At 43.7% G+C, this 136,357-nt stretch overlaps 3 protein-coding genes across 5 annotated transcripts in view; 2 read left to right on the top strand and 1 right to left on the bottom strand.

The window, feature by feature from the left end:
* Positions 1–6,975, top strand: part of TEX55 (testis expressed 55) — a 7,312-nt gene extending 337 nt beyond the window's left edge. The window contains exons 2-4 of the mRNA XM_085326046.1: positions 1,231–1,899; positions 2,519–2,581; positions 3,313–6,975. Of these exons, the coding sequence (XP_085182172.1) occupies positions 1,231–1,899; positions 2,519–2,581; positions 3,313–3,393 (813 nt within the window). The 3' untranslated portion in view covers positions 3,394–6,975. The remainder of the gene's footprint in view (positions 1–1,230; positions 1,900–2,518; positions 2,582–3,312) is intronic.
* A 9,863-nt stretch (positions 6,976–16,838) lies between these two features.
* UPK1B (uroplakin 1B) lies at positions 16,839–30,868 on the top strand. Of its 2 annotated transcripts, none has more exons than XM_085326035.1 (8): positions 16,839–16,911; positions 22,605–22,692; positions 23,245–23,445; positions 25,294–25,368; positions 26,064–26,186; positions 26,484–26,663; positions 27,649–27,732; positions 28,336–30,868. In XM_085326035.1, exons 2-8 carry the CDS (start codon positions 22,624–22,626, stop codon positions 28,384–28,386), a joined length of 783 nt encoding a protein of 260 aa, XP_085182161.1. In that variant the 5' UTR covers positions 16,839–16,911; positions 22,605–22,623; the 3' UTR covers positions 28,387–30,868. The 2 variants fall into 2 exon arrangements, with proteins under 2 accessions (XP_085182161.1, XP_085182162.1); XM_085326036.1 differs by having other exon boundaries at positions 16,844–16,868.
* A 3,592-nt stretch (positions 30,869–34,460) lies between these two features.
* On the bottom strand, positions 34,461–99,139 carry ARHGAP31 (Rho GTPase activating protein 31). Of its 2 annotated transcripts, XM_085326033.1 has the most exons (12): positions 99,003–99,139; positions 61,591–61,693; positions 60,940–61,084; positions 54,813–54,895; positions 53,991–54,098; positions 52,069–52,214; positions 50,082–50,280; positions 48,198–48,322; positions 45,714–45,773; positions 44,414–45,040; positions 43,740–44,044; positions 34,461–42,835 (listed from the first exon to the last, which is right to left on the bottom strand). In XM_085326033.1, exons 1-12 carry the CDS (start codon positions 99,100–99,102, stop codon positions 40,367–40,369), a joined length of 4,470 nt encoding a protein of 1,489 aa, XP_085182159.1. In that variant the 5' UTR covers positions 99,103–99,139; the 3' UTR covers positions 34,461–40,366. The 2 variants fall into 2 exon arrangements, with proteins under 2 accessions (XP_085182159.1, XP_085182160.1); XM_085326034.1 differs by lacking the exons at positions 52,069–52,214; positions 53,991–54,098; positions 54,813–54,895; ... (1 more) ...; positions 61,591–61,693; positions 99,003–99,139 and adding an exon at positions 50,478–50,508.
* Between the last annotated feature and the right edge of the window lie 37,218 nt (positions 99,140–136,357).

Genomic DNA, 136,357 nt, shown 5'->3' with positions numbered 1-136,357 from the left:
GGCAGGCACTAATCCACCCTGTACAGGCCGCCCTGCACCCTGCCACCCTCCAGCAGTCTCCCCCAGGCACCCCGCATCACACCAGATTCACACAAGGTTGGTCACATCTCGCAGCAGTCGCCCAGAGCCTCAAAGAAACAGCGGGCGGCTGAAGTACCTCTTTCCTCCCSTCTGCCTCTGCTCCAGGCCGCCTGCCTCAGTAGCCTCCCAGGAGCAAGCGTGATCCCCAAGTTTCCACTCTGTGGCCAAGGAGTCCTGCCCTCACGAAAAGGCGTCTCCCGGTGAAAAGCAGTTTGGGCTTTTTGTTTTGGACATTATTGTTTTACATGTGGTTTCATCCCGGGGATAGGAGGCACAACAGGAACGTGAAGAGTTAAAGGCAGAACAAGTTTGTTTTCAAGGGAGAAGACCAGGCAAGGAGGCTCAGGCTCATGAACTCGGAGGGAGTTTTGTTGCTGGTTTTGGGATGCATGGGAGAAGCAGGGCAGGGCTCTCCACCTGAAGTCAGCAACTGGACTATGATCAGTGTGACCTGGCACATGGATATGTTGGGAGCACAGTCCCTAGCCAGCTGCTCACAAGGGAGATAGGTGAAGCCCTCCTGAATTTCAGCTGCTTGCCATCAGGCAACAGAAAGAACAGGGCTAACCGAACAAGAAGACTCAAGAGCTGAGGGCGACAGAGCAGGGCAGAGCAGTGTCCTCAACCAAGATGGCACAGGCCTACAGCACCTGGGAAGGGTGCTGATAACAGGTCCACTAACAGTCCTAGACAAGGCAAGGTGAGGAGTCAGGATCCATCCAGAGAGTCCCGTCAGGAACAGCAGAGCCAGATACAAGACTGGACACAAGGCTTGAATACAGATCCAAAGTCCATTCAGTAGATGGGGCTAGAGACAAAGCTATCTAAAACAGAGGTTTAGAGTACCCCTACAAAAGCCAATCAGTAAGCAAGAAACAGGCACATATACACCTACAGCATAGCTCAGACCAGGTCTAAAAGCTTTTGTCTGAACTTAATGGAGTTTCTGGGCCTATGGACAGACAGTGTGGGTGGAGGGCCCAGGTGAAAACAGTGAATGTGATTAAAGACTATTGATGTCCTCAGACTTGACACTTACTCCAAAAGGGGCTCCATCGTATTTGCAGAAGATGCAGTAATGTGATGTATCTGATGTGCAGGGCTATATGTTTAAATCATTCTTTGTCCTCTATTTGTTAAATGTTTCAGCAAGCGCCCAATGATAACTCAGAAACTGAAGTGGAGGAGCCCAGCATACCACCAGCTGTTGAACCTTCTGAGGAACAGTCACCTATAGTTGAACTGCCAGCCTCACTGGATGACTTATCTGTGGTTGAAACACCATCATCAGCAGAACAGCCACCTGTTGTAGAATTGCCAGTGTTTATAGAACAGCTAGTTGTTGAAAAATCACTARCATCTGAGAACCAGTTATCTATGGTTGAATCTCCTTCATCCACAGAGAATTCACATGGGGGTAAATCATCAGCATTCCAGAAACACTTGCCAGTGGTTGAATTACCTCTGTCTGAAGTTGAATTGACAAAATCTGGGTCCAGATCTTGTCTGGCTGAATCTGTAGCCTATGAGGACAGGTCATCTGTAGCTGACACTTCATCATACGGCATCAAGTCCTCCGTGGCTGAGGCACCAGCACAAGAGTCATCTGCAGGTGACTTGCCAAGTTTCAAAGTCAAGATAAACACATCTGAATCCGCAAGAGCTGGGGCCAAAACACCTGAAGCTGGGTCATCAACATCTGTAGTCATGCCAACAGATAATATGAGTGAAATACTGGAGCATTCAATGGTGTATGAAGATCCCTTGGAAGTCTCCCTTAGGTACATGGAGAAACATAATATTCTGCAGATATTTCAGGTGAAATTTCCCTTTCCCTTTTCCGTCCAGAGGCTGGCTTGTGAAGCTGGGCTAAAGTTAATTTGTGAGCATTGTACTAAGTTTTCCCTTCCTCTGGATCCCTCCTTGTCTTGTGCTTTCTTGAGTGTAAACTGTAGAAATGGACACTTCATCATCTTCAGAGGTTGAAAGAGATGTTAGGAAAAGAAGGACTTGTGAGCACTAATAAATGTTATCCCGAATTTTGGTGCTTTTTGATGAGTTACCATTGTTTTGTGGTAGTAGCATGGGATGAATAAAAGCAAAGAGGAATAGAAAAAGGAATCTTTTGATTGCCTTTGAAAGGAATTATTCCAAGTCCCAAGCATTATCCCAAGTTCCAAACACTTAGGCGTTTAAGAAAAGGGGACTTAAGTTATGATCTTGAAAATCCTCCGAAGCTTTTAACTTGTTAAAAGTTTGAACTTTTGAACTTGTTATCTTTGTGCTTTGCTGCCAGAAATGCCCAAGCCTGCTCTCAAAAGGGGAGAAAGGACACTGCAATGTCTGCAGCTTTTGGGGCTAGCATTGGAGCAGAAAGAGCAGCCACCTGCTTTCCGAAGGACTAACGGTTCTTTCCCTCTGTTTCTGTCTGTCTCAGGAGATCACAGAAAAACTGGTGTACAAGAAGCCTGATGACCCCTTGCAGTTCATGTTGCTGCAGGTATGGCGTCTTGTTGGGGCTTCACAGAGACTGTCTGTTAGGGCCGCCGCAGAAAGCCAGCTTATCCGAGCATGCCGGAAACATGGTGAATCCATGATTATTTCTTTCACTATGTGTTTGTTCACTTAGGAGGAGGAGGAGGGAGACAGGGTAGGAGCAGAGCGCCTGAGGTGCAAAGACCCACACATGCTCTAAAGGGAGAGGGAGGAGAGGCATGGGAGGATGGGTATGCGGAAAAACTCAGGGTGGGTTGTGGTGGGTGTGCCCAGGAGACACTGAGAGGTGAAGGGAAGTTTGAGGACAGAGGTAGGGCCTATCTGTGTCCCTATGCTGCTTCTGTAGTTCCCTCCTTCTAACACTGGGATGGAATGTCTCTCCTGCCTGCCCACCCCTACTCAGGAGAGCTGTCTCTGCTGATCCTGGGAGAGCTTTAAAGCACAGGAAATTCAAAGTCTGTGGAGCAATAGTTTGGGAGTGAATTAGAGAGAAGGAATATGAGGAGCTCCTTGGGGAAAGGAGGATTCTAAAGGAAAGAGTGAAGCCAGAGAAAGAGAGGGGGTCCTTTCCTTCACTGCCCTGCAGTCTATCAGCACAGCCTCTGTGATTTGTTGCTGGGTTTGCCTTGTCATGAAGTGTACAGAGCCTGCAGAGGGATAGCAAGGTCAGTTCTGGGCACTGGTGGTAGGATATTAGACCCCCAAAATGACCCCTTTCCTTTTATTCCTGCCCAGGTACAATCTATGATAAATGCCAGGCAGGCAGAAATGGAAGGGATGTTGGAAGAGGATGAAGATGCGGAGTTGTTTTTCTGACAGATCATGTCCACTCCTTTTGGCCCCTGCTGACCTTGCTAATGTGATGTTGCACAGGCCTTGCCAGCACCATGCTTTTGCAGTCTGTGGAAGTAACTTTGAACAAGCTTGCTGATACCTCTGCTTCCTGGTTTCTCTATTCTGTGTGCTGTACTTCCAATCTTTGGGTTTAAATCCTGCAACCATGTATTGATTTCGATACACAAACTCCCTTAAAGAGCGCATGGATATGTCTGCATGTATGGCACATTTTGAGAAGGCAGGTCTGCTGAGTTCTTTTGTGGTTTATACATAGAAATGCACAAATCCCACATTTAGGCCACCCCTAGGCTCTACTTTTCTGTGCAGAGAAACCTAGCTCAGATGATACAAGCACAAAAGCAACTAGAATTAAAAAGAACCCCTGGACAACCAAGCCAGAGCCCTATCTTTTTCATGCTGCTTTGAAGGGCTACTATCTCCAGCTATGCAGTAGCTAATGCCCATCTAACACTTTGAAGTCTCTCTTGAGAGAGGTTAGATCTGTGGTTTTCCCCCCTGTCCCCAGAGCTCCTCTGATGCAAGCAGCTGTTTTGGTACCTCTTTTACACACTGCAGCTAGCTGCCTCATCCTTACCTATCCCTGATTTTTTGTGTTGCCCTGCCTGTATCATTGGAAGAGTAAGTGTGTATTTTGATAAACAGAGCTATAAAGCAACAGTTGTAGGCACTCTGTGGCTTCAGAAGACATCGCCTCTCCAGAGTGTGGGAGAGGAATAAAAGTAAACAAAGCAAAAATGAGCACCAGTAGGCCAGGAAATTGAGAGTTATGGTATACTTTGCAAACATGTCATTTGAACTGCCATTAATTCTCAGAACAGTTATGATCCTCAGTTTCATAGTATCAAAGTATCTGTGTCCACCCTCTAAAGGAAGTTTGTTTTTCCTTTACTTGTTGCTCGCCTGAAGACTATTGAAAATGTGCAGTAGAGCATAGTGGTATTTTGGTTTCATTTCTTACGTATGTGTAGTAGATGCCAGAAAGCTGTTCCGTCACGACAGACTTTTCTCTTTTTTTTAGGCAAGTGCCCTAATTCCATGATGGATGGTAGCACGTTCCCAAATGATTGTCTCAAGGGCTATGAAAAAAGCACCACAGAAACTTATCTCCTATCTATCTATTTTCAGTTAAAAATCTGACAATTAGGTTGTGTGATGCTCCACAGCAGAGTTTGATCCAAAACAGTTTGGGAATCACGGAGGCAAGTATTTGGCATACAAATTCTGTGTCTGAGAAGAGCTGCCTCTCTATCCAAAGCTCTCCACAAAGATTAGCTAACTCATGTGTTTCCAGGTTAAAGGCAGGCAGCCCTGCCAAGCACTCCTGTCATTCATAGGACAGGCAGGTTTTCAAGGTACTGCAAGCCTAAAAATTCCTAAAGATTCTAATAAGATCTTCATGGGTTTTATAGGAGGTTTGCTGTAGACTTAGGCAGTTAGGTCCCATTGAAACAGTGAGATGTTTTTGAAAGCCCTAAGTATCTTCAGCAAATGGAAGAATTGGACCCTTATTGAAAAAAAGAGAGTGATTGTTATACAGCCTGGTATATGATCAAGAATTTATAAGCAGCCTTGTACACATACTTCCTGTGAATGCCGGGAAGGTGCCAATGCACCTCTGTAAAAGAAGGAGAAATGAATAGAAGATTATCAATGTCACATGAAGATATTGACTGAGGCCTTTTCATGTCTATGATAATTAGCCAACATATTTTCCAAGAGATGGAGAAATTGGCATATCTTTGAATTTTGTTGTAAAATGGGATTAAGGTGCTTTGGGGTACAGCTTTAGCTCTAAATTTCCTAGTTTTCTATCATTTTGTGTGTTATTCTCTTTTATGTATTAAAATTTGTGATCTACAATATGTCCTTAGACTACAGGGACATGGCAACATCTTTATGTTGGCCTCAATGGAATTATGCAAGGAAGACTCCTTAAATTCTCTTTCAGGTAACTGAAGTCAACTGGAAAGTAGCCTTCTTYTAACAGGTGCTGGAAGTTTGCATGAGAAGCCCTACCCAGCATTTCTCAACAATTTCAGAGGCAAAAATATTCCTTTGGTGGCCTGGCCACTTTATCTCATGCTACCAAWGTTGCTGTGTGGTGGCAGGAAGTCTTCTCTGGTGCACATAAAAGATGCTATCCTTTTAATTTCTCAGGAGGTCCCTCTCCTATGGGAAGCAACAGCTGTGTGGACACATGGCTCCATTCTAGATAGCTGTGCAAGCCTTTAATTGTGTTTGTGTAGATAACAAGAGATTGGAGAAGATAGTAGGCCAAGGATGACTCTTCTGCTCTCACAGACTTAGTGGGGAGTTGACACAGCTTTGAGCAGGACTTTGACAGGAAAACTTGGGCAAACCACTGGCAGCCTTCTGAAAATTTTTCTTGCTTCTGCTCAAGCCTCTCAGATGACTGGATTATGTTTTAAGCTGATTTTTTCAAGAAAAAATAGACTGTGAACTTACATTTATGAAAACAAAAACGCATCCCCCAGAAATTCTGCAGATTGTTGTGTTTAGGCTAATACAACGGAGCCGTCCTTTTTGTTTGGCTTCAAACTTTTGCTGAAAAATGCATCTTAACTCTAGAAAAATTCTACCTCACATTATGCCACTAATATACCACTGGGGTGTGTGTGTGTATGTGTCTGTGTGTGTGTAGGTTTTTCTGCTGTGAAGAAAGGCAGAAAAGTTACATTTTAAATGGAAATGTTTACTGTAGTCCTAATTCCACAATGACTGTCTCTCTTCCTTAATTTCTTTCCCAAATCAATGGATCCATGTTTCTTGTTCATAAGTGGAGATTTATCAATATGACATTAAACTGTCATTAAATTTCTTGCCTTGGGTGCTCTGAAGGAATTAATGGTTCATTGTGTGTAACCAAAACTATTCCATATAAGTCCTTATGGCATGCTAGTCACTGTATGTTTGAATACCCTCCAGTAGTGTGCTAAGCAACGTGACTAACATCTGTTGTTTGTTCTTTCCTCGTCCTCACAAGGGAGATGTCTGTGCACTGAAGTGCATTCTTTTTAATGGAGTATTTTGTTTTTTTTACCCACACCTGTGTATTGCTATGTGTTTCTTATGGATAGAAAAAGGTCATGGAGTAAAAGGTGGGGAGGCTGGAGATAGTCTGTAGTTCCCAAGAGTGTTTGTTCTGTAGTTTGAGCTGGGCACCAAGGAAGCACAGTCTTTGCACAGGCAAGATTTGTTGACCCATGAACAGACACAGAAACATGATATTCAGTTCAGCTAGCAAATAGCATGGTCTCATGCTATACAGACTGTTTCTGTTGTGAGCCTTACTGTTCTGTTGTGAGCCTTGTATTCCCCTAGAAGCAGGATTCAGAGGGGCTAACCACAGAGAAATTGTGCTCACCTTGAAAATGGTGTTTTGGATCAGAATGCCAGATTTTCCTTTTCTGCCACCTCTGTACAGAACTTAAAACAACTCAAGTGTCCAAGCAGTGCTAAAGTCACCTGCGTCACCACCTCTAACCAAATCGCAAAAGAATGTTGTAACTGCTGATTAAATATCCTTTGAAAAGAACATGCAGTCTCTGCTCTGCTTCTTCGTTAGGTGGAGGGCGCAAGCAGGATAGCTCTTCAGTGGCCAGCCACTTAGAGCATGARACATTTCATTGTGACTCACTGAATATGAATCATTGCTACATAACACCAATTTTAAGCTAGTTTAATGCCACTGATTTCAAAGTTTTGCAATCATGAGAAACTTAAAGTAGGCAGCAGTGACTATTCATGGTTTTCATGTCTGAAATGGAAGAAATTAACCTCTGGGCAAAGTCTGACAAAATGTTGAGCTTGAGAGAGCTCAGGCTAAAGCCTGGGGGATGTGGAAGTGCACAAAAAGGAAATATACCAGGGCAAAGTGATCAAATCCTATTTGATGTGCCTTCCTTCTAATCAGGGTTTCTTCAAGGGAGAGCTTCTCTTGCCCATTCTTACAATATGAAATACAGGGTGGGTGGTGGGGAGAAGAAAAAGAAATACTCCTTTATGGTTAGCTCTTGATACCTGTGGCAGCATTCCTTTTTTGGGACTGCCTTCATGGGCTGCATGGATTTAGCAGCATCACCAAGAGTTCTTGGCTGTGCCTTGACACACACAAATGAAAAGGGAAACTTTGAGATGTTGAGGCAACAGTGGTTGGCCAAACAGCTCCTTGCCATCTTCTCCTGGGAATGTTGCTGCACAGCAGCGTTAGAGAGTTAGTTGGAGTTAGTTAGTTAGACAGGCAAAGCAATCCCAAGAGATTTCTATACGGATAATTCCAGAGCGAAAACTGTTAGCAGACACTGCTGTGCTTGGTCTGTATTAGAAAGACCTGGTATGAATGAGTGGAGAGGCTTTTCCTTTCACCCTCAAATCTGTCACATCAATTCCCATACAACTGTCCTCCAAGGCAGGAAGAGCTCACATTTCTGTACCACCGAACTTGCTGTCTTTGAGCACTAAGAAGGCCATCTCCATGACATATCCAGCTAGCAGTCTGAAGAAAACTTTCTATACTCCCAATGCAGAAGACTGGAGAAACTGCTGGTGTCATTTCATTGATTTCATTAATGTCATTCATGTCATTTCATTAATGTCATTCATTCATTTCATTCATGTAATTTAATTAATTTCAGTGCAATAATACCATAGAAGAAACAAATGGGATGAGATGAGACAAATGAGATGGACTCATATGCTTTTTTGCATGATGCTATCTACTTTGAGACCAAATTAACCTCTTGTCCATCATCACTCATTACTTAAACTGGTGAGATTTGGAAGAACGGAGACTACACAAAACCAGAGTTAAAAAAAAGGTGCACAGGTACCTAGTACAATTCACCATAGTAAAAAAGTAGGCAATGTATCTAAGGTAGTGAGGTACCCAGCTTACTCTAGAGCTTTGAAAATTTCACTACAAACTGATAAGCCTTTAAGTACCTCTCTTCCTTGGAATCATCTGGTCCAGCATTTAAAAATTCTGCTTGTGAAAGAGGAGCCAGGATCCATATTAGAGTTAGGGAGTTTGTGAGAACAGAGAAGTGACCTCTGTCCTTCCTCATTCCTACCCCTCAGTTTATTTTCTAGTATAAAACAGGAGATAGAGGTGAATAAAGATAAATGGAATAGCACAATAGTTTGTTAATGAGAGCATTCATGTCATCATAGAAGGCCCTTGAAGAAAAATAGTCCCCCAACATGAGGAGCTGTTGATGTTTAGATATACAAGTAGTGATTAGGGAGATGGATATATTACAATGCATACAAATGAGCCATTAAATAGCCAAAGATTTTCAAAAGTGACTCAAAGTTGCATAAACATCATAAATGCAAAAAGAGTCCCTTTGCAGGGCAGAGAGTGATATCTAGCCCTTTTTTGTTTAAACATCACCTTGGGTTCAGCATAATATCCTGCCTCTTTGCAAGGAGATCCAGGAAGGATAGCATGGTGTAGTCCTGCACACTACATGAATGTTTTTTTTTTTCTTTCCTCCCAGTGTTGTCAGCTGTCTGAGTCTCCACAGTACTGAAAGCAATGGGAGCTCTGCCCTAAAACCAGCTTTCAGCCCTGTGGCACTGAGTATTGATTTTGCTTATTATTTGAATCCTTGGTAGCATAACAGAGCTATCTCAGGAGAGACTCCTTGGATATGGTATGATGCCACGATGCTGATACATGTTTGACATAGTGGATGAGAGTACAACACACGGAGGGAGCTCAGCCAGTTTTCTAGAGCAATCTAAAGCTCCCTACCTTTTCCCCTAGCTGAAGTCTAAATATTTACAAATGAAGAGCAAAGCTCTTTAGAAAGCTGAGCTGGGAGGTGCCCAGCACAATTATAGATCGATTTACTTCACATAGTTACCTTTCACGGGTCTCTCAGAAGTTGTGCAGAAAGCTTCCTGGCTGCTCAGAAACCCCATGTTGAAAAACGGTGCTCGAGTAGTAGGATAAAAATCAGCTTGCGAATAATGAAGGACGAAATTTAACCTTTCTATGTACATCCATGAGAGGGCAGCACAGACTTGCCTTTAGCTTAATAGCTATAGGCTGTTAAGAGGCAGGACGACTAGTTCAGCGGTGCCGAGCGGTGGAGCAGCCACAAGCAGAGGAGAAAAAATACACGTATAGGTGCTTCATGGCCCAAAGCACAGGTCCATCCATCACCCATCTGTGACTGGGACGAGCACTGACTAAGTCAAACCCCCAGTGCATCCCAGTTCTGAGTCTCCAGGAAGTTTGTGGTTAGTTGTTGAAACATTAGAAGGAAGTTTCAGAGGAAGGATTTTGAATGGTACCTACAGTTCTGTCAAAGCAATGAGCTGGCATGAGATGACCAGCACACCCTTGCCAAGGTAAAGGTTTTCACTCTGGGAGCACTGTAGACTTGCCCAGGGCGTGCTCGCTATTTATTTTTATTCCAGTGCACTTACCATCATACCAGCCAACACCCTCAGCTTACCCCCGTCTGTCTACTGTCAAGGCTCTTGCTATGCAGTTTTAACCTGACTGGCCTCTCTCCCTACTTTGAGTGCTCCAGGCCTCCAGCAAAGTGCATGGTGTAAATGCAGAAATAAAACAGACAGATCCTCACTACACTTGGCTTACAGCAAGGGTGTTGGAAACTGAATATGACAGGCAACCATATGTAGATGGCAGTGCTCCACTGCCAGGCTGTTGCAGCATCCCAGATCAGAAACAGCTACTGCTAAAGAGGCAAGTAGGATGGATTTGGGGAGACTSAAGTATTGCCAAGCACCCTTCAATAATTAGCTGGAACAATTTGTGTGCACAAATGATCTCTTTGATCCCTTGCCAGCAAGCAGTAAAGGCCACCAGTCAAGAACTATTTTTTCTGCTATGCTGTGGCTCGTGACTGACACTGGGGATTTTGGAGGAAAGATTTTTAATTATCTGCAAAAGCAAGGCAGTCATCAGGTCCAGACAGAACATCTCATTCCCAGTTTGTTTGATGAATCTCCACTGGAACCCCAAAGCTGAAAGACTACCACAGCCACAGAGCCATTCAAGGTCTGGGATCATATCCTGAACAATACATCCACACTGCCATCTGCATTCTTTCAGCAACAGTAGGCCAGAAAGTCATCAGATCCGCAACCAAGAGCATACGGAGAGGCTTTCTAACTGACTTCCCCTCCACATTGTCAGCTTTTGAAATGATGCATCTAAAACACAAGCAGAAGACTCTCATCTTCTTATAACTCCTTTCTCTTGTTAGATACTTTGCCAGATCCCAGGCAATGCTTTGCCAGGTACATTGAGGTGTCTAGGGTCCTGTTAACCTTCTGTGTGGTCAGGCTTCTGTTCAGCATTAGCTAGCCCACTCCAGAGCACTTGCTCCTGTGGCCAGCTGCCCTATGAGCATGTTCTGTTTGTCACGGAGAGGTCTGCTCATTAAAACTCCCTTAAACTCTTCCTGGCCCTCATGTAAGACAACATTTGTAGGCAGAAGTAATAGCTTTTGTCAGATACACTAGCAGAACTGGAAAAAAGTAACTAAGCTTTTGGGTGCACAAATCCTTCAGGTCTGAAATAGAAACAACAATCTTTAAAGTGAAATGCAAGTTGAGAAGAATTGCTTTGAGCTTAGTTTGATATCTATCAGCTAGACCTCCTGAGAGAAAAGATAGGTGGCATCTGGGGAAGAGAGAAAATATTATTAATGAAGGAGATGATAAAGGGCCGATCTCCTATGGGAAAGAGATAGATATAATGGGATTAGTGAGGAAAGGGGAGATCATGCATTATATAACTGCCCTTTCTGTAGAGTGAATGCATGACCTTTTGGTCTACTAAATTTATGAATGTTAGTTCCCAGGTTCCACTTTTGAATGTGTTTTTGTGTTGCCCTTGAGAATCATGACTGGGAGGTCAGAGACAGCATGGTTATACGATGCGAAATGCTACCTGCTAGTAAATGGATGTTTGTGCAGCCCTAGGATTGAGATGATGTGCTGTAGACTTTCCACTTTGGCCAGGTTAACCCAGGAGTCATTCCTTTCTTATTTTATAATTTTTAAAGCCATCAGTAGGATCTGTAACTTCATAAGAGCACTTGATCTCTGCCAAATTTATTTGAGATTCACAGCCACTGTGCTTCCAAGGACCCAAGTCCAACCCAGCTTGTCTCTCATGCCAGGAGGAGAACAGAGGTAATCACCACTACTGTTTTCCCATGGCTCTTGACTGTCTTGCTATATTCATCCCATACTTCAGCCACCTGCCCTATGAAATTCATCCTTTCAATGGGAGAGAGCTGAGTCCTTGGGCTGCATCCTCAGTACTCTGTGTCATGGCTCTTTCCACCACCTCTGAGCTTCCCAGCTGCTCTCTGTTTTGTTGCCAGAGGTGCCACAACTCAGCCTGGAAGTGTAAATACCTGGCCTAGGCAGACCTGCAAGAGGAGACCGAAGGTGAGATTCAAGAGGAAGTCACATCCTGTTTAGGTCTCCYTTTACACAGGCAGGGCTGTTGGCTGAGGAGAGCCTTTCTCACAGGGCTTTGCTCCTCCTCCCTGCAGGGCTCCTCCCTGCTTTTGTTACCTGCTTGTGTCTGCATTTACAAAAAAGGGACCTCTAGTCTGAGGTGGGATTAGCAGATCTAACATGCAGATGTTCTGCTCTGAGTTTTCCTTTGCAGAAAGTGGCCTRAGGACTGTGATGACACTCTCTTTTGGGTTTTGTTCATAGTCAGTGGAGTAAGAGAGGCTTCCTTAGATTTAGAGCACAAATCTCTCTCAAGGTGTTCTGGAAGGCACCCTGAGGATCTTCTTTATTAATAGTGATAGCAGCCTGAAGAGATTAGCCTGTATAAACATCCACTATTTCTCTCCACTTTTTGGCCAAGACCACTGAGGAATGGGACTGCAGCAGCTGACATAATTGTTAACAGTGGGATACTGAGATATATTTTGTTACTTTCTATACCCAGATGTGCAAATTTCACTATGAGCTTTAGTCTAAAACTTCCTGGGGAAGCAGGTCCTAGCCCGAACCCATTTCTTTTCCACACAGAGCAGCTTTCTCCAAGTTATTTGTCCTTTTTGCTTACTCAGTTGTCATAAGGAGAAGAAATGATCTCTTTTGAAATACTGAAAGTATAGATTCTCCAGCAATCATGTGATTCCTGTAGCTTGGGTTTTATACAAATACCGAAAATTGCAAGCCTTAACAACACCAAAACGCATCCGTACTTTTAAGCTCATGAATGAAACCCCTGTCACACATAATTAGAAAAATTAGGTTTATCCCCTTCCTTCCCCAAAATATAAAAAAACCTCAAACCTTGAGAGTATGCTTTATACCATTCTTAGGCATGAAGGTGCGATGCCGTATTCATGGGTGGATTCTGTATTACCAAGTTCAAAATGCCAGGATTACTGGCAACACAAAGACATATGTATTTGGGTTTTCTATGACACTCTTCACTAAGGTATCTGAGGTTTTAGGAAGAAGTTACTTACCACATTCCACGTTATACTAAATATACACGTACAGTTYTGCTTTTCAGTCTATATGTTTGCAGACTTAAATGGAGTGGTTAGCCCAGAGACCCAGTGGTTTATTCTATCCCACTATAATTAGGCAGTAGTTGTTGCTAATGGTATGCCATTTGTCTCCTCACACTCAGCACTGTTTGGTAAACATTTTCCGGGACAGAATCGCTCTCCCCTGATCTCCCTAGGTGGTGTTCACGTATTTATTCTCTGCACCCTGGAGTTAGTCCTCTCTCTTGAGGAGAGCGATATAGAAGTGGCAAAAGAAGCGCAAAATGTTTTGGGAAGGGGCAGCCAGCTTTGGCAAAAGCCATGCTCCTGACGGCTGTGGGGAGCAGGCCAGAGGCAAGGCTGGGTCAGAGAGTCAAAGAGTGGGAGAAGACCAGAGGCCACCCTGGCACAAAGCCAGGCAAGCTGCAAGCCCAAGAAGGGTGATGGACATCTGTCCTGCGACATCTCATGTCTTCACCCTCTGCACAGATGCACTGAGAAAGGGAGAGGCAGCTGTGTGAAATTCCCTTCTCCTTTAGGGAAGCACTGGCATCCAGCCATGACACTTGGAAAGCCTAATCAGGCAGGCAGGAGTCTCAAAGTCAAATCTGGCTGAGGGAAGGAAGTTTGAACTATGGACTGGGTAGCAGCTGTTTGCAACCCTCCTAGGAATGCAAGAGCAAAGCAAGAGCCACTGCAGGGACTGGAGCTGAGCCTGCTCCCAGGGACACCTTTGGAGCAATATCACTGACATAGCTGATGAGGAAGAGACTCTGCTAGTAAAGCCTGCAGCCCTCCACTCATAGTGAGATGTCTTTAAAGCATGCTGAGGTAGGGATGCTGAGCCTTGTTTCCAGGCAGACATGCCATGCGCTCYTGGAGGGACGTTCATCAAGGTGGCAAAGGAAGATCTTGAGAGAAAATATAGCCCTGCTTTCTGCCTGCTTGTTCCCAGTTCAGYTGTTCAGTGATCCTGGCACCAATTCTGGCTCAGAAGAAAGACACTCCCCCCCTCCCCCCGAAAAGTCCCTCTCCCTTGGACTACCAGACATGAGTGTCAAGCTGAATCTGTGCACAGGTACACTGCATCCACACTGCTAGAGATGTAGGATTTCCTGATCTTTGTCCAGCCTTTTCGCTTAACTCTCACATCTAATCTTCCCAAGTGAAATTGCAAATGCAGTTAAGAGCCTTCTGCTCACAGATGGGAATGGTTCCTTCATGATGCTGGCATGAAACAGTCATGACTCCTAGACCCTGYTGGTTCAGCCATAACCTCCTTTCTTCTTCTCTGTATGCTCTATCTCTCCCTCTCTATTTCCTCCTTCTTTCTCTCTGTCTTAAATCATTATTTCAATGCTATGAAGAGAAGACATTCAAAGGGTAGAGGAAGATGAAAGAGTATTCTTAGAGACCAGAAGTAAGGCAAGCCCCTTGGAATTATCCGTGAGGTATAATTAGCTCTGTTTATCACCTCTGCTTTCTCTTTGGGCATCCTCCAGTATCCCTCCTATGTCAACCTTGAAAACCTAAGAGACATTCAGAGACAGGCATCTTCTCATATTAGCCTATCTATCACATTAGCCAGTGCATCTTCACACCTGATCCAACACTCTGCCTTTAACATGTTGGTGACAAAGGTCTGCACATGTGGGGTTACATGTGTGGAAAGCATGTGCATGTGTGCATTTGTACACAAGCATATATATATGCATAGATAAAGCTCTGTGAGGGGATCCATGTACACATGCGTCTGTAAAGTTTGCATGTGCAATGGTTTCACAGACGTATGGATCTGGCTATACAGGTACGTTTGCACATTCTCATCTGAAATATGCTAATGTAGATGCAGATCTAGCTGCAGTGGAGGCTAAAGGGGCTGCAGGTTCCCCACTGGAAGTACCCATTGTGGCTCCTCAGCTCCCACCATATGATTTGTCAGCCTCACCACACTTCCTTGCTCATGCAAGATCTCCATCTGACCCTGCACATACCTCTCTGTGTGCATTCACATTCATGAAGACTCTGTGCTTGCCCTTAATAACACACATCCAATAAATAAACAAAAACATCTCCTCTCTATCGTACCAAATTTCTCTCTGGATCTCCCCAAAATATCTTCTTAGCCAACTAATTCCRCTTAGCAACAGTGACATCAGCTCTGGAGCAAACACCTCCCTTCCCAGCCTTGCCTACTCTTCGAGCCTCAAAAAAAGGATTTGTGCTAAGATCTGTTTGCCACTTCCTAAATAGGGCTGTGAAGCAGGAAGAGCTCAGYTGCACCAGGACATTCTCCCAATGGCCTTTGTGCTGGTCATTGGCAACACCATGGACTTGACTACCAACTTCCCCTCCCCTCTCTTCCCTTCTCTTTCCTCACCTTCATTTCACAGAATAATAATTCTGTGTATGCTGCCTCTTCTCTCTGTCCTGAGCTGTGGTGAGGTGTACTGTTGCTACAGTGCTTGTGTCTAACTGCTGTCCCTTGGATTGCTAGACTGTGATATTCAGGAGAGGTCTCTCCAAGACTGCAGAAAAATGGGGTGGTGACTGCTCCAACCACACTGCACATGTCTTTTTCTAAGGAGCATAAACACATCGCATCTGTCTCTGGGTTATTTAGGACAGAAATCCCTACTCTTGAGTATCCAAAGCAAGTGACAAATGTATTGTTATCCCTACTACCAGCACAGGCTGATTGGAACAGCCAGATCTTTTGCTTACCATTGTATACCTCCTGGAGCTGGAAATGCTGAAAGCACTGTTCCTTCCTCAGGGTGAAATCTCATGTGAATTACCCAGAAGTGGATCTTTCTTTTTCAGTCTCCAAGTACCAAGGGGACCTGTAAAACATTACAGGTTTGTGCAGTTCCCACTGATTTCCCACAATATATTTGAAAGGATAGCTACCACGGATATATGCATACATACATACATACATATATATATATATATATATATGTATGTATGTGTATATATATATTCTCTCTCTCTCTTTCATGCCTGTTTTTGTTTAGAGCTCTTTGTAAAGAACTCTCAAAAATGTGAAGCTCCCCTCACCCATTCCAAGCTTTCTATTCATTTGTTTAGTTTTTGCATTAGCAGATGAAAAATGCCAAGCACAAGCAGCCGTACCTTCGCCAGATATTTGTTCATGGCCCCAGGAATGAGAATYGTAATTTTTTTTGCAGACTTTTACTGGAAAGGGTGAGGGAGAGGAAGGTGAGAGACATTCCTTCTCTGCTGTGTTTCTCAGCCTCAGCCACTTTAGCTGATCATAGGCCAATAAATATATGTGTATGTGCTTGACTTCATTCCCTCTAAATTAGATTAAATATGTCAAAAATCCRTAGGGCCCAAGGCAATGCAATAGTTTCCCAGCTTTTTTTCGTTATCCAGAGTGTCTTACACGAYAGGCAACACTTACACTTCTGTCTCTAAAAAAGTCCCAAGTTAAAAAAAAATTGAAACAGCTCCAGCCTAAAGAACTGTCTTTCAAGTTTTTCCCATGCAACATAATTAAATGAAAACATTGAAATACATTTACTYTCTTTTCTAGTCAGTGTATTCTTGCTATTCCTACATCCAAAAAAATAGTCCTTCCAATTTGCCCATCCTCTTTAAATTTCAAAGATCTCATATGAATGAGTCATTTGCCCACCCTTTTGAGAATATAATAATAGAAATTCTTTAACCTTAATGTTTTCAGTACAACGACATTCCGATACGATCTAAGACTCTCAGACACCCTCTAGTCCCATGTGCACTGAAGAACAGGTTTGGCTAGAAAAAAGTGTTCCTCATGTGATGGGCACCCTACCAATCACACAACACTTTTCTCAAGCAACCTGGGCCCTTTAAAGACGGGCTAAGGCAGGAGAAAGAGGCTTTTTGGCTTTACAGGTGGGTCTGGATTTCTACTGGGAAGCATCAAGAGGAGGGAGGGGTAAGTACGTAGCATTTGAGCTATAAGTGTCTGTTACAAGAAAAAGAGGCTTTTATGCTTAATGGTTTTTATTTTAGTCCCTGGGTTCTGTTTAGTATGTGGGAGTCTGGTACCTGGATAAAGTTAACTGCAGGAGATTATTAAKTATTTCTTTTTTCTTCTACCTCAGGCTGTGTCTTCTATATGGCTGTTTTAATTTGTTTCATATTTTTTCTCCTAAAGACTGGGGAGGAGGGAATGGGAAAATTAAATCTGTTGCCAACATATCTTAAGTGTTTAAAAAAAAATTGTCGTGGAGAAAGATGAATCCTGTAATTCCCCCTCACTTGTGAAAATAGGAAAGGCAAAAAAATAACTCTTGTTTTGGCTCTGCTGAACTAATGAGGGAGAGACAAAAAAACTGCCTCCCAGCTCTATTTCCTAGGTAATTATGCCTGATGATGATTTACCAGCCACTCCAGCATTCACACAGGCTTCATTTCATAGCAATCTCTCTCAAAAGGAAACTTAATTAGTCTCTGACCCCTGCTTAATGCTGAGCTTTGTTTTTGCTTTATTTTTCTCCCCTGGTAGCATAAAATAACTGGGCTCGCTCTTCCTCTTCTCGGTGGTTGAATCCCGGTGAACAAGCTGTTCTGTGTCAGAAGTGGCTACATTTTAGTGTCAAGTGAAGCCATGGGAAATGTTCTATGGGGCACGACACATGCGTGTGTGTGTGTTGGAGGTGTTTGCTTTAAAGTAAATAAATGAATGATGAACTGACACTTGCAAAACACTTAGCTTTTACAGCAGGGCCCAAGCTATTCATCAGTAACATATTTAATTATATCCCCTTAAAACTATATAACTCTGAAGATTTCCTCAGCACTTGGAAACTGCCTTCTTTTTAAGTCTCTTGGGGACTAGATTCCCTGCTGAAGCCAATTCTTGCCTAATAAAAAAAAAAAAAAGAGTAGGTTTACTGTTGTCTGGCTCCTGCAAGTCTTGATGATTAAGAGCCAGTAGCAGCTCTGGGCACACACAGGTCTGTGCTGTGCCGAGGGCTTCCCAAGGCACCAGCCCYGTGTGCAGGCTCGTCGCCCAGCACCACTCCCCCAGGCTGGGCTCCATGAGACTGGCCCTTGTCCCTCCACATCCCAGCCTGAGCCTGAGCATTCAGCTCATGTCTGTGGAGACGTGCTTCTTCTTTGGGGCTGGGCAAGTGAGGGGAAGGTGCAGTGCATGGATGGGGTTAAGAGCAGGGCAGAGCCCCACTGGCAAGCCCAGCTTTTCTGCCGTTGAGAGGCAGGGTTTGTTTAGTCGCGCTCAAGTGGCTCAAAGCCCAACAGCCGAGGCATCTGCAGGCTGCAAAGTCAATAAGAAATAAAACAAGTAAGTCCCTTGTCTCTGTCTCCTTACACAATTTGATAAGAATGTCATGCATGTGCAAAAGCACTAAAAATGAGGGGAGGTAGCAGGGAACAAGATACAAAGCCTCTGCAAGCTTAGCCGTCATGCTGAGAGACTGTTCCCCCTGCCCCCTTCTCTTCCTCCAGAAGTGCCATTTCATCCAAAGCCTTACTCTCAGGGCTGGGAGGGGAGCAGGGCATCATACCCTAGTTGGTGTGCCATGGCCAGTGACTTGTGGTGCCCTTGAGCCCCCCAGCTGCTACCTATGGAGTGAGGGGCTGGTRCACAGGTGCTGTGCGCAAGCTATCCTCTCTGCAGCCTCCCTGTAAGAACAGGGGGCAGGATGGTGACCTGCTGGTGACCTGCATGCCGAGAGACTGGGCTTGCTGTCTTTATGAAAAGATGTGTGCAGTAAAGCTCTTACTGTCACAGGGAGGATAATGCTTAGTCCTGTGCAAGGGGTGGGACGAGCACTGGATTTCTTTAGAAACAAATGATGGTCAAAGGGTGTTTCCGGACATCCCTTGGACGTGACTCTGACTCTGCTATGACAAGGCAATCAAAAAGGGACCTGCTTCTTCATTAGGGCAATGTCAAACTAATTCTTGTTGATAGGTTTTTTGGTTGCAGATGGAGTAGGATTAGATTAAGGTACGGGACATTCATCTTTAATGATATTTAAATCCTGGCTCAATCTAAAAAATAAAGGTGTGGAGGCTTTAGACTAATGTGTGTGATGGACACACTAGAAACAATGAATCCAGCCTAAAGTGGCCCTTTCCTGCCTAGTTTGATAAAGTCCCAAGGCACTGCTGCAAGCAGGAATTCCTTTGAAAACCTGTGTGATATTGGTCCCTAAAACACAAGAGCAGAGGTCTTTCTTTGCAGAAAAGAGCTTACTTTCTGGTTCCTTCAATTGTGTTGCGGGTCTCATACAAGCCACTGTGAGTAGAGGAAGAGAGGAGAGTTCGAGAGAGCTCTAAGGGCACAGAAATAACAGATCTGCCTGTGACTTGTGGATGAACAAGTGGAGGCAGGGATACTACCACTCCTGGGCTATGAGAGGCTCAGCTGGGCCCATGTATGTAGAAGAGTTGTTTTCGAGGTGTGAGGTAAGGAGAGGGGAAAAGCTGCAGTCTAGGTCATGGCCAGGTGTCAAAAGTGTAGGAAGAAGAGGCTTCAGGAAGTATGTTGATTTTTGTGGCATGATGGGAGCAACAGAAACCCTTGCAGAGCCACTTCAAGCATGGAGCTAATTCTGCAGTAGCAATATTTGAACACCTGCTGTCTAGAAGGGTTGTGGCCAAATCGCAAGATTCTGGGATGAGCTGAGGAACATCAGTTCCATGTAAGCTCAGGGCTGAAATCCCAGGACCTGACCTTCTTCTCCAGTCACAAATAAAGGTTTTGGGTAACAGTTGTAGCTGAAGCTCTTGTTTCTTCAGAGGTTTCCCTGAAGCCCCAGCAAATTGTATTTGGGTTGTAAAACCAATCTTAACCAGCCTGTGCAGAAGGCTTCTCTACCTCCAAAATGATTTATGTCCGCAAGTATGAGCTGCTGGCTTCTGTCTCTGTGGGGGCTGGGAAGACGACTACCTAGCAATGTCTTTCCAGGTGACTCATGCCTGTGTGCAACCTGCCTCAGGCAAGCAGGCAGAGGTTTGCCTCGTGCCACCATAGTCATGCACCTGCCTCAAGAGCTATATGAGCTGCTCTTACTTAACATTTACCTTTGAGGCACAAGGAGCAAAGTGTCCTGGGTGGGGACAGTGGGGTGGGAAGCTCCAGATCTCCTGTGGCTTTTCTTAGGGTGTATGGAAGGGGATGGCTTTCCAGCTGCCCATCAAGTCCAGCTGTTGTCATGGCCTTGGAGTTCYTCCTCAGTCTCTCAATTGTGATGTTAATACTAGACCCTTTCCAAAGAAGAGGGCATCAGAAAACTGATTCCCACATGTAACATAGGGAAACAAGGTAGATGCTGAGAAATGGACTCCYTTCATGCTAACCACCTGGAATGAGAGGCAGAATTCATAGTAATATGGCAATATGGTGACATTGTTCATCTGTAGTTCTTCCCATAAAGGCTCTTGCTTTTACACTTCTCAATCTCCCTGCGTTCACCTCTGCAATCCCATCTCTCCTAACTGGAGAGCCCTAAGTTGCCTGGAAATTTGCCACTCTCCAGCTGGTGTCTCTGTGGTGATGACTGTGTCTGACTTTCCTTCCAACTACAGTATCCTAGGAGATGGACTTGTCCCAGGAAAAAAGTCCTGCTTTCTCAGACCAATATGCCAAGGATAGGCAAGAGCAARCCAGATCTTGCTTACTAGACAGGAGAAGAAATCCAGACAGTGGGAAGGCTGGGTGTGGATGGAAGGATGTGAGCTGGGTAGAGAGTCCATGTGCAAGAGTCTTCAAACAGGTGACCAGTAAGCAAACATGAACTACCCTGGGAGCAGTGACCAAGTCAAGTCTAGCATCCTTTGGTCTGAGGGCTGCTGTTTCTCTAAAGAGGCGTTTGCAGGAGAAAAGGCGAGGATAAAGCAGTTACTATGATGTTAAGGTAAGGGTTATGACTTTCTTAGTGATGCTTGGTGTGCTGTGCCACGCTAGCCGCATGACACACATTCAACTGCTATCTGCGTAGCAGCTGGAACAGGCTTGCTTTTTCACATTGTCAGAGTTTATGTGCCTAAAGTCTAGCAGGGAAGATTTCCTCTTTGGACTGTCCTCTAATCTGTGCTATCTCTTAGCCAGCAATAACTAAAGACTTTTTTAAAAACTCTGGAGCTTGCAATATGAAAAGCAATGAATCAGGCAATGGGCTCTCCAGCTTCTAGATGATCAGAAGATCGGCTTGCATTTCATGTTTGGCTATACAGCTTCAGTCAGATGGTTGGAAGCAGCTTCAGTGGACCAGCCTCCAACCACCTGSCTGGAAATAAAAAAGGCTTCTGATCCTACAAATAGTGGCCAACCTTGCCCATGCCTTCATGGGAAAATGCTAACATGCTCTGCTGCTGGAACAGTGATGAAAGCACTGGAGATCTCTCCATGATAGCACTCAAACCACTGCAGAAATCATGGTAGAAAATTCTGGTTCTATCTCTGCCATTGTTGGARGTCTTGCCTAMCTTCAAGAGGCAGCTGCTGAGGAAKAGGACAGTGTTAGAGAGATCCCACAATGCTCTGTTCCTCAAGAAACTTCCTATGGTTTATYGATAATCTTGTCTGTTCTTATTTTTTAAAAACTTTGGAGAAATGTGGAGTTAGTAACCCCAGCAAGAGAAGTCACTAGTGCAGATATCATAGCAGAAGAGTAGTGATCAAGCTGCTTTTCCTTCTATCTGCTCAGGTTGGACTCATTTCGACCTTCCACTCACAGCTTATGTTTTCTTACACCCCTGACAAATGCAGCTGTCTAAGGGTTGGGTTTTGTTTTCCACTGCTCCTCCCCCCAACCCACACACTCTCTGTCCCTTTTAAAGAAGGGCTTTACTATCGCTGGACTCTGAATTTATTTCTCTGAGAGGTCTCACACTTCTGACTAGTGCCTTTATGCTGCTCTCTCTGGAGGGGAATGAATTCCACGTAGAGAGCCTGGGCCCAGACTGCAGGAATTTAGCGGGAATGTTATTTGGCCTGACTCCATGAGCCAGCTGCAGCCTGACTAGCTCCTTCCCTCACACCTGATTTGGAACTGGTGCCTTGGTTTTGCTTCTTGGCATGGCAAGAGGAAGGGAATTACTCTTAGCAAGATGCTACTGARCCATGTGCTGTAGGTGTGTGTGTGTGTGACATGACTAAAGCAGAGCAGTTACCAGTTTGGTTTCCTGATAGAGAGCTGGCTGAGAGGATATGGTATTGGGGTAAATAACATAATCTGGCATAAACCTGGCTCCTTCAGAGGAGGTGCGAGTTGAATGCACTCAAGTCATTCTGTGTCCGTCTGGGCATACGTAGTATTTCTAGCCAGATGGAAATGTGACACCGTGAATTTTGCTTGTGCTGGGGGTTTGCATGGGTGCTGTTTGTTGGTGAAAATCCTACCCAAAAGGGAGCTGAAGCCACTGGCTGCAGACAGAGTGGTGCCAGTCTTGCATAGTTTAAGTATTAGGAAGAGTTTGAAGTACCAACTTCAAGTCTGGGGGTGTTTCTCCTCTTAAACCACTGTGAAGCAGGGGATGGGAGGTGTAGAGACAGGCTGGCAGATTCTGTTTATCSGTATCCTCAAGGGATAATTTCCATTTCTGGATGAAGCCTATTGTACTGGTCTCCTTGAAGACTGTCYTTTGTTTTTCTAGGCTGTATGAAGAATTAAAGATGGCAAAAGATGATAACAGCGTACGCATTTTTCAGGGCCTATTGATCTTGGGCAATGTGGTCATTGGGGTAAGTGGAGTGGTGCGATGATGGGTGGGGACTTTCTTTCAGGATAGCACTTCTCAAAATAGCAGTTTCCAGCCGTGAAATCCCTCCTCACATGTGAAGTCCACATATACATTGAACAGTGTAGGAGGAGGGGGAAAGGAGATCTATGCTAGCTGATCAGTTGGGTGGGGAGAGGGTGCTGCAATGACAGCAGAGGATGATCCATAAGACAAACACAAGCTGTGGAGGAACAGCCCTTGCTACTGACCAATATGCTTCCAGCCAAGCCCTCCAGAGAGTGATGTGAAAGATTGTGTGAATTCTTTCTGAAACATCTTCAAGTTCCAGTTCAGGCATAGGCTTGCTGAGTTTTGCCTGCAATTCTTACTTTGAGGCATAAAAAAACCCCAGACTGTAGAGTTGGGSAGTGGAAGGGGAATGGCAGGGTAGTTCTGAGCAGCTCTTGGGAGTAGGCTGGCTGAATGAAAGGAATGAGGTCTCTTCATTCCTTTTTCTTTGCTGTTTCTTTGGGAAAGCTTCATCTAACTCATTTCCCTGACTTGGGCTTCTCAGATGTGCGGTATTGCCCTGACAGCAGAGTGCATCTTCTTTGTGTCCGATCCCCATGGTCTCTACCCTCTGCTGGAAGCTGCAGAAAATGATGACATCTATGCTGCTGCCTGGATTGGCATCTTTGTTGGCTTTGCACTCTTTTCTCTGTCTGTCCTTGGCATCATTGGAGTCATTAAGTCCAACAAGACCTTGCTGCTGGTGGTAAGTGTAGCAGTTTGACCACCCATTGCTGCCAAACTGAAAGATGCTTTCTTAGTTTCCCTGCTCATCTTGGTAATCACCCACTGAGCAAAGACAGGCTTTATTAATGATGAGAGGCCAAAGGGTATTCCTTCTTCTTGACCATGACTGTGTTCTCCCACAACCTGACTCCCATAAGAAYGCAGCATGGGAAGCTCCTCAAGCAGGATGAGCAAATTAATGTTGATAGCCTCAGTGGTGGTTTAAACTGACTTGTTTGACCCTGACATTGCCCTGAAGCAATGCAGAAGCACTTGTGCAGTCAGATGTAGCTGAAATGTGGTTTATGATACTCATTTCACCCCACCCTTTGCTGCCTTTCAGCTGTTATATACCATTCTGTATAGGAGCTGGAAAGTAATGACTTCTGTATAAGGCATTAGTGTGTGTTAGTGTACCAAATAAGGATGCAATTGAGAACATCAGACATTAGCAGGCAGGCAGAGATTTCAAGGGTGGGGACAGAGAGATTTGGATAAGCTATGAACAATGCTAAGATATGAACAGATCTCTGCACAATTTCTTACTCAGTCCTTTAGGTTGACAGTGGTTAAACATAACAGATTTAAGGAAGGGTAGAACTTAATGCTTTAAGGAAGGGTAGAACTGAAAATTCTGGTATCATCTCTCTCTTGAATTAATGTGGAATGGCAGAGTATCTATTTAAACAGAAAAGACTTAGAGATCTGAAATCTTGTGCTAGGGAATTAACCAGCTAACCGCTAATGGAAAAAAAWTCCCCTAACTTGAATTCTGATGTGTTGGCTGAAACCCAAGACTGTGGTAAAGGGGAAAAGCTGGGGTAAAAAGAGCAGAAATTGGGTAAGAGGAAAACAGATGCCTCAAATCTGAGAACATGATGAGACATGAGAGGAGAAATAGAGGCACAAGAACAGCAAACTGGATATGGTGGATATGGAAAAGGCTGAGAGGGTTGTGCTGAGAAGGGAAGAGAAGCAGTGAAAAAGACTATAAGGGGAGCTCTTGAGGAAGTCTGATGACACAAAGTCAGGAGGATCTGAAAAACATACTGAATTATACCCTTCTATTTCTGCAAAGTACAAGCTCTCTTGCTAGGACTGCAAAGTACAAGCTCTCTAGCTAGGACTGAACAGCTCATTGCTGAAAAGGTCTTAGCTGGCAGGTAGAAGTGGAAAGAGTGGAGCAGCGCATATAAATGCCAGGGAGATGCAGCAATGAAAATGGCAAACGTTGTCCTCAGACATATCAAGCAAACRATTTCTCCTAGAGACAGAATGGTATTAATGCCATGAAGTGAGGTTATGATGAAACTGTGTCTGTGAGACGGAGAACAATTYAAGACGTGTACCTTCAGGAAAGAAGACTGCAAACTGAAACATGCTGCAGGAATGTTCAAAGCAATGGAGAAGGATGAGGGGACTAGAATAGCCTGGCTTCCTTTGTCTGGAAAAACGAGCATGTTACCTTTGCATTATGGATGTCTGGCTGTTCTCTGGAAGTAGATGAAGTAGACTACAAAGAACTATAAAGCTTCAAACCACTGGGCCTTCCTTAGAGTGGGGATTTGGATGAGATGACCTGCAGAGTTCCCTCCCAACTTAAATTATGCTGTTTTTATGACTCTGTGAGGCTTTGGAAGTGCCCTGCAGTGAGTAATGAAAGTAAAAAAATAAATTCATTTAAAATAGAGCTAGGTGAATTCAGCAAAGGGCTTATAAGCTTCAATTGGCTTGAACAGGGTGTTGGAAYTGACCTTGGAAAATATAGGACCAGAAGAAACTGCTTAACTTTTTTCCAAGAGCTAACTCTGCTCTCTTTCTCCTGCAGTATATCATTCTGATGCTGATCACTTATGCATTTGAAATGGCTTCTTGCATCACAGCGGCAACTCACCRAGACTTTGTGAGTATTGCTTTTCTCATGTATTCTTGCAATTAATTTAAGAAATATTGCAGTGTTTTGACACTCTGTATTCCCATTAAGTGCAGAAATGACAGATGTGGCACAGTGTAAACTCAAAGGACTACTGCTGCAAAGTCTCTAACTTCATTATTCTGATCAAGGAAATAATTCTGTTATTTTGAACATAACTTCATTATTTATAACACTTAAAAATAGTTCTAACCTTGCTATTTAGTGTGGGTTAGTTGAATCACCAACATAATGTCTAGTTTTTCAGCTACAGAGTGATTAATCTACCATAGATGTGGAAAGCAAATCTTCAGAATTGCTACAGGTATGAAAAAGATTACATGAGTTATTGCAGCTATAGGCAGGGGGCAAATGACCTGTGGTGCTTTAGTTCCAAGCAATATATCAAATGCAAGCCATAGCTTCTGCACGTCTCCTCTGGTCTGACATCTGGTAGGACCTGCTTCATGTTCAAGATCTACATCTTTGCTCCTCAAATCATCCTCTTTATCTTCCTATGTATAAAACTGTAAAACTAGGTGGGTGGAGTCCAAAGCAGCATTCCTATTCTCTACCAGGACGCTGAAACAAACCAACCAAATCACCCCGCCCCAAATAACTTTATATTTGCTTTACCCAGCAACCTATTTATATAATTCCTGCATTCTTTTCTGTTTATCTTGTAGCTCACTCCAAATCTCTTCCTCAAGCAAATGCTGGAGAGGTATCAGAAGCTAGAGACAGACAATAACAATGACAAATGGATGAGTGAAGGGGTCACAAAAACATGGGATAATCTCATGCTTCAGGTAATAATAACACTGAAACTCTCACTAATTACTGAATGTTCTGCAGCTCTGGAATTTCAAGTGCTTCTTGGGACCACTCGGTAGTAAAGAGGACGGCATCTGCCTTTAACCTCAAAATCCTGTCAGACTCCCCATTTTGCTCATTTATCAAATGACAGCCTGTCAAAGGCAGGCACTTCAGAAATCTCTCCCATAAATCTGTGGTTAATGCCTAACTAGCCATTGGCAGGATCCAGTCTCGCACAGTGCTACAACCTTGACCCGTAAAGACCATTCCCTTCTCTCCCCCTGGGATAGAATCACTGTTGTGGTGTGCATGGCCCATCTGACTGGCAGAAGTATGCATCTGCTTTCCGGAGTTCGTACAGTGATGCTGACTACCCTTGGCCACATCAGTGCTGCGTTATGGATGCCCGAGGGTCTCCCGTGAACCTGGATGGCTGCAAGCTTGGAGTGCCTGGCTACTATAACAGTAACGTAAGAACTGTTCCATTTTATCCAATTATGCATGAGGTCCATAGTGTCTTTCTGGAATGGGAGGAAACAGGGAATAGCATTCCTCCTCCAGTGTAAACTACTCATGTTCAAAAGCTTTAAAGCTTTTGCAGCAATGCCTGTAGGGTCCCAGCTATGTTGTTGAATCCAGGATAGACTGTGATAAAAGCTTTCCTGATGGAGAGAGCATAAAGGAAGAAAATCCTTCCAGTGCCACCAATAAAAAGTAGCACCCCTGATGTCAGGTGGTCATGAGCACCTGACAGTGCTCATGCATGAATGTGCATGAAGTAGCACCCCTGCCATGTCAAGTGGACATGAGCTAATTCAAACTTGGCCCAAAGATAATTGCATACAGTATGTGTGAACTAGTCAGCAGTTTTCCTCTGTAAGGTAGCTATCACAACTAATGAAGAGCTGATGTGAGGGGAGGAAGAAGTGGCTATCTTGCTGTGCTCCAGCAACCAAATAGTGGGACAGTTCTGAAAAGCAAAAGTAGTTTCCTGTGGTGGATAATGTTACTGAACACTTCACTAGCTGAGCTTTTCAGTAGACCAGTTTCTCCTACTCAGACAGACTGCTATGTCATAAGCATGAATGTCTGCACTAACAAGCATCTCTGGAAGGCATTAAGATTCCAAATTTGCATGCCTTCTTGTTTCTGGACATCAACCCTGTGTTGGCTATGTCTGTTTATATAAACAAATCTAGCGAGGAGATGGGCACTAGAGTGTCTTTGAAGTATCTGAGCTGGGGTCCTTCATATTTGTAGCTAGAAGCAGGTAGGCTCTCTGCAAGCTATTAATAAGCAGTGAAGCTCTGGCTCAGCTTCTTGAGACCCCTTGAGCTACCCAAATTGCAATCGTAGCGGAGTATGTCACCTCACTTCATCTCAGAGATGGATGAGCTTGTAGCCTAGTGGTACAAGTTCAAAGCTAATGTTGACTTATTCATTGTTGTCTCACAGGGCTGTTATGATGCTATTTCTGGGCCAATGAACAGGCAAGCCTGGGGTGTTGCTTGGTTTGGTTTTGCCATCCTTTGCTGGACTGTGAGTACTTAATTTTTGATTTTGTTTGCTTTTCTCCTTCATTGCTATTCCCCACCAGGAGGATGGAGTGGCTGTCAGGATTGATGCATTTAAAAATCTGTAGAATACAGTAATTCATTTGTCTCCAATCTGCTTGTGGCCTGTTCCAGTAACAGGGACACATTTAGAAGCTCCCCTCCATTCTGGCTTCCACACATGAAGAGCTAGATGGCCTTTCAGCATGCTGTGGCCTGCTGTAGTCTCAGCAATACAGTACAGCAAACATAGATTGCAAGTATTTGTTTGTGAAGGATATTGGATCATCCAAACTGGAGATGGCAGATAAATCAGTATCTAGTTTGARGACTGCACGAGTGTTTCAAGTACTCAGGGTTCAGCAGTGTCATAACAGATAATCCCCAGCAAGCTGAGCAATCAAGTCAAATAGTTACATTTGTATAGGTCTTCTTGCTTCACTGCGAAGCTGCTGTGCAGATAAAAAGCTTTAAGCTTCTTGTGCCTCTATGGACTTTGCTTAGCAAGAATTTCTATTGTTCTCTCCTACCAATGGGTTTGATGGGAGAGGCTGGGGAGTAAAGAAAGTTAACAGTCTTGTCTTTTCAGTTTTGGGTTCTCCTCGGTACAATGTTCTACTGGAGCAGAATTGAATACTGAAGGTCTGGTGTCCTCAACATTGTCCTGAAGCACTGAATGAAACTGCTTTTGTTCATCTCCTGCTCCACTCTCCTTGTGCCACTGAGAATTTGAAGTTTTCCTACTACCTCTCCCATACTATTTTTGCCCCTCCAAAAACTTGACATATTGAGGTGATGCCTCCCTTCTTTGCCTCTTGTTCTGCAGCCTTTATGCCTCATGGCTGAGACACAATCCTTTTATTGTGCAAGAAATCCTTGGAGCATAACATAAGAGATGATCTGATTTGTTCTATGATGACATTAGAAAGGAAAATGTCCAGTTCCTGTATACGTGCTCCAGAAAAGTATCTCTCTAAAACTAGGTTGGATGTAAAACATGATGCTAAAGGTTCTGGCATGGGCTGTGTGAGCAAAACGGTAACCTTCTGTGACCAACAAAGATGGATGCTGCAAGGGAGAAGACTGCAGAACTATCTGATACATTTTACCAATCTACTTCTGTTCCTAGTCTCTGTTACACCTTGCCTTAGAATAATGCAGATTCTCTAAGAGTTTAAGTGCATCAGTAGTGAASAAATATCACAGATAAAAAGTCTGTTGCTAGTCAAGCCCAATAAAAGGCTAGCTCATTCCTCTGCAATATGCTGCCTATATTCAAGCCTACCTCTTGTCACTGATGAAACTACTGTATGCACTCCTACCTTCAGGAGTGCCAGTCCATGAAATGCTCTGTTCGCTAAGAATGACCCTTTCAAAAAGCTGTATGTACTTTGTACAAAATTTCATACCACCAATCATAACATGTACAGAATACAAGGGTGCTGTGCTATATGTGCCTTTGCAAAACTGGCTGTCATATCTCTAGATTACCATGCTTTCTGCCTCAGTTAACTGCATGCATATGGTCATGTTCCCTGTGTACTCACCTGCCACATCCCCAGATCAAGTGAGAGAAATTGCAAATAATGACAATAAGTAACTCCTGTGAAAAATGCAGGCAAGAAACTGAGTGAAACAAATCTGGTTCTTGCAGCAAGAGCTAACAATTCTTACTCAGTTTAACAGAAGTTGTTTATTTCAGCTCAGACTGATTTGGTATTGTTTCTAATGAATGCTTCAGCAGTTGCATGTGTTGTGTGAAATATGCTCCTGAATATAATGTTTTAAGGTGAAACCTCTTCTTAATGTGTACTGGGCCAGGTCATGAGAGCTTACCAGCTGCCTTGAGTCTTCATTTTTGTATATTGTTCAAAATACCAATTAAAAAGAGAAATTTCCTTCTTGTTAAGGATCCTATGTTCAGGAAGGGGAAATGACAAATTTCTGTATCTRGAACATCCTGGGCAGTGCAAATACAGGCTTTAAACGCCTATAACTCCTTCTGAAGATCTGAGTGCCTCAAACTCTGACATAGAGTGCAACAAAAAGCTTGTAGCTGAACAGTCCTTTTCTAGTGTAATGGGGGAGAAAAATAGGCAGAGCTAGGAAGGTAGATAATTTGAAGAAGAAATAGGTCCCTGTAACACAAAGGGGTAGATTTGTGTGTGTGTGTGTCTTCCAAAAGAAAAATCCCCTTGGATCAGCCACTCCAGAAAGGGAGAACCTGTGGAAGGCTCACTGATTTAATGGGGTGGTGACTTTAAGAGCCTTGACACCAAGGAATAAGGACTTTCTTTTAAGTCTTAAGCATTTCTTTTGTGAGACAGACCATGGGGACAGTGTATATTAGTGATCTGGGTTTGTGGGTTTTAGCTGTTTTTTTTTATTATTATTATTATTTTTTGCATATATTGCTGAAAACTCTAAATAAGACCTGCATCTAAAGAAATCTAAAGAGAATCAGAGCTTTTCTAAGCAAGTTAGCAATAGCAAAGATTTGGTTTGATGTTTCTTGTTGTGAATTGCAAAACCCTAGCAGAGCGGACAGAAGCAAGGGAGCAGGRACAGTGTCAATGTACACAGCCTCTACCCTTATTTGATCAAATGCCTCCAATTTCTTCCAAGTAATTGCATGCAGCCTAGGTGGATAGTTACACATCTGCATGAAGATCTCTTGCTTGAGGGATTTCTGAAACTCAAAGCTCTGCAAATGGATTGGAAATGATTGGATGTGGGACCTTCTAAGGATTAGCAAGGCCCTCTGCATATGGCATGGCTGGAGAAATGGCTTGTAGGATGAAGACTTTAGGGCCACTCAACCAGATAACCTCAAAATCTTATTTTCTTCCTCTAGACTTTTGCTTCAGACCCTATGGTCTCATTCTTACTTCCTCCTATCTCTAAATGTGGCATTATTATGGAGCTGCTCTCAATATAAAGAACATACTCCAGGGTTTTGTAGGCAAAGAAGAACCGAGACTAGTTTAAATAGACTGTTGTGGTATTATCTTTGTCAGCCCATGGCAAATGATCCTGTTGACCTATGGCAAAAGTAGCAGTTTAAGCCAATTAAGTTTGGATTCATCAAATTTGCTTTCTGCTTCTTGAGTATTTAGCTCACTTGGCATATTATAATTTTTGTTTTATGAAAATAAAAGCTGTGATGAACAARTGATCTGAGCAATGATGGATCTTTGCAGAAATGCCAAGCAAGCCACAATGCAACCAGAAACACCCAGCTTTATCCACCTGAGCTAAGGAGGGAAAAGGAGACCTGGCTTATGGCAGAATGATGTTAAACAGGCTTGTAAAAAATCCTGCCCAGCTTTTTCTGGTTTTTCAACTTTTGAAGGTTGATTCCAATCTCTGCAAGTCCCCTACCTAGGATTCCAGTGGAGGGTGAGGAAAGAATGGAGTCAGTGACAGGAATGATGGGGAACTGGTTCATGTGTTAGCTGAGGCTTGTAAAGAAATCCTGCTCATTCTCAGCTATTTGGATCACTGCCTGAGGGTACGGATGTATGCACTGTTTGGAGCTGGCAATCTGCATAGGATGAAAACTGCCAGACTAAGACAAGACAAAGAAAAAAAAGATTAAAACTGCTGAACTAAGACAAGATGAAGAAAAAAAAAGATGAAAACTGACAGACTAAGACAAGATGAAGAAAAAATTCTCCAAGTGGGAGTTATGTGCTTTGTTTGCAGACTTACTATTGTATTTCTTTTTTGTAGGTGTGACTCTTCACAGTTCTCTCCTGGCAAAAAAAAAAAACATGTTTCAATTCTCCCATGGAGTTACCAGCTGTAATTTTAGAATATTAATTTATTGCAATATCCACAGCTCTGAGAAATCAGACACATCTTATCGAGAGGCATCCTTTGTTTATACTTGACAGAGCAGTTTGACTTATAAGTCAATAAGAATCCCAAATCCTTGCTGTTCCCCTCCCATATATGCAGAAACATAACCCCATGCCTTTCAAAGTCTTGAATATTTGGAGTTGGCAGCACTGAAATGATTATTTCTTTGGGCCATGGGGTAATGCGGGCCTGCCTTTGTGTATGTCATGCCTTGCATTCATTTCTCCTACAGGCTTCTCTGCCTTTTCCTCTTTTATCATTCCCTTTGTGCTGCTTATTCTTCTTTTGCATGAGATCTCTTTGCACAGACTCTCTTTCACACTCCCTATTTATCCTTACCTTGTCATTTCACATACAGCACATGATGCCCTGCCACTATGTGATGTGCTTGCATCTGGCTACCCCCCCCCTTACTGCATAAACTAGTGACACAGTGTCAGTGGTCTACTATAGCCTCTGACCCCGAAGATTTATCTCCCATCCTGCTCACTGTCCTGGCATCTTATTATTTCATATTCCTTGCAGCAGAGACTTGTGCCAAAACAAGTTTATTGGGACTAAGTATGACCTAAAGCTAACTCGTAAATGAAGCCTCTTTCTCCCACCCCTTGGCAGCCCTGCAACTGGAGAAAGCCTCTGCAACGTGTGGTATGCTACTGTGTGAGGTGTTGAGGATGACTGCTGAGGGTCAACAGGACCCCTTCCTCAACAGGGAGAAAAGGTGAAGGCTTTTCTGATTATATTAGCTTGCACATGAAGTAAAATTCCAGAGTGGGCAAGGTCACCTGTGGYTTTGCACATTCACTAGTTGAGATAAACTCTGCATGCAGCTAAGTGATGAACAGTGATCTGTTCTGTCTCCTCAGGGCTGTTACTGACTGTGAGTGAATGCAGGACTGAAAACTTCCCATCTCTCTGTTCTCACTAGACAACACTCACCTTTAGCAGGGTATTGTGGCTAGCACAGACACTGAGAAGGGTAAATCCACTTCATATAATCCCTGCAGCATATTTGACGCTTCTGTGAGTTAGCCCAGTCTTTTCACATCTCTTTTCTGCCTTCACTCTCCAACACATGGTGTTTAAAACAAATTGTCTCATGACACAAAAGAAGGTGAGTAAAGCAGTTTGTGAGCACCTACTTTTGATGATCTAAACTTCTTCCTTACTGTTATGATGGAGGAAGGAAAGAATGTAGCTGATACTTTTCAGACTGTTTCAACTTTGTCTTATGGCTTGCAGRTTTTTTTGTTTTTCCTCTTCAGATTTTACTTATCTGTAATATTCCTCTGTTTAATAATAATCACATGTATTACTCTTTTTTCTCCAGCTCTGGTTGTTCTCATGTTTCCAATCATTGTGATTCATTCTTAAGCAACTACTAAGCTTTCTTTGAAGTCATTTCCTCTCACTGAATTCAAATATTTCCAGGTCTTTCAGATAAAGCATTTCAGTGAGAGAGAGATATGCACTCCATGCAGCAGATGTGCTATGGGAGAAAACAGGTCCATTTTAAAGATGAGTCTGGACCTAAAGTTCAGGATGGCATTCCTATGAGTTTTCCACATATGCAAAACCCAGCTCCTCTCACGCTGCCATTTGCCAGTAAGACATGAGAAAATAGCTACCCATTTTTATCAGGGAATGAATCTTGTTTTAACACTCTTGCTCTATCTAACTTTTGGGATGTTCAGGACCTGGCCAGATCTGAGTTTTGCAGCTCCTGTTTCCTTTTTGATCCTTAACTATGAAACTGTTCAACCCTTTACTGTTGTGGAGACAAAACATATTCTTTGAAGAGTTTTTCCTGCTCAGGCAAAAAATGAATTCAGAGACCTCACTCATTTCTCCATCTTAGCCACTATGGTCTTGCTCTTGTTTTTGTTGTTGTCTTGTTGTGGCCTAAGTCTCCCACACTGGGCTAAATTTCTTCCCTGCATTGCCTGCCTCTCCTTTGCTGCCCATCTACCTTTAGTTCCCTCCAGCTGGGTACCTGCTGGATATGTCCTGTTGTCCACCATTGCCTGGACTCCTGTGTTGCAAGAAGGATGCACGAGACACTGGTATCAGGCTCTCTTTGGTGCTGGGCTAGCTTGTTTCCTAGTAAACAGTCAGTCTGGGAATTTGCTTAATCTTGCTGACTGGCTGACTTAGCTGGAAGTATCTAGGATGCTATAATTGGTGTTTCCAATATAACCCATGCAGATATTCAGCCTGAGTCAGACTTTCAACCCATTTTGATGTTAAAATAGAGACTTGGCTGAAATTGTGTTCAAGTACTTCTATGTATTTAAACACACCAGTCTGGGGCACAATTCTCACTGGAGGACATATAAGTCTTTAGTGCACCGTCTGCTTAAATTCCTTAATCATAGGAATACTGGAGGCAGTTTGGGATTCTCCTCTTGCGTTATGGTCAAGTCAYTATTAGACTCTGTGGCAAAAGAGTACAAAAATACTGTTTCTTGTACAGCATTCATAATTGGCTAGGGCTAGGAACAATTACAGAGTTAAACAGACATGCTTTTCTGTCCTACTTTGTGTGCCAGCTGCCAAGGGTAAGCAGGAAGCACAACCCAGGCATTTTCCTAAAAGGAAATTGAAATCATGAAGGAGGTAGGAAAGGGAGTCMAGTGGTGGGCTCAGCTGTTGAAAAAATGAAAAATGTATTTCTTCTAATGTAATGATTCTTCTGCTGTTTGGGAGGAACTGCAGGTTGGACTGCAGATATGCCCGCTGAGGTTACAACCACAAGAACCTTCAGCTTTTTTCTTCGGTGTGCAGTAAGGGACAGCTACTAATAATGTTCACTTCCATACTAAGTTTAGAGACTGAAATGAAGAGGAACTGCAATAACACAGAGAACTAGGAAATTTAATTCACAGTTTTGTTAAGTTCTTCCTTAGCCTTTGCAAATCAACAGAAGTGCATACACAATGCACCGAAGGATTTGTAGAAACTTCTCTTGCTCCAGTTTGACTTTCCCTCTACAAGTGTTATGATCCCAAAACATTTCTATCCTCTACTCTCTGTTGCTCTACATTATTTCAGACAAGGCAGAATTCTGCAGGAGCTGTGCTAAGAAGGATAATGTGGTTCTGCATTACTGAAAATTCAGTCTGGCAGAACTAGAAATGGTAAGAAGAAAGATGAATTTCAGCCTTGGAAACTTCAAAGCACTTCCAATAATGGTAATTCTACAAAAGCCTTCATGCCCTCCCTTCATTTTCAGAGTTGCTGAGCAGCAGCAGCTTGCATTAGCCTCAATAAAAAAAAAACATGTGCTGAACCCCCACAACTAAAACCTGTATAAGACCAGCTCAGTTTCCTGGCCACTCACATGAGAATATAAGGGCTAAAACTTCATGTCAGAGGAAGATAGATGCATTTGTTCAGTGTGTTCATAAACCAGATCTAGAAGAAAGTAGATGTTTCAAAATATCACTAGGGCACAGGTCTGTTTCTATAAAAACTCCAGTTTAATCTCATGGTTGAGACCTGGCAAAACATCTTTTTTTATGGGTGTTGTTTTTTTTAAGCAATAAGGCACAAAGGCAGTCAAGTCCATACAGAAAAACAAAGCTTAACAAAAATACAATCCATCAGGGATAGCAGGAGAAATAATCAATATCGAGGATGGGTATGCAAGGGACAATCCTTTTGACAGCGTCTGATTTCCAACTCTACCCTTGATGTGGCAAGAAACGAGTATTTTGAAGGAGACTTGTGCCTCTAAGAATAAAATCCAAGGCTTCGGCTGTTGCATGGAGCCCTCCAGAAGCACTTGCCTCCTGCTTTCCTTCTTTTCCAGTCCTGTGAAAGTCCTACTCCAGCTCGAACTGAACGCAATGGCAAGCTTTCCGTTCCATGCTTAGAGCAGGATCAGCAAACCATTACATTGATTGGTAGCAGGGAAAAGCTAAACAGAACTGGGATCAGCTGCATGTTTTCCCCAGTCCCTAGTGTTTTTTTTTTTTTTTTTTTTTTTTTTTTTTCTAGAGATTGAATCAAAAGGGACAACTGCAAAATCTGGGCATGCCCAGAAGAGAATATGTGCTCCAGTAGATTGTTTGCTTTTTCAAGGACTGAGAGAGAAGCTGGTGGTGGGAAGCTAAGCTAAGCTAAGCCTTGCACTCTGGTCTCCCCTGATCCCACCTCTCCTCTCCCAGGACACAGTCCTGCTTAGGAAGGCAGCTTCAGGGTCTCTGCCCACTACAGATTAGCCAGAACTAATTAGCTTCTCCTCTGTGGGCAAAAAGCCATTTCATATCTCACCTTCGGTGCTAGGAAATTTGCAACAGAAACAGTTCTATACATCTGCCCAAGTTTCACAAATGTGTAGGATTCTATTTAGACAACTCCTTAATTTTAATTACATTTCCTTTTTAATATATTTATATATAATGTTCTTTTATATATATATGTATACATATACATATATATATATACATAAAAAATATATAAATTTAGCACATTATTCACCACTACAGGCATTTCAGAATTCATAAAGAAAGAAAATAGATTGATTGCACCTTTTGGGCTCTGGATGAGGGAATCTCTAATGCAAACTTAAGATCCTCTGAAGCCCTAAAGGTGAAAAGAGAAGTGCTTCACTCTTTATTAAAGGATAGGATGGGATGGGTGGCCCAGAGGAATGTGGTTTATAAGGTAAAATACAACCCTCATTTCTGCTCACCCTCTCTCCAACAAGGCAGCTCCCACAAGAGCTAACATCTACTCATGTCATTCCTTTCCAGCTGGTGTTTCCTATCTTTGCCAGCCCAACCATTTCACACTGAGCAACGCTCCTGCACTTAGCAGAAGCTGCACAAAACCCCCTTTAACATGGGTAGAAGCGAAATCAGCCACTTTTCTCACATTGCTAGAACTGTTAGCTACTAAATCATGACTGAGGTGATCTGCAAACTCACAAAGAAGGCCTTTACACTCTTCATAGTCTCAGGAGAGCTGAATGTACTCCAGGATCTATGGAGTGACCCTTGCAGATTCTGCAGAGGTCTGCAAATGATGTGCCATTCTAATTAGGAAGATCCTTTCCATAATGGCAAGAATAACCAGCTCAGCTCTCCCTTAAACAAAACTTCAAATTCTGGGCCAGACTCCCTCTCCTAAATCTGTTCTATCCTCCTCAATACTTCCCAGAAAAAACAAACAAACCCAAGAACAAGCAACAGAAAAAATAAAACCTTTCTCAGAACCTCCAATTTTGAGGGGTTTTGCTGGAGGGCAGGAGTTTGGTACCCACTGTGTACAACTCCAAAACCCTTAGCTTCACAAAAGCTTCCAGTCTCTGGTTCAGTCTGCTAGTGCAGGGTGGTAGACATCAACGTAAGGGCTCTAAAGTGAACGTGACATCAGGTCTGACCTTGAAGCTGACCTCAGTCAGAAAAATGGCTTAACAAAGTGAGGTCTCAGGAAGCTGCAACCACAAATCACCACCACTGAATGGGAGATGGCTTCTGTTTTCTGGCTTTGCCCAGCTGTATTAGGCTGTGGTCCTTGAAGCCAACAGCAGCTATCAATGTCAACAGGAACCCACAATCAACTGAGCATTACAAACTCTACCAAAGTTTGGGTCTGGAGTTGGGCATGGTGACATTTACGCAACAAAATTAGMAAATACTGCCAGTTCTGCAGGACTTAGGGCTTTACCTCAGCTCTCTTGATACAAGTTCAGTCATGACCATAAGCTATAGTGATGTGCATCTGTTAAGTCCACTTGGCTAGGCTCTTGGAATTTTGGTACATCAGCTGAAGGGTGGAGCTGGAACTCTAAATAGAGATGGTATCAAGCTACAAAATTCAGATCACTTTTCAGAAGCTCTGGTTAATTAAAATCCAGGACCTGAATACAAGCTCAAATTCTGAAGAATCTTCAAAAACTACAGTCTGGATCCAGATTTATTTTAGGCCAATCTTTAGTATTAAGTAAAATTTTCTAATGATTTTCTTCTTGCAAATTTCACCATTTACAGCAACAGTGTTATTACTTAATGAAACACCGTTAAGAATTAAGACAGAATATGTATATACAAATTGCCAGGACCTCATTTCTTGCTCATAGATCAGCTTATATGAGAAAAAGGAGGGGGAAAAGGGATGTTTTTAAGGTGCTAAGGTTTCACACTTTTTTTTTTTTTTTTTTTTTTTTTTAATGCGTTACTTTCTGAGACTGACTGGCTCTGTTACAGATGCCTTCACAGTCAGAACTTCCAGTAGGGGAGTATGAAGGGAGAACATAAATCCCTGCCCAAAGCAAACCATTTCATTGACACCAAAAAATTTAGGCATCCTTTCCTCTACCATTACATTCTGTAAAGCCTTACCATAGTACCTGTACCACATCTTCCCAAGTAATTTGCCATCAGCTGTCCTGTGGTTGTTAAAAACTTTCCCATGAGGCAATAAAAAAAGTGCCATGAGAGGCAGCACACAGCTTTACTAACTATGAGGAACATAGCAATGGACATAAAACATGGACTAGCAATCACTTTGTTACAATGGGAGGCTGCTCTGGGAGCAGGATAATACAACTGTCATAAAGCTGCATATTCTGGACCCACCCTTCTCTGCTTGCCCCAGTAAAGCACTTGTTAGCACCTGTGGGAGAACATGAACCCATACAAGAACTCTAGGTTATTTTCAGAATTAATATTCTCCCTGAATAAAACATGGAAACTTAGTTCTCCACTCTGTTCCCTCTTATATTGCATTATACACAAGTGCAGAATACAATGGGGAGGATCAAATATGCAACTAGTGACAGGAACAAAGCCCACTGTTTTTTCACTCCCTTTGGATAAGGCAAGAGAATATGCTGCTAAAGATATATTCCTTGCATATGTGAGCACAGAACTTCTCAGAAGTACTCTGGCATCTCTATCCTTGAGAAATCAAAGAGAGTGAAGAGAGAGCACCATCAAGAATCTGGGCTCTCCAGCCTCAATGAYTCTAATTAAGTGACAATTTTAATACAGACCAAGAGCTCATGAGCTTAGTTTACCAAGAATTTGAAAATGCCAGCACTGCAGCAGCCTTTACCACACAWAGATCTAAATATGCAGCCTTTGGGAACTTTTGACTGACATCCACTGTGGTGGCTGTAGCACTTTCTACCAGCTGCTCAGTTACTGTTTAAGCTATAGCCTATAATATCCATCAGAAGGCCTACAAACTGAAAGATCTCCATGAATGATGCCCCCTGTAGGCATCGTTACAGGGACAATCTTAATGCTGGCAGAAACACCTGTGTTCCCGTCTCCTTCATAGTCACTAGTGACATTTAAATTGCAGAGATAGCATGGGCTGTATCTGACTTCGCAATCACCCACAGTCACRTACTGGGCAAAAGATGAGCCTGCAGCTAACTTAAGAGTTAGAGGCTTTATAGTGGAAGCTTTAATTCTATTCCCATGGCAACTGTTGCTTGTATGAACGTGTATTTTCCTATAATGATAACAGCCGTTCAGGAGACAGTTTAATTCACTTCAAATCTCCCTCTCAGGATATTATTCAGGGTCTGTTCTGTGGTCCCACAAATCATCCYCTTTACCATACTTCTGATCAATTTGAAAGCAATGAGGGGTAGGGAGGTAAAAGCCAGCCATGCTCTCAAAAGAAACTGTAAAATCACAAGGAGAAGACATTTAAAGGAGGAAGAAATACCTGGGGACATGCCACAGAGTGGCAATGAAAGACCAAGGGTCACAGACATGGCAGCCAGAGTGCAAGAAGGCAGTAGCTCAAGGACATGCAGATCAGAAGATTCTCTTACTTTGCTCATGGCAGTGTGGAACACAGCTGGAGATAGTTGCAGAGGTGTCAACTGGTTTTAAGCAATGATGAAAATATTTGATACTGGCCTTTGTTATGACCATATCTTCACTTTTGCTGAAACCAGACTGAGTATCCTCTATCACTAGGCAGCCAGCTGCAAACCTCCCTCACACTCAAATCTTGCCTGCCAAAAGAAGGTGTGGCTGAGCACAATAAAATTTATGAGCAAGATTTGGAAGATTAAAAAAAAACAATTGGGCTTTTCCTGTCAGGCTACTTTTATTCCAGCCCTCACACATGCTGGAAAGAGCACATCTTTGATGCAACAAAAGAGCTGGAGTCAGCACCTTCAGATCGTATGTTTGCCACTAGAATAGCCTTGGGTAACTTGCACTGTGTGTGACTTGGTCACACCTGCTTCACTTTCTGCTTCAGCTACCACCAATCTCCTACACTGTTTACTTATGCTATCCAAACCAGACTCGCAAGATGGACAGGCATGGTACTTTAATGATGGTTGGGGAAAGAAGGAAGGATGTCCCTAACATCTGGACTCACCTCCTTGGCAGATGTGTGCCCCTGCACCCTGTGCTACAGTGCTTTGGAACACTGTTCCTCCCAGTCCTATTTTCTAATTATTCCAAGATTTATTGTTCCTTTTTCTTTTTTTTCATAGACAAGATGAGACTTTCACAGGGAYTGTTAGACAACATGAATGAGGAAAGACAAATTCCATTGGAACTGGCTGACAAAAAAGCAGAATGTGAGGGTCTAAGAAACAGTGAGAAAGGGAAGGAAAAGGAACACAAAGGCCCTCTATAACAAAATGTTCTGCAGGAGACAGTAAAGGCTTTGGATCCTTCTTGCACAGAATAGTTATAACAACAGCTAGAATGGCAACAAAGTTGGTCTTGGTGTAGACCATCCCATCCACCAGGGACAAGGAGTAAGGGAAGATATTGCTATTCGATCTGCCTTCCACTTCGTCCATCCAGAATCACCGAGCGCCTCTGGGGCTGGTAAAAGCAGCTGGTAGAGGTCTCCAGTCTTTGGCCATTCTTGGGGATGGTCATTTTGTTCCGCAGAGTCACTCCCTCAGGTGTTGTCCGCGATGTCTCAGACAGGTCGCYGCAAATGGGGCTCGAAGAGGTGGTCTGAGTGGGGCTCCTTATGGGTGATAACAACACCCTGGAGTCTGCTGAAGAGGATGGGTGGTCCATAATGGGGAAGGGGGGACTGAAGAGAATCAGACTTTGAGGCCTCCCAGGCCTAGATCTGTAGGAAGGCTTGGAGAACCCTGAAGGCCTCTCCATCTTTGAGGACTGTGGGGTGTCTCCAGCAGACTCACCCTCAGAGGTGCGCTTTCGGCGCAGAACAGGGACGTCCAGGCCAGGGTTGTGATTAGACTGAGATGGTTCCAGTGGAGAGCTGAAGCTGCCATGCCAAGGATTGGCTGAGTCCTTTTGAGCCGGGTCACTGTTTTCTTTCTCTGCTTTGGCTTTCTTCTCTGTCAATGGGCTCTTTGGGGCCTCCAGATGGCCCCATGCTGCTCGGTGAGCCTGCCTGCCAGCCTGCTTGGTGTCTGCTTCCTTATTCTCTGCTGATGAAGCAGCATTCTGAGCCTGCAGTGGCTGGGGGATCTGGGTGTACTGAATCTTGGGTGGTATCACAGGCACAGCTCTAGCCTGGCACATCTTAATCATGAAGGAGGTCCTGACCGCTGACACACTGACAGGGGCAGAGTTCCGACGGCCAGTGGTGGCGTGGGCCACTGCCAGGTAATCCAAGTCTAGATCCACATGGGCATTGAAGTGAGACACCCAGGGAACACCTTTACTCACAGCAGGGCAGGCAGTTGGAAGGGATGGGACAGAATCACTGCATTTTACTTCCTTTTGGCCACACAAAAGGTTCCCAGAGGCAGAGGGCTTGGCAAGGCTCTCAAAGGTGAAGAAATCTGGGGCTGGAAGAAGTGAATCCAAGTTGAGGGATGATGGCCTAGTCCTCCCTTTACGCAGTATGTCTTCACCTTTGTTACTCAGCTGTGATTCAGTGGCAGAGCACAGTCCTTTGGTAACAGATCCTCCTCTCAAAGCAGTGTTCTGAGATGTGGATGACTCCTCCTTTGTGKTTTTTTTCTGTAAAGAACTGTCCGCGGGATTTTGGTATGGGAAAGACAGTTCAGGCTTTGAGCTACAGGGGTTTTCTTTGCTTGTGTCCACTTTCTTTTCCTCTGGCTCTGAAAGAGGGATTCTGGGGAGTCCCTCAATCTTGGCTGGTTCTCCTTCTCTGCTGAGGGAATACCTTGGCCCCTCAGGTTTCAAAGGCTCTTCTGGAGGGCTTGTTTCATCTGCATCCTGTTTAGCTTTGCCCAAACTAGAGGGGGAGACAGATTCTGTTTTGGGCAGCTCACAAGTCCCAGGTAGAATGTCACTGCAAGGTTGATGCTGTTCAGTGACATTTGTGAAAGAGAATGGGATAGTCCACAAACTCATCACTGTGTCTTTACTATCCAAAGAGAGGCTACGACTGAATCGTGGTCTAAGAGAAAGGCCTGTCTCTGTTCTCTGATTATGTGGCTGTAACTCCTGTATCATCTTTTCTTGAATGTCCTTWAAGGTGGGAGAATGGAGAGGGCTTGTGACCCACTGGTGATCCTCCCATGGCTCTACAAGTTCTAAGCTCTGCACATTATCTGTCCAAGCATCCTCTTCATCCTGTTCACCAGCATCATGAGTTCTGCTTACAGCATTGCCCTCCTTCGGCTCCTGGATTCCAGCTCCACTCAGCACCTTGGAGGAGAATGTATTCCTTCCATCAGCAGTCATTTTCTCAGGCTTCTCCTTCTGAGTCTGGGCCCTGGTAATATCATCCTTTTCCTGCTGCAGCTGGCAAGTACTGTCTTTTTCTTTCCTTAGCTCTGAACATGCTCCCTTGGAACACGAAAAGTCTTCTCTTGGGGGAACCTCATTAAATTCTGGTTGACTATGAAGCTTCCAGTCCAGAGGAGGAGTGAGACATTCACTGATACTGTCCTCCATGACTGGACAATGGTTCTTTGGAGTAGTTGTGGCAGTTGGAAGAGTACTCAGTTTAGGTAGGGCTGGAGCACAGCTCTGCTGTGTAGTCACTTCAGATTGACATTTGAGGAGGCCATCTGAATGTTCTGCGCTGGTGGCACCAAATACAGGCACCTGAGATGTGGTCTGTGCTGTTCTGCCTGMAGATTTCTGCTCAGACTGATTTGGACCCTGTCCTTGGCCAGACGAAGAGCTATCTGTCTGTACTGAAGAAGAGGATTCAGAAATTAGGCTTGTCTTTGGGATAGCTGATGRCAAGGGCAAGAGCTCTTCAGGTTCAATGATTTTCAGTTCCTGCTGTATCTCTGGCCACAGCGGTTCTAGCAGGGYGCTAGCAGGGTCCTCTTCAGTCTGAAAAACAGAAGAAATGCCATGACTTGGAAATTCGTAACTTACCAGCAGTCACTCCTCCATTTTCCTGACAGAGCCCTCTTAGAATAGACAGGCTCTTGGACAAGCGCACTTATGGGAAATACACACACATGCACTGCTACCTGCCCAGCTAAGGAAATGTATCTATAAGCAAGTGGGTTTATGGAAGAGAATATYTGAGACACAGTCAGAATGAGGCCTGAAAAGAGCCCTGTACCTATGAAAGTAAGGTGAATGAGTAGCTGGAATGTCCTTAGACTGTTTCTCAGCTCTTCCCATTTAATGCTCCCCTGGCCTTATCAGAGGTTCTGCATTCCCAAATTACTGCTGGCAAATGCAGCATCACACTTCATTGGAATGAATAATCTATTTAAGGATCTACATCAACAAATCTTTAAATAGCTGTCCAGAGATGAGTATCACTGTAAGAAACTTGGTGAAAAGCCTCAGCTAGACATACAGAGGAGGCCAAAAAAATGTTGAAGTGTGTAGAGAATGGGGGAGAAAAAAATTGCTCAGGCTGTCCAGGATCTGATAAACAGGACAGCAAAAACAGAAGGAGAGTTCAGAGATGACTGGTCAGAATGATCAGACAACTGGAGTCTCACATCTGTAGAGTCTTACAGCTGATAGATTGTACTGGCTGCAATTTTATAGTTACAGGAAGACAGAACCAAGAGGGGACAGTAGGTAGCTGTATAAAAGTAAATCAACACACGGTGATGCAGATAGAAGTGAAACGGATACATGCTCAGGTTTTGATCCTATTTAGCCTAGGTCTGAATTTCTGTGACTAAGGACACACAATTAAACTTCTAAGAGCTTCCTAGTCACTACTGTTAACATTGTCCCCCATATTTTTTTCTCACAGCTGCTTCCTTACCAGATCTTTTAAATGCAACCCTTCCTCTGCCTTAGCCTTCTCCTGCTGGCCACAGCTGACTTCTGAGGAGCCTTCTTTCATCCTGAGCTGCCCTTGCTCTGCCTTGTCTGCAGGGAGCAGCCCCATATGAATCTCTAAGGTTGGCATTGGTTCCAAGCTGGGACTTTGTTCTGGGGATTGTTGGAGGCTGCTGCTGCTTGTGCTGCTGCTTTGCCCACATAATGTCTCCTGATTTTCTGCTGCGGRCTGTGGAGCTTCTAAGGACTCCGGTTTCCTGGCTGCCGCCAACTCCTCAGGATGAGAACCTGGATTAGAAACACGAATGAACTATTTAACTACTTGAGACAAAGAGCATGTACCTAACAGTAGTCCCTGACAGAAAGGAAGCTGTGCTGGTTCAACCTGACAKGAACAAAGCTAGACAGCTTTGGCATCCCTCTAGGCATAACAGGACATCGATATGGGAACACCCACCTTCCCACCCTCATTATCACGGCAAACACCAACCTAGTCAGCCACTGTCAACACCCACTCCTGGCTCAGACTCCAACCCACCCTATGGCTCCTACCATATAAGCAAGCCTCTGTGCCACTGGGGCTGAGCTGCATTGCAGCTCCATGGCTGTGGTTAGCCCAGTAGGGACTGCAGGTACATCTCCCTAACTAGCTTTTACCTTTGGATGCTGCTGCTGCCAGGGCAGGTCCAGGCTGTTTCTCCTTCCTCTCTGGGACCTGGTCTGTCCTTGTGTGGCTCCCTGTTTCCAAGACAGTGAGAGTTGGGCTCTCGGGCATCAGAGAAGACAGTTCCTCTAGACTGGAGAGTGAAGGCTTGTCCTTGGCAGGTGCACGGCAGGGGGTGCTGTTGGTGCTGATGACTGCAGATACCCTGAGYGGGACAGAGACAGCAAAGGGCTCTGAGATGTTCAGGGCTTTCCTCTGGTGACGAGGGGAGGCTTCCAAAGGAAAGAGGCTGCTTGGAAAGCCTGACTTGGCAGCTGTTTCTGAGGTGTAGAACATGCGACCACTTTTGGGGGAAGTCTGCTCATTTTCAGCATCCTCTGCTGCCCGGAAGACCTTCAGCTGCTCAGGAGGTGACTTTGTCTGTGGTGCCCAGGGAGCACCTTTCTCCCCACTCAGCTCAGAGCTTCCTTTGGCCCCCATGGCAGATCCTTCCTGCTCCCACTCATTCTCCTTGCTGAGGTCGTAYGAGCTGCCTGTGCCTCCTGTCCGTATTTTCATCACTGGGACAAAAAAACCTCCAGTAGTCACTGTCCTTTTGAATCTGCTTTTCTCATCCTCCCCTAGAGCAGGGAAGATACAAGGGTGTCAACAGAAAGCGAAACATTAGCAGTAGCCTTTTCCCATGAGGAGCCTTCCTCAGTCCCTCTAGCRATGGGGCCTGGCCAGGTAAACACCTGTAGTTCCTCAGAGGGACAGGAACAGTAGGCACTGAATGTCTTTAGGCTCCAGCTATGGATCCCTTTTTAAACTCAGCAAATAGGACTGGATAGGATGCCCTCCAGTGGAAATTATCTTTGAATTTCACTAGTGGCCATTCTGAAACAAACCCAACCAACTCTAGTGCTGGTGTGCATTGCCCACTAAGATCACAGCCCTGGGCTTTGGTGGCTTATTTCATGCCTTTTTCACTGCTTTATACCTTTTTTCATTATAAATGGGAACTTTGTGCCCACTCAAATAATCAAAAACTGAATCAAAACAATCCTACTGCTAATAAAGATGCAGCCAGGCACAGTGATAATTTTCAGATATATATACCAACATAAAAGTATACAGACAAGGGTTAAAAGTGCATGCACACTAAGGTGGAGGCATGTTTCAGGAGACATGCCATAAACACACAAGATTAGACAAYGCACTGAGGTAAGCAAAAAACAGACCCACAGCATACATGGAGAAACAGGACAGAGCAGCCCAGCCCTTCACTCTTACAGTACAGATGATGTATCTCACCTTCCACTGGCAGGGAACACAGTGAGTCCATGCTCTTAGCAGGYCGAATAGTTGCTTTTTCTGTGAAAAATGAGTTTTAGAAATGGGCTTCAGATTCTGTAGCTTTGCAGGTTTCAGCCCATAAAGAACAAAGGCTACATATAAACAGACATGCTAGACAGGCATCAAAGTTACTTTCTGTTTTCAAGCAGGCTCCCTCTGTATCCACACCATGCATCTTACTGCCCACAACACTTGTCCACACAGCTGGGGATCAGCTAGTGCTAACAACAGCTTTGCACCTGCCAGACACGTGCAGAACTATACTTAACCCAGTCAGCCAGCACTCTCTACCATGAAATACAAACATCTCCAAAGCTATTATGCTCCATTCCTTCCCTTATCACATCAGGCCATTGGTTCTGAGGACTTTTTCACTAAACTGACATTAATGCTTTCTCACCTGTCATTCCTTACAGCAAATATTATGTTATTTTTACATTGCACTCCTAGATTGTCCCACTGGCATGAGCATACTCTGCCTCAAGCAAGCATTCTGCAAAATTTATGAGGGAAGGCAATAAGGAACCTATTTTTCTGGTCATCCTCACTGGACTTATAYGTCCAGAAATAAGTTGTCATTTGTCACTAGATTTGTCTCAGGTCTGTTCCTGRGAGATTTTGGAAGGACGTAACTGTTATCACTCTGAAAAGCAGAGATAGGGGGAAGGTAGCTGGCAAGAAAGATAAGTTAGTCRCTGGCTGCCCAAAAAAGATCAGTGGAGCTCTGGAAAATGTCCAGGAGCAAAGTTTGCTATTTACAATGCTGCATAAAGTAGGTAAGGCAGAAAGTGATTTGTTTATCTAATTAAGGGCTCAGGGCCTGACATTCACATGAGTACAGGAGAAACTCCAGCTACTTTTTGCAKTTAGCTGGAATCCTGGCTACCTTTTACGTTCATATGGCATGATGTCTTGAGCACTGGCTCAGTATTCCCAGAGTAACAGAATTCAAGCTGCGAAACTCAAGTTTTATGCAACTTACAGACTTGCACGCATGGATACAAATTATGCTAAGGCACATTCTGGGTTTCAAATAGAAGGGTGATCTGTTTCCTTACATTAGGCTGTAAACAGAGAGTACAAAAAAACACAACACTAAAGCCAAGCTACTCAAAAGCCCTGCTTCAGTGCCTAAATCTCTGCAGAGTTCTGGATTTTTGTGTCTTGCTGTTGAAAATGTACAGCCTCTGTCACTTAGTACTGTGCCTGGAACAAAGCATACCCCTGCCATCACTGGGCTGCAAACACTACTGGACATCCTTGGGTTAGCACTATTTTGGGGCACAATATTCCTTATGAATTTGAGAAGTTGGTCCCCTGATCAAAATARGATGGAAAGCTATTCCAGCACCTGCATGGACACACTATATGATGCTGTCTGCATGTCCAAAACATAGGGCAAGGCAAGGGTCCAAAAAGAGTTGTATCCAGCACTTCACACTCACATCTCATTCATATATAGCCTCTCTTGCCTCTCTTGTATGTGGTGGCAGCTAATGTTGCCAACTTTAACTAWTTTGTTTTAAGTATTGCATTGTCTAGTAGAGTTCCTCCAAACACCAGCTACGAGAGTCATGAGATTATGTAAAAAATCACATCTTCATACCTCTATCATCTTTTATCACCTTTTTAAAAAGCAAGTTAGCAAGTTTCTAATCCTGGAGATGGTAGGAAAAAAAAAAGACATAACACTAGACCTCAAATCACTYCTTTAGGAAATTAGATAAGAAGTTATACTTTCTTTTAAATATAATGATTTTTTTAAGACARCTTCATGACTTTGAGAACTTGACTCATCATTTCTGAATGCTTGGAATTGTCACTACTGGGCAGGTTTCTAGGAAGCACAGTGCTTAAGAGATTGCAGCTCAGAAGAGGGCAGAATTTGGGATTACAGCCAGGAGGAAAAACATCTTTTTCCTTGTAAATTCTGCAAAAGTAATCACTTCCCTCAGAGTGCTGAGAGACTGGAACCATAGGAACTCACGATACCTTGTTTATTACAAAGATACTGAACACAATTAGTTCTTTAATGCCCTTTAGCGAAAGGACTGTCATTCACTCAGTGCTGTGTAAAGAATGAAAGCAGTGAGAGGCTGGCTGGGGAGGAAAAGTGGACTAATCCAACTGAATACAATACATAGCACTTCCTAGTCCCTAAAYGTGACAGCTGGGCAATGGGAGCCTGTTTATCACAAGACCAAAACGGAATATTTACTGTATCTGTCTGATAGATCTTCCTTAARGTTGCTTCTCACCATCACGTGAAAATGAGATATCTACAAAAGCAGGCAACAAACATGTGACCCTTCAACTAATTTACTCTTCATATCATATCTTAAGTTTAATGGTATAAGTGTTATGGATGCAGGTTGTCCCATGCTTTCAGTGGCACAGGYGAAGCTGCTTGAGGAGATATTTAGCCAGAAAGTGTATACTTACCAGAGAGCTTCTGTGCCCTTACGAAGACACTCCCATTTCGACTCAGTTTAGATTTTGATTCTGAGCCAGAACGGCCCAAGTTAAATATTGACTTCCATTTCTTGGACTTGGTAGATAATTTTCTCCTGGAAGAGAAAGGACTCAGGAGGTTACCAAATCCCAGACACTTTTTTTTTGTGGTATCCCACAAAAGCTCCTGAGCTTTCTCACCTCAAGACTGCCCCTCTTTTCTATTTTCTACTTTTCTACTTTTGTGATTCTAAGCCATGCAAGGCATAGCTTAGAGCACAACCAGCTCTTGCTTATCTGTAAGTGATTTATCTGTCTTGCTGATTTAACCATGTCATAGCTGCAAAGACTCCTGAGCTGACTATTCACAGAGTTGGTTCTGGCATGATGCAAAAGCAGCTGTGACTAACTGACCAACCAACTATGCCTGCCTCCAGAAAGGAGAGGAGAGTCTAGTACTCTCTTGCAACATATTGCAGAAAAACAACTTTTTATCAGCTTTTAATGRCAATATAAGATAAATCTGGAGAACTCATGGAACATGTACTATCACCGGGCATAAAAATCTAACCTTTAAATTCTGTATGTCTTATAGTTGCTATGAATTTGCAAAAATAAAAGGAGTCCCTAATACAAATTATCTATTAATGCTTCTCAAGCCAACCTGAATTTTACCATACATGTTTCATGATCATATGTTAGTGTAAGATACTAACCAAAAGGAAGAGGCTTAAGGGAATTAAATCAAATTCTACTAAATGTCAGAGGAAACAGGATACCAATTCCCTATGCCTCTTTGGAAATCCCAACTTAAAACAGCAAGAAACTACYACATCTGAGGCTAGTTCTCTGCTATGCATTTTACTGCATGAAGCTCTGTTCCACTTATCTTCATACCCATTCTGCCTCCTTCAGTTCCACCTCTTTCAGGGAAAGAACTCTTATCTCCCTATCTCATTTTCCAAAGTGGGCTTTCTACCCCCATATTTCTTTTCTATCAGACCAGTACTCAAATCAAACAAACCAGTACTACAAAAAGGATTCATATTTGAGGGATAGGACCTTCAAGTGAGAAAAGAGAAGGCAGTGGAAGAGGACAACACACCCTTTGTCTTAAGCTGGTTATCCATGTACCTCTTGTCAGTATTCTGTTAGATGGATCATTTTTGCTTTAATATATCAAGTTTGAAGAAATATCTTTGCCACAGTGCTTTATCGGTCAGTAGATTAATCAGTCTCCTGCTGCAGAGGTTATAATCTCTCAGAATCAGACAGTGGAGTGGCCATAGAGAAACAGATGGATAGACCAGCAGATAAATAAATATGCTGGGCAGCAACATCAACAATTGCAGCAATGTCAGCTGACACCAGACTTTTCTCAGCATAGGTACCCTTACATAAGTATCTCTTAGTGTTAGAGCAGGAGTGAAATTTTGCCTTATCCCTTTGTTCCGAAGGCAGAAGAATCTGGAGAATTATAAAGCTGGGCAGGTCAGCATCACCAGGCATGCTATGGACCAGCCACCAGCAGATGGAACTCTTAAGAGAGCTGTGTCCAGACCTGTTCCACAYCCAGCTCATGCTTAGCCAAATCCTAAGCTAATCAAAGATGCAAAGAAAATTACTCCTGCAGGAGGTCTCTGAGGTTCTGTCCTGATGGGGGTTAAGACTAGTAGAAATACAAACTCAGCTTCTGAAATGTTTCTCAGAAACAATTGTGTCTCTTTGGAGAAGGTCACACAACTTTCTCTCTTGACATGGCTATAAATTCATAGGTACAGGTGTGGGGGAATCACCCTAACAAGTGTTCCATTCCTGATCATACTGGGGAACCTGCACTTTCTATTTGCACTTTACAATTCTCTTGGCACTTACTTGCTGTCCGGAAGGTCAACAACAGTGTGGAAGAGGGACGCTGTTACAGGGACAATTTCAGGCAAGCTGTTCTCTCTCCTCTCCTTCCGAGCAGGGTGAGAGGCTGACAGACTCCGGGCCTGYGCTTCTTCCAGGCTCACCAGTTTCATTGGTAGGGAGGCTGAGGGGAGGGTCAGACTTTTCCCAATTGGTGTGTTCTCTGAAAGGCAAAAAAGTACTTCAGTTCAGGAGGAGGAGACAACAGCAAGAGCTTTATGTCTTTATTTGACTCTAACATTTCCTGTGGAGTGGGAAAGCAGCGGCACGTGCAGAGAGAGAGGCTTTTGTCAGGTAAGTCTTCCATCTCCCCAGCAACTTTATCCATCAGAGTGCATCCCCAGCAGGGGCCACACTCACCAGCCAAAGACTGCATTGCACAGACTTGCTGCCTCTGCTGTAGAAGTTTCAGTGTCAAACAGACATCCCTGCAAAACAACGGGATTCTTCTCTCCTCCTCCTCAGATGTTAGAGCAGTTCAGTCCCCAATCCAAACCACATGCCTAGTTCTTTCTCTCACTTCTACATCTTTCTCCCTGATTTATCCTAGGAAGGGGGTCTGTTCTAAAAAACATTACTTTTACCTTTTTAATGTATTTTAGGGCCTCATTGACAACCCTGAAAATTGAAGGTCTCTGTTTATATGGCCAGCAGCAAAGTCAGCTTCCTGTGTGTGATCTCACTAATAGGTCTCAGCCCTGTCCTAAACAGACCTCCTCAAGGTGTGTGAATGAAGTGCAGTCTCTGTAGTCCTTCAGTACTTACTCATTCTGCTGAAGCTGTCCGCCAGGGTAAAAGATGCTACCTGTGCAGGAGGGCTCAGTAATGTGGCACTTTCTAACAAAGAATTGGACTGAGACCATCAGCACGTTCCTCTCCTAAACTCCATGTAACTGTTAAAGGCCAGCTATGTTCAGTAATTACCAAACGGGGCCGGTTTTGGGCCAACAACCTGCAATACAACTATAAGCCTTGGAATTTATTAATCAGTATTTTACTGTAATGCTTGCGACAGTAGGGATGCAGTTCCTCACACCATGTCTTCTGTTAGGATATAAGTAAGGGCAGAGGAATGGCACCAGCACTGGCAGAACAGGGGTATTACAGGTCGAGCAGAGCATCTCCTCACAAATGTGGATTCTAGGGACAAATTAGCAGGGAATGCCACAAGTTAAGAGAAAGATGGATGGGATTCTGTTTTCTGGAAAGCAGAAAGGTGCTTAGTCCTCCACTTCTGCATGTCCAACAAGTCTTCCCCATGTGTAAAGAGAAAAAAACGTATTTCTGAAATTTTGTGAGGTTATTTTGGACCTCAGACCTCTTGCACCCATCCTTAAAAGCATTTTGACAACAAACCTGTCACTAAATATCAAAAACAGCATCTCCAAAGTCTGCTGAGCTCCCAGGGGAGAAAAAAAAAGGTATCTCACTTTATAAAATGTATATATATGCCCAAGTAAAAGGCATAWGTTTTTAGAACTCATGCTTACATTTAACCATGGGAGTATGGCCTCATTTTAGAAACTCTGACTCGTGTAAGAATGATGACCATAGGGCAGATATCATTGTTAAGAAGAATTATAACTGGGAGAGCTTGAGAAAACCATTGAAACTGTGACTGATGGGCTTGGAGAGAAAACTGAGGCCAGGACTGAGAAGCTAGTCAGGTRGTCTTCTTTTTGCAGAAAAAATTAAGCTAGAGGATGACATCATGCAAAGGATAAGGCATAGGCAGTCTCATAACACATTGAAGAAGGCTACTGTTCAAAAAGGAAATGATCATGGCAATAAGGAGGACTAAGGTAACAAGGAACAGGGCTCAAGATGGGTTTGAGAAAGTCTGTGAACATGGAGAGATTGTTGATATGCTAGAAATATTAATGGAAGGGAATACAGTTAGAGCTTGAATATGTGGCAAGTAATGGGTGGAGTGATTCAAGGAGGTTGTTACCACTGTTCTCCGCGGAGCTGGCTTTTCTGTTTTTGTTAAAGATCTGATCCACATGATTCAAGATGAACTCGATCACCAGCTGCTGGACTCGCACCTCCAGGAAAGCTGCATCCCCATTGCAGCCAACAGCTTCAATCTCCTTTGACCTGCACCAGGAGAGGAAAGATGTACGCTAGTACCCAGCATTGCCACAGATGGTCCCCTGAGAAGGAGGGAACTGCTTTATTCCTTCTGGTACCATTTGCTTGACAGGACCTGAAACAGGGATGTTTTCCCCACTTTTGCTCCATCTTTTGCCTTCCTTCCCTACCAAGCCCTCATTCTCCTTCTGCCATTCATTCTTCTTTCTTTTTTAAATTATTTTCTCTGTTTTCTCTCTCTTCGTTCCTTCCCCATCAGTGCTATTTCCCTACTTCCCTTTTACATTCTTCATCAGTAAATAAAACTGTGACCCTCAAACTCCTTTCTTTACCACCGCTATGCTGCTCCTTTAGCTCTTTCAGAGTTGGGCCTGAAAGACAATATAAGAACCTTCACACATTGCTTCCCTATCCATACTCAGTGCTTCAATCTTCTCTCTAAAGGGGGTTGAAAGAAATCCCTTAGAATCCTGCTCATGTCTTTTCTATGACATTTTTTTCAATGCTTTGCCTTGTGTCCCAGTAGTCTCCTCACTGCCCTCCTGCACTCTCACATTCTCATCTTGCTCTCAGTAAAGAAACATTCCTTATCTTGACATGCCAAAGTGTTGCTGAAGAAATTATCTCTGGGCAATGGATCCTTTGTAAAGTTAATGACTGGTGTGTTAGATAATAGCTTGGGGCATTGCCAAGAGGATAACCATGTAAGGAGACTGCAGTTGTATTGGTTGCTCCTTTCTCATCCTCCTTGGGACCTGCACTTATAATAGATTGCAAAAGGAAAAAGACTTCAGTTTTTTGACAAGAAGGACAGATGCTGGAATGAAAATGTCTGAATAGCAAATGCCCACTTTGTGATATTCAATAGAATCAACATCTGATTCATTTTTGGAACCTGTTCTGCCATTTTTGTAATGAGATAAGTCTTTAGATAATTCTTTTCGGCCTAAATCTCTCTTGCCAACACCCCTCCATCCTGGCCTACAGCCCCAAAGGCTCTCCCAGGCCTAAGCTTCCCACACCAGTTCTGCCTGCGGCCCAGTATTGCCTCGTAGCCGTCTTGGACTCTTCCTGCACAGCTCACTCCTCTCAAGAGATGARTACTGGGGGCAGAGGAAGGGGTTAAGGAGGGTGCAAGGCTAGGAAAGGAATTATACCAAGGTATAAAATATTTCAATAGAAAATTTACAGATAATATTTTTTCTTGTTCTGCTAAGTTCTACATCATATCAGCAAAAGTTCTGGCTGCCTCTTATCTGTGCCTCTTCCCTGTGCCAGGCAAAGAAAAATGAAAAAGTACCTTGTGATCTTGTGATCTGGCACTGGCTGCCATCTTAGGCCCATTAAACTCTCTTCACTTTTATTTAAGCAGATCTGGACACAGACTTCAATCTTTATTGCTGTATTGCCCTCCCTTCTGAGCCATATTCTCTTTCATTGCTCTGATGTAGAAGCACTGTCGCTGTTAGAAATGTCATTTCCGTTCCACAGTGATGAGCTAACTCCTCATTTTTAAATCAATGTGGTAAGCTTACAAATAACAGCTTAAAAAAGAAAACCCACAAACTTCCTTGGATATTGGCAGTAAGACCTCAGATTAGTCAACCTGAAAGAATATTTTCTCTTTTTTAAAGCTGTTTGCTCTGCCTTAATGTTCCTTTTAGCTGTTCTGTTTGTATCTAGTTTTGCATGTCCCGCTGTAGATTGGCCTTCAGGCTCAGGTTCTCACGCTCCCCTTGGAGCTCAGCATGGTGCTCTAGATGAGAGGATTCTCCACTGTACCTGAGGAGATTGGGTGCCCACACTAGTGCCAGGTTTCTGGTGTGCATGTTGGTCATGTTGCTGAAGGAGGCCAGGTGAGTCAGGTGCTTGATCAGGTATTCCAGCGTTCTGTATGATGTGGTGTGAAGAGAGAAGAAAGTGTCAGGTCCCCTGTCATGCACATGATGATGTCTCCCCTGACCTGCTACCACAATGCAGCMTGAAACATGAGACCTGCTGAGAGAGTCTCCCTTTGGTTCAGGTGACATTGCCCATCTCCCGGAACAACACATCTCAGATTCAGCCCTGACTTCACAGTTACTCCCTCCTCAAGGAGAGCCGTGTTTGCAATGGCACAATGGGCACCGTAAGGCAGATGATTTACAGTGCCAGAGTATATGGGTTGCCAATGGATATCTGAACAATGTGCTCTGGGGTAGTTGAGGGTGGGACATGACCCAAACAATCTTTAATGTGATGACTACTRGAAAAATGGCAACCAAGTGGAAGCAGGGGGTGACACTGCATGCTGGCTGCAGAGGCTGAAGGCTTAGCACAGGCTCAAGCACCTCCAGCAGATCATCTCCTCACCACATGCAGGATCCTGGCCAAGGGCATTGTGAGGGGCTCACATGGGGAAGAGGAGGGTAGACAGAGGCAGGGAGAGATCATTTAATGTCTAACAATGGCTTGTTCAATGATAGTTACATGTCAAATGAATTGTCAAATTTGGAAATAGTGAGTGAACCTTTGGAAATTAACTTTGGTGCTGTTTCCAGCAATTTTCCCTGATGGTGAGAGTCACAAGACTCTTCCTCAGAGCCTCAGTGGACACATTCTCACCTGTAATGTGATGGTGGGAGCTCCTGGATGACATTTTGAATTCGTGCCAACTGCTCGTCCTCAGGGAAGCGTGATACTGCTTCCTGTGGAGACACAAGGAAACAGTCCACCCTGGCAAAGGATTTAGGGGAAAAGGAAGAGGGATGAGGGTCATACGAGACAGCTAGTCTTAGATGGAGTGCTCTCCTGTTTCCTTACAGAACTATGRGTAGAAAAAGTTGCTTTGTGTTCCCAGCACAACAGAGATTTGCTGTGCTGGCTAGTTATTCCATGTCTCAGTACATCCTCTTCATACATTGGGAGAGAGAGGTCAACGTTTGGGCTGGGGGGAGCTGAGGACTTAATTCTGATTCAAAAACTACACTGACAGTTTCAGTTAGGAGTTACAAGCTTTTTTTTCTTTTGCTCCTTTTTCCATTTTTGACTTGGGAAATAGTGAGTGGAATAGAGAGAGGGAAAGGGCACAGTGAAAATAACGAAAAAAGAAAAACATTGAAAAAATACTCCTGAAATTGTGTTAAAAAATAGGTCTTTCAAGCCCTGTGATGTGAAAGCAGCTTGGGTTTACATGTTCTATATTCATAAAAATAAGCAATATTATTACCTGTCATAGGAAGATAGCTGTAGAGAATAGTTTGTGTGAGACTGCAGCTCTTGTGGTGGTAAAAGCCTTAGCAAAATCACTGTCCAGGTAGATTAATAAATTCTTATACTCAAGGTTAGACTAGATTAGACAGAATTAAAGTTATACATCTTGGTCTTGAGGAAGTCTCTACAGAGCAAGAGCTTAAAAAGCTGTGATAAGCTTTTGTCTGCATTCCTAGCAGTTTGCTGCATTGATATTCGTCTGTTCAGCTATTCCCTTTCAATATTTGTGCTGTGAGAGGACAAACCAGTAGCAACTTCAAACAATGCATGACTGTCTGGGAACCTCCTGCCTACCCTGCTGCCACTGAAGTTTGGACCAAGTTCAAAGAAAGATGCTGGGATCCACGCTGCCAGCAGAAGTTTTGCCTACAGACAGACATCAGCACTGCTAGGAAAGGAAAGGAAGGAAATAACCCATCCCAAACCACCCATCGCTTAAACATTATGAACTTGAAATTGCCTGGCACAACTAGAGAGGCATTGTTATGTCCTTTCAGTCACTACAACATCTACACTTATGATTCTTCCATCTGTGTCCAAGTCAGTTCTTTTACCTTCAAACCACTCTTCATGTACAACCACCAACAAGCCAGGTCCGTATTATGAGTTTCAAGGCCAGAGATAAATAAAAATTAAATTTAATCCCCCAACACTGTGAATCAAGGTCTGTGTCCTCTAGCCTGAACTTACTTGGTAGTGCCATGGCAAAGGCAAACAAGTAAATTCAGTAGCTTATTGTATATGAGACATAGATATATTTGTTCTACCCAAGTTAAGGGTGGGTTAACACCTTCTACTACTGTTTAGCGATAACTATAGCAGGTGTCCAACTCCTTATTTTTTCACAAGCCCGAACTCACACACATATCCCAACATCACCCTTTCTGGTCATCAGTAATCAAGCCTTTTAGTATCATCTATCAGTCACTTCATGAAGTGCCAACAGGAGAATCACTAGTATAATTCATCCATAATCTGCATTTTTCCTGACAGGCTACACACACATTTGCAAACTGACATTGCACGAATCAGCTGCTGCCTAAAAGTCCACTGCAGTAATGTGCCACAGGCTACCTGCAGTTTCAAAACACCTGAAGTGGAAAGTACAAGCTCTTTAGAGCTGACTATAAGCTTTATCCAAGCAGGAAATTAGCTTTTTCTGAGATTTGAAAAAGTGACACTAACTTTCCCCATTTTTATTGTTATTCTACTGACACAAGGTCTCAGATGCAGATATAGGATGAAATGAAGGATCCTGTCTGAGACAGGGGCCTCATTAGGGTGTTCAGAGGAAGCACTTTTGCTGCAACAAATAAAAATTAAAGTTCTGACCTAAACACTCTAATTCAGGGAAATATAATCTCATAATAAAAAATATAACTCTCTTAATAATAGCTCTCATAATTTAATCCTCACTTATTTTCACTGAATATTGAAAACTCCGAAATCTCGCCTTAATAAAAACCTATTACCATCAGCCCAGAAATCCTAAGTAGAAGAAGTCCTGTGATCTTCATAAAAGATTTCCAGTTGAATGGCCTTGCCCAAAGATGGAGAAGGAGAAACATACAAACTTTAACCAATGCATCTGAAATATTATACTTCAGTTAGATTGTACACAGTTCCCCCTCCCCATGCCATCTTTCATTCCCATATTTAACTTTCAAGTCTCAAAGACCTAATGCTTACACAGCAAGTGAATACTAGCTTTTCTGAGGTCATGATCCATTCAAACCTCCAGACACATTTCTGACCCATACATGTTGTGCATTTTAAAATCAAGGCCATTTCCAAAATTCAGGATTAGAGGGTACACATATGAAGCAGCAGAGCACGGAATTCAAGGAAGATCCAATAACTCCATTTATTTTAAGTCTGTTAACGATGATATGAATTTCTGTTGTTTATAAGTGGAAAAAGAATGGTCTGAGGATGGCAAAAGGTGTCTAAAACAATTAAAAATATTGGATGTTTTTACTCCTCTGATTATTCTGGGAGTACACAATTTACAGACATTGGTTAACAAGTGGAACAGAGTCACAGGCTCAAAGAATCACAGAATGGTGGAGTTTGGAAGAGATCTCTGGAGATCACTTAGTCCAAAGCCTCTGCTCAGAGTCACCTAAAGCACATTACTCAGGCCCTATCCAGACGGCTACTGAATATCTCCAGAGAAGGAGACTCCACAGCCTCTCTGTCAGTGCCAGTGCTCCGTCACTCTCCCAGGGAAGAAATTCCCCCTCACGGTCAGGCGGAACTTCCTGTGCTTCAATTTCTGCCTATTGCCTCTTGTTCTGTCACATGGGACAACTGAAAAGAGTTTGTCCCCGTCCCCCTGACACCCTACCTTCAGGTACTTGTACACATTTGTAAGATCCCCCCCTCAGTCTTCTCTTCCCAAGGCTAAATAGGCCCAGCTCTCACAGCAGTTCCTCATAGGGCAGATGCTCCAGCCCTCTGATCATTCTCATAGCCCTGCGCTGGACTCTCTCCAGTAGCTCCATGTCTCTCTTGKACTGGGGAGCCCAGAASTGGACACAGTACTCGAGATGAGGCCTCTCCATGGCTGAGTAGAGGGGCAGGATCACCTCCCTTGACCTACTGGCACACTCTTCCTAATGCACCCCAGGATACCATTGGCCTTCCTGGCCACAAGGGCACATCGCTAACTCACAGTCAACTTGTTGCCCACCAGGACTCCCAGGTCCTTCTCTGCAGAGCTTCTTTCCAGCAGGAGCAGAGAAAGCAGGGAGAGAGAAACTAGGCTTAGCTTTCCACAGCTGATTTATTCTGAGGGAGTCATTTGTTACTCTATGTTCAGGTTTGAACTAGCCAAGCAGAGTCGACATATTTGTCCAATGAAAGAAGCATCCATCACCAGAACACAAGATGGCAAACTGGAGAGCATAAAAGTGCATCATTCTGCAAAGGCTAATATCCAGTCAGGTCATGACAGGGATGTTACAACCACAAACTTGACATAGTGATGACCAAAAAGCCGATCCCTCTCTAGTCATTAAGAATTTAGCTTTCTTTAGCCACGAATGTCTGAATCAGCCTACTGACTCAAAGTGGAGCTATCCCATCTCAGAGACAGCACTGAGTGAGTCAGACAGGATGGGATTAGTATGCATCCTTTACTCCTATCAGCGCTCTTCTGTCTTGGCACAGCTGCCACCATTCCATGTTCAGACACCCCACACATTCACACACACCCCTAGTGTTTTTTCTGCTCCTTGGTCTTTTTTCTTTTTTTTTTCTTTCCTGAATATGTTTCTTGTCAGCTGGCTAACTCATAAATCCATACTGAATGGAGTTACATGAATAATGGATTTTGTGACTGAGTAGACCAACTAGAAAGCTGGAGATTAAAAAAAAATCCTTTTTAGGTCAATCCAAAGTGATACTATTTAGAGAGCTGTCACAAGATTTCAAAAATCAATTGTTCCAGATTGACCAAAACATTACCTTCAACAAAAAATGAAAGAATCATTTAAGTTTTGTGGCTGTTTAACCCTTTTCTGAAAGCCTTTTTATTTAAGAGTTAGAGTGTTGATTTAAAGTTGAAATACTGCCTTTAGAAAGTATGTGTAAAGGAAACATTTGGACAGTTATGAAGATGTTTTCATTTTTATTTTGAATAAAACTATTTACCAAAACCTGCAAGTCATCATCCCAAAATCGCACTTTTCAGCAAACATTCTTTCCTAAAAATGTCTTCATCTAAATCTTCATGTTTTCTTTATAGCATTTTTCTTTCATAAATCAATACTGATAGCCGTAAAGACATCAGTCAAATATCTCAAAAAAGAGATTCATCAGTTATTATGAATTGTCGAATAAAAGCCTGTATTTTCAAGGTCCTATTCATCCAGACTATCTCTATTTTGGAGATCCCAATATGAGGATACAGGAAGACTTTTCAGATCTTCTCAGAACTGTGACTGAAGTTTTAACTATACATCATCTCAAAAAACAGCCCGATCTTACTTAATATTCAGCATTGAAATAGCAAGACATCTAATACTATTGCATGTCTATCAGGCAGTATAACAAGGCTAGCCAATTCCCACACCATATTCCCCAGCTCAGTTATAGTCTCTAACAGCTACCTGGCTTCTTACAGTGGGTGACTGCTTGAATGGTGCCTTTTGGATCTGCCCTACCCTTGCACAGGACTGCTTGCTTCTTCCCACAGCAGGCAATAGGGAGTCTTTGGAGAAGGCCTTCTTTCCATGTGGGCCCCGTGGCTCTCTCACATTGCCAACTGTGCTGTAGCAGTGCGACCTAGAAGTGCTTTACTCAGAGCAGAGGCAATGCGGATAGCAATGCCTGAAGCTAAGGTTGCCTGCCACTTCCCATTTCAGCCGGATATGATTTTGCAAAATGTCTTCTTTGCAACGTCTGACATTTTGACAAAGTCTGTCCCCTCCACCTCCCAGCAAATGTCAAAGAGTAGGATGAGAGAACTTCAGAACAAAGGACGGATGTTTCTAACACTGCAAAAACAACCCTTCCCCTCTCCCCCACTCCAGTTGTCATAAGATGCTGGTGAATGCTTTCAGCTGAAAATTCAGCATCTAAGATGATTGCCTTAAAATTTGTTGGTGTCATAAAAAGCTGAAAATTATTTTAGAACAGCAAGAATGAGGCAACCTCAGTGACATGCATAGCTTGTTGTACTACCTTATTTTAAAATACTATTTGTCATCAAATTAGCCAACTTGTTTAAGAATTCAAGCTTCCTGGTCTTATTTTTCTGCTCCTCACAGTCTGCTCCTAGGATTCAACTATATTCATGTATACTCTGTAGCTTTTTTCCAGAATGGGCTTATTACTCTTTGAATTACAGTCTATTTAAACCATGATAGAGATTTTTGCTTGGCCAGCTGCCACTTTCCTTTGCTTTTTGTATTCATGACATGATTATGAAGGGCCTGATATGCCATAACTAGGAACTTGGGTCATCATTTGTACTCTGACAAACTAGATGAAAAATGCTACAGGTGCAGAAAAGTTGGTGCTTTACACATCAGCTGAGCAGTGAGTGTCAGGGACTGCAGAAGGAACAGGGAAAAGGACACCACTCTTTGATTATGAYCACAAGCCTCAGGTGATCCAAAAGACTCTCAGTGATAGACTGTAATGAGGAAAAGAAAGAAAATTAGTGATTTCTGGGAGGAGGTGCACAGTAGGGGAAWGAATAACACCAAGGAAGCAATGAAGTAATAAAACCAGAGAGCCAGACAAAGAGAAGAAAACAACAGGGAAACAGAGAGAAATAAACATCAAAACAGGGCAAAAGAAATAAGGGCAGGGAAAGAGAGCCTGCACAAGAAGAGAAGGGAAGCACTGAGAGGTGTTTATACTGACACATGCATCAAAAACCAGGACATTGGAGTGAAGCCCAAACAGCTGTCATGGGAGASCCTGCAGCACATCCACGCTCCTGGTTAGGAATGAGAACAAGGGGTCTCACCGTGAATTTCTTGTAGAGCTCATAAGTGAGGAGAGGGTTGGGCAGTTCCCTGAAGTACAGCTTACAGAGTGACCCCACACAGTGAATGTCCTGGAGATAAACTTCTCTTGTCAGATCCGGGCATTGGTCAGAAACAAACTCTTGTCTGAAACGATATGAAGACATAACAACGCARACAAATAAAAGCTGTAGCAGCCCARTACTTCACTCTGTGTTCTCTTCTACCGCTAGACGAAAAAGCAAACTGGAAAGCAGAGATGTCTCTGTATTACCTGCAGCCTTGCCCAGACTGTCTCCTGGACGCAGGGCCCCAGGTCTCAACTAGTCTCTAATTCCATGGATGGACCCMAAACTGATAAAAACAAATTGTTCTGTCTTGAACGAGAGAGAACAACTCAGCATTTGTGCTGAGACACTCCAGGCCTTTCTCATCAATGGATTAGGCAGGAAGTTTTTTCTCTTTTTCATATAATAATCTCTGAAATGCTGTATTTCCCTGTTACCAGCTTTAGAGGCAGTTGCTTCAGGTCTAGTATCCTTGTCATTAGCGCAGAGTTATGCTAGCCCCAATAGATGCCTGAGGGACTAACAGCACAACAGTCCTGAGCAGTTTCAGCAACTCCCTCTGGTGCTCAGACAGATTGCCCTTACCTCAGCTTTTGTATGTTGGACGTCACTCCTGAGAGGCGGTAAATCCCATCCACGATGCCATGCGTCTCAATGAACTCTGCACAGCTCTTCAGAACATAGGGGACTAGGAGAAGAAAGGAGTTAATACATACTGAGAGCCACAAGTCACCAAGTTTCAAATTTCATGAAACAGTCACAGAGGCTATCTGTAGGACACAGGGAAGAGTACAGTAATGGGAGGAATATAGAGTGAACAAAAAAATAAACTCCCTCTTCTCTCCCRTCAAGTAGCCATAGCCAATCTACAGAGTGAGGCAGGAGCATGTGCTATGGTTCTGCCATGCTACATTCAATATCACTGTGACAATTACTGAGCCTGAAGTTACAGAAGTGTTGCGGTAAGAAAGGTAGGGTTTCTCTCTCTCTCCCTCCCCCCTCTCCTCTCTCTCTTTCTCTCTTTTTTTGTTCCCCCCTCAGAAAGACGTCATTTCACTCTAATTGAAAGCATGAAGTCTTGGGAATCTCCCCCCTCCCCAAGATAGACTTCCAGCCTTGCTGAATCAAGCCAAAAGGTCTGACTGGCTTGGATAAAAATCAGAGAAACATTCACATTTCCATATAAGCCTACATAYACCATGGTTTAGTGCTCATAAACTCCCACAGAGGGGGTATGAAGTTCAGATATTGACTAGATCTTCACACTGACAAAATCTGACACTGGCTTCAAAAGAACTCCATCAACATAACCAGGCAAGGACCTAACCTGCCGTAAAACTACTAGAAGTCTGAGGCACAACATTTATATCTGGATCCAAAGGCAGTGTTTATTTTTTCCTATTATGCAGGTATAGGAACCCCTCATGCTCTTGATTAGACCAAGCCTCTCTGTCCCCAGTACTATAACAACCCTAGCTCTAACAATAACAGTAACGGACTCCTTCCTTATTAGGTGCTAGAAACTACTCTGTATTTAATGCAATGTTTCACACAGTTATAAGCACAAAAGTCAGTAAATGCAGAAGTTAAAGCTCCTCACTGTAATGCTGACTCTGCTTTACTACACAGAAGAAAATAGATTAAGCCACACATTTGACTGGGAAAGCAGGCATAGCAATTACTGCATCTTGGCAACACCACAAAAATAAAATCTCTGGCTGCACCTTGCCTGACTTCTTCTACTCAAAATCTAGGACCATAATGACATATTAATTCATGCTTCATCATAGAGGATCCAAAGATAGCACTCCAGGGACAGTCTGAACAAGAAAGAACTGGTACATTGTTGTTTTTCTCTTATGTGCCACTGAGGCCAGAGCCAGCTCACAGCTTCTCAGAAGTGTGGGCTAAATTGAATTTCACCATGTCAGGAGTGGGAGGCTGGATAACTTCTCTCACAGAAAAGGGAGGAGGAATGGTGGGGACTGGCCTTGCTGGTCTCTTCTAGGCACGCTCTGTCCTCCCACCAAGTAGCTGCCGTCTTGGTCTAGAACCGGCGCAACTGGATTTCCAAAGGGTGGAGATCGCACAAGGAGACACCACTAGATCCCTTCTCACCCAACGGGCTGATARGATTTATTACTGTCCTGAATGATTATAAGGATCTTGGGTTTGGGTTTTTTGATGCTGAATGTAGTGATAGATTCTTCCATGCAYGTTCTCCTCCCAGAAGCAGAAAACCTCCTGTGAAAACCAAGTAGAGGTGCATATCTTAGCAATCTATTCCAATGTGATTTTTCTTCATTTTTGCAATGTTTCTATGCCTAACCCTACTAAGGAAACCAGGGCACAGTTCCCAGTGGGAAGAGTGTCCAACCCAGTGACACACTATTACAGAGCATAGTCAGTCAGGTAAGTACTACCCCTCCTCCTCTCTACTCTTATGGATGGAGGTAAAGAAGTCCTTCTTGCATAGCTCTTCTCTTCTCAGAGTGGTCTAACTSAAATGAAGGAATATACTTGATTACTTGAAAATCTGAATGATCTCTCTGACAACAGGGAAGAATTTACTTGTTTTTAGCACAGGGACATGCAGTGCAGGCCCAYTGAGCCACACTCTAAGCCCTTGGACTGTTTTTTAAGACCTTCAAGATGTTGAGCTAACATTAACTAAAGCACAGCTTCTGTATGGGGCCTTAATCTGAATCAAAGAAACCCCATGAGTCAATGTTCATGGGAAACCATAAAACTGTCAAGAGAACAGGTGAAGTCTACAGAGTCAAAGCCTCCTCCACAGTAGTCATAGAGCTATACGAGTCTCTCCTCAAGGACTTTTCTACATAACTACCTTCAGCACCTACAGCACCAACTTCCTAGAGAAACAAATGATGTTGAAGGAAACAGAATCATAGAATCATAGAATCGGTAAGGTTGGAAAGGACCTCTGGAGATCACCTGGTCCAACCCCCCTGCTCAAGCAGGGTCACCTAGAGCATGTTAGGGTTGCATCCAGGCGGGCCTTGAATAGCTCCAGAGAAGGAGACTCCACAACCYCYCTGGGCAACCTGTGCCAGTGCTCTGTCACTCTCCCAGGGAAGAAATTCCCCCTCACGGTCAGGCGGAACTTCCTGTGCTTCAATTTCTGCCTATTGCCTCTTGTCCTGTCACATGGGACAACTGAAAAGAGTTTGTCCCTGTCCCCCTGACACCCTCCCTTCAGGTACTTACTTATAAACATTGATAAGATCCCCCCTCAGTCTTCTCTTCCCAAGGCTAAACAGGCCCAGCTCTCGCAGCAGTTCCTCATAGGGCARATGCTCCAGCCCTCTGATCATCCTTGTAGCCCTGCACTGCACTCTCTGCAGTAGCTCCATGTCTCTCTTGTACTGGGGAGCCCAGAACTGGACACAGTACTTGAGATGAGGCCTCCCCAGGGCTGAGTAGAGGGGCAGGATCACCTCCCTTGACCTACTGGCAACACTCTTCCCAATGCACCCCAGGAGACCATTGGCCTTCTTGGCCACAAGGGCACATTGCTGGCTCATGGTCAACCTGTCATCCACCAGCACTCCCAGGTCCTTCTCTGCAGAGCTGCTCTCCAGAAGGTCAGCCCCCAGCYTGTACTGGTGCCTAGGGTTATTCCTCCCTAGGTGCAGGACTCTGCACTTGCCCTTGTTGAACCTCAGGAGGTTCCTCTCTGCCCAGCTCTCCAGCCTSTCCAGGTCTCTCTGAATGGCAGCACAACCCTCTGGTGTATCAGCCACTCCTTCCAGCTTGGTATCATCGGCAAACTTGCTGAGGAGGCACTCAGTCCCCTCATCCAGGTCATTGATGAAAAAGTYGAACAGGATGGGACCAGATAAAAAGAGAAGCATGAAACTTCCTAAAATTCCTACCAAGAAAAGCCCAACTTTGTATCTGTGACAGACATATCAAGAAAGAGGACCTTGTCTCTAAGTAAGGGTTGATTATCTGTAACTATAGTAGGGAACTCAGATCATATGATTATGAGTGTGCTAAAAATAAAAAAATAAATAAATAAATAAATAAAAAGAGAGAGAGAGAGAGAAGAAGAAGAAAGGGAAATGACTTCCAGCCTCTTCTTCTTTTCTGCCTGTTTAGGCCATAAGATCTTTGTGGCAGGAGCTATGTACATATGGCATATTAAGATTTCCCTCTTGGTTAGGAACTCCAAGAATAAATGTAATGTAAACAGCAAAAATGAAACCTAGACAGATTCATAATCACTTCAGATGCTTTTGGGTGGGAGAATGGATGAATCACTCCTTGCCACATCGAAGAGGAAGAATTAATTGAATGGAAAATTTATCTGAGCAGAAAATCCATGTGACAAGGTTTGTTAAAAAATAAAACAGCCTTGCATATAGACAAACCTCACGAGAGTATCTAGCTGACACACAAATGGAGTCCGTGTCTACAGTCCCACTCATTAGGCACTTTCTAAAATCACAGTGTAAAGAATAAGAAGGAGAAGTTTGTTGTGACTAATTTGACCTCTTGAAAGTAAGACCTATTAAATTACTATTTCTTTCTGCTGAGTTTTATGTTTCCTTGGGGGATAAATTAGGTCAAAAGGCATCAGGCAGGTAAGCAAGCCTCTTATACACAAATGGGAGAAGCTTAGCTCCATCTGTTCAAGGCTGGTAAGCAAGAGAAGGGGCCTCGGGGAATAATCTGCAGCAAACACATAAGATTTAACTTATTTTTTAAAGTGGATGAAGATAGCATTACTGAAATACAGAAGCTTTGCCTCCATAATGAAGACTACTTTATAGGCTGCAGATAGACAATATGCACCAAACTCTGCCAATACCTACTGYTCTTCTAGCCCTGGGCTTCTCATGATTCTCTGCCAGTGCCCTTCACTCACCATGTACATGACTTCCTGACATACCAGGTCTTTGACTCTTACAAAGAGAAACAGCTTGTTATGCCAAAATGTGTGGTGGTTTTGTRATGTCAAAAAAATCCTCCATAGGACATATTTCACTCACAACCCAAAATTACAGACTTTGACCTCAGATCCCTAGAGGTGAAAGGACTGCATCAACTTCCAGCAGAGCAAGCCCTTAAATACAGCACTTGTATGAAACTAGAGCACAATAAATGTTTTCTTTGAGCAGAACCTGTAGGTCTGAAATTCCTAAGCAGCTCTGATCTCCTACAAAGCTGACTCTTTAGGGCACTTGCAGGAGGCGAGGTTAAAGCAGCAGWGAGCAGCTCCTTTACACCTCCAGCCTTCTCTGAGGTAGTTTGATTATTTCAGATGTAGCTATTAATGAACAAAAATGAAAGCTGCGATCAACCTTGAATGCTGGGAAACTCAGACTCTAGTGTGCACTTTACAGTGGGACTTTATCTGCATTACACAGTGCAGATAAATCACTGACCAGGGTCTCCCAAAGGAAAATCACATTTGGGTGGGGACTTTGCAGCAGGGGTTGCTCTGTGTGTGTGTGTGTGTGTTTTGTGTATAGGCACTGAAGGAGAGATTGGGGACAGGGTGGTTTCTAATCTTCACACTTCTATAATTAAAACTTTGCTGGAGGCTTGGAAGTTGGAAGAGGCAGCTGGTGTCACACAGACCCGCTTGTTCTGCCAGACAGCCAAACTGTCCTCATTTAAAACTACAATAGAAACCAGATGGAGGAGGAGAAAAGAGTGTGTAGTGAGGCATCAGTCAGAAAGGAAATGGAGTTATAAACATACTGCACACAAAAGACAATACTTCTCTTCCTCTAGACAAAAATAAACCAGAAGGACAGTCACAGTAACTAGTTACACTCTCACTGGATATCACCACTAGAGCTCAGCATATTAAGACATTCACCTTCACCAGGGCCTTTCCCGTGAACACAGGACATGTTATCTTCTTTACATGTGCGTGTTTCTCCTGCTACAGTCAGGTATTATGCCTCCCTCCCATCCTAATCTCATGGCCTTCCAGTACAAGCAATGTGCACTTAACCTCTTGACTTCCAGCATTGCAGGGAGGGGAAGTCTCCCCCTTCTCCTGCCTCTTCCAAGCCACTGTGCTACCACCCTCCAAAAAGCAAGGAGCTAACTATTTGACTGCCTGACAAAAGCTTGATCTTGCACAGGGCTGAGCACCTTGGATCAAACCTAGCAAGACTGCTAAGTGTGTGCCTAACTAAATCACCAAACAGCCTTACTAGAGTCTACTACTGGGGTCCTCCTTAGTGATCAGTTTAGGCCTCATGGAGGAGGTTTCATGTCATCTTTAATTTTATTTTAATTTCAGTTAAAATAACTAGAGRGATAAACTCTGACTTTTCATTTCATCTGAAACATCAACATTTTGACATTTGACTTGAGGGAAACTGTATTATTTTAAAAATTTCCCCCAAAGAATGAATTCAGTGCAACAAAAAATGTTGTGGACATTTTTGCTCCACCATTTTTATTTTGCTATGTGTTAGGTTTTTTAAACTGTCCTGCCCTCCCCTCAATAGTAGCRCATGCTTTATATCACACTACGTAAAATCATGAGACTATAAAGGTCAAAATAGTCTCTTGTTTCAATTTAAATTATTAAATTAGGAGATATTTCCCTCTGGAAAATGAGTGCTCTGGTCTGTAGAAGGTAAAAGCTGTCATTTTTTACATATAAAAATAACAAAATAGTACACTTTTTAGAAAATATTAACTTGGCCTCCTAATCACAGGAAAGGAACAGTATTGTGTAAATGGCAACATACTCAAAAGTTAGTGTCTCTGATGTGACTTGTAATTTTTATATTTCCTGCTCTTCCTACTTTAAATCACGAGCCTTAATGCTGGTTCACTAGATTCTTTTTGCTGATCTTGTCTGATTTTTGCTAGGCATAAGGTTGGCTGAGAAGCAGATTCCAGAGGAACTCAAACCGTGCTCTCGCCCTGCAGCTTGCTTCAGCCCCTGGCTGTCAGGACTCCAGATTGCTTCCCAATTTATAACCCTCACTTGCAGCAGCTAAGATCAAATCCTGCCTTGTTCCCCAAGTATCATCTCCTCTGGCCTCCACAGCCTCCTTGTCAGCAGCCTGAACAGAGGCCAGGGCCCAACGGGGCCACAGGGTTCCCTTGCGGAGAGGCTCTCTCCTGCTTAGAGATGGAGCGTGTTGGCAGGGCTGGGAATGGGGAAGGTTTGCCATGCCTGGATGTAAATGCTACAAGGACAAACAGAGGACTTCAGTCTCCAGGGCTGTCTATACAGAGTTTTCACCAGCACTAAATTCATTTTATGGAAGAAGAAAAAATAAACTGTCTCATCATCAAATCCCAATGTTTGGTTTGGCTGTGAGCACTGAGTTACCACCACCACCACCACCCCCACACACACACACCTGTGTTTGAATAGTATGAGATAGCTAAACAACATCAAATACGCTTAAAAACAAATCACCTTGCTAGAGCTCTCCTTGCCTCTTCCCCCTTAGCTGCCATAAACATAGTTAAAAAAAGATGAATAGCTGGCGCCAAGGTGATCCTGTCTGCACAGACAACACAACTGAATCACCATATAAGTCACACACTTCATATTTTTTTTCTCTTCACTTCTGTGGGAAACAACTCTGCAATGTCATGAGGGTTAGCACAACAATTTCTTTCCCTGTGGTGAAYGCACCATCCTGAACTCGGTCGTGAATTTGGTGAGCAAAGACATGCAAAACAATGGATCTCAAATCTGGCAGATGCTGCAAGGCACAAACAGACTGGCATGGGAAGTGGAAATGCTGGGCACCATTCAGGATGTGACACATTGATTTCAAATGCATTTCAACACAGCCTGCAAGCCCAGTTTATCTTTGATCAAAGTCAGTGACAGCTATCAAGGATTTTTACCGCTGATGCTATACCCAGCTTACATCTAACATATCTAAAGAAGACCTCTTGGAACATCTGATTTTCCAGAGTAGATCTGACAACCCTGAAGAGACAGTCAGAGGTGAGAAAGTCTACAACAGCTGTGGCCAGCTGATCAGTGATTCATATACCAAAGAAAGCCTAAGAGTTAAAAGCACTGCACAAGCAGACACTGAGCACTCACTCTYAACAGAAGTAGTTATCATACTCCTCTGAAATGTCCTAGCTGGCAAATTTTGTCATGCAGGCACTTTTAAAAAGAAATTGTACTTAATACTAGAATAGGTTTGTTAGGGAAACATCCTGCTGTGGGTTTCCTGCAAAAAAAGACTACATAACCTAACAGGATATCTCCACTCCTAATTTTCATGCTTCTGTGCTACAGCCACCTTGGAAAACAGCAGCTTGGATTCTCTAGGGCAAGTCAATGAGCTGTACATGGCCTCAAGTAACCATCTGAACCCTAACAAGTCTCATTCATGATGGATTAGGGTAGATATTGTACAGGGTTTTGCTCACCACAGCACAAGCATTTGGGAAAATTCATTCTAAACATTGGTGTAACAGCACAGTTTTTGCAGTCTCAGAAAAAAGGTTTCAGGTGTAAGTACAAAAAAAAAGATCAGAAAAGCTTTGAAGCTAATAATGAATTGACCTCCCTCTTGGTGAATGCCTAGATACTATGAGAATAGGCAGGCTGTGAGCCAGGAGTCCTGCCATTAACCTTTTTTCTGATGACGCATACTGCAAACAATGTCCAATTCAGAGGCCGTGTCAGAGGCTGATGGATTGCAGGAGTGAGTGAGGCAATATGGATGCTGAGTTTCAAGGGAGCTAGGAGAAGCAGCCTGCAAGAGAACAGTGTAGGTAAATGTTGAACATGAGGACGGATGGCTGCTGATACAGCTCCAGCRCCCACTGTCTTTCATTCAAATCAATGAACAAGTCCACAGACTGCAGGTGTCATGCTATATCATGTTTTTTCTTTCTTTCTTCCCATCTCTTCTTCAGCACAGGCAAAGATGTAAGCCATGCAAGTCTACTTTACTGTTGGTAACAAAGCAAAGCAAATATAAATGGACTTCGTAAGTGTTTTCTTTCTCTCAACAGCCTATATGTTTTAATCTGCAAGGGCATCAGCAGCACATTAGGTAACAAACAAGCCCTCATCACCATATTCCACCTGAGCTTGCTGGATGATACAGTTTTGCTCAGTCTCATTTAAAATTTCCCTAAAGATGCTGACTAGCCTTGTAAGCTATTGCACCAATTCTGGATTGTAAAAGAAGTGTGGAAAACAACATTTCCTTTGATGTGTAAGAACTCTTAAAAATGATTCTTAGGATCTTTGAATCTGGATACAGGTGATTCTAGGGGATCAGGATATACTCCATTCTTGGCTATCAACACCAGTTTGTTCCTTAGTCCTTTTTGACTAGATTTTAATGTGCCAGGCAATAGGTTTTCTTTAAAAGAAAACCCTTTGGGGCTCTTAGAAAGAAATTCAGGGTGCTTAGATCTTAGCATGCAGTTTTCTGCATCTGAAAACTACCAGCTACTAGTTAAACAGTTTTTAAATCCTCTGTGCCATTTTCTACACATCATATGCTCCCAAACCACTTATATATGCTGAAACCTGTAGGAATCTCTTAGAATTTGTCTGTAGTTTCTGTGCTGTCCTGTCATGCTACCACCATGCACTGTTACAGATCCCTGTTCCACTTCAGTGGTGACGGCATGTTAATGTCAAGACAACTAATTCCCAAATAAATGCTTTTTGGAGTCTTCAGGACAAATGATACTGTTGTTATCCTATSAGTAAAGAGATAAGGTGAAGAAATGGGATGGACAGCTGCTTCATGAACTCTGGATTCTGGTGCTGCAGTAAACTGGGCTGTTTTGCAATTCTCTACGCTCTTCCCTAGTGAATTACAGTTGTCCCTTTGAATATGCAAGGAGTTTGGATAAGCTGGAGTCCTACTGGTGTTCATGGTTCCCTTTCTAAGCACAGTGAGTTATTTGCAAGTTTATGTGACAGCCATTCCCAAGCTTTAAAACCTAAATCCAACTGTGTCAGTTAATGCAGAATGGCAGCACCATTCTCATAGCTCAGCTATGTGAAAAGCAGAACAGTGGCCAAGCATCCCAGTGAAAGCCCACATTAATGCTTGATAGCAAGGTATGAAGTAACAGAGGAGTAAGTCGTAGAGCAAGCGTTCACATGGATGAAGAATTGTGTGGCTTCATCTCACACCACATATTTATTTGAAGTTAGGGCTTTCTTTTCTGCTTATTTTTGCCCTTTGTCACAGTGACGGACTGATGYAGAGTGACACTAGATTATGCAGTAATGTTCTTTCACTCAAGCTTCTTGCTGATCTTGCCTCTAGGGCTCTTCTTGTGAAGAGTGGATACAGCACTTTTCAGACGTTATTCCAAATGGGTGGTTTTACAAATAGCCAATGACTTAGGCAAAGAGCATAGACAATTGTTGAAGATCATTATACAGAAAGACATATGAGGACCCTAAATACAAACCCCTGAAGGCTACAAATGAAAAGTGAAAGGCAATTGCAAACAGACCTTTGAGAAAAAGTAAATAAGGCTTTATGATGTCAAATATGATTGAAGACAAACATGTGAAGACACTAGCAGTAATCAGTCATTATATTTTAAAGTAAAGCACTACAAAATATGTTCCATCTTTGTTCAGTTGCTGAGAAATATATTTAGATTGAGTGTTTTCACTGCACGGCTGTCTGGGCCTGACTGAAAGAACCTCGCTCATGCCAAAATCCCACTGACTTAAGCAGCATTTTTCACAGGAGGAAAAAATCTTTGTCCCAGTTCTCTCTTGCCTCATACTGTGTCATTCAAATATTAGCAAACTAGCTGTAGGACTCAGAAGCATTTACACCAGTTCTACAAGGATATAAAATGATGACACAAGGTACAACACAGAGTGGAGAAATAAGACTGCTGCTGGCAGTGGAAGGTCACCTATAGATGTTCCTCCCAGYGCTGTTCAGGGAGGCTGAAAACAAGTTAGTCATTATTTGAAGAAGATTAAGTTGTGGGTGACTTGGATTGCTGATGTCTGGTGAAATTATGTAGTTTCTACCCACCCTAAGTAACAGTGGCCAGGCCATATGATCACCACAAACTGTGGTCTACTGCCTGATCAGGCACATACATATCTTTGTGTATAAACAAATACGTATACATATATATGTATGTAGATGTGTGTGTACATATGCATACATATACATGTATGTGCATATTTATACACATGCAGTTATACATATTCACACATATATTCATGTATGTATTATATATGTATGTATATGTGTATGTTAGCAGCTTCATATATGTTAACAAGAAATTCTTGTGAGAGAAATAGATTCTCTGAATAAGGTGTCAATTTAAAGCTTAAGACCTAGAAATCATATTTACAGAGCCAAAAGTCCCAAAGGTCTTACTAAACTGTAATTACAATTCTCATCCAGTCAGTCTACATCACTGGAGGGTACATTGCTACATGCTGGTGCTCTTGCTAGTTGAAGTTTGCTCAGCCAACCAGAGAATTAAGCCATTGCCACACACACTGGTTGCTATGCTCAGAGTCCTTTCCCCAGCAAAGTGCATTTAGCTAGTTGCATTGCCCTGTGGATTGTTGCTGTGCCAAAGGCCTTCCTGGCTGAACTATTCTCAGCCAAGCAAAGCCATTGGTTTGGGGGTGAACTCCTCAGGCATGCATGAGACAGGGACCATTTTGGCTCTACCTTTTCACCTTCAAAAGGTGCAGTCCTCTAAAGTGTACCTTAGAGCCTTGATCACAGGTATGTATTTTCCTTTCCATACACCACAGAACACAAAGAGTTCACAAAGAAGCTGCTAAGCAACCTGGCTCCAACATCTGGATGTGAGGTTGCACCTTCAGGGCTTCTTTCTGAGACAGCAGGGATCCCAGTTCGGCTCCATCTGCCAGCATTGTGGCAGATCAACACTCAGCAGATATTGCAAGAGGGCAGCTCTCTCTCCACAAGGATCATCAAGGACAGCACAGGAGGTAGAAGAGCATTTGCAGAGAGCACTGCATAGCCTCCAAGYCTTCTAAAGGCTGATGCTGCACTGGGATTTTTTGGAAGAAAAGATTCCTGCCATGCAATTTGTGACTATCTCCCCTCCAGGACTTCTGCATAAAACTCCTGAGATACACCCAGTCCATATGGGTTTCTCCAAAGCAGACCCGCAAGGCCTGTACCTTGGTAACTGCTTGGCAAAAGGATAAATGTATCAGGACCAAATACTAATGCCATCAGAAGGTCAATAATAAAAGGGGGCTCAAAATAGCTTTTACAGTCAGTCATAAAGGGGAAAAGAAACACAGCTCAGTTAAATATTATGTCATAATACTGTCTCCTTTTTCCTCAGAACGGCTTACATTTCCTCACCTAGTAGGGAAAACTTAGAAAGATCTCTATATGCCACTCTTTGTATTCTCAGGCCTCTCCGCCTGTGGTGGGAAGGAGCTCTCCTCACAACTTTTCTCCCACACATAAAATCCCCCCACATGCACACTGGATACAGCCTCCACCTCCCTTCAATCTCTCAATAAATATGCATGCCAAGGGTTATCACGTGGAGGGTCATTTTCAGTACTAGCAATGGAAAAAATATCCAATATCCAACCATTACTAAAGTAGTAAATCTAGTCACTTTGCAATTGCACTCCTCAGTTTCCAAGCCCCCAGATTCCTGATATATTCCATATTTTGCTTTTTATTTTGTTTTCCATTTGGCAAAGGACAGGCTCTGAACCAGTATGAAGAAAAACAACTGTTCTTTTTTCTTTTCTTTTTTTTTTTTTCACTGTGCTATCTCTGCTCCAAGTCAGAGCAGGTAGCGCTTATCATTTCCTCTGTACCGCAAACACCAGCGTGCATTCATTTCCTGCCGGCCAGTCCCAAACTACAAGCTAACATTGTTTTCAAGGCCTCTCTCACTTGGACGCAACAGCAGTTATGCCGCACAGCTCTTCCTGTTGATGTCAGGCCTCTCTTCCTCTCTAAGCAAATGTACTTCCTGCCAGCATATGTATCCTTTTCCATGAGGACTAGCAGGAGCCATTTTCCTACAAAGCAGCTGAAAAAAAAGGGGGGAGGGGGGTAGTGGAGACAGGACTGTAGTGGGGAGGAGCAGAGGGGAACTTTTTCTTCTTGCAGTGTTGAAGAACCTCGGGGTGTATCTGGGGCACCTCTCACTAAGAAGGAGAGARAGGAAAGATAAGAGGTCGACACAACAGAACGATGTCTCAGGGATGCCAGTGTTTGCAAGTACCAGAGAGATCATGTATTAGCAGAGAACATCAGAGAGTAATTATGGCTGCCGATTTCCCGCTGCTAAGGAATGTAAGCTCACAAAAGAAAAGCTACAGCCACAGCCCCCATGCTCCAGCAGCACTGTCATAAGCTGTGGGAGATGCCAAGACCTTTACACTAGAACATTGCCTTCATTTTTATTCTTTCAAATGGAGGAATCTCTGCTGCTGCTGGTAGTGTTTCACCAACATGGAGAAACTGGATGCTGATTGCAGAATGTGGCTTATGCTCCTCAGATTGCCATCAGGTGGGCCAGTGCCCCAGTGGGGTAGGGAAAACCTAACCCRACACCAATTTTGAGCTCCCTTGGTCCATGGCATTTCAGGGTTTGCATTTATCCCATTGGGAGAAGCTGATGGGCTTCTCCAGCTTCCCCAGAATAACCCTTATGAGGAGGTTATCAGTTTACTGGAGACTGTGGACAAGATCATCYGGGTGAGGAGTCCCCAAGCACACCTCTGGCAGGACTTGCTGTGTGGGCACTGGCAGATATGTGCAGAGAAGGAGGCAAGCACAGAAGAATGTATTTGCACTGCCCTTAGCACAGCAGGTCTGATGGCCAGAGGTAACACCTCAGCATATACCGTAACGACTGAGAGCATCGAAGACCGTAAACACACTGCTGATGATACCAGGCTCTGCACTGCATAAGCAGCAGCCCGAGCACATGGGATTGCAGGCTGCAACAGGGCAGAACGCAAACGGCAGCACAGCCAGCCGTAGCAAAGGCATTTCCTGCCCTCCGGAGCACTTCAACAACTACACAGCTCCCGCCACCTCCAGCGCAGGGCGAGGAGCTGGCTTGCACGTTTACCCTGCAAACAGAGGTTTCCACTACCTAGGGAATGACTGGGGAAATAGAGACCTCCAGCATTTTCTGTACCACTCCTAAAACTACTGCCAAAACAAGGGAAAGGGTTTTACAACAGTGCCTGTTGCTGGCAATAGGCCTGGTCCCTCAGAGTCTCAAATACTGCTCCTGATGAGAATCAGGAGATCATCCTCTGAGATGGGTTTGATCTATATTTTAATAGAGTATATATTTATCAAATGATTTTCCTCTTTTTTTCTCATCTGTTYCCTGGTCACCTCCTTACATCACTGTACAAACTAAAGAGTTACATTTCCAGTCTCCTTTAACCGGGTATAAGCTGTCACATAGGTTGATGAAATCACTCCAGCTTTATGCAATTGTAGCCAACAGCAGATGTGGGCCTCAACTCTAGCAGATCCAGCAGAGCTGCAAGAGAATGAACTGGAGCTTAGTTTTTCCTCACAAGCAGTAATCCTTACTCAAGGTGCGATTTCAAAATCTTYATTGTTGGCAAGAGAGTGAGATGTAAAGGGAAAAAGCCCACCTACTTTCTCACAGTAGAAGCTGGCCAGGGCARCTGAAATTTTTTGCACTGACATTTCAGAAAGCCTTCCTGGGTGCAAAAGCCTCACTGTGGGACCATTCAGAGCCCAGCCCTGTGYAGTTAAGCTCTGCTGGAGCTTTGCCACTGCTTGCACATGCGTAGGATGCAGCACCAGAAGAGAAGGCCTCCCCATGCTATTTACAGTGCTCCAGCCTACACAGTGCCAGCTGCTTTACTGGAAGGTGCTTGACAGACAGCAGTACCAGCTGAAACCCATGAGCATTGAGGACACGGAGTGCTTTGCAGGATTGGACCCTATTTCCAAAGCTGTTCTCTGAGCAAAACCGCACTTTCAATAAAGAGCGCTCAATAGAAACAGATTCGGTATTCCACAGAACTCACATTTTCCTCTTGCGCACTCCTTCTCCTTTAATATGGCTTTCTATTCGTGAATGAATTACCTCAATCCCTCTTAAGCAATGTACTGACCAGGAAGAGGGTGTGGGGATTATTAATGGAAAAATCCTTGAATCTTTTAGCCTTGTGCATGGCTATAGTTACAAGGAAAACAGGATACCACACTGCATACAGGGAGGAGGAAGAGAAAAAGAGCAAAAACTCTAASAATCTGCAGGGACAACTTGCAAGGAAGAGCAAAGTAACAGTGGTAAATAGGCACAGCTGGCACAAATTACGAGGGGAGAAACAAATGCACAATAGCAATCTGCAAAGGGTATAAATGCTGCAGAGGGAAAGGGCTTGTTCTGGATGATCAAGAGGTTGTAGCTAGGAGTGACTGAATGAAATTATAAGGAGAAATTTAGGTTGAACGGTAGAAAAAATGTCAAAGGAGTGAGATACAGTATCATGATGTAGAATTGCCTTTGCAAGGGGAGGGGTGTGAACAACGCTGTGTGGATGTTTAAAATTAGGCAGGAGACTACTCTGAAGGGAACAGTCCAGCACTGGCCTCTGTGACAAGAACAAAATAATCTTTCTGGCCTTCCCATTTTTAGTATTATTATCAGGTAATACATTTAAAGTCACAGTGAGATCTCCTGGAAGAGTTTGTTATACTAATAATAAAGGAAAGCATGTAGTGCCAACACTTGCTACAACAAGGGACAACCACAACCAGCAGCTGGAATTTAAATTGGATACTAAAGCATGCGGGAAGAAAGGCCACTTGAAAATCTTCCAGCAGAATGATTTTCCAGTGGGAATGTGTGCGTTTCACAGAATYAAAATGTTTCATGGGAATGTAGAGATTCCATTCAATTTTTCAACCAAAGAACCATCTAAATATATTGTTTCCAGAAGACTAAATATGTTCATTTCAATATCGTTATTCTCAATGTAATGTTACCCTTAGGAGAACTTTTATTTAGGAGAAGTTTCTACTTTGTTATTCTGCTTCCAGATGAAAGGAAATCTTGTAGCAGTGAAAGATGGCACATTGTGCAAAACAAAAACTGGGTGTTTCAACCAGCTCTAATGTGTATCAAGTAATATTAACAGAAAATGGGTAGAGGGTTTGCTCTTTGCACATATACAAGGAGAGCAGCACAGTGACTCGCAAGCTGAAGTCCAGAATATCGTRTGTGTTTCTTATCAATGAATAAAAGAAAAATGAAGCAAACATCCTACAGTTTGCATTTCAGCCCCTGGGATACAAAAACCTTCACTGGAAATCTTATCTGTATCTCCTGTCCCCCATTGTGAGGATGAAACTCCAGCACAGTCTTAGAGAATGTGCTTCACTTCCATTAGCAAAAATCTAACCCCTTGGTAAAGAATCATGAATTAACAGAGGATAAGTATCATTCTCATCCCATAGGTACAAAAAAAGGGAAACAGAAATGAGTTGGCGGTGTGAGGTCATGCAGTGAGTGAGTGGAARAACTAAGGTCAAAGCTCATAGCTTTGATTCCCACTTTGTAACTAAACCACAAGGCCACTTTTCTTGTATCTAAACTCTTAGTAAGCAGATTTACCTTTAAAAGTTCAGAAGTTGATAAAGCGCACAGAGATTGCAATTGCAAGCTTATCAGAGTCACTGACCCAGGAAGTCAAGATGAGAATCTCATACAGATATGCTTTCTTCAGAGAGGCTCAATTCTTCCTGGGATTCTACCAAACCAGAAAGACCCTCCTTACTCTAAACTTCTAGTCAAAATCTGTACACACAGATAAAAACCTCAGGAGGTGATTTGATTCAGAGACTACCAACTAGTTTCTTGAAGCAAAGTTTGGGGTTGGCTGTTGTAAGAGTCTTGTACCAAAAGACAAGATTTCAGTCCCCCTGTGCCTGGGAATGTCTGGAACTGGATCTACATTTTGTGGCTTGGTCTCACTTCTATTTCTTTTCTTTTTTCCTCTTGAATGGTTCTCTTGTAACTAATACCACAATAATGGCAAGAAGCTACSCAGAGGCCATCTGGGGAGAGGCTGCATTATTTCTGATCATTTTAGGGAATGGAGGTTGATGGTGCGAGGGAGGGGAAGCCTAACTCCACTGGAAAAGATGTCCTATCTATTCACAAATCAGTTATTCTAAATTTCTCTCATTCCCTGTCCTCTGACCTCTTCTTTCTCCTCAACTCTCCATCAGTTTCCTCTCTTTACCTTTCATTATTTCACAGGGCACTCAGTTTCCTGCATAATTTTATTCTCATAGAGGCCAGGAAATCTCAAGCCTCAGCTTTGGGATCTGGACCTAGGTTTAAACTACCTCCCCAGCAAAAAGCAATTTGGATCTAGTGTTTACAATTCGGGACCACATCTTCTGGCTGCAGCTCTAAACTGGATCAAAAACTTTTGTTCCTAGCTTTTGTTCCCTTCTCTATTCCCTTGAAATGTCAGCAAACATGATGGTTTTGTTGATGCCATCAGGGTGGTCTGACCGCTTCCCACGCTGGGCATGCAGATCGGGTAGCTGCGGAGTGCTCAGTAATTCACTGGGTGTCTCCTCTAGGATGTTGTTGTTCCTCACACCAAGGCAGTGGCCTAAAGCAGCAATACTGCCATGAAATCAACAGCAAACAAATCCACGTCCAGCTGGCCTGGCTCTCAAAAGCACACAGAGACTGTTTGCTCCAAACCAGCAGCTGCCTATGCTGCCAGGAGGGCAGTAAGCCACCCTGGGAACTCCAGACTCTCCTTGGGTATTGGGATGGACAGCCACTCCTTCACACCCCCTCCTCAGTATTACCTATGGTGTTTGGAAGAAAGTTCAAAATACAAGTATTACTGCTGTCTCCTGAGCCAACTCAGAACTCTTCACTGCTGTTCAAGCTCTCTGCCACTTTCCCAAACTGAAATGGCTTCAGTGGAAAGACATAGGCATGTCCTACCCCAGCTCCCTCCTGGCACTTCACCAGAGGTCTCACAGTCACTCTGAGACAAACCGAGATCTGTCTGACTCTTGCTCAGCACTGGCTACACAGCAGGGTAGGGGCAGGTGGCACTGTCAGCCATCCTGGCCAGGGTCACTACCTACAAGGCTATGGCTGAGCCCAACAGGCTCCACTTGAACCACAAAATGTGGCTGCTGCTTTCACRGCATCACAGGGTAGTTCATAAGAGAACTGGGGAGAAAGATATACTGTGAACCAACTGCCAATCACGGACCATATTTCTCTGCTCCATCACAGAAACCAATTTCAAACTGCACTGGCTGGTAGGGTTTGCCTTAGCATCACTCTCCTGCACAGCCTGAAGYGTTTGTACCAAGGTGCATCCTCACAGCACTTCCAGGACATTTATGCTGCTCTCTCTGCACTGCCTGCCAATATGCTGCAAAAAAATCAGTTGTGATCTCAGCCTTGCTGAAATAACATKTTTGGCTTCAGTCTGAAGAGCCTGAGTAACACTGCTTTAGTGCACTTCCCATCTGACCATCGTGTTAAGGATGCGACCGTCATATTTAGGAACATGCTGTGGCTCTTTCTGCTCTGCACCTCTCTCAGTTTCTATCAGTCTGGTTCTACCACAGTATTTCATCCCACTTTTACTACCAATTCATTTTCTCCAATTACAACCAAGAAGGGCTCTGGCCGAAAGGGAATTTTGCAGTATGTCTCCAAAAAGATCAAATTTGTCTGCAGTTTGGCTTCATGTTAGGTTATTCCACAGTCAAGCACTCTCACAACAGACAATGCCTTGTCTCCAGTTCTCCAGAATTTCCCATGCAAGCACTGTCATCAAAGCTTTCAACCTGAGTGCTCCTCCGATTCACATCCAGCCTCACCAATACGTTTTCAGCAGTGTGTCCCTGTAGAAATCCAAGCCAATGCAATGTTCCTCTGTTGGAGTTGATCTTCAATGCCAACTGCAGTAAATTACAATGGTATTACCTGATGTTGACAAATCCACCTAAAATTTTCTTTTTCACTCCTGACAGTTTCATTCTGGTGCATTTCTTGGACTTCCCTGGGCTAATTCATGGCTCACACTGGTGGTAACAGGGCAAGTGGGAATGTTGCAGAAGTTTGTCAGAGGACTTCTGTGTGTACACAAGTCACATAGACTTTGCTTTTRTGCTGCTGTTTTATAGACCTAATTGATAATCCCCTTTAAAACTGGAAACACTTGCTGTATGTGTAAATGGTGTATATTTGAAGTGTTTCCACACCAGTTGCCTGCAGCATCCCAGATTTATACCAGCGTCACTGAGGTCAGAAGCTGGCTCTGTGCCATACAGCCTGTGCTTCTGGAGGGGCTCAGTGGTAAAAGGCAGTCTGCTGAAATGGAAGCAAGGTATCAGTGTGCCTCAAGGTGCTAGAAACACTTTTCAGAGCCATAGTAACAAAATGAAGTCACCTTTTCTCTGCCAGCTTCTTGTGTCTTAGTATGAAAGACCCCATATATCGGAGCACTTGAAATAATGCACTGACTATCAAGAGCCACAGCCACTGTACAGCCTAGGAGCAGCCTAGCCTGTTTCCCAACAGAGCCCCTTGGCTTGTATGGCCCTGCAACATCTGTCTTTGCCACACAGCCTTGTACRTTCCCTTCTACTCCGTAGCCACACACACCAGATGACAGCTGGGCAGGGGACAACYGATCAGGCCAACCATACATCTGGCCCACATGAGCAGAGTAGGAAAGGGACTGCAGAGAGACACGTCAGTGTAAATATATGAAGTACAGATGTAGCTCTCATGGAATACAGACCAGTGCCCAGGCTCCTTGGGCACAGATGGTCCTATGTCCCATGTAGAGTTAGAGCCTGGTTTCACATATGTAGTACAGACTCCTTTGCACACAGACACATGTGCAGTGTTCAGGCCATCCCAGGATTTTAGGATGCGTCTGGGGAGAGCATGATACRGGAGTCAGATGGATAAACCCCACAAGTAATGTGTTAACCTTGATCTGAAACGCTGGGTATAGCCTAGTATGTAACAGTCACCTTGGTTTTAAGGCGTGCAAGCAGACAATTGGRTGGATGATGGATGGATGGGACTTGGGATAGAAGAAGAGATGAAATATTTTAGATCACACTACAGCCCTACTGACAAAGTGCTTGGGAGTCACAGTCAGGTGTGTATCAGCAAGCTTGTCTTGCAGAGAAGAAACAAAGGAAATGTTGCAAAAGATAGTAAAATTCCCAAGGAAATACATGGAATTTATGAATCTGGCTTGCCTGACCATGACCTGAGACTACTTTATAAATCTTATCAAGAAGGCAGCACTGGCTGACAGAACACAACAGCTAATCACAAAATCCAAAGAATATACATTATGCGCTCAGCTAGTGACATTTTAAAGCCTTTAATTTTTTGCATCTGTAGGCTCCTGGCCTGTAATGTTCACTCTCTCTTCCTTTGGAGCCAAGCTAGAGACAGACTCAGATAAAAACCTTGCAGCTGAACACCCCAGATTTCAGGGRAATTGAACTCAAGAGTCAGTACTTCAAATTTGGCCCTGATTAGAGCAATTTGAGAAGAGCCAGCTCAGAATGACCATCTTCATTTGCCATTTTGGGCAGGAGACAGCAGAGAGGCCAGTGCCAGACTYCCAGAGTGACTCTACGCAGGCTCAAGGGTTTGGTGCAGAGATATGCAAAGCCCAGCTGCAACTCAAGTCAGCCTTGCAGACCTGCAGATTGGAAGGCAATAGACACTAGGTCTATTTCTTCTTATTTCAGGTTTTATTAGGGAAATTTCTTACACTTTGATTTGGTAGTGCTTGGATGACCTCAGTCCCCTTCTACACAACAGCCTGGGTGCTCCTAATATGTATCTTTATCTTGGAAAAATATGAATTCGCAGAACAAGAATGTTAGGACTTTATTCATGCAAAAAGCCATCTCCACACCCACAAAATTAGAAGCAGCTATAGCAAAATCCTTTGAAGGAAAACAGCAGTGATTTTTATTACTGCCTTATATGAGCTCAGAATGTTGCAAACTTAAACAAGACAATTATAAAGCTGAGTATTTAAAAATACTTAATGTTTCACAGTCTCTTGTGAGATGAATCAGGTATCTAAACAATCCGGGGACTACAAAATCCATCAGGAAACACAGACAGATGAGAAATATCAAGACAGGAAGGTTCAGGGCTGCCATTGGAAAGACAAGGAACAGCAGGAGATTCCCGCAGCTCCTTTTGGGCAAGAAATGTTAGTACTACATGGATGTGTACACTAAACAAAAAGGGGAAGAAAAGGAGAGAGCTATAAAAGGTTTCTTCAAGTCTCCTGCTGTTCTGTGTCTTTCTCACTTTGCTCTGATCTCCATGTAGATGTCACTGGCTGGCAGGATGACTGCTTCCTGCTTCATGATTTCATATTTAATTCTTTCTATATAAAAGGAATCTAAAGGAAATTATTACAAACGTTTTGGCCATGCTGCCTCAAATGATTAGAAACTATTTTTTTTCTGTACAGCCATTCTCTTTTTTTTCCTTTTTTCTTTTTTTTTCTCCTTTAAGAGAATGGTTAGATGCTACCATAAACGCTTTCCAGCCTTGAGCTAGTGGGAGATGGCATGTGGAAGGCAAGCACAGCCCAGGCCTGGAAAAAAAGAGGCTCCAGCCCAGGACAACCCAGCAGTTCAGGGCGGCGTTCTCGGCAGCGGTTCATTTCAGAGAGCCGTTGCTGCCTGAAACTGCTTTGGGTGTAGCAATGCTGTGCTCATCCCCCGGCACTCCATGAAAGAGGCAACTGTTCCACGTTGGGAATGCCGGGAAGGCTCTGGCCGCCGGCGGCTGCCAGAGGCGCCCTCATTAAAGCCCCATTGTTAGGCTCTCTCCAGCAGCACCGCCGAACTGCTCCCCTGTGCCGCCTCTGTCAGCCCAGCGGTTTGAGACGAGGCAAATAAATAAATGTGGTCGGTGCTGGGAACAACAAAGATTGGGGGAAGCAAGGAAAGAGGAAGCAACAAAAATTTCTCTAATGTGCTACGTTTCTGCACAGACAAATGCCAAGGGGTTGCTTTTCTGGGCTCTGTTTCTTTTGTCTTTCTGACTCCTAGATCTTGCTGTACTAAGGGTTTTGGGACGCTAACAAACACACTGCAAACACAAGAAGGGGTGTTGCAGGAAAAGGGCATTGAGATCATGCTTAATCAAACTTCCTTACATTTTGATAGCTCCAGCTCTGCCACATGATAAGTCAGTCATCTCTTTGCCTTTGAAATTCTCTACAGCGTCCACAGCTGAGCCACACACATAAGGCCAAGACTTGAATCCCAATGTTACCAAACAGCTGAAGGGTTTCAGAGGCAAAATAGTACCAGGTTGAGTTCATCTCTCTGCACTGGCAGCCTACGCAAAGGGAGACACACTGCATGATCTAACGGCGCAAACTTCTTGGAGACTGTGAAACCAGGGAGCTTTTGATTCATGGCACCATAGCGCAAGCCTCCCAGGCCAAAGAAGCTGATGTACTCYATTGCCTCAGTGGGCAGTGGAGCTGACAATGTTGAAAAGTATTGCAAGTTTACCCAAGCGAGACAGAGCTGCTGTTGCTCACAGCCATAGACTCTGGAACCGTTCAGAGCGTGAAGCTCATTTCTGAATCAATTAGGCACTAAAAGTAGAATGTAAAAAATGTAGTTAGCTGATGAAAAACTGCATCCCTCGTGTTGCAGCAATTCAGTGGCRCTTCATTGCACTCTGCAAAACCATGTTTGTTTCTGGGGTTGCAAGTAGCCAGAAATAATTCCCTCACTTCTTACTCTTGCTCAGTTTTGGGTAAGAGTCTGGAAGAGGGATTTTGATTAACAAGAACTGTTGGCACTGCAAGTATCTTCACTCACCACTGGTTCTGATGAACATTATTTCTGTCTACCTTCTGGCTGGCTGCACCCAGAAAATTATGTCTTCGTCTGCTCTACCCCTACTACCAAACCTGCTCAGATTTTGAACTTTGCTCAAAAAACTTCATTCTCCCCTTCTGGTCCTCTCTCTTCTACCCTCACTAGCAGTCTCCAGTTGTTCCTACATGACCCCATTTGCACTCAGACTAGTTATTTCCAACCTTTCCCTCTTCCAGTTCAAGCATATTAGGATTTCCTCACATGCTTTCTCCATCCTACTTTTGTCCTTATTCCCTTTCCCCACTCATTCCTTCTGGTCTGCTTTTTTTGTTTCTCCGCCATGCTTCCTCTCTCCCAGCCATTTCCTTGGAAACATTATTATTAGCTTCTATGAACAGCCTCAGGTTAGGGCTGCCCCCAAACCAAAACTTGCTGCTGGTGACTTGTAGGTGGCAGTCCTTGCCATAAGTTGGTAATGAACCATGTCCCATGAGGACCAAAGAGAAAGCTGTGCTATTGCATCYACTCCCTCCTAAAGTACTGGCTGTAAAATGAAGATTGCAGTCTTGCAGAAAGTTCTTGTAGCACTTTTTTTTGTTTGTTTTCCAAGATTAGCAGAATTAAAGACAGTATCCTGGCCAAATTCCAGTTTAGGTAATCCCTTCTGCTATTTCAGATAGATGCYGCATTGTTTTTCCATTTCCTAGCCCCAGAGGTTAGCTGGTAAATGGCTGTCATGTTCTGCTCAAAGCTAAAACCTCACGTATTAGGGCAYAGGGTAGCCACTAACTCAAGAGCAAGAGGAAGCAGCCTTCCTCTCTAGGYCTGTAATGCCACCATGGTGTTCCTCACATCTCCCCCTGAAGCCCCTGCTATGGGGCCTGCCTGAGACAGGCAAGCTGGGTGAGTGCCATTCTTTTCTTCCCTCACTGTGATCCAATATGACACTGCCCACAGTTGCGAGGGCCTGCTTTTCAGTATTGGATGATGCAAGTCACATAGTTGGGACCTTTCACATTTAATAATAATCATAATAGTGAGAATTTAGTGTAAAAAAAAAAGATGATACCAGCATCATTTAGCTACTGGGGGAAGTAGGACATGGAAAGAGGAGTGGCCTGAGGTCTCCTAGTGAGTCAAGCAGAGGCAGGAACAGTTTGTCATAGGCTGTGGTGTCCCACTGGTGTGGCTCCTACCACCTCTTTCGCTCTGTGCAATTCAAACACAAATCTGGGCAACTCAGCCTTCCTTCTAGAAGTATGAACAGGGATTTTAAATGAAAAACAAAAGGTACAATTATGAGCTGCTTACATCAACAGCTCGTACAAGTTACCAAACTGGTCGCTGGATGAAGGAAGCCAGGCTGAGGTGCAAAAACTCATTTTGTGAGTGAGTGTCAATGCCCCTTTTAAATCACTTGCAACTTCCTCCACTCACGGCATTCCACAGCGGACGGCGCTGCCCAGGGCTGGAGGCGGGGAGGGRCTTGTTCCTAATGTTTCAGACAACTGTGTTGCTGGTAGCTCGCAAAAGTGCTCAGCTGAAACTGCTGACACACGTCAAATTCCCCAAGCGACSTAACTGGCCCAGCCAAGTGAGTTCAAGGAGCCATCTGGCCGGAGCTGCGGAGCCCACGTGCCAGGCGCCTGCCTCTCGCTCCCCGGCCCGGCATAATTGGACACTGTTCAGCCACTGAATCGCGGCTCTGTTGGGCCGCAGCTCGTCTCGTACGGACGAGCCACTTAACATGCAAACGGCCGAAGGAAGGAGAGGGTCAGAGATGGCCCGTGCGCCTTCCTTTCCTCAGCAATAAACGCAGGGAGGAGAGCGCGGTTTGTGGAAGAGCAGGGGGAGGCAGAAGCCCCCTCAAATACTTCCCATTCAAGCCCCAATGTGTCACACACAGCCCTCGTCAAATTCAGAGAAGTTTTTTCTGCCTTACACAGGTTTTTGTCTCGAGTCAGTTCCCTGTGAACTTTGAGGCAGCGCCCGAAGCAGCCTGAATGATAAACATGTGAAAATTTTACATATTCTACAAAATATCTCTGGCAAGGGGCAGGAAAACGTTTTCCGGATTTCTCCTGTTCTCCCAAGCAAGCCCTCAGGTTTGTTTTTCCCTTTTCTACCTATGCTCACTCAATTTTTTTTCATAGGTATATAATCCTGTAAGGAAAGAGCCTTGCTATCATATTTGGTCCATCTGCTACATTATTCCACCGTCCCGCAGTGAGTTCAAATCTGAAGTAAGAGACGCATGAAAAAACCCTCGTAGGGCACCCKTATTAGGCAGGGACAAGCCTCAAAGCCTTTAGGATCCAGAGTTGCAGTTCAGGCCCGTCTCTAATGCSCAAGAGCTAACATCAGTAATTTAACGAGTGCCTTACATCCTGAAATGCTTTACAAATTACAAAAACAAGACTCTCCCCACCCTCCTCTGGGCTAGGAGGTGGCAGTTGCTGCACTGGGCAGAGCCCCACTACGTGACTGAGCGAAAATAAACCATGGCTCGGACTGAAACTGCTTGTGGAAAGGAAAAGAAGCAGCACTAAATGTACATATGTTAAAAAGTCCCCATCCCCTCGAAACAAAAGGTAGACTTTTTTTAAGGTGTCCATATCCAAACAGTAACATTTCCTTACGTGATGCCAGGGTGGTAACTTGACTAACGGAYTGTAAGTTTGCCATCTCCTGAATAACCCACTATGCTCATGCAGCAGGTCATCTTGGGCAACTCCCGTGCAAGCACTAACCAGACATAAGCCTGCTTGGGGTCTAATTGCTGTAAGTACAGCTTAAGGCTGAATAACTGCGTGCTTATTTAGCTGCCATGTTTAGGAGTCGTAAGTAGTATCCAGTTAATCTTCTCAAATCTCATTACTGCTGCRGAGTGACAGACGGTCATTTTAGAAGGCTAGAAATGAGGACTAATTAGAACTTCTAACCCTCTGTTGTATTTATTACAGTGGTTCCCTCCCTGTCTCCGAAGCCCGGTTATTAGCAACGGCAGGGAGCTGCCTCCACTGCTRCTCTGTGTGTGCCACCTCCCGGACCCTGGGTGCTGCAGGTAGAGTCACCTAGGCCCAGCGCTTCTGGGGATGGGGCTGCARAAGGTCTTCCCTCCTTGTTCAGATTACCCCAAGTCTGAGGTGGGACCCCCAAATCCAGGCCACTGGTGCCTGGAACTGAATTTTTCTGACTCAGACTCCTTTTGTGGATTTACGCAGCGCATCTGGGGCAGCAGTATGTGACTGACACTCACTATTGAGCCAGGAAGGAAGAATAATGGACTCGATAGATCAAACCCAGCTCTTCCCATTTACTGCTCTTAAGCCCGCCTTAGGCGCAGACGCTTGATGTATTGACTTTGGCAACACATGCATACTGCCATCCTGCCAATAAAGTTATTGAAATGGAAAAAAAAAGAAGAAGAAAAAGAAAGAAACAAGTAAGTATGGAGACACTGAAAACATTTGAAATAAGGAAGAATCCCCTACGCACTCTCTGTAACCCTGAGCCTTTGCCTCAAGCTAAACTCCACTTTCTTTTTAGAGGATCCAAAACATTTGTTTTAACTTTTTTTGTTGCATTCCTCTACCTTGTTGTACTTCTGGTTTCCAGCCGAGCCTGGAAGGGAGAGAACAGAATTATACAAGGAAGTCTGTTGCTCTATTTTTCTGGCTTGATTAGAAGCAGAAGGTGCAGTAAATCTTACAAGGGAGTTTGTTCTCATTTAGTCTCTCATGTATCTAAAATTACCTGACCAGAGAAACAGTGAGGAAAATGCAATACCAGGTGGAGAACACTAGGAGGAGAAGAGAAAGAGCTAAATGGTGAAGCTGTTCCCTCACTTGGATTTTGCATGAGTAAAGAAAGCAATTCAGTCCTGCTGCCAGCTTGTTTATTTCACACAAATTGAGACACTGACACCAGAGGTCCAGAAGGAGGGCTTATCCTGCCTGATCACACCTCTGAACCTCCTGAGGTTTAACTGCCATCACTGCACACAGCACCATAATGAAAGATGAATAGAAAAACAAGCATTAGTTGCAAACAGAGCAAAGGGTCTCCGCATGCTGGTTGGCCCTGTGATGCTGCCAAACTGCCAGTCTGCCACAGCAGTCAATCACATTCACTGATGGAGATGGCAAATACAAAATACTAACAGTGTCAAAAATATCCCAGCTGAAATATTCAGATCCAGATTATCGAACCCCACCCTTTTCCTCAATACCTGGTTTTCCGGGTTTGCTAAACCAGCATTTTTTGATGAACCAGTGAATATAGATGGTGGCCACTGCACAGATCTAGCCTGGCTCCCACTCTGAGCCCTGCATCSCACGTTTATGGAAGGTCTGTGAGCATGCCGGCAGCTTTCAGAACAACAGACGGTGCCAATGCTGCTGTGTTTTGTGAAAACCAGGGTRGTATTCTATAAATGAAGTTTGACTGGAGAAGCTGACCTGGTCTCCTGTCACACTGTAAAAAACAGATTAAGTTATATCAGGAAAGTTCTCTGGCCATTTGGATCTTCAGACCCTGTTTCCAAGATGCAGGTACAGCTCCTTTAACCATTTCACCATGCGACAGTACTTAATCGTGTTACAAACCCAAAYGCACACTGCAGTCACAGACGGGAGAAAGCAGAGAAAGGGCATGAGATATACCTTGGGCTTTACATTTGGTTTAGATATTAGTTTTTGTTCTTTCTTTAACTGTTCTGCACTTTATAGAACTAAACAAAGCCGCCTGTTCCAGATGATAAATCTTAAAGCTACTTCTGGCCCCAGAGAGCACAGGAGATAATAGCATTTCCAAAGGCATTTAGTTAGTTGAGCCGTAAGTGTAGAAGAGGGCAGAGAGAGGAGCTGGAGATAAATGGCTACAAACCCCACTCAGCTGCTCAGGGCAGATTTCCGAGCAAAGCAGCCACAGCTGAGAATCACACACTACGGTGCAGGATCTCCCTGCCCTTGGCCAGTCCCTGCGCAGGAGAAGGGCAATGTAACACAGCCACCACAAAAGGGAGAAGTCGAGCTACAATTTCCCTGGTCTGTGCACAGCATCTTCAAGAGGGCTATATAGCCATCCACTTAAGAAAGGTGTGCTGCTTCACAGCATTATGTGTAGACTTTCCCTTAAGCCTGTACAGCTTTCATAAAATGCAGCATATCAATGTATTMTATAAAGCATACATGAATTTGTTTGAGCTGGCCAGCAGCAAGACTGCAGAAACCATTAAAGAACAGGAGCCCTTTATGAAAGCCARTGCATTTTTAGCATTAACCAGGGCAGAAAGGATCCTTAATACTGACCCAATTGCATATTCCCAGCCTGGCTTAGAAGACCAAGGCCAATTTCTGATAGAAACTGTCTAAATTATTAGCAACAGTTTCTGCTGCTGCTGCTAGGGTAACTCTTTCCACATGTGCACTAAGTTATTTCAGTCCAAGTGGCTATCCAGCCAACCCATCATTGCTTGGGACCGGGGTTGTCATGCATGGCATCATTTGCTGGCACCAGGATGGGCACATGCTGGTTTGAATCTAGGCAAGATCATTCTTCCAAAGGGGGAGTAGGGCACCTGGAGGGCACCTGAATGAAGGCATTTATTTGCAAAAGTGTGCTTTCCTCTTTTCCTTTTGGTGCACTGTTAGGGTGAAAAGGTGCCTCCACCAGGCTGAACAGAGGGAATCTAATCCAGCTGCAGAATTGTGTTCAAGGCAGGAAAGAGAGATACTGAAGAGGGAGAGGACTGGGACTTCCCTGTCTGCTGAAGTGGTGTGCGCTAGAAGACTTGTATTGTTGAGAGCTGAACTCCTCTCTCTCACATGCACAATAGCAGCATTGATGCGACAYTTGGGTAAGGGTGAAGGTTAGTATCAGTGTCTTTAACTTTATTACATGTAAGGGCCTATGCATTGGGCAACAAGCTACATCTAAAGCCTGTGGTAAGCACTTTCATATCTGTAGTCACACTGGTACAGGAGACTTGAAAGTCTGATTGTGGTCTCAGATAAACACAGAAAACAGAGAGCTACATTATTGAATTAAGTATGAAAGTTAATAATACAGTCAGCTCAGTTGCCCCACATTATTTAATTTAACACTAAATTCAATTTATGTTACACTGCTCTCTGTCTGTGTCCATTGTAARCAGGCTGCAGATTTTTTTGTTGACAATGCAAAACACGTTCACTGAAGTTATCAGCCGAGAAGCTGAAGGCTCTGGCATATGAACAAAGGATGGYTGGGCTTAAGGCTCTGGGGATGGGTGGAAAGTACAAGGACACATTAGTTGCCCTAAAAGCAAACATCAGTAGAACCTGCTAGCAGTATTTATATTGTAATAGGTATCTATAGGTTTCTGTACCAAAGCTCTGACAAAGTGTATCATCTGGCACCCTGTTTGCGGTTTAGGACTAGTGTTGGAGTTGGACAGGTCACCATCCTTTAATCATCTTCCATTTGTATTTCACACTCAGGAAAACTACATCTGGTGCAGATCAGAGATCCAGTCGAAGCAATGATGGGAGCAGTCAGTTTGACAGCTGCCTCACCCCATGCCCTTCAGAGCAGGGTATACTATTACCAACAGGCTGTTTTCATTTTCCCCATTACAGTTAAAGGAAAAACACTGGAACATAAACCTTTGGCATAGCCGTGATTTTGCCAGCAAATGTTGTGTCTGCAGAACCACATCATATATGCAAAGCCCTGGTTACAGATGTAACCTTTTTAGTATTTTACCTGTCACAAGCTCCCCAGACTAGAACCAGGCCGACATCAAAACTTTGAATGCGAACTGCAGAAAATTGGGGATCTCCCCAACTACTTGTTCAACRTTTCTGTAACAGCCTATGTAATACATACACCTTTTACTGTGCCAGTATTTCATCCACTGCAGATATTTCCCTAGGTCTGAGAGCTATRATATCACAGGCACTGAAGCCCCTAGTCCTCATTGCTGCAAGTCCAGATGAAATCTGCTGTTACCAAGAAAGAGAAAACATTTGCTAAATCAAAATACGCTTTCTAATCTAGAATCTGCACGCAAGACACATGACTCATGCTGTTAGCCCGGGTAGGGGGGAAGCAGGATCAAAGCGGGGCTAGTGCATGCAAGTGACACATGCGCCTGCTGCGGCGTGTGGTGAGGGAAATGTAAAGCAGGAGGCAGCACAGAACAGCTCTCTGCTAATCGCACCGTGCTAGCAACGAAAAGTCAGTGCACAGCAAGGAAGGGAGCCTGCAACACGGATGTTTTAACTGCAGTAAAGTGTGCCACAGGGACACCAAATCCAGCTCCCAGGAACCAGAAACAGATTGAGGAAGTAACACAAACATCATCCAAACCAAGGAAGAACAGCAGAGTATCAGAAGCAGACAGATGGCTGCTGCTCCCGTTGTTCCCAGTGTCTTGTTGCTCTTACTTTGTTGCCATAGAGGCTGATATCTGGGACTCATAACATGATGTTCTGCTTGTGAAAGTGGGTGGGGGGGAAAGCACCTCTATGTTCTTAATAATTTCCCCCACACTATCCATTTTGGCAGCGCAGTTTCTCACTCCTCTCTGTCTCCTGCACATACCTTGGCAGACCCTGGATGGCCACTGAGTTACCCACACCCCCAGCTCTTGTGGCAGAGCCCTGTCTGTCACAGTTCTGCTCTGCTGTGTCACCAGCCCCCCTCTCGCTTTTCTACCCCCAAAGTTCAAAGCCTGTGCGTCCCTTTTCTTTCTCATCACAAAGGTGAGGGGACACTGCCCTAAATGCCACATGACTACAGCCAGGAACAGCTCCCATACAGCGCAGGTCATGGGGCTGCATGATATATCAGCAGGGTGAATTTCAGAACAGACTACAGCAGCATGTCTGATAAAAAAAGATGATTATTGTCCTTCAAGCCAGCACAAGAGGCCTTCTTCTCCCAACCCCTGCCACTGTCTCCTTTGCAGGAGGACCAGTGTTTACATAGCCTCAGAGTGAGGTAGGTCAAGGAATTGATCTGGATTGAAAGCAACCTGGCAAAAAAAGAAAAAAAAAATCTTTTTAGGTCAGTCAGTTCTTCAGATAGAAATCCCCAGTGCCATAGTTTCTAATTTTGAGAGTAGGATGAACGCAGCTCTTCATCCTTCAGTAACAGAGTAAATGAACATTTCATTTTTCCAAGGAGACTTTAAAAATGCCCTCATCTTTTTCCTCCACGCTGTCATTAATGATCCTTCAGGACTTTCTGCATGCATTGCTAACCAAAAGTAAGAGCATACATTCACTTGGAAACATCAACACAGGAAAAGTGGCTTGAAAAGAAATATACTAAGCAGACACAGATGCATCTTTCCTAGTGACATATACATAAATTTGCAGCATCTAATTCCACCTAGGAACCCAGAAATGCAATAGCACTGTGCAATGCTTAAGTATTAAACTGTGCRAGGCAAGAGACGTGCCAATATACACTTAGAGTGATAGCGACTTGCAGGCACCCACACGCATATCCCKGAGCACTGTTATGCCACAAACATATGCAGCTGCACGTACGAGCGTGAGGAAGGAAAGCTGCATGACCCAGCAAAGCTGCTTCACATCTGGGCAGCAGGTTTCACAGTTGGCTTCAAGGGGAGCCTGTCCTCAAAGCAAACTATTTTCTTCCTGAATAGCAGGTCTCCTTATCCATCTGAATATGGATGAGGCAACTTCACAACAAAATACATAACATCAATATCAGGCAGAAGCTAGTATGTTAAGAGTCGTCCCAAAAYGGTTGAAGAACATCCAGGGCCACCTTTCCTTTGCACTATTATTACTAGTTTTCCTCAGAAATACCTGCCTACCCTACGGCATCTCTCAAGAATGGCTAAGATTCTGCTTGGAGAGCTAGTGCAAGMCAGTACTACTACATTTTTCATTTAGTGTTAGTGGTCTAATAAAACTTTTCTTCTCTTTCATTCAAACGTAGTTGTAACAAGGCAGAAGCAGACATGGTACAATCACATAGAGTAGAAGAGTATCATATGGGCTACACATACCACAAGGTRTGGTGTAGCCCAGCTGTGAGGAAGTGATATGAATAGATGTGGCAGTCACTRTTGGAGGTAAATTATCAAGGGATCAGGGTGAATGCAGACTAACTGAGGAGGAGGATGCATGAGCTGTGCCACTATGACCACATCACAGTGTGAGACTATGCAACACACCAGCCAGGGCRAAGACAGATCAGGTCTGAGCCCTTTATCTCCCACCTGAGTCAACCCAAAGCCAGGAGRAACTGTGACAAGCAGTGGAGAGAAATGGTTGGGGTTGCACAGGTCAAGTCTGGCAAAAACAACACAAGGTKAGTAATTGAGCCAGGACTACTGGGACTGTGAGCTAACCAAGGATTTAGACCTAGATGAAAAGAGCTTGGGAAGAAGTGGTGTGTTGTGTCTGCATCATAAAGAATAATGAATCTTCCTGCTCATTTTCCCAAAATGTAGCCGAAAGTCTCTGCCACTGAGAAATTCAGCATCAGAGCAGTTTGCTCTCTAAACTAGAACATGCTGAAAACAATCTGTGCCCCCTCTATATACATTACTGGTCAAGGGGCAAGTTCCTGGCAAAGCAGGCACAAAATAGGCTATATTAACATTCCTGCATTAGATTTATTTCTACAGTCACATCAACATCTCAGCTTCAAGTCTTCTGCCCTCACAGCTACAAAAGAAAGCTTGAACTCATGGTCCAAGCATAACCAGTACATCTGCATTTGCCCTAGTCATCAGACAGGCAGCAGTGGTTTTGAGAGGTGTGAAATACACCATCCGCCTTASCAGGCTGTGTTTGCAGATATCCTCTGCATTAGACAATACTGCTCTTGCCCCAAACCAAGCAGCTGGCTCACTTCTCTGTGAGAAGATTTGTATTCTGGGTGAGGGAAGAGCAGTGATGGCTCCTTTGCCATCCTAGCCTTGCCATGAGAGGAAACCCCTCCACTTTCCTGAGAAGGGGCTGCAACACTAACCTTGGCCAGCAGACAACAAGGATTTATATTTTGAGGAGACAAGCAGAAGYTCATCCTCTTCATCTGATGGCAGACCTTGCCTCCTTGGGAGAAGAAAGTGCTTCTGGCTCCCTCCAAATAGTTACAGTGCAGTGAAACCACATGATAGCGCTAAATCTCAAAAGCAGAACCACCATGAGCCCCACATCCATATACTTACAGCCCCAGATGGCTTTATGTCAACTTTTTCATGGCTCAGCCTCCCCAAAGGGCCCTGCTCCTTGGCCTTGCCCAGCTGAAGGGGATTCCCACTGACAGAAACCATCTCCTTCCCCATATTACAATCCACCGCTTACAACAGCGGTCACCCGTTGCCTTGCCCTGCCCTGCGTTTGCAGAACACAGCTCCCATTTCCTCCTCTGCCTCCACAGAGTGCTGCCGGCCAGCCCAGCTTTACAACAGCATCAGAGCTCTCTGCCATGGMAAGGAGCCTCAAGCGGTGAGCTCTTTCAAAAGTCTTTAATGAAGCGGCTTGATTGCTACAGTGAATAACAAACAAAGCCAATAACCAAGAGATAGAAAGTGCTCTGGGTGCTACCCACTGAGGATGAGAGCCACTGAGGGAACTGCGGAGAGTGTGGGAGAGGGTCAAGGGGAAAAGCTGAGCTCACTGCATCCCAACCAGACAACATCAGGCAGGAAACAGATGTGCAATAAACCACAGAGTGGTACGGCAGCAGCAGGATTAACCCTCCAGCAAATGGTGGAAGCTAGGACACGCAGCTGACCTGCAGTCTAAGAACAAGCCATCTAATAGGAGATTTGATTTTTTGTTGTCCTGGTAGCGCCACTCATCCCGGAGTCTAGACACCATCATTTTAAAAATGAAGAAAAATATTCAGCCTTCATCTGAGTCTTATCTGGCTGGAAACAAATGAAGCCAAGKGGCATTTGGGTTGGTAGTGGTTCCTGTACAAAAGACTGGACTATCTTTTATTAGTGTAGTCCAACTCTTACAGATGCTATGGCAGTTTCCGTTGAAAAAAYAAAAGTGGTACCAATCTGTGTATCTAATATCCCAGTCTTGATCTTCCAGTTAGAAAAACTGGGAATACCACCCATTTTGGCTTAATCCCTCCTAGTTTAACAGTTTTGTCTTTTTCAGTCCCGCAACACTTCTGCTCAACTACTCTTCATGACTTTTTTCTTAAGCAGTCCAGACTGTCCTGACCCAATTAAGGTTCGTGCAAAGCCATGAGTCTTGTCTTCTTTGCCAGCCCGTCCATCACTATAAAATTTTACCGTTGTTATTACAAGAACAGGGGGCCTGACATGCAGCTCCCACTGACTGCTGTAGAGGCACTATATGCTTTTCTCCTCTGAAACCCTGACTGGTTACTATGAGGCCAAAACATGGCTCTAACTTTAACCCTTCAGAGCTAATATCTTTTAGCTCTATTGCACCAGCACAGCACTTAATGTTTGACACAAGATGTTTTAGTAGGGAGCATTAGCTCTAACTTCTTCCTGCACCCTCTAGCATATGCTGAGAGTGCCTATCTGCTCAAAACCTGCGTTCTAGAGAAGCTCTGACTTTCCAAAAGATCACTTGTCTCTGTGTATAAGTTCAGTGCTAGCAGAGACAGAAGTACTTYGTTAAATCAGAAGTCTTTTACACAACAGTACTTCCAACCACCATTCTTTTATCATGTCTTATGTGAGCTTTTCCTCAAATCCACTGGTATTAAAGACATTATTTCAGAGTATCAGTGGGGAGGAAGTATTTCTGATCTTTCCCCAAGTTTCTAGTCCTCTTGGCAGTAGAGAAAGGCTTGAAAACATGACTCGGATGTACACTAAAGTTTCAGAAAACAGCAGAAAAAAGTCAGCACTGGTCTTTATTTTATCTCATGATTTTTGTGGCCTGACTCATGATTTTAAATGTTTGGGAGCACCGATAACAGTCTGCCCCCACAAAGGGCATAACGAATCTCTGTATTGAGACTGCCAGCAGAAGAAGGCCAAGTAGGGTCAAATGAGGTAGTGACAGGAACTGACTTGAAATACAGTAAATTGAATACATCTGAGCTTCAAGCCAACTTCCAGACAAGCAAAATCTGTCTGTCACCATTGACCTATGTTATATCTGAAAAGTCAGCTCATGGGCTAAAGGTTTTGTATCTCATTTTTAATCTCTTCAGCTCCCCCTCTGTACCTGCCATTCTCACCACTCTTAAATACTTTGTACTTCTGCCACAAATTTTATCGTATAATCCTAAAGCTGTTTGTAAGTGAGTCTGGGGTACATTTAGTAAGGAAGATGGCAGGATATTTTCACCATTCACAGAAATGCAGCTGTCTCTAAAGTTATTAAACTCCATCGCAAGTTATCAAACAGTTAAATGACAGGAGAGGAAATGCTGATACCTTAAGCAGAACATAATTCTCTCCACTGGAATTTGGCAAGGACACAGGGACTAAGGTCCTTACAGAAAGCACAAGCTGCTCTTCAACAACCACAAGCATGTAAGGACTGAASTTGTCCATCGCCTCTGCAAAGGATCACACAAGTAGCACAGCACCCCCTAACTGCAACGGCTGTGTACTAATACAAAGGGAAAAAAGCCAAATAGAACAGCCTGCATCAGCCCTGGCCATCCCCAGTGCTCCCTTTGCCATGTCTCTCCCAGCACCAAGCAGAGTAGGTCTCGTTTCTCTTTGCCCGTGCAAGGGTGCAGGACCAGTTACACAAAGCAGCACTGCAAGACGGCATAAAGCCTACCTGAGCATGAAGGCAGAACCAATTTGATTTGTGCCCTGCCTGTCCTACAGCCTCATCTTCTTTACCAGTTAATCCTTCTGGGTGCATTTTAAAAACTGTTTTCGCAAAGGTCCACAACAAAATGTTTTCTGGACAGCAGCCAAAGTGTTCTGCTCCCTCCTCATCTCTCCCAGACACGGGTGAACAGTCTTGTAGCCTTGTTTCCAAGCAGGAACAACTACAGCCTGCATCCCTCCAGTTAAACACATAGTACTATCTAAAGAAGAGATAAAGTTATCACTCTGTATCTCAACAAAGCCCCTGCCTGCAGGAGTACTGTCTTGTCACTGAAAATAACTCTTAGTAGGAAAGTTTATCTATCCCCAAACGGACCATCTCCTATACTCTAGTCACTCTTCTATTTTTTTTTCCACAGTGATATGCTGGAAGCTTGAAACCTCCTTATAATATCTAAACCCTCATTTCTTCCAAAGAGGTCATTTGGTTCATTCCTATTGATCCTGAGAGCCCTAGCAGCAAAGCAAGGAATATCTGTAATTCTCTCACCGCTTCTCCCCCTGGCCCCAGAATTTAAATTGTACCGATCAAACTTACAACCTTCTCAATAAACAGATAACAACCAAATCTCTCATTTTGGGACGCACACCATTGGGCAACAGGACATGCTATTCAGCAAATAACAGCATTTTATGAAGGGAAAGGAACTTCATTTCCCCACCACCACCACTGCTCCTCTACACAGCAGAGATAAGTAGGTTGGAACTGTGAACCATCCCACAAACAAGACTTGAGACAATGTCCTCCTTTCTTGTGGCCAAAACACTGTTTTTAAAAAACTACGGGATTTTTGGTAATAAGTTTTACTGTCCTGGCCTAATTTCAACTGCAGTAATTATATTCCTCCCTCTAAAAATCCCCCTTGCTGCTTAAACTAAATATACGGTCTGTGCCTGCCACAAGCCATTTTTCATTGTTCCTGTAAGCAGCAGTAAACTGTTCTCCACCAAGGTAGCTCTATTTTAGCACTGAATGGAATTTATCTATCTGTGTCTTGTGCTGGCAAAGTGATAACAGTCCATTAAGTCCATTACTTTTGTTATTTCAATTCAATTGCCATTAAGGACTACATATAAGATACCGTAATTGTAACAACTGACTCGCAAGGAGATTGAATGATTGTTTTTCCCTCCTATCTAAACAAACACACATGTATAACATGTTATTTTAGGGATACTTGTGCTGTCTCTCCACTGTGCAATGGAAAGGACTGCTGGATTATGCAGTCTATCCCTCAGCCAGTGCAATTCCACCCTGTGCTTCATCAGCCATGCTCATCAGCAAATGAAAGACCTGATTGTATGGCCCTCCCCATACAAAGCTGACATTGCTGCTAGAAGCTCTTTTGCTCAGAGCAGCCTGACACTGGTAAGAGTTAGTTAATTCAGGCTGGAACATAATGCTAACATCAGGGACTGGAAAAGGCATATATTTATTTTTCCCCTTTCTAAATTGCAATTCTTTTGTATGCCAAACTCTCAACTGCTTCTCTCATCAACTGACCCTTAAGAAAAATTGTCCTGCTCTTCCTTCATCCAAGACTGATCATTTCAAACTCAAAATCTTCTGATCTTACTGCAGTTACTTCTTGTCTGGGCTACCATATTCTCATCTGCTATCTGAGGGGAGGGATATCGGGGTAGGAGGAAGACAAAAGAGAAAGATAACAGACTRGGAAACAAAAATATTAGCTCAGCTGCCCCTCACACCCATCCCTGCTTTACCACCACCATCGCCCACAGCCCATGTGCCCTTTCTCAACCAGCAGTAAAAGAACAGCATGGGAACCATGCTGGAATCAAGGAGAGGCAGATGGGACATTCCCAGTTCCCCTGCACAGACTCTGGAGCACTCTCTATTCTCATGGACTTCAGGAGAATTTCCATGCCTGTAAGGAGTCAATGCTGAGCATGCTTCTGATTTGCAAGCCTAGCTCCCTAAAAGCTTGCTGCTCCCTTCCCCAGGCCAAGGGGAAAGAAGAGGGCATCACAACGTATGGCCAGACTGGCCATCTCTGCCCACATTCACGTAGCTTGAGAGCCCTAATCCAGCCCTTTCCCCACACACGGTGCTATTCATGCAAGGGTCATGCAGACGCGTCACCAAAGCAATCTTCTGATTGTTCATTCATTGTGAGTAATTAAGCAATGACTCCACTTCCTGGGGATAAAACACCTCCAGGTCCTCTAGCCMTCACCCTTGGGAAAGTTTTCGTTTTAGTCCTACCGGTAGAGAAGGGGACATGCGTTCTGCTCCTCCGCAACCAGAGTGAGAATAAAGAGGCAATTACCGTCCTGCCCAGAGCTCTCCAGGTATTCCGTCAGGTCACAGCCGAACGCGCTCGCGGCTCCCTTCCTCTTGAGTTTCTGCTTGGCTCCCTTGTTCTTCATGAGTTTAGTCCCAAAAGAGGTTAGCCCCCCTCCTGCCTTGCCCCCCACCCCCCCTCGCCTCACACCAGGCAACAAAAAGCTCACTTTTCTCCTCAGACCACCGCCCGTGTCCCGCTCCCTGGGAGTAACATCAGGGGTCCCGTACAACGTCCAGCCGGAGAAATAAACATTAATCCCCACCAGATGTTGGGCTTCTCCTGTGGCAGAGGAAGGTCAGGGCGAGAGAAGGCTCCCCAGCCGGCTGCAGCAGAGATCATAGCCCGAGCCCGGAAGGGTTCTCATCAGAGGGAAGTGGGTGGTGGACGAGTGCCCGCATCGGAGTTGGCAAGTTGGGGGCAAGCGATGGTGGAGGGCGTTTTTCCCTCAGGGCTGTCCCAGGACCCTCCACAGCCACCCTCTGGGTTTTGCCAGCAATTCTGTTGCTGCTTCCAGAAGAAAACTTCCCAGTTTGGTCTTCCTTCTCTCGGCTTTCAGAGGAGACTGGAAGTTCAAAAGGACTAATGAAAAGAGACTGGGGAAGAGCCTGCACAAGGCTCCTCTTTGGCTCCCCCCCCTTTCCCTCCTCCTGCCTTCGGACAGTTAGAGGAATGAGAAGCCAGCTTCCTGTCCTGACTCCGTCCCCCTCTCTCTCTCTCTCTCTCCTTTCCCCCGTTTTACAAATCCTAGGATTATCCAGTTTAAAAAAAAATGCTGAAAGGAAGTTAACTGAGGAGGGGGGCGGAGGACACTTTTTTGGCAGTAAAGTGCATGTGTGTGTATGTAAGAGGCTGAGGGAAGGCGGAGAGAGGAGTTGGGGGACGCGGATGGGGACAGGGGGAGGAAGAGGGAAAGCCTGTCCTGACAGTCAACAGATAACGGACTGCCTAAAAGGAAATCACTGCTCTCCGAGTGGGAGCCGCAGCTCGCGATCAGACACTTCCTGTGCTACAAACGCTCGGCTTTGAAAAGGCCCGAGGAGGGGCTGGGGAGGAAGAGAGAGCAGGAACGGTTTCAGTAAATGTCTGTCTGCGCTCACTGATTCTTTTGTCATAAGACATCTTCCTGCCCTGGAACGCGACTTTGCCACTTCAGGATTTGCCTTCTTCTCCAGAGGTACAGGCTGGAGCAACCAAAATGCAAGAAGGGAGCAGAAAGCTGGGAAACTAAAAAGARGGGAGGAGGGAATCCTCCAGCTCCCTCCTCCTGGCAAGCAGAAACAGATGCCGTTAGGGCTTTTGAGTTCATATACTTGCAAGCGAGCTCTCAGAAAAGGTTCCCTTCAGCTGAGGAAAGGTTTAGAAACATGAAACAGAAATCACCCAGTACCTAGTGACAAGAAGAAAAATTGGATGGATTTCCCATCTGGCCCTGAACCTCCCACCCCTGCAAGCACCTTCCTACATTTASGACACATGTACCTCTGCTTACAGTAAGAGCAATCGCTTGCGCTTTCTCCGTATTTTTCATCCTAGAAAGTCAGAACTCTTTACAGAACTGAGTATGCTGGTGGGTCACACACTTCATCATTTAGGGGGGCAAATTTACCTTTGCTAAGGCTTCACTGCCCCCTCTTGCTCCAAGCCAACTATAACTGTAGGGCTTCAGTGAAAAGAAAACAGACAAATAAGAAGAGAAACATGCAGCTTTTCACCAAAAACCAATAATATGCTGACTTAAGAGAGGAACAGTAGGTTTGGAGGAAAACTGACCATGAAATGGGGAGAAGAAATCCCTTGACAAAATTACCTTCTCAACCTTCATGCCACCATGCAGCACAGAAGCTTTTTCTTCTCCTCTTTTTCTTCTCCTCTGCAAAGTCACTTCTCCATCCCTCAATTTTTACTAAGTGGCGTTTTTCAGAGAAATCAAGGCTCCATTGTGATCTGATTGCTGCCAAAAGCCATTCAGGTTCTGTCTGATAATCTCATGACTTTTTTTTTTTTTAATGGGTGGGATCTTATCATATCACATACAAGGGAAAAAAAAGAAAAAAAGGAAAAAAAAAAACACACCAGGAGCTCCTGTGCAGGACCTTGAAAAATTTTAACTCCCATTGTATGGTTTATCATTACAATTATCCTGATTATCTTCATTTTAGAGCTAGATAACTGAGGAGAAAATGATTTGCCCCATGGTCACAGAAAGAATTGGAGGAAGAGGAATATCAGAAAGAAAGAAGATTTCTGGTCTGTCACTCCCAACCTTCTCCTCTGCATGTGCAATCACCCTTTTTTCCCAGGTTAAGGGAGGGGGATGAAAAAAAAAAGAAAACAGATGAGCGCCTGTTCTCAGCGATCCTCAATGCTCACAGAACCCTTAAAACTTCCTTGAATTTATTCAAGGCGTGCTTCAAACAGCTCTGGTGGCTGGCTTAGGCAAAACACATCTGGATGCCTTGCCAAGCCGCGTGCCAGCAATACCAGTGACCTACTGGCTCCTGTCRGAGAAGAAACCCATCTGCTTGCCCCTTTGCATGGCTGCAGAGAAAGCATGTCCTGCCACATGGGCTCCAGCTCCCTCCTGAGGGGCTGCATCCCAACACTGCTCCAGAACCACTTGCTGCTTCGTCACCATGAATAACCCACCTTCTTGAAGGTGCATGACCTCAAAATCCTGAATTTCCTTCTGCAGACACCATCCTCCCTCCCCTACTGAGGCGGGCAGTGTTGGTCCTCTCAGTCACTCTACACGAGATGCCCCACTAGCGCTGACCATCTCCATAGTCCCCACCCTGGTGCTTTCTGCCTGGCGCCACTTCTAGTGGACACTACGGGCCAGCCCTCACCTCCACGACCTCCCTAATCTTAAATATAGCTTCTCCTCCGGCAAACCTATCTGATGCACAAAACAGGATGTCTTCAGAAGAGGGTGGCTTTATTTAAAAAAAAAAAAAAAAAAAAAAAAAAAAAACTCAACCATGTTGGAAGCCACAGAGGCAGGCACCCTTTGTCAGTGAATACCATGAAAACGAAGCACTGTCACCAGATTTTGGCTGCCTGGAGGCTGCACTGTGCTCCTGGTACAACAGCCAGGCTGCTGAGTTGGGGCTGCCCAGCACTGGGGCACGGTGCTTGGCATTGGGAGGATTCACCCAGGAGACCGGGACCAGTTACTGCCACAGGGTTGCCGCAGTGGGGCAGGCCGCCAGCCCAGTCCCAAGAAAAATCTGTATGTGAAGGATAAGCAGAGGAAGAGAGAGGGGCTAGTGACAAAACTGGGAAGGATCGTGCTTTGTGTGCTGTAGCGCTGTTCAATGGCACTGCTGATTTCCAGCCTGCTGCCCCAGCACCCCGGCTGGCAGATGAGTGCCAGGAGCCAGGGCCCCACTGGCTGGCCTGGGCCTGGCCTCAATCTACTGCTTCAGAGCACTTGGGTTTGCCCCGTCTTGTGAGTGCGCCCATGTCACGGGGTAAATCCACACCTGCGTGCCCCCCACTTTCCACAAAGCTTCCCRTACCCAGACAGCTGGACATCATGGCCAAGGTAAGTGGGAGCTAGAGAAACCAAGTGGTGCAGCACGCTGGGTGAAAAAGACCTTTTTTTCACGACATCCGCCAGGAAGCGAAGGCACCAACAGCTCCAGAAAAGCTCTGGCCAGGTAGAGCTGAGCAAGGGGGATGTCCTTCACCATGGCACAGCTCAGTTCAGCAAAAGGACAGCCAGAATGGCCAGGGAGCCTGAGCCAGGAGGAGAAGGAGGAGGTCAGGCAAGGTAAGCTGAAAGCAAACAAGGGAGGCTTTGCAAACAAAGGGTTTTGTATCACAGCCTGAAATCAGTGCTGAGCCAGGGGATTTTTCTGAAGGAAGGGGATGATGTGCTTCTCTACAGAAGAAAGAAAAAAAAAGAAGAAAAAGCAGCCTAGATTTGAGGTTAGAGGCAGGGAAAGACCCTGCAATAGTTAAGGTGAGCCACAGGGTTAAGAAGTAAACCAGTGTCACTCCTGGAAAAGCTTTCACGGATGAGAACACGCAAAGTAGGAAAGAAAAAAAGCTTGGCCCAGAAGTATGGAAAGCAAAACAGAGTTCAAAGCTGAAACAGCTGGAAAAGAAGGGGTAATTTTCATCCCTCAAAAAAAAAAAAAAAAAAAAAAAAAAAAAAAAAGGAAGAAAAAGAAAAAGTGAGTCTGCAGAATAAAAGCAAGACCAAGCCAAGCAAGAGCTCTTGTAGGACCAAGCTTTCTGCAGAGATTACTTCCTAGTCTCTGCTGTGATACCAGCAGTGTAAAGCCCAGCTGATCCACAGCACCTCAGCCCCAGTCAGGAAGTCAAGGCACACAACATTTACTTTAAATCCTTTCCTCTGAACCTATCAAAATAGGTCAGGGTTTGAAGTCAGTCACAAAGGCCACACATTCATGCAGGAAGGTGGGGCATCTTCTCAGCCAGTTGATCTGGGATGCCTCATAGTTTGGCTTGAGAGAGCGTATGGCAGGCCAGCTTTTGTACATAAATGAGCACAGGATAGTTAATCTGAGTTTACAGTTCTCTCCATTCTCACAGATGGGGTGTCTATGGGCCTAGAAGCAGTCAAAGAGCTTGGAGACCAGCTTCAGCTATTARGCCTACTTATCTCTTCCCCCCTCTAAGAGCCAGGGGCCGCAGCGGAGGCATCACACAGGCTATTTCTAGGTACTCATCCCTCCCCTCCCTGCTGCATTTCCTTCATTGTATTGAGCTCTTTCCTATCCACAGCTTTAAAATCGCCACCAATCTGCCAGGCGCCACTCAGCACAAAAGAGTGGGTGGAGGCAGGGGGAGTGGAAGAAGCAGGGGGGAGGGGGAAAAAATGAAAAAAAAATGGACCCCTAAAAATAACCCTACCGAGTAAGACTGTTTTCCTGACACAGACAGTGCATTGTTAGACCCTGACACGCCAGTTCAGCCTCCCTCCCTACCCCTCCACATACTCTCTTTCCTCTCCTGGCTCTCTCCAGCCCAATTTCCTGTCTACTCCCATCTCCATAGGCCAAAGTCAGCATGTATTGTGAAGTCTAAAGGCTGGCGCCGAGGCTTTTGTTTCTTTGGGTACATGTTAGACAACAAATTACCAGGCTATCCTTCACCTTCCCTTGTCCTGGGACATCCACCATTCTTAGTTCCTAATTTCACCCTATTCCCAGCCACAAGTCCTGTCCTGCCCCATCTCCTCCCTCTCCCCTAGCTCTCACCTCCTTTTCCACCATCCTCTTTCCGCACTTCGCAACACACCCTCTTCTGTATGTCCATCTGCCCCATGAGACTGCTCTCTCATCACAGAAACAAGTAAAACCTTTTAGGTAGGTACTACAGACTCCAGCAGATGCAGACCCCAGATCCYTTGCTCACATGCTACCAGACATCTGACCTGCTGGCTACCTGCTTGTGAAGGTTTAACGGAGAGAAGTGACAGATACACGCCCAGAAGGCTCTATTTACCAGTTTGCATGGTACTGTGATGTCATCACAGTGATGTCATGAACAGCAGCCAGAAGAGAACAAGTAGAACATCCTACTCACTAAGATTAAGTACCAAGAAGATACTTGGCCTCCTACTTTGCTGCTTGGGCAAGAACCTGTAGCTGCAGAACCAGATGTAGTCATTGGCACAGTAGGAGTAAACATGCACTGCTGCCCATTTCCACCTGCCTGAGTAGTTCTCTCTGCTGCAGGGGGTCTAGGAGTRCGTTAGGACTGCAGGCTGAAGTAATCCAACATAGCAAGATAATCAGTTATCAACATCCCACACCACAACTACAAAATATGAAACTGTTTTTAGTCAGACTACTTTCTCCCACTGTGCACAGTCATTGCACAGGTATTTTGTACACAGAAAGAAAACAGGTGAGGAACCTATCTTCCTTCCCTTACTCTGCACATACACTCTTCTGAGCAGTGATGCTTGCTTAATTCTGAGTTTGTACAGCATCTAGCAAAGAGGAGCACTAATCCTTGACTGARGACTCCAATAGTTCTTTACACAAACAATATAAAGAAAATGCACACATTTTCCAGTGAAAAAACTTAATTGATAGCACAAGATTATACAAMAGTACTATAAAAGAAGCATTCAGACAAAAATTCTACCCTACCAGCCACACAGCTAGCAAAGGCTTCTCTCACTTCAGAGGCATGCCCTGAGCCTTCTCCAAGCATCTTGCCAACAAGATGACTCTTTTGGTGAGGCAGGAAGGYCACTAATCTCACACCATGGAGCCATTCCAGACTCGCACAGGCCCTGTTGAGAGAATCCTGCCAGTAGCTTCTCTGGTAACAAGGAAGAGGCAGCTAACAGCCCTGTGCTGAGTACAAACAAGGCAGCATGAAGGCAGCCTAGGAAAGAAGTGATCCCTCAGCAAGTTATCTTACTACAAATAATAACAAAAAACACTCCCACTGAACTGGAAATGTTTTTGCCTCTTTTTTTTTTTTCAACCAGCTAACTAAAGATGCCTGTAGTAAATAAATGGTTTGCTTAAAATGGTGTCATAAGTCCACAAGCAAAGGAAAAAAATCAAATCAATAGCACCTAAGACCTTGAGAAATGCCTTACCGTAAGTCCATTTGTCCTCATGTCTTACTAGCCTGTGAACACAGGTACTAATCAGGATTCTCAAGCACAGCCAGTGCTTTTAGACCTGAGAAGATATAATAGAGGGGGAAAAGGCCTGAGTGGATCCACCACTTCTAAACCCTTTTGTCACTACCTCCAGCAGTAACACTATCACAGCCTAAGAGCAGAAGACTTTCACTATCTGTTCCTCCACATTTTCACCCCACTAGTTTAGTAGGGCTTTATATGTGCTATTCTAGCAGAAATGAGAAATCTGGTGAGCTAGAGGCATGTGCTACTAAAAGACAAACTATTTGGTCATAACCCTGTCTTCTGATTTCAATTCTACTAGCCAACAGCATTCCTGATCTGGTACAAAGGACCCCAAATGTATAATTTCTGATTAGCCCAAGTTTATAGGTACTCAAAGGAGAGAATATCATTTCTCTCCATTTCACTGCCTGTATTCATACCATAGACTGTCCTTCCCTTATTAGCAATTCTGCCAATCATTGCCCTGGGAGAAGGAAATTGTGGGTCAACCTGACTGCATAAAAACAGCAGTCCATTCCACTTACAGCATTGTAATTGTGATGCTAGGTTAAGGACTGAGAAAGAATCTGTATTWTAGGAACTAAGCTAGAAATGGGGGAGAAATGAGTTTATCTAGTTGTTCACTCAAGCAATAAACTGTTTTGATTACTTTCTGGAGAAGAAAAGGGCTGTTTTGTAATGATCCTATTTGCTGGAAAAAAAAACACAGATAGCTTGGGAGGTGCTCACTATTTTAGGGATAAAAGCTAGCCTGTTAGGTTCTAGTTTTAGAAATCATTTAAAACTTAACTTCTTTTTCTCAAGGATCTTCTGCTGATTGCTTGTGAGAAACTTCTTTTCTGCGAGAGGATTTCACCTAGTTTCAGTGCAAACTTTCAACTAAAATTCCATCCATTATCTCTGAAGAGCTAGCACTCAAGTAAGAGTTTCTATGAAGGCTGTTCAGCTGTGATGACAGCTCTCCTGTGAGGACAGGCTGCTTCTTCACCTCTTCTCTCAGCCTTTAGCAAGGCAAATACAAATTGCATTTGATGGGAGGAAGAGAGGAGAGAGAAAATAAAGTCTGCAAAAGCCAACTCTCCCCCTTGCAACACCTCTGCAAGAGGGCTGTCAGCTGTGATGGGTGGAGTGCTAGCAGCTGTGGTCAGGAAGGCCAGGTGTCCCTGCAAGAGGCAAGCTCTGGCTCATTTGTTGTTTCTTATTCCTGCTTGCTGGGCTAAGTCCCAATAGGGAAAGCTTTGGTGGCTCTGCACAGATGCTCTTCTATTGTCTTCTCTGCAAGGCTGACCATATCCTCTCTCCCTTTTATGCTTTCTCTTCCTGTCTTGCACCATGTCCCTCTTTTTGGTAAGGTATCTGCCTAGGTAAAGTAAAAAAACAGCTTGCTCTTCTCACTGTGTTGTCAAATGCTGACAGTACTGGACTGAGAAATTAGCTGTGTGGGAATATTCCTCCTTCTGCCTGAAGTTTAGGAGTCCCCCTCTCTCAGAATGAATGATATTGAAGTTACTCACATGGTCCCTCAGAGAAAGCTACATTTCTCCTTTAACCTTTCCCTGCCTGGGCCCTGGCCATTCTTGYGGGAGGCATTTTCTGTGGAAGTATGCCAGGTTGCATGGGTTTTACAGACTTCTTTGCCACACTTCTCCCTCCCCTGCCCTACCTCAGCTTTTGCAAATGTCACTWGCCTGCAGTACTGTCAGCGACATTATTTAGTTTGAATCCCACTGAGTCTCAACACCTCCAGGCAAAGGTGACACAAAGTTATMTTTTCTCCATCACAGGCCAAAAGGGCTTGGCTTGCCTTAGCTCTGGCACCTCATTGTCTAAATCTGTGGTTCATATTATTTCCTGACTCATGCTGAAATTATACTGGGTATGAATTATAGCAGAAAGTGCTCAAAAGACTTCAGCCTTTAACCAATAATATTGTCTCTGTGCTTTGCAATTACTTACACAGCTTAACAGACTGCTTTCAACTTTTATGGTTAGTTTTGCATCCGTGTAACAGGACATTATCAGGACATCTGGGGAGCCCTCTCCTGTGTAAATGAGGTGGTTATAACAGGACTGATGCCTTTCCTGAAGACTAGCACAGGGGGTTTGTTATCTTTAGAGTAAGCTTTGGCTAAGGAGCCTGGCTCCCTAATGCTGCCCTGCTATTTTTAGACCCTCTTCTGGTGTGCCCACCCAGTGCTGTTCTCCTTGTTTGTTTCCTACCAAACAATGAGACCTGAAAGAATTGCTTGGAAAAGGGCCAGTGCTCTGCTAATGAAACTGTCAGGCCGCCAAGCTTTGCAATGGCCCTTTGTAACATACTGTACTGGGAAATGGGAAGCAATTGTCCCTCTTGCTTTAACCTCCAGCAAGGGCTTTTTCCCCATGCTAAGTGCTATGTGGTGTGGCCCAGTCCAAGGGACTATCTTTGAAGAGGTGTCAGAAGACATGGGGAGAACACAGAGAGGCAACAAAACAGGGTGGCAAGGAACAATGTGAGATCTGCTCTCTATTCTCCCTCACTCCTAATTCTGTATCCCTGCCAGTGCGTGTTTTAGCAGCAGGTTGTTCCTAGAAAGCCTTTGCTATCTGCTTTGGTTGTAGTAGAGCTGCTCATGTACATATAGGGTTACAGGTGCAGTCAGTTGTCCTTCTCACTCACCCTGTGTGTCTTCTGTGTGCCCTTGTGGTGTTCAGCTACCACTTTCTACAATCTCCACTGTAGGAGAAAGAAAAGCAGCCTCACCCTTATTGATGAGCAGAGCAAGAACCACGTTAAGACTCATTTTGTTTGTTTTAAACAAATGGAGCCAGAGGAAAATACAAAGGGGAATAAAAAAAAAAAGAAAAAAAAAAAAAGGCCAAGCAGGGAGAAGAGAGAATGAGCAGAGATTTCTTTAGCACAGAGGTGTCCGCCTGATCCTCAGCAGCCTGAATGATGAGTGACTGGAAATTATAGATTTGTGTCCAAAACATATATTGTTCTGTTATCTTTAGCTTCCAACTTTGATGCTGTTTTGCCCACCTGATTCAACCCCTTCTCTAGCCAGAAAAAGGCATGTGTCTCCCTCAGGGAGATTCCAGGAACATCCTTCAGCTGGATGTGTTTTGGGCTTTCCTTTAGGCCCATAAGCACCGGAGAGGTCAGAGCTTGCAAAAAATAGTCACCAACAAGAATCAACACTTCCAGTAGCGGAAGGAAGGTGCTCGTACCAAAACTATAGCAAAGCTTAGAGCAAGAGAATGATCAGCTGAAAAGGCATCTGCCCAAACTACACAGATGTCTGCTGTTCCTGCCTGAGAAGAGGGGTGTAAATCTACTGTAAATGGAAGAATATGGAAGGAGGGAGCCTGCCACCAGTGCCAGAATGTCATCTTGTAGCTCTGCTGATCACATTATATATACTGTTCTCTGGCAAATTTAAGAGATGCTTAGCAGAATCCAATGGTTTAAATTATAGTTAAGTAGCATCTTTTTATTTTTGTAATGATATCAAATATTTGCATCTTGAAAATGGAACCAATTTTTAAGAACGGCTCAGAAGAAACATGCTATTAGGGATAATTAGATAATTAATGTTTCGACTACTATGGGCACAAAGCATTAGTTGATAGGCATTATAGGACAGCAGTCTGGGGCAGAAATTGCATACATGAGTAGAGAGTATAGAGAGCAATTCATGGACTGCAACACACAAATCACATGAAAGTAGGAATTGATGCGGCAAGAGAAGGCTGCATTTCAGGCTGACATATAGCACACAGGCTTTATAGGGCATAGGAATCAGGGCCTTGTGCTGTTGCACTTTCACATATTGCAGAAGGCTGTTCTGTATGTGTGAAGTTTTGGGTGTTGTATATTCTTGTCTTACATAGCAATTACCTTAAAGTTCCAGCTCCGTGAAATAGGTGATTTCTTGCAAGACTCTCAGCTTTCAGTTAAAACCAGTACCAAATAAGCTACAGCCTTTGTTAGTGCACCAGGAAATTTTGAAGAAAAAAAGCTCAGAAAATTCTGGAGGACAAACTGAAAACTAAAAAGGATATCTCTTTAACAGCTCCTGATTTGGTATACACAGAGGCTGGCTGAGAAATCTGGGATCCTCTTGGTTCATGTTGCAGTAATAAAGGGCTTTATTTCGTGCTTGCTGCTTATTGCAGAACACAGATCCACTGTGCTTACTGACTAAAGTTCATTTATAGAGCCTTAACAGTCAATAGGAAATTATATTCTCATTTTGGCAAATCATGATGCCATTATGAAAAGACTGCTCAGCTATTTTAACAGTTGCTTAGGCGATGTGAGAGGGGCTGGCCTGCAGCCACTTCCCTCCTCTGATCCTCCCCAAGATAGCACTGCAGCCCCTTACCTATAAGAAAGCCAGCGGTGCCTGCTCGAATCACCAAGGAAATTTTACGTCCTGCCTCCTTTTGTGACCTCTTTGGGGCAGCAAGGCCGGTTTGGAGGAAGTGCTGAACTCCAGCTGAACGGGAGACAGAAAGCTTACGGGCAGGGAGAATCAGGGGAAGAAGGTGGATTAATAACATTCTGCAAAGCTTTGAGATAGCAAGGAAATGCCTGCTGAAGTGCACACACATTTTTGGATGCACCTTTTGCAAAAACTTGTATCGCGTGCTGGGTGTATGTGTTAGGGCTCCACATCTCAGTGATGAGCCCTTTGTAGAAACATTTGTTTAGATGTAAAATGAACTAGGAGTGATGGGAGAACCGACGGGGAGGAATCATAGCATTTCAATTTTGTTTTAATTGTATTTTTAGCCTTTAAATGAAATGGATCTTCCTCTCAGAAAGTGAAGCTGTTTGAAAAATTAATATGACACATTTTGTTAAACGCCTAATCTCAACCACTGAACTGAAGCAAGGCACCAGTGCAAAGTCAAGGAAAAGAATTTGCTGAAGTCGAATAGCTCCTTTCCCTATAATCTATACATTTTTCTGGAGATATTAGAGGATATTTTCTTAAGTTTATTCAGTGYTGTTTAATTCAATAACTAATGTTATTCTGTTCAACACTAAAAAACTCACAGCAGATTGGAAAAGTAATGAACACTACAAGTTTTTTTGATTTCAGTATAAATGATATTTGAGAGGCTGAGATTTACTAGCTCTAAAACCTTGTGGGAAATATTGAGCAAAAGAAATGATTCTATTCACTACCTAGTGATAATATGTTCTTTCCTTATTTAATCAGTTCTGATCAATTTGTCTTGTATATCCTGCACAGTTAGTGTAGCTTCATTATCTAATAAAAAGGAAAATGAAAATGATGGCTTTCTGCATTTTAATTGAATTCCAATTCTCATCCAAAAATAACTTGACACAAACCAAAAAGTAAAAAAACTCCAGGCTAGYAAAAAATCAGCAAAGTTAGTGGAAAGACTATATTAGTTTTAAAACAGCAAGCCTTAATTACCAACTAACAGGAAGCAACCTTTTTTGTTATTTTGTTTTGTGTCAATCTTTATAGGGTTTCGGAAATAACTATAAATATGAAACATAATTAAGATGGATTGCTTTGATCATTTTTCCTTGCTACCTGATTTTTTTATATCATTCCATCTAGGACAGACATTATTGCATGCCGGTCTTGTTGAAACTCCACAGATGCTTTTTTGAGTTTGTCCACTTTGTCCAGTTTATGGTTGTCCCCCTTTAAAACTGACTGGACTACCAAAAAGCAATTTTGAGGTGGATGATCTTCTCTTTTTCAAGTTAAGCTCTGCAATAACAGAGTCCCTCATGTGTTTGCTGGTTCCAGCTTGTACCTTGGGACAAGCTCTGGCTCTTTATGGCCAGCGCAGAAATGAATAGCAGGGAGACCCCAATACCTGCTGTCTGCCCAGCAGCCTCAAACGAAAATGAAGAACAATACAATGCCTGTTCTGTTCACTATAGTCTAATACTCTACAGCTTGTTGTAGGCATGAGAAACTATGGAGATTCAATGTCTGAGGGTTATAAAGTTTTTTTGAACTTGCTGCCTAAGCTTTGAAGTGCCACCGCACCTGAGTGCAGCTCTTGCATCAGGCATAGTTAGGCACTGCATTTCCAGAAGACCTTGAGTCTCTGCCACCACTATTAGTCCTCTCTCCACCTTGTCCTGGTACAATGCGTCTGGTGCTTCAACTTTTCATGCAGTCCTTGAGTTCCCGAAGCCTGTGTATAGGCTGAGGAACAACAACAGAAATTGCTGAAAACAGAAAATGGGAGAAAAGGAAACATCGTAGTAAATACTCGCACACTGGGAGCAGAATGTGAAAATAAGAAGTGATAGCTCAGCTCTGAGGCACTGGCATCTATGGATTGTATATAAAAGCTGCATCTATTTTTCTTCTAAAGTCCTACCTCATTCGAAGTCAGAAAAATGTCAGTAAAAAGCTAGTAAGTAAGAAGCTTTTTGTCATCACTCCTAGGTAGTTTGATCCTCCCATGCCAATATCATACCACGTATTACTTTAACATATTCTCCATCCCCTCTCTCCTTTTATATGGTTCCCAGAGCTCAGTGAATAATTTTGCAATGAAATGTTTATTCAGCAAATTTAACCTTTTTTTTTTTTTTTTTTTGCATTTGTGAAGTATCCCAGAGCAGACTGTAATTTCCTTAGGCTCTTTGTTAATGTACATTACCTAGCAAGTTTGCTGCAGCTTCTTGCTCTCCTCCATGGATTGATTATGAACTTTGAGGGGGATATTTGCTAGTTGTGGTTTCAGGCATGTTGGCTAGCTGTGCTGAGTGAGCCTGCATGGCTTGAGAGAAATCAAGAGCGTAGTCACATGTTTGAGTGCAAAAATACCATCACTGTTACTTCAAGTTGCTATTGTCTTTTACACCTGTATCTTTCACTTAAGCAGAGTGCACATAAGAAGAGGACACTGAAGGGAGGATCACTTAGATTCAGACCTGTATGTTAATGAAGGAGAGTAACTTTTGTGTTATATTCAGAACACAGTATAGGACAACAGAATACAAAGGAAAATGGTGACCAAGAAATAACATTGTCAAGCTGCCAACAGCCACTTCGTTTCATTGCTATCCTGGAACACCACGGCGGTTTTCGACGTCCTGTTCCCGGCCCCTCGAAGTTTGTTGTTTGGCTGCAGGAGGCAACTCCGCAGGCAAACAGAGCAGAGAGTGGCACAGGAAAGAAACAAAATCATTGTCGCTTTAAACACCGTGTGGGTGCGGGTTGCCATGGTAAAGGAGATCCCATGAAYGGGTGTCCCAAAGTTGGTGGAACATGGAGGGCCCCTGCAGGGATGTGCTTGACTTGGCTGTCTTCCTAGAGTTGTGTTCTGGCCCCACCTTGCCGTAATGAGAGGGTTGGTGGGAAATGCAGGTTTGCCGCAGGCTCCCATCCTCCCTGAACTCCTTTACCTTTCCAGTGACGGAAAGAGAGTGGGAGAGAGGAGCAGAATAGTGACATTTTCTTTGAACAGTCGGTGACTAAGAGCCAGAATACTTTGGGAGAAAAAAATAAAACAAGGAGGCTCCACCCTTTTACAACGAAAACATCTCAGCCACAGCCCAAGCCCTGGCTAGCAACAGACACTTTCCTCACATCGAGGAGGAGGCTAGAAAGGAAGCCAGGAAAAGTGGGATGTACAGGCACACGGAGATATTTTTAAACATGTTGGAGGTCTGGAAGCACAGTTTAGGCCTGGTTTTGTTGGCACAAGGCCCTTTCTTCCCCAGTTTTGATAAATCACACTTGCTAAGGAGGCCGTCCTCATGTCAAGATGAAACTTTCTGGCTGACAAGATAGCTCTAGGGGTAAGTAACCAGGAGCAGCAGCAGCATTTCTGCTGTTTATTCTGCAGCCTGTTTGATTAAGGAGACCCTTCTCTCAGACGTGTTACTCTCTGTATACAAAAGCAGACCCACAGAGCAGGGACTGCTGTGGGCTTTCAGGTGCTATCACAGGTTTGACTGAACACCTTCAGGCCAAGACAGCCTTTCTTTTCCATTACAGACTGTCCATACAGCCAAAGCCTCGGTTCCCTGGCCAGGAGGCAGACTGCCACCAATGCCATGTTTGATAGTCCCCTCTCTTTTACGCAGCTGTACCTTGGGGCCCCTTACAGACCTCCTAGTCACTGAAAAGGACCACAAGATGTACTGAGAAGGTACCAAAGCAATAAGGGATGTGAGCTGTGACTAGATGTTATTTGCACATGCAGCCTATGTGGAGAATAACAGGGAAAGCATTATGGCTGTACACAGAGAAGGAACTGAAGGAAGCCTCAGGCAGTTATTCACACTAGGTACTGTTAAAGATATTTTTTTTTTAATATAAATGAATGATTTGTTCTCTTGTGATGACCAGTGAGTGGCCTGGATGAGGTGATCTCAGTGGTGTCAGGCTGGGGCCCTGTGGCATCATTCTTTTTTTATATAATTGTACAAAGTTTAGAAGTTTTGCTGTGGTCTTTTCAGCAGTGTAATGCAGAGCTGCTAAACAAGAAGGTGAAAACAAGGCGATGAAGACTGCTAGTTCCCCTTGAGCCAAGGCTGTGGAGGGAGCACATGCTCCATTCTAGCTCTGCACTTGCTGGACCTGGTTGCCACTGACCCACAAAAAAGAGATGAGGAAATGAGACAGGAGGGGACCTGACCACATCCCCATGCAAGAGAGACCTGAGCTGATCTCAACCAGTGTCATGCTGTGATACTATGATTTTTGTGGTGTTGTGGGACATCCTGTGACACAACCTGTGACAAAGCCAAGAGAGACCGAAAGTACTAGAGAAGAAAAGCCTTGTTGTGTTTATTTTTGGGAGAAACAGGAAGGTTGCTGGTGAAGCAAAAAGAGCCCAAAGTGGTGTCCATTTAGTCTACACTTAACAAACCATGAATTTTCCACTATACAATAAAGGCAAGTTTTCATCCTTTACATAATAGTTTTCATGGAAGAGGTATTTAATTAGATGGGAATCGCTTCACCTGCTGAGAAGGTTCCCTCCCGATCTGGGAAGGAACAGAGTCATCACCCAGGTCCTGGAAAGAAGCAATATCTGAGAAACTGAATACACGTAAGGTAGTGAATTCAAACCTTGCCAGAGTAACAGTGCCTCAGACCATTCCTGAAGAAGGAAACAATTCTAATTCTAACAAACTCACTTATTTAGGGGCTACAATATTTACAGCTCATGTAAAAGGGGGGATCCACACCACTTCCAAACTAAGCCATCCTGATGAATCAGCTGCTCTGTGGAATGTGTTGCATGCAGGGGAATCACTAATCCAAATGCTGATTAGGACTTCTGTGCTTAGCATATGAGTGCTGCTAAAGGTGCAGTCCTAAGTTAAAGGCTCCTCAGCTTTTTCTTTTATTGATCTTGTTTTCAAAGCAACTCAAACTGGCCAAGAGGGAATGAAGAAAAAAACAGTGTCAGTTGCTGCTATGTTAACTTTTTTCCCCAGAGATGAAGGCAGCTATATTAATTGCTTTTCTCATTAATGGCATATGCAGGTAGATTTAATTTTTGAACAAAGTCATGGTCAGTAGCTGTTAGTAACCTAACAGCTACCCAACAGGGTAGTTGGCCCTCTGGGCAAACTACCCCTTTAGAAATCCCTGTGTCTGCAGTAGCTAAAGCCCTTTAAACGTGTCATTAATTTTCCTCTGAGGAAAAATTAAAATCCACCCTGACACTGTTGCTGAGATGGCTGTAGCAGGAAGGAGAGTGTAGGGGCTTCCTCGCTTGAGTCTGGAGGTATTTCTGGGATATGGGACAGAGTTTGACATCTAGTGGTAATGTGTGGTATAATCCCAGAGCTCACTAGAAATTCAAGAGTCATTCATATTCATGGATAAGACAAGACGAGAGAAGATCAGTCCATCAGCAATGGACACACTTGTATGCTCTATGTATATCCATACATCTCGGTCTTAAGGGTTTTCTATGTTGCACTGACATTTGATTAAGAAATGAAAACAGCTGAGAGGTAAAGCAGGTAGGCCTAGATCATGTTTCATCCAGAAAAGTAACATTTTTTAAGATTTGCATTTTGACCTCATTGCTTATGATGTCTTGTATCATTATGTATGCTTTTAGTATGCTAATGAAGCAATAGCAGAAGGGTCTAAACCCAAGTAAAGCAACAGAAGATGTCCAGGTACCTAACTGATACCTAATTTGGAAGTCTGCTAGGAGGCCAGGTTTAAAGAAATTATGGATATTTCAGCTTCAGGTTTGATTGATGCCATTTACAATTGCACCCAGAAGAGTCTTGTGGAGCTGATCTGCTGCTAGAAGCTGAATAATGAATGCATAGACAGAGCTGTCTTTATTAAAAGAAAACATAGAGAAAAGCAAAATGATTCAGGTGACATAAGCAGCAAGCAGCAGCCCAACCTAACATTTCCAGAGTGTTACAAAGAGACAGAAATCTGCCTTATTTTCATACTTCTCCACATTTTCTACAATCAGAATGGGAAACTATCACTATCCTTTTAGAAACATAATTCTAGCCCAACATATATGCAAAATCTTATAGGGTAATCATGTGCTTTTGAAAAGTTTGGCCTCATTTCTAACTCAAAGAAGCTCAMGTAGGAAAGCAATGGTGAGCAGATCCTCTAATTTTGCAAGATTTGCTTCTTGCAGCTGAAATCTACCTGTGTAGATAGTGGTCAGGCAGTTGCTTCATCTGCCTGGAAACATTAGATTAGATAATGTACAGGGCTTGGTAGCATTTTACCAGGGACAAATTTGGGCCATTCTGTACAGCTGCCAAAAGAAAAGAATAAATGTTAATTAGAAATTGCATTAAGAGTTTTGGAGCATTTAGAGTAGTTATTTTCTTTCTATTTATTTTTAGAGAAAGAAAATACAAATAATGTCTAAATCAGAATAGCAATTATGGGTTAGAGCTCATGAAATCAGATACCCTGTCCTCCAGATGTCAGAGAGTAGAGAGACTCAATTCCTCCTTTGCCCTCTGGGAGGTAAACCTATTTTCCACRTGCAGTGGTGGGGCAGTGCCCAGTTTCTGTATCACTATGTGAACCCCATGTGCTACAGCGCAAACCACATTTGAAGTTCATTCTGTGGTGCCATAAAATGGTGTTTTCTCCTTGAGGAGCAATTCTCAGTCTCTTAAGTGTGTTAAAGTGTGAAGTTTTATCTTGCCTCAGGATCTAGCTCAGTCAGTCACCTGAAAATTGTCTTGTCAGCCTTTTCCTGGCAGAAATAAGCCCAAGACTTCTAAGCATCCAACAGATATATATGAGGATGTTCAAATGAAAATGCCAAAAGCTGTGCCCTACTATCAGTCTGCTTGCTTGGAAATCTTCCTTTCTGTTTACCCACTCAGGCAAAAAGTGATTCACTCTCTTCTGGTAGGTGTGTGGGAGCCAGAGCTTCTCTTCCAAGGAGTCTCCAGGTTGCAGAGGTCTCCAGGTACAAGAGGTGGAAAGGAGCAGGAAGCAGCAGTGAGCACTACATTGTGGTTGGGGAAATCTCCTGTTGACTCTGTTCTTGCTGTTTACTGTGGCCTATTCACACACCATAAACAGACACAAAGTCTGAGCAAGTGTAAAAGAATATATCAGTCAAGGCTTCAGACTGTTTCATGGCTCTGATGTGCAATTCACAGCTGCTTGCTTCCTCACAGGCATTCAAATGAGCTGGTATGGCTTCGTTAATGAGTCCTTTAATTCTGAGGAAAGATACAGATCCCTCCCAGTGTGGAGCAGAGAAAATCTGTGACCCTGCACAAGCACTTCCCTAAAAAACCTTGCATTTCCATCTCCTCCCTCAGTCATTAGGTTTGTTTCTTTTTATTTTGTTTCCTTTTTTTAACCTATCTTTACTCAAAAGCTCTTCAGAGCAGGAACTATGTCTGTCTATGTGCCAGGAGGATGCTTGCAAACATTTGTGGCACAAAGCAAACAACATAGTATCATTTCATCTAAAAACTAGGCACTGCAGATAGAGAAGGAGGAGAAAAAACAGCCATAACAGAAGATCCAGGGCAAAAGGAGCAGTGTCTTGGCGTGTGGCAGCTCTAGTGCTTTCTAGCAAGCAGGGATCTCAAAAGATAATTTTGTTGTATAATTATTTATGCGCATAGAACATGGTAGAGGTTTAAAAGAACAGTATCAGACAAGAGCAGCAAAAGGTTATTCATAATCRAGATATTACTGACAAGACAAGAACATTTAGCTGGGAGGGRGRAGCRGAAAACACAAAAAATGKCCATTACCTTGTAAAAGACCTTTTAAATTTCTCTTACATGTCCCTTTCCACAATCCGCCTGCGTTGCCACATGCCTGTCTCTGAGCCTGGGGGCAGACAATGAAATACCCACTGACAACCACCCCGCAGGAGCACAAATGCAAAAAAATCCTAAAACATTTATGTGTTATTTAGAGAGTTTAAATATCTGTGGAAACTTACTACAAGCACTTGTAGCAAGTTTCCATAAATATCTTTTTTAGTAACACTTAAATATATTACTGAGTGGCAACTCAGCTTGAACTCAAAAAGGCCTAAGTAGGAGAAGGTTGTAAAGGTTGGTTCTTTACAAGCTAATKGTTTTATCTGTTGTTTTGCAGCATAAACAACAAAATGTTCTTGTCTTGTTAGTATTATCTTGATAATAAATAACCARTGCTGTTCTTAATTTGTACAATATWGTTCTCTTAAACTTCTGTTTCATTGTGCTGTCACTGCATGTTACTGTTAAAACTAAATGACACAGAAGATTTTAGGGAAGCTGATAAAGTTCTGGTGGGGCTGGACCCTGCTGCCTGCAAGGGAAGAGCTTTCCTGATCTTGGCCTCTAAAATAGGAGGAAGAGGAAGGATTTTCCTCTCTGCCTAGAAAAGTTCTCCCTTCCCCCTTCTCCTCCCCTCATAGCTCCTGTAACAGCCAGTTCCTACAGTCATCTCTCAAGCTGGGAAGGTAAAATCCTGAATTAGGTGAGTGTTGGCTTCTGCTGTTCAGAAAGAGGATCCTGGTCCCGCTATTTTACACTGCAAGTCTCTCAGCCTTGGGGAACACTGTGTTTCCTGCACAGTATCAGCTCTCTGCACTCTCGTTCCCCAGCTGACTTCTAACATCTGAAAAAGCACAGCCAAACAGTAGCTAATTTGCTACAGACCAACAGCCTTAGGAAGCTATGCCTTTTGCAAGAATGAGCGTAATCTCATGCAATCTACTTCTGGATATTATCCCTATTCATCGCTAATGCCCCTTCAGTTTATTGCCTTGCTGGCTTCATTTTACTGCCTTAGGCTCACCAAGTCCACCAGGACAGTACAAAGGCCAGAACCAGGACAGCAGTGTTTGCAGCAGTTGATGATCACCACCCGTCATGCTTCCAATGTCCCCTCTGCCACCTCAGCAAGAGCCCTGCCATCATCACAATTTAAATATGATCTAAATAGCCAGGTGAAGCCTGCCTGGCCATTTCTGGACAACAGTTTCCTTAATAATCATGACCTCAGAAACCTGTTCTCTGCGACAGTGCAGTCCACAGGCAGAACCCACACTGAAGCACTAAGGGAAGAGAGCGATCTTCATGCCCTCTGGTGGGTGCCTTTATTATATTGCTTCTTAGCACAGGGAGCAARCACCCGGTATGCTTGCTGGGGGGTCTGCATGCCTGCCATGTGCCTGGTAGTCACGCTACTGAGCCCAGTCCAGCTTCATCTGTAAAGAACTAAACTGCAGCAGCTCCAGGGTTACAGCTTGAAAAGTTTTTCCCATCTGATTAGTGTGTCAGATGTCTATGTCTGAGCTTGTCATCTACAATATCTTTTTTTACGACCAGCTGAAAGAAACAGGCACTTGAATGGCATGGCTCATTTCTTTCTGCTGACTCTGAAGGGAGCCCATGACGGTGAGCCTAGCTGCAAGTGTCTGCRTTCAATAAAGCTGAGGGAGATGAATTCCATCCTGGTGCCCAAAGTTTTTGGAGGCTTTAARCATTTAACTCTATTGCTTAACATCCAGAAATTATTCCATGTTTTCAGGTTGGAAGCATTTCTCTTTTTTGCTGGCAAGCACAGCCTCTCCTTTCTTGTATGTTAAAAAAAAAAAATCTTGGCATCATCTCAGACAAAAATGGTGGATGTTAGTCAATAATCAACAAAATTGATTTTTTTTTTAACCTATCTATTTATAAAACTCTTTTAACACTACACAGTGCTATAGAAATGTAATGTTGTTGTCAATAATGCAGCAGCATCTGGCAAGTGCAAAGACGGATCACTATCCCACAGGTTAAGGTACACTGTGTTAACTTGTACACTATTTTTAGGGGAATGCAGCTCATTGCAAGTCTCCAACTAAGTTTTGCAGAAAAAATGGTCATTGCCTCTGACAGCTTTTATTKCTGTATCGCTGCTGCTAAAATAAACTAGTAGCCAGATACTTTGTTTTCATCAGAATTATTATAGATATTATTTCCTCTTGTACCATTATGTTCAGATTCTGGAACCACCCCAGCAACTAGGATACCTGGTGGTCTGCCAATGCTCTGTCGAGCATCTGTCCTGTGTGCCTCCCTAGCACTCTCCCCAGGAGACAGCTTCTGTGTGTGAGTGTGTGTTTATAATGAGAGGCATGTGGCTTCATTTGATAAGTCCAGGGAAGTATGTTGTGCATTTGGGTTCCAACCGATCCCTCCTTTTCAAGGCTGCAGGAAGTAAATCAGTCATGTTTTAAATGATCCCACGCTCCAGCTGCCACAGATTTGGAAATTGTTAATGTATGCTGCTCACAGTGTTATCTGCTTGTGGCCATATGGCTCTGCAGGGACAAACCTTCATCCTAAAGTATTCTGCACACCTTTCTCTCATACTTGTGGCACCACTGGAAGGCAGCCATTACTGGGGTGGAGAGTGACAAACAAATCCTGTTCAGAAGCCAATTCAGTGCAGCTGGGAGTGAGGCACAATGAATGTATTTATTTATTTATTTTTACACAGTCTACTGTGTCAATATAGAGCAGATTTTAAAAGCCTTTCCTCCCAGTGATGTGTGGACAGCATTCTGCTTGGCTTATCAAAGCATTAGGTGGATCCTTTCTGATCTGTTATTCTGATTTGGATACTCTCTGATTCTCAAAACATAGTATCCTTTGGAATGAATGTCCATTTCCTCTCCCCTTATTCTGATGCCAAACTCCCATCTCCTGCGTGGCTGGTGTGAGGAGGCTTTATCATATTGATTGTAGAATATTTTAAAAGAGGGAGAGGGGAAGCATTAGAAGGGACCTCAGGCATTCATTTTATTYGTTTTATCAATCTCCTGCCCAAAAAGAAAACTATGTATATATAAGTCATTCCTGATAGGTATTTAGTATATCTATTTTTAAAATTTATCATGATAGAAGCACACCATCCCCAGACATCTATTTCAGTGTATCTCTTTCCTTACCTGCAAAACTTGAATGTCTAGCTTGAATTCCTCTTGCTGCCATGTAAAGCCTTTACTCCTTGTCCTTTCCAGAGTAAATATGAAGAGATTATTCACATTCATTTTGCAGCGGTCTTTCATGTCTTAGGGCCGTTCATCATACCCTTCTCCTCAGCCAAACTCTTCTTCTCTAGATTAAGTTAACCCAGTTCTTCTTATCTTTTCTCATGGTGATCTTTCTTGGCATCCTCTTTATGGACACTGCCCAATTGGTCCACAAAGGTTTTGAAGTGTGATGCCACTTGTTCAGCTAAGTTCCTTACCAGTACCAGTGCAGAAGGATTACTTTCGAAGTCTTTGAGGCTAGATTCCTGTTCACACCTTTTAGTATAGTCTTACACATTTTCATAACAGTGTGACATTGTTGATTCAYGCTCATTTTATGATCCAGTGGAAACCCTTCCCACCTATCCTTTTCTCAAATCCTTCTCTACAGGTTTGTTATGTAGAGTGSAACAAACAGTTGCTTCTCAGTATTTGAGGTACTTGTTTCTCTACTGACTTTCCCCCTGAGAGAGATGAAAGATCCCATGGGACTCCCAAATATACCTTAGAATCTCAATCTCTGATGTCCTTGACAGGATTACACCAGTTTGCATAGTTGATCAAAAATAGGCCTCTCCACCTAAAGTCCTTTTAACCCTCGCATGCAGTTTTCACAACAGATGGACCTTGGCCCTCCCTAGCAGCAGTAGGAAGGGGGCAGCAAGGACAGAGCGGAGCTCCCTTCAGCAGTGTGTGGGTCAGGAAGGGGCTGCTCATGCTGCAGCATCCCGTGAGTATGAAAGAGAGTTTTGTCGCCTGTCCTGCTGAGAAAGAGAACACATCATAGTTTAGAGGAAGAACACTTATGAGAGCCCTTTGTTAGAAAATTGGATGCACAGCTAGTATATTATCATCTCTTGTTGCTTTGTCATGCAACGGAGAGCTGTACCGATCCCTTTAACACTTAGCTTCAGGGAAGGGCCTCTCTGAATCTTGTTCCAAGTGATTCAGAGTAGGCCAAGAGAAATAGGGGTGATTAAGCTACAGACYAGCAGAGGTGAGCTTGACACAACTGCTGATGTTCAGGTCAGCCAGTGCTTGTCTTCCTTCCAATGGATTTTACTTCTGACAGAGGAGGGTCCTGTCTCTAGTCACACAGCTTGCCAGGCTGAAACCTGTAAGAGAGAAACTCTGCAGTGGCCCAGAGGAGGCAGATAAAATCCAAAAGGGACTGTCCAAGTTAATCATGGCTATTAGTGTGTAWGCATGGCAGGAGGTGAATGCTTAGGGAATGTTACATGGCAAATGCTAGCTTGAGGGACGAGAGCTGTGACAAGGATTTGGCAATACAAAGCAACAGCTAGGTTTCTCCTCATCTCCACAGTATTGTGACCCCACCAAAAGCTTCCTACCTGTTTCTGACCCTCTTCCCTTCCCCCTGTCCTTAGYAAAGTTCTTTGTTCTCCCCGCTCTTCATTTAGCTGAGAAAAAAAGGCCTTGAAGCAAGGCCAAGGACAATGCAGAATTGTTAGCCTCCACTGCCGGTGTCAAGGTCAGGCCAGTTAGCAGACAAGGGATCATTTGAGCTCAACTCCTTGGCGAACTAACTGAACGATGCTGGGATATATCCACACACAGGCCTGTAGATATTCACAATGGATTCCCAAGTTGGATGCACTGTTCCCAGAAGATGGTGTTTCACACAAGGGGCATCCCTGTGTCAGCCTCTGTAGCCAGAAAGCTGGAGTTGGGAGAGAAGACTTGAACTGTATGGAGATTCTTCTAGCAAAGAAGTAAAATTCTACTATTTTTCAAAAAAAAAAATTTTTTTTGTTTTCTCAACAGAAAAACTCTGTAACTCTTTTAAAAATGAAACTAGCTACTGATCTAATTCCAAATGCTCTCTGCTTAACTTGAAAGTGATTTCAGCAACACTTTGATCTACACCCAAGAGCCAGTGGGAATAGCACCAACTGCTCAAACGGGCCAAACCAAAAAAAGGAAGAGATCTCAACACCAAAAGAAAGCATCCTGCTTCGTGGGCCTCCACCAGATCTTCTTGCACCCAGATAAATCCACAGGCTCTTAGGAATACTTCTGGTCACAGTAATGATATTCTCTGGAAGGTCATGTGCTGTTAGGAATGATTCCCTCTTTCTCTAGATCACTGTATCCAGCCTTTTAATTACAGCTGGCTAGATTATTTTTACAAATAAATTATCTGACTAATTCAGCCCTTTATGCAGCTCATGAATCATTAGCAAACAGACTTTGCTTTTTGTTGCTCTTGGTAATTATTTCATGAATGGTTCGTGCAAATAAACTTTAGCCTGTGGGAGGTGTCTGCCACATGGTCCCTTCTCCGGTTCAAGGCATGCAAGTGGTTCCCTTGGTGATGTGATATGCTTTTCTTCTCTTGAATTGCGTGTCAGAATTCTTTTAATGACAAGATTTCTCCTTCCTCATGCACAAAATACTGCTGYTACAGCTGTGTCCCAAACATTACACGCCAAGCAGAACCTCATTCACACTAGTGCTCATGAATAAGAAACAAAAGAGAGTGGGGGAGGAGTAGAGCTGAGCAGCTGTGCAAAATCTGCATAAATATCCACCAATTCCCTTTTCTGTAGCATCTGCTGTCTAGGTGTCCTTCTCATGTGCAAATAACATATGAAGTGTGTGCAGGGAGTGCTTCAAGACAGTGATATGCCACATTTTTCTAGGGGCTAGCCCGCATAAGGTAACAAGCCCTATACTATTTCCAGATAGAAATAAAAATTTTCCTGGTTGTTATAGTCCCCATTACCCCCTTATCTTCATATCTATGTCCCTAACACACTCTGATGGGACAGGGTTCCAGCAGTCCTATTCTCCTTGGGGCACAGAGCTTGGAATACCCCAAAACCCAAAAAAAAAAAAAAAAAAAAAAAAAAAAAGGAGGAATAGCAGTTTTTATGCTAGAACAGCTCTGTTCATCATCTATCATAGTACTCTATCTTTAAGCAGGATTGGACAGATGTATTCTGTATGTTAAAATTGCTCATGATACATCTCATGTTTTCACAAATCCTTTGGAAGGAAAATCCTGCCTGACCACAGCTGATGATCCACTTAAACCTTGAAGCAGGACAACTGGTAGCCACGGTTGCTTTCACCTACTAGTTAGTACACATGAGCTAAGCTCTCCCTGACCTCTGCCAAAGATTTTCCCCTTAATAACCTGGTTGCTTTTCTGAATTCACAGATGTTCTGCTGAGTGGTATGTATCCTTTGTGTGCATGTACTACTACTGCTTGTTGCCCAATGTAAAAAGAAAATCTTTTCAGTCCTTTAAAAAAAAAATAGAATAATCAATTTGTGCCTAGCCCTAAGGCAATTGTTCTCAATACAGTATAAGCCAGCTCCCTAAGAGTCAATGCTCACATTTGCTCTTGAATAGTGTTCCTCTTATTTGTAGCCTTTTATCTGTCAGCTCCCCGCCCTGGGCCATGCACTAATAAGCCTTAACTGCCCTGACCAGCCTCACCTGAGCCTTCTACCCACACACCTTCTGCCCCTTGGCCTAGGAGCTTCATTTAAGCTCTGGTCTGGGCTATGTTACAGCTTTGTCTCTTGCTGTTCTGTCTTGCTGAGCTGTTCTTTGCAGAGACTCTGAATTTGCAGTGTAAATAGTCATGTCTCCAGTTCTGGCTTTGCTGATACTGTCTGAATGAACCCAAGACCTAATTCATTGCCTTGCCTGGGGCTGCTGGTGGATGCTGTTACTACTCTTCCAAGGTACTGTGGGACTGTCTCTTGGCTGGTGAGGATACTGCCTCTGTTGCAGTCATCCTGGGCTCCTAGCTTGTCCTCCGTCATGGAGCAGCCCTGCTCTTGCTCCTCCCTGGTGTTATCCCCCTGGCTGTTTTATGCCTTGAACAGCATACTCAAAGGATTTATCTTAGTGCTGCGCCAGGAGTTCACAGAACTGAAAAGATGCAGAACCCTATTTATATAGAAAAACATGTGGAAGTTCTGACTTCAGAATAATGACTATTGCAAGTCTGTTGCACTTGGAAGTAACCAAGAGTGACTACTCTCCAATAACAGCTATTTGTTTTGGATGATCCTGTCCTGCTGCTGTTGATGAACTGTCCAGCTGCAACACTATCACCACAGTTGTCCCCTTCTATCTGCAGCCTCAGTAGAGGGAATGAAAAGGCATTGGATCCTGTCCTACATTAAGAGTTCTCTATTCTGTGGAAGATGGGGGGATATCAATCTCTGCAGTTGTCAGGCTGATATATTTCAGCAACAACAAAATTTGACAATAAGAATGAAGAGCATTATCATAGACAATTAACTTGATTTCAGACTTTATATAGCCCTGGGATGCATGGAAGCTATTCACAGAGGGCTTTCTGCCATCATATGGGGATTTCTATTGCACAGTAGCCCTAAGTTGGCAGTGGGAAAGTGAGTCTTGCAGAAGCTTTGTGGGAGCATGCTGTACCTAGTTCATCAGTCCATAGAAAGCCAGCACAGGCAGCTATCCATTTCAAGAGGCTATTTGGCTCTTTTTATTTCTAGAGGGTTGCATTTATTATTGTGGTTAAAGTAAGCTGCTAATATGTTCATCAAAGGCTTCTTTTCTGGAGGAAAAAAAATGAATTTTCAAGGAAATGGATGCTTGTGAGACATGTGTGTTCCCTTAGAGATTTTAATTCTTCATATTGAAAAAAAACATTTGATTTGTCTCCAATTTTTTTGTTTGTTTAGGCTGAGGAAGGGGTATTAAAGCAAACAAACATTTTCTATTAGAACTGAAATAGAATGAAATTGCTTGATATGATTAAACAAAGATGATACACATGAAACAAATTATGATTTATTAGTCATTCCTAAGTGAAGCAAAGTTGGGGGGAAAGTTTGGAAAAAGGTCATGTGTTGAAAGCAGCCACCATGTTTTGCTAGTCCTAACAAAAGATGGATGAGTTTGAGCCAAGTGAGAGTTTGTCATTGCTGTTCATCGGTTTTAGTTTGATCTCTGCCTGTTAATTTCACAGCACAGGACTCCCTGTGGTTATTATTCTTTCTCCAGATTTTTAGCGTCATTGGCTGCTGAACCCCTTCAAAATATACATTGTGAAAAGTAAAACTAATAGCAAGATTGCAGTCAGCTAAGAAAGTGTGCTGAGACCTTGAAGATGTTCTGGGATCAGAGCACTGATATCACAGAATCTGCCAGRTAATTATTGTTAAATTGTAGGCTCTTATGATTGGAGTATGATTCTTATTCCAAAAAAGATCATAAGGTAATTTAATTCAGGTTGAAAGGGACCTCAGGAGGTTATCTGGTACAGCTTCCTGCTCAAAGCAAGGTCAACTAGGARGTCAGAGAAGGGTGCTCAGGGCTTTATTCAGGCCAGTCTTGAAAACCTCCAAGGATGGAGACTGCACAATCTTTCTGGCCAACCTAGTTCACTGCTGAATATCTTCTTGTTGAAAAAGCTTTTCCTTATATACAGTCTAAACCTCTCTTGTTTCAATATATACCTACATTGATTCTTGTCCTCCCACCATGCATCACTCTGAAGATTCTGGTTCCATTTTGATGATATCCTTGTATGCTGGGAAGGCTGCTGTTAGTCCCCCTCAAAAGCCCTCTGTCCTCCAGGCTGAACAAGACCAGTTCAGCATTTCCTAACAGGGTAAGTGCTTCAGCTCCCTGACCATCCTGGTGACCCTCTGCTGAACTCACTACAGTTTTTGTCTTGTATTGGAGGCCAAAAAAAAATGGATTCCATGTAGTCTAATGAGTGCTGAATAGAAGAGGATAACACCTTTCCTCAGTTTATTGACTAAGCTCCTGTTAATACAGTCCAAGATACTGTTAGATTTCTTTGCTGCCAGAGCTCACTGTTGGCTCATGTTCAGCTTGCTGTCTATCCCCAGTCCTTTTCTGCAGAGCCAATCCCCAGATCCCCAAACTGTATTGCTGCAAGAGGGTCGGTCTTATGTGTCGGATGGTGCATTTGTCTTTGAATTTCATAAGGTTACTGTTGGCCCATTCCTCCAGCCTGACCAGGTCCCTCTGGATGGCACTCTTGCCCTTAAGTGTATGGACTGATCCCCCTACGCAGTTTTGTCATCTGCAAATTTTAAAAGCAAGCGTTCTCCCTCCTCCAGGTCATGGGTAAAGATATTAACCTGGGCAGTACCAAGACAGGCCCCTGTGCTACCCCACTCTGCTTGCCACAGGCATCCTGGTAGAGTATGACTCATTAACCACTACCAGATTATTCAATCATTTTTTTTATAGATCTGTTTATCCACCCATCCAAACCATAGCGTCCTAACTTGGATGAAAGAATGTTGTAGGTGACAGTGTCGAAAGCCTTGCTAWAGTGCTTTCCCCTCATTGAGAAATCCAGTAATTTTATCATAGAGAGTATTTTGGGTTCATCAAGATTTACTGTTGGTACTGATTGTTCCCAGTCACCTGCTTCCCCTTTATGTGCTCAGAAATGTGTTCAAAAAGGACTTACTCCCAGGGGATCAGTTGAGGTTGACCAGCCCGTAGTTCTCTGGGTTGACTTTTTGGTCTCCTTTGAAGATGAGTGCAACATTTGCTTTCCTCCAGTTGTTGAGGATCTCCAGTCTCCATGACCTTTCAAAGATGATAAAAAGCAGCATRGCAAGGATATCAGTGAGTTCTCTCAGCACATTTAGATGTGGCCCATCTGGTCCCACAGGCTTGTATGTCTTTTTCTTGCACATAATCACTGACCTAATGCTCATTTACAGCTGGTAGTTCTTCTTTTTGAACTTTTTTATGAATCACAAAAGCCTGGGATATCCTGTAAGTGAGGACTGAGGCAAGGAAAATGCTGAGTAACTAAATCTCATCTGTGCCTGCTGYCACTAAATCATCCATCTCATTCAGTAACAGGGCACACATTTTAAATTTTTCTTCCAATGTAGTCATAGAAGCTCTTCTTGCTGCCCTTGATGTCCACTGCAAGTCTCAACTATAGCTGAGCTTTGGCTTTCCTGACACAATTCCTACATGCCAGATAGTGTCTCTAAATTTCTCCTTTGTAAACTGTCCCTACTTTCACCTTCTGTATGCTATCTTTTTGTGTTGGAGTTCTTTCATGAGTTCCCTGTTTAGGCAACTTTCTGATGCATCTGCTCTTTTTGAGTATCAGGATAAACCATTCTTGCACTTGGAGGATGCTGTCATTAAAGACATGCTAGCTTTCCTGAGCTCCTTTGTCATTCAGAGCTGCCTCCCAGCAGTTTCCTGAATAAGCTAAAATCTACTGATCTGAAGACCAGAATCTGCTACTCCCCTTTCTCATTCCCTTCAGGATCTTGAACCCCACTATACTGTGGTCACTACACTCAAGGGAGCTATTGGTTATCATGCCCTCCACTACTTCTTCCTTGTTCATGAACAGCAGATCAAGCTCTGCATCACTCCTGATAGGCCTACCCAGTGCCTTCATCAAAAAGTTATTTCCRCACCCTTCACCAGGAACCTTGCTTRCATCCAGCAGTTGCCCTTCCAGCAGATATCAAGGAGATTAGTATCTCATGAGAATCAGGGCCTGTGATCCATAGACTTCCTGAAGTTTTTTAAAGACTGCTTCATCCACTTCTTCAATGCTGATCAGGCGGTCAGCAGCACAGTCCCACAAGCTCTCAATCAGTCTGTTATAGAAGAACTTCATGCACCAATTTGTTCCTTCACACAGAGGGCAACACCTTCACCCCCCTTATCTTACCAGCGTGTCTTTCCTAAAGAGGTTGTATCCGTCCACAACAGCACTCCAGTTGTGCAAGCCGTCCCAACGATATCTCACTTACTCCAATGATGCTGCAGTTCTGTAACCACATACAGAGCTGTGATTCCTCCTGCTCTTTCCTAGGCTACATCCATTTGTGTACATAGGCATGAGGTGGGGCCCCTTTTGCCCTGTTTTGTTGTTATTGAGGTCTGCCCTCAATATGGGTTGCCACTTCCCATATCATTTGTATTTTAAAGTTCTCCTCTCCAGGTTGTCCAACTTTTTGGAAAGGATGTTCTTTCCCTGCTTTGTCAGGTGGATCCCATTTTTCCCTAATAGTCTTCAGGCCTCCGAAAGGGTCCTGTGGTCATAAACCAAATCCTTGTGGTTGACACCAATTGCACAATAAGTCTCTCAGGATTTGTCCTTTACCCTTCACGCCTTTTCTTTTCACTGGCATGATCAAAGGAAAATACCATTTGAGCCCCCATGGTCTTTCACTCCCAGAGCTATGTAGTTGTTCTTGATATGCTCAAGGCCCCCTCGGCAGTGGCACTAGTGCCCATGTGGATAAACATCAGAAGGTTTAAGGGCTGGACAAGCTTCAGGAGTCTCTCTCCAATGTCCTGGTGAGCAGCAAATATTCCTATATAGCAAGTCAGGTCAGTAGTTAGGCCTTTCCATTCCCTACAGGAGGGAGACTTCCACTRCTATCACTTGCAGATACCTCTTGGTGCTGCAGTATGCTTCAGGCTTGGCCTGCTCTGATGCTTCCCCAGACAGAGCTTCCAGCCTCATCTGCTATCAGGGCACTGAAGCTATTCTGCAGTTGCAGATCTGCAGGGTGGAAAGGAGCCATCCTCCTGTTGCTAGAATTCAGAAGCATCCAGCCTTCCCCATCATGAGTTTCCATTTGCTAGTCCACTGAGCACAGACTCTGGCTGCTCCTCCAACTGTGTGGTTGGGGGTTTAGGCTCTTCTGTCTGAAGGGTTTCAGAAAATCCTGTCAATCTTTCTCCATCTACCTTGATACCATGCAGCCTTCTCACCTCATACCACAGCTTCTTTACTTGGTAACACAGCTCTTCAACCAGTGCACACATTTTGCAGGCAAAGATACTATCTCTGTCTTTCCCGGCATCAGTGAGAGACATCAGATTCTTCCTGCTGCCCAAGACCTGGAGAAATGCATCTCTCCCCCTGGAGCTTTGCTTGAGTCAAGGTGTCTGATGCGCCAGGGACAGGTGTTCTACCACCCAAGCTGAGCACTCATACGGCTTTCAGGAGAGTACCCATCTCTCTTCTGTGCAAACTGCTGAACAAACAGTGGTGTCTGTCAGCTGTTTTTGTTGGCTGTGCTCTGCCAGCTGCACTCCCGGCCTAGCAGTTACATGTTTCTCCCTAGCACCAGATGAATGGATGCTTCACACTTCCTAATCAGGAGTCAAGTGAAGACAAAATATCAAAGAACCCTTTTATCAGGAATAGCTGACAGAGGTCATTAGAAACTGCTAGAGTCTTCCAGAATCAGAAGTCCCCCATATGATGGAGAAGGACCAGTTCAGAGCTTTATTTACAAGTTTTGTGGAAAACTTAAACCAGAACTTCCTTCTAAGAACTGGCCTGGGGACAGAAGGAAGTGGATCATCCTCCRTCACTCATAATGGGCTGTGGTGCTATGTTTCCCTTCTGCCCCAGGATAGGAGTGCCAGCTCTTGTAACAGGAAAGGAGGTATTATACATAGGAATTCTAGTCTAGGAGGAAGCCCAAAATATCTGCATTATTTGAACATCAGTACCATTTTGCAGCCCTAAGGAGCCTGAATTCCACTGCTAAAAAAAGATGAAGTTTAGCATGAAAGTCAGTTGTCACCACTTCCTAACTGCTAATCTTTGTTTCTGTGTCTCACTATTGAAAATTTTCAGTATACTCCTTCCCTGTAAAATGAATCTCATAGGGTTCTCTGCTTCTAAAACTTCCAATAGAGAAAAGGATCAGATTAGCCTTGCATTCATGCTTAAGAGAGTCCCTATTAATCATATGTAATAATAATRGGGGAAAAAAACTATTTTAAACTAGTTTGAGATGTGTAAAGCATTCACCTTTATTTATCCTCACCCTTATTTCATCCTCATAGCATCCATTTCTAAGCTCTTTGCAGATCAAGAACTTTATAGTAAGTTCTCAGGACCCTTCTTCCTGCCACAACAGTATCTGTTTGTAGTGGGTGAATGTGATGCTAAAAGAGCTGTTCAGAGAGGAGCTGCCTCTGTCAGATAACTGTTCTGCTGACTGACTACCACTTCCTTGATGTCTCACTGCAGGATTTGCATGCATTCACTGTTAATTATATGCTCGAGATTGAGTAGCAGACTGAGCATCTCTCTGGGATTTTAAAATTCATCATGTCTAGCAAATTCTAAGGTACTGTTTAATACACAGGTACTTGCACGGAATGCTAGCCTCCAAAGACTCTGCTGTTATAGGCCCATGTCTGTTAATCACCTGTGCTACTTGCTGGTAGGTAGGCTAATACCAAATAAACACTGTGAACAGCCTAAAATTCAGAGACACAACAGCTCTTATCCCAAAAGGTACCCTCAGTGTTAACAATTCCTATTTCACACTTGTAAGAGCTGAATATTTTTTGTGAGCATCTCGGGAAGATTTTTGTACACAGGAAACCTGTCTAACATATTTGACATTGCAAGTGCGAGGTTAAGTTCTGCAAACTCCAGTGTACTCATTTCTGTAGTCATGGCTATAATGGAAGCTATGGTTGTTATTCTGCACTCAATTTGTTTTTCCCCCGTAYCAATTACTTCAGGTGGCTTTCAGTAGCCAAAAAAAGTGAATTTGTTATGACTGCAATTATTCATCCAGCTGCCTATTTTCAGCAGGACTAAGTTCTGAATCAATTAGTGCATCCATGTAGTGATCTGCACTAAGAAACTGTATAGTTTTGGACACTGGAGAGGACAATAGACATAAAGGTAGGTACCTTTTCTACCTGTCTCATTAGGGGCTCTGTAAAATTAGTTTTCTAGTTGGTGAAGATGATCCCAATTGTCTAGAAAACACCTGCTGATAATGGCAATAGTTTCATTTATTTCTTGTCAATTGGCTCTAGCAGACAGCTTCAGCACATAGCCATATACTGTTATCTACACTGGCATATGCCAAGGCAGATAGTCTAAACTCCTCTATGTCAAAAGCTTCATCCTCAAGTCCTTACAAGAGCAGAAAAATCTCAGAGTCAGCAGGAAAGCTGCCAAGATTCAGTCCAAAGCTGTCTGTGAGGGCGTATCTGTGTTTCTGCTTTAGGGAAACAAGGAACCAGCTCCCTATAGTCTTAAAGTCCAACTGCATCTTTTAGCAATCCAGGAGCTGGCAGAGAAGAGTGCCAGAGGTGACCAGAAGGGATCAGTGACCCYCGATTTCCTAAAAATTCTTATTTTTTAACTTCAGCAAGATGCACTATTCTTTTTCTCACTCCCTTTAAATAATTCTTTGGGGTATAATAAACTTCTAGTCTCCTACTGCATTTCATCCAAGGGCTGGTATATGTGTAAGAGTGATTCATACTTGAAAACAATTTTCAAAACAAACTCCCTAAAGAGAAAAAAGCTTTTAATGCCTAATCTGAGTGCCTAGGCATGGATTCTGGGCCTGACTTCAGGAACTCAGTTTTGGTATATATGCCTCAATATTTATAAGATATTATATTATGCATGACATTTTGTATGAAAAATGAATCCTTTGCTAAAACAGTTAAAGATGCTTAATGGTAAAATCCACCTACAGAAACRGTAACCGGCAAAGAAAAGTCCTTTAGCATCCCATCCTTTAACATATGAGTTTCTTATATTGTTTTGAGATATTTTCAACTAACTGAATCCCACTTCTATAAGTAAAACCCAGGTACTTTGAAAGTGTGCAGCAACAAAATAAATATCAACATTCTTGAAAGTCACAAGGAAAGTCAGTAGTTCAGCTCTCTGAAAAGCCAATACGTTTTCTGCAAGAGGGAGGGTGTTGGATGTGTTACTTTTCAGGGGGAAGGAGGACATTGTCATTTAGRTTTTCCATTTTAGTGCACTTGAGGGATATTTTTTATCCATTTACTGTTCTAGCATCAGAAGCCAGAAAGCGTGTATGAAAGAGATTACTGAAAATATAAAGCTATTCAATAAATCAATAGTGTGCTTTCACTTGGAATATTATGTTCAGTCCTGGTYACCAGCCCTCAGGAGAAATGGAAGAAGTTCAGAGATGGGTGACATGAATGCTTATCTGCTTGGAAGGCTCTGATTGAAGAAAGATGAGAAGGACTAAACTCTTTAAATTAAATAGACAAATAAAAGCAGTCAGGTTATGAGAATACTAATTGGCAAATAGAAAAGAAAAGTAGAGTTAGCACTTCTTGGGACTATTTCCTGAAAAAAAAAATGTAGCCTGGATCATTTTTGCAATTGTTTAATGAAGCATTATTCAACACTATGTGCTTTATAGACAAGCTTAAAGACATGAAGTAATGGCTCAGCATTCAGACTAGCAGTCCTGCAGGACAGTTCTAACCGCTCTCAGCCAGCCCAAGCCATCACAGAACAAAAATTCTGTAATCAAAAACATGGAACGTAAGCTTTAACAGCTATTTCTACCAACATATACAGAAATGCTGTGCCTTTTGCTTCCTTTTCTTGTTTGTTTTTAACTAACACTGCACAGAAGCACAAGTTTTTATTGACCTGATCATYAGAGGTGACTAATTTAGGACCTGTAACATCTAAGGCTCACTGAGARGATTCTTTCAAATGTGTCAGATACTGCTCAACAGCTGAACTTTCTTTGCCAACACTGCAGGTTTTGCCTATCTTTGTTTAGATGCTTCAGAGTCTTTCACAATGTTTGGTCTTACGAGGAGTGAGGGAGTGACAGGTCAAGCTATATAGCTGCTTGGAACTTGATCAGCCTATGAAAAGCTTTGTAATACAGTTGTTTATCAGCAAGGGTTAGATTCAGCCACCTAGGAGAGCTCTTGCATTCCTATGTTCCTAAATAATTGCACATTTATCTGCAAAATTTTCTAGMTGTCTAATTAGCAAATCCTGTGTGATATGAAACCCTGTAGCATTCTGCCCCCATCACAAGCTAAACTTTTGGTCATACTACTGGGTTTACCTGCTGTGGGCTAAACATCTGACCCATAAGACWGTTACTCATCTTAGTATTCCTAAGGGTTATCTACTATTGCTTTTATTCACAATGAATAACTTATTTCCTCAGCTAATTGGCTGAAATAAAGAGGGACCCTACTGATGGAGCAAAGTATGGCKACGTGCAGAGGGAAATGGTGGAATTTGTAAGGCCTAGTTTACAATGCCAATTTGTCGTAATGTCYAGTAGAATAAATCCTGACACTTCAGTCCTGAAGGCTTGGAGCACATTTGCACCGGAAGGCTTCAGGTGCAAATCAATGCTTTGCTCAGAGCTTAGTCAGTGCGAATTGTGATGCCTGTGTCCTGAGGTGGCTCCCTACAAGATCACTCTTTAAGCAACAGTAAGGCATGTTGCAATGCAATGCTTTTTTGTCTGCAGTCTTCACTGGGACTTCAGGGACCTGTGACTTTGAGGGCAAGGAAAGGGAGCAGCCACCAGACAGTATCTCCCCATCAGCCTGGGGGTTCTGGACCTGGGGTTTCACTCCAGAACCCCCTGCCACCATCAGGGAAGCCCCATGGATTAGTGACACGTGTTTCTCTTCAACCCCACTACTGTTAAATCTTTTACCTCTGGTGCTGCTGACAATCCAGCCATGATTAATGCTGTTCAGATGCAGGTGAGCTCCTTTTCTRTTTCACCAAGCAGGCAGCAGTATTGAAAGGCTGAGGAAACAGATGATGTGTCCCTTCCTTTGATGTGTTCTCTTTTAAATGCTTGATTCAGCTGAGAGGTGACCAAGCATCTCTTGAATGAGTGAATGATTTGCATTGGGGCAGGCACCTGAGCTTTTCCTCAGCCCTGAAAGGGCTGGAATTCAGTGACTTGATGCTTCAATCTGACAGGAGAAGAGATGAATCACAGGCAGAGAAGGTGGCTGCAATCTGAAGTAAAGAATAAGGTATCTACAGYAACCCACGTAGTGGAAACTGTGGCTTGTAGCAAACTGCACAACAATATCCCATGTGTTTTTGTAGTAAAACTCTGTTGTGAACGTACGTTCGGGTCAGATTTTAGTCTAATGATCATTTCACGCACTGCATTTCCCAGATAAACTCCCTCTTGGACTTTTTGTTTATATATGAAGTGCAAGAGCTAACTGAGGCATACAAGCAATTAAGAGCTATGGCTCCTGTTGCACTAAGTGTCAGAGACCTGTGGTTGAGAGTATGACCAATTAGTCTTTCCCTTACAAAGAATATGAGGACACTGGCAGGATAGAGGACTGGTTTGCTCTAGGATGGACAAACATTGGAACCCAGGCTCTCTTCTCCCAACTTGGTCTGTGAGTATCCAACAAGCTTGCTATGGGGTTGGGAATCTGTCAGGTGAGTCACTCTTGTCTTTACTGGTGATCCCAAAAATTCAAAGCTGAGGAGTCAGACTTCAAGATGTGTGGGACTGGCTCTTTAAAAAGATAATATTTTTTTCAAGGGATTTTACTGCAGTTTTGATCTAGCTTTGAGTTTTGAAACATCCTCCATACATATTCTCAGTCTATCTGTATGTGAAGGACTATCAGCATTGCTAGATCTCCTTTCTCAAATTTATTATTTAGTGTTTGACGTCCTCTGCTGCAAAGACTTTTCTCCCTCCTAACTCTCTCCATTGCTCAGCAAACAATCCTTGCAATCTGCTCCCAAGGAGGTTACAGAGGAGACATCATGTCACGATGAGCAGTTGCTCATCTGCCTCAGAAGTGCACAACTTAATACATTACCTCTATAAACCCTTGGGAAAATGGCRAGATGTCATTGATTCCCCTTCTATTGCTGAATAACTATGAATGTGACATGGCCTGTATAAGTTGCTCAACCTCAATGGACCCCAAGATGTTTGACTAGAAGGAGAGCTGTTCAGACAAGACTTTTAGTTGAAGCATAGAGGAAAGGATTTTGACTTGCATTACAGCCACTAGCGAAGAAACTCTCTGCTCTCCAAAGCAGTTGCACAGGTTCAATGGTGTTGTGGACTCTATCTCTCCATCTTCAAAGTACAAGAACTATCTTTTCACATTAGCTCACCATAAATCTCCCTGCAACAGTAAATATGAGAAGCAAAGACATTTTTGCCATGCTTTACATCATGAGCTTACTGAAGACTTGCCAAGTACCAGTGCAGTTCTGCAGTTCTTGTAGGCAAAAGAGTAAGCCATCTCCAAAGCTGCCCTGCAGAACTATCAGAATACAAGAATGCCGTTTATGCGACCCTAATACAGGATCACATACTCCATACCCTGAGAGTCTAGCCACACAGTGCAGGAACT

The sequence above is a fragment of the Rhea americana genome, unplaced genomic scaffold (genome assembly GCF_003343005.1).
Source record: "Rhea americana isolate MKP2758 unplaced genomic scaffold, rheAme1 scaffold_126, whole genome shotgun sequence".
Lineage (NCBI taxonomy): Eukaryota > Metazoa > Chordata > Aves > Rheiformes > Rheidae > Rhea > Rhea americana.
The sequence above is the reverse complement of the archived record's forward strand: the minus strand, read 5'-3'. Positions and strand labels throughout refer to the sequence as shown.